This window comes from Dasypus novemcinctus, chromosome 28 (genome assembly GCF_030445035.2).
Source record: "Dasypus novemcinctus isolate mDasNov1 chromosome 28, mDasNov1.1.hap2, whole genome shotgun sequence".
NCBI lineage: Eukaryota > Metazoa > Chordata > Mammalia > Cingulata > Dasypodidae > Dasypus > Dasypus novemcinctus.
The window spans coordinates 14078-158256 of NC_080700.1; positions in this window are offsets into that span (position 1 = coordinate 14078).

Here is a 144179-nt window from a genome sequence, read left to right on the forward strand (position 1 = left end):
TGCAGCTATCTCCTTTCCTTCAGATTTTGTGCTAACATTCGTATCTCTAATCCTAGCATTTCCTATATAGGAAAGCATAACCGAGGGTATAGCACCTAACTCTTTAAGCCTTAATGAAACAACATGGCACATATGATTTTCTTCCGAGAACTAAGCATTGTGTGCAGAGATTATGCAGCTATCTCTTTTCCTTCAGGTTTAGTGCTAACATTCGTATCTCCAGAACTAGCATTTCCTATACAGGAAAGCATAACCGAGGGTATAGCACCTAACTCTTTAAACCTGAATGAAACGACAGGACACATATGATTTACTTCTGAGAAGTAAGCATTGTGTGCAGAGATTTTGCAGCTATCTCCTTTCCTTCAGTTTTTGTGCTAACATTCATATCTCCAGAACTAACCTTTCCTATACAGGAAAGCATAACCGAGGGTATAGCACCTAACTCTTTAAACCTAAATGAAACAACATGGCACATATGATTTACTTCTGAGAACTAACCATTGGGTGCAGAGATTTTTCAGCTATCTCCTTTCCTTCAGTTTTTGTGCTAACATTCCTATATCAGAACCTAGCATTTACACTATAGGATAGGATTACCGCGGGTATAGCACCTAACTCTTTAAACCTAAATGAAACAACATGGCACATATGATTTACTTCTGAGAACTAACCATTCTGTGAAGAGATTTTTCAGCTATCTCCTTTCCTTCAGTTTTTTTGCTAACATTCGTATCTCTAAAACTAGCATTTCCTATATAGGAAAGCATAACCGAGGGTATAGCACCTCACTCTTTAAACCTAAATGAAACAACATGGCACATATGATTTCCTTCTGAAAACTAAGCACTGTGTGCAGAGCTTTTTCAGCTATCTCCTTTCCTTCAGTTTTTGTGCTAACATTCCTATGTCTAAAACTAGCATTTACACTATAGGAAAGCATTACCGCAGGTATAGCACTAACTCTTTAAACCTAAATGAAACAACATGGCACCTATGATTTACTTCTGAGAACTAAGCATTGTGTGCAGAGATTTTGCAGCTATCTCCTTTCCTTCAGTTTTTGTGCTAACATTCGTATCTCCAGAACTAGCATTTCTTATACAGGAAAGCATAACCCAGGGTATAGCACCTAACTCTTTAAACCTAAATGAAACAACATGGGACATATGATTTACTTCTTAGAACTAAGCATTGTGTGCAGAGGTTTTGCAGCTATCTCCTTTCCTTCAGTTTTTGTGCTATCATTTATATCTCCAGAACTAGCATTTCTTATACAGGAAAGCATAACCGAGGGTATAGCACCTAACTCTTCAAACCTAAATGAAACAACATGGCACCTATGATTTACTTCTGAGAACTAAGGATTGTGTGCAGAGATTTTGCAGCTATCTCCTTTCCTTCAGTTTTTGTGCTAACATTCGTATCTCCAGAACTTGCATTTCTTATACAGGAAAGCATAACCGAGGGTATAGCACCTAACTCTTTAAACCTAAATGAAACAACATGGCACATATGATTTACTTCTGAGAACTAAGCATTGTGTGCAGAGGTTTTGCAGCTATCTCCTTTCCTTCAGTTTTTGTGCTAACATTCCTATATCAGAACCTAGCATTTACACTATAGGATAGGATTACCGCGGGTATAGCACCTAACTCTTTAAACCTAAATGAAACAACATGGCACATATGATTTACTTCTGAGAACTAACCATTCTGTGCAGACATTTTTCAGCTATCTCCTTTCCTTCAGTTTTTGTGCTAACATTCGTATCTCTAAAACTAGCATTTCCTATATAGGAAAGCATAACCGAGGGTATAGCACCTCACTCTTTAAACCTAAATGAAACAACATGGCACATATGATTTCCTTTTGAAAACTAAGCATTGTGTGCAGAGATTTTTCAGCTATCACCTTTCCTTCAGTTTTTGTGATAACATTCCTATGTCTAAAACTAGCATTTACACTATAGGAAAGCATTACCGCGGGTATAGCACCTAACTCTTTAAACCTAAATGAAACAACATGGCACCTATGATTTACTTCTGAGAACTAAGCATTGTGTGCAGAGATTTTGCAGCTATCTCCTTTCCTTCAGTTTTTGTGCTAACATTCGTATCTCCAGAACTAGCATTTCTTATACAGGAAAGCATAACCGAGGGTATAGCACCTAACTCTTTAAACCTAAATGAAACAACATGGGACATATGGTTTACTTCTGAGAACTAAGCATTGTGTGCAGAGGTTTTGCAGCTATCTCCTTTCCCTCAGTTTTTGTGCTAACATTCCTATATCAGAACCTAGCATTTACACTATAGGATAGGATTACCGCGGGTATAGCACCTAACTCTTTAAACCTAAATGAAACAACATGGCACATATGATTTACTTCTGAGAACTAACCATTCTGTGCAGAGATTTTTCAGCTATCTCCTTTCTCTCAGTTTTTCTGCTAACATTCCTATGTCTAAAACTAGCTTTTACACTATAGGAAAGCATTACCTCGGGTACAGCACCTAACTCTTTAAACCTAAATGAAACAACATCGCACATATGATTTACTTCTGAGAACTAAGGATTGTGTGCAGAGATTTTGCAGCTATCTCCTTTCCTTCAGTTTTTGTGCTAACATTCGTATCTCCAGAACTAGCATTTCTTATACAGGAAAGCATAACCGAGGGTATAGCACCTAACTCTTTAAACCTAAATGAAACAACATGGGACATATGATTTACTTCTGAGAACTAAGCATTGTGTGCAGAGGTTTTGCAGCTATCTCCTTTCCTTCAGTTTTTGTGCTATCATTTGTATCTCCAGAACTAGCATTTCTTATACAGGAAAGCATAACCGAGGGTATAGCACCTAACTCTTTAAACCTAAATGAAACAACATGGCACCTATGATTTACTTCTGAGAACTAAGGATTGTGTGCAGAGATTTTGCAGCTATCTCCTTTTCTTCAGTGTTTGTGCTAACATTCGTATCTCCAGAACTTGCATTTCTTATACAGGAAAGCATAACCGAGGGTATAGCACCTAACTCTTTAAACCTAAATGAAACAACATGGCACATATGATTTACTTCTGAGAACTAAGCATTGTGTGCAGAGGTTTTGCAGCTATCTCCTTTCCTTCAGTTTTTGTGCTAACATTCCTATATCAGAACCTAGCATTTACACTATAGGATAGGATTACCGCGGGTATAGCACCTAACTCTTTAAACCTAAATGAAACAACATGGCACATATGATTTACTTCTGAGAACTAACCATTCTGTGCAGAGATTTTTCAGCTATCTCCTTTCCTTCAGTTTTTGTGCTAACATTCCTATCTCTAAAACTAGCATTTCCTATATAGGAAAGCATAACCGAGGGTATAGCACCTCACTCTTTAAACCTAAATGAAACAACATGGCACATATGATTTCCTTTTGAAAACTAAGCATTGTGTGCAGAGATTTTTCAGCTATCACCTTTCCTTCAGTTTTTGTGATAACATTCCTATGTCTAAAACTAGCATTTACACTATAGGAAAGGATTACCGCGGGTATAGCACCTAACTCTTTAAACCTAAATGAAACAACATGGCACCTATGATTTACTTCTGAGAACTAAGCATTGTGTGCAGAGATTTTGCAGCTATCTCCTTTCCTTCCGTTTTTGTGCTAACATTCGTATCTCCAGAACTAGCATTTCTTATACAGGAAAGCATAACCGAGGGTATAGCACCTAACTCTTTAAACCTAAATGAAACAACATGGGACATATGGTTTACTTCTGAGAACTAAGCATTGTGTGCAGAGGTTTTGCAGCTATCTCCTTTCCTTCAGTTTTTGTGCTAACATTCCTATATCAGAACCTAGCATTTACACTATAGGATAGGATTACCGCGGGTATAGCACCTAACTCTTTAAACCTAAATGAAACAACATGGCACATATGATTTACTTCTGAGAACTAACCATTCTGTGCAGAGATTTTTCAGCTATCTCCTTTCTCTCAGTTTTTGTGCTAACATTCCTATGTCTAAAACTAGCTTTTACACTATAGGAAAGCATTACCTCGGGTACAGCACCTAACTCTTTAAACCTAAATGAAACAACATCGCACATATGATTTACTTCTGAGAACTAAGGATTGTGTGCAGAGATTTTGCAGCTATCTCCTTTCCTTCAGTTTTTGTGCTAACATTCGTATCTCCAGAACTAGCATTTCTTATACAGGAAAGCATAACCGAGGGTATAGCACCTAACTCTTTAAACCTAAATGAAACAACATGGGACATATGATTTACTTCTGAGAACTAAGCATTGTGTGCAGAGGTTTTGCAGCTATCTCCTTTCCTTCAGTTTTTGTGCTAACATTCCTATGTCTAAAACTAGCATTTACACTATAGGAAACCATTACCGCGGGTATAGCACCTAACTCTTTAAACCAAAATGAGAAAGCATGGCACATATGATTTACTTCTGAGAACTAAGCATTGTGTGCAGAGATTTTGCAGCTATCTCCTTTCCTTCAGTTTTCGTGCTAACATTCGTATCTCTAAAACTAGCTTTTCCTATATAGGAAAGCATAACCGCGGGTATAGCACCTAAGTCTTTAAACCAAAATGAAACAAGAAGGGACATATGATTTACTTCTCAGAACTAAGCACTGTGTGCAGAGGTTTTGCAGCTATCTCCTTTCCTTCAGTTTTGTGCTAACATTCGTATCTCTGAAACTAGCCTTTACACTATAGGATAGAATTACCGCGGGTATACCACCTAACTCTTTAAACCTAAATGAAACAACATGGCACATATGATTTACTTCTGAGAAGTAACCATTGTGTGCAGAGGTTTTGCAGCTATCTCCTTTCCTTCAGTTTTAGTGCTAACATTCGTATCTCCAGAACTAGCATTTCCTATAGAGGAACACATAACCGAGGGTATAGCACCTAACTCTTTAAACCTAAATGAAACAACATGGCACATATGATTTACTTCTGAGAACTAAGCATTGTATGCAGAGATTTTGCAGCTATCTCCTTTCCTTCAGATTTTGTGCTAACATTCGTATCTCTAATCCTAGCATTTCCTATATAGGAAAGCATAACCGAGGGTATAGCACCTAACTCTTTAAGCCTTAATGAAACAACATGGCACATATGATTTTCTTCCGAGAACTAAGCATTGTGTGCAGAGATTATGCAGCTATCTCTTTTCCTTCAGGTTTAGTGCTAACATTCGTATCTCCAGAACTAGCATTTCCTATACAGGAAAGCATAACCGAGGGTATAGCACCTAACTCTTTAAACCTGAATGAAACGACAGGACACATATGATTTACTTCTGAGAAGTAAGCATTGTGTGCAGAGATTTTGCAGCTATCTCCTTTCCTTCAGTTTTTGTGCTAACATTCATATCTCCAGAACTAACCTTTCCTATACAGGAAAGCATAACCGAGGGTATAGCACCTAACTCTTTAAACCTAAATGAAACAACATGGCACATATGATTTACTTCTGAGAACTAACCATTGGGTGCAGAGATTTTTCAGCTATCTCCTTTCCTTCAGTTTTTGTGCTAACATTCCTATATCAGAACCTAGCATTTACACTATAGGATAGGATTACCGCGGGTATAGCACCTAACTCTTTAAACCTAAATGAAACAACATGGCACATATGATTTACTTCTGAGAACTAACCATTCTGTGAAGAGATTTTTCAGCTATCTCCTTTCCTTCAGTTTTTTTGCTAACATTCGTATCTCTAAAACTAGCATTTCCTATATAGGAAAGCATAACCGAGGGTATAGCACCTCACTCTTTAAACCTAAATGAAACAACATGGCACATATGATTTCCTTCTGAAAACTAAGCACTGTGTGCAGAGCTTTTTCAGCTATCTCCTTTCCTTCAGTTTTTGTGCTAACATTCCTATGTCTAAAACTAGCATTTACACTATAGGAAAGCATTACCGCAGGTATAGCACTAACTCTTTAAACTAAATGAAACAACATGGCACCTATGATTTACTTCTGAGAACTAAGCATTGTGTGCAGAGATTTGCAGCTATCTCCTTTCCTTCAGTTTTTGTGCTAACATTCGTATCTCCAGAACTAGCATTTCTTATACAGGAAAGCATAACCCAGGGTATAGCACCTAACTCTTTAAACCTAAATGAAACAACATGGGACATATGATTTACTTCTTAGAACTAAGCATTGTGTGCAGAGGTTTTGCAGCTATCTCCTTTCCTTCAGTTTTTGTGCTATCATTTATATCTCCAGAACTAGCATTTCTTATACAGGGAAAGCATAACCGAGGGTATAGCACCTAACTCTTCAAACCTAAATGAAACAACATGGCACCTATGATTTACTTCTGAGAACTAAGGATTGTGTGCAGAGATTTTGCAGCTATCTCCTTTCCTTCAGTTTTTGTGCTAACATTCGTATCTCCAGAACTTGCATTTCTTATACAGGAAAGCATAACCGAGGGTTTATAGCACCTAACTCTTTAAACCTAAATGAAACAACATGGCACATATGATTTACTTCTGAGAACTAAGCATTGTGTGCAGAGGTTTTGCAGCTATCTCCTTTCCTTCAGTTTTTGTGCTAACATTCCTATATCAGAACCTAGCATTTACACTATAGGATAGGATTACCGCGGGTATAGCACCTAACTGTTTAAACCTAAATGAAACAACATGGCACATATGATTTACTTCTGAGAACTAACCATTCTGTGCAGACATTTTTCAGCTATCTCCTTTCCTTCAGTTTTTGTGCTAACATTCGTATCTCTAAAACTAGCATTTCCTATATAGGAAAGCATAACCGAGGGTATAGCACCTCACTCTTTAAACCTAAATGAAACAACATGGCACATATGATTTCCTTTTGAAAACTAAGCATTGTGTGCAGAGATTTTTCAGCTATCACCTTTCCTTCAGTTTTTGTGATAACATTCCTATGTCTAAAACTAGCATTTACACTATAGGAAAGCATTACCGCGGGTATAGCACCTAACTCTTTAAACCTAAATGAAACAACATGGCACCTATGATTTACTTCTGAGAACTAAGCATTGTGTGCAGAGATTTTGCAGCTATCTCCTTTCCTTCAGTTTTTGTGCTAACATTCGTATCTCCAGAACTAGCATTTCTTATACAGGAAAGCATAACCGAGGGTATAGCACCTAACTCTTTAAACCTAAATGAAACAACATGGGACATATGGTTTACTTCTGAGAACTAAGCATTGTGTGCAGAGGTTTTGCAGCTATCTCCTTTCCCTCAGTTTTTGTGCTAACATTCCTATATCAGAACCTAGCATTTACACTATAGGATAGGATTACCGCGGGTATAGCACCTAACTCTTTAAACCTAAATGAAACAACATGGCACATATGATTTACTTCTGAGAACTAACCATTCTGTGCAGAGATTTTTCAGCTATCTCCTTTCTCTCAGTTTTTCTGCTAACATTCCTATGTCTAAAACTAGCTTTTACACTATAGGAAAGCATTACCTCGGGTACAGCACCTAACTCTTTAAACCTAAATGAAACAACATCGCACATATGATTTACTTCTGAGAACTAAGGATTGTGTGCAGAGATTTTGCAGCTATCTCCTTTCCTTCAGTTTTTGTGCTAACATTCGTATCTCCAGAACTAGCATTTCTTATACAGGAAAGCATAACCGAGGGTATAGCACCTAACTCTTTAAACCTAAATGAAACAACATGGGACATATGATTTACTTCTGAGAACTAAGCATTGTGTGCAGAGGTTTTGCAGCTATCTCCTTTCCTTCAGTTTTTGTGCTATCATTTGTATCTCCAGAACTAGCATTTCTTATACAGGAAAGCATAACCGAGGGTATAGCACCTAACTCTTTAAACCTAAATGAAACAACATGGCACCTATGATTTACTTCTGAGAACTAAGGATTGTGTGCAGAGATTTTGCTGCTATCTCCTTTTCTTCAGTGTTTGTGCTAACATTCGTATCTCCAGAACTTGCATTTCTTATACAGGAAAGCATAACCGAGGGTATAGCACCTAACTCTTTAAACCTAAATGAAACAACATGGCACATATGATTTACTTCTGAGAACTAAGCATTGTGTGCAGAGGTTTTGCAGCTATCTCCTTTCCTTCAGTTTTGTGCTAACATTCCTATATCAGAACCTAGCATTTACACTATAGGATAGGATTACCGCGGGTATAGCACCTAACTCTTTAAACCTAAATGAAACAACATGGCACATATGATTTACTTCTGAGAACTAACCATTCTGTGCAGAGATTTTTCAGCTATCTCCTTTCCTTCAGTTTTTGTGCTAACATTCGTATCTCTAAAACTAGCATTTCCTATATAGGAAAGCATAACCGAGGGTATAGCACCTCACTCTTTAAACCTAAATGAAACAACATGGCACATATGATTTCCTTCTGAGAACTAAGGATTGTGTGCAGAGATTTTGCAGCTATCTCCTTTCCTTCAGTTTTTGTGCTAACATTCGTATCTCCAGAACTAGCATTTCTTATACAGGAAAGCATAACCGAGGGTATAGCACCTAACTCAAAGCATAACCGAGGGTATAGCACCTAACTCTTTAAACCTAAATGAAACAACATGGGACATATGATTTACTTCTGAGAACTAAGCATTGTGTGCAGAGGTTTTGCAGCTATCTCCTTTCCTTCAGTTTTTGTGCTATCATTTGTATCTCCAGAACTAGCATTTCTTATACAGGAAAGCATAACCGAGGGTATAGCACCTAACTCTTTAAACCTAAATGAAACAACATGGCACCTATGATTTACTTCTGAGAACTAAGGATTGTGTGCAGAGATTTTGCAGCTATCTCCTTTCCTTCAGTGTTTGTGCTAACATTCGTATCTCCAGAACTTGCATTTCTTATACAGGAAAGCATAACCGAGGGTATAGCACCTAACTCTTTAAACCTAAATGAAACAACATGGGACATATGGTTTACTTCTGAGAACTAAGCATTGTGTGCAGAGGTTTTGCAGCTATCTCCTTTCCTTCAGTTTTTGTGCTAACATTCCTATATCAGAACCTAGCATTTACACTATAGGATAGGATTACCGCGGGTATAGCACCTAACTCTTTAAACCTAAATGAAACAACATGGCACATATGATTTACTTCTGAGAACTAACCATTCTGTGCAGAGATTTTTCAGCTATCTCCTTTCTCTCAGTTTTTGTGCTAACATTCCTATGTCTAAAACTAGCTTTTACACTATAGGAAAGCATTACCTCGGGTACAGCACCTAACTCTTTAAACCTAAATGAAACAACATCGCACATATGATTTACTTCTGAGAACTAAGCAAGGTGTGCAGAGATTTTGCAGCTATCTCCTTTCCTTCAGTTTTAGTGCTAACATTCATATCTCCAGAACCAGCATTTCCTATACAGGAAAGCATAACCGAGGGTATAGCACCTAACTCTTTAAACCTAAATGAAACAACATGGCACATATGATTTCCTTTTGAAAACTAAGCATTGTGTGCAGAGATTTTTCAGCTATCACCTTTCCTTCAGTTTTTGTGATAACATTCCTATGTCTAAAACTAGCATTTACACTATAGGAAAGCATTACCGCGGGTATAGCACCTAACTCTTTAAACCTAAATGAAACAACATGGCACCTATGATTTACTTCTGAGAACTAAGCATTGTGTGCAGAGATTTTGCAGCTATCTCCTTTCCTTCAGTTTTTGTGCTAACATTCGTATCTCCAGAACTAGCATTTCTTATACAGGAAAGCATAACCGAGGGTATAGCACCTAACTCTTTAAACCTAAATGAAACAACATGGGACATATGGTTTACTTCTGAGAACTAAGCATTGTGTGCAGAGGTTTTGCAGCTATCTCCTTTCCCTCAGTTTTTGTGCTAACACTCCTATATCAGAACCTAGCATTTACACTATAGGATAGGATTACCGCGGGTATAGCACCTAACTCTTTAAACCTAAATGAAACAACATGGCACATATGATTTACTTCTGAGAACTAACCATTCTGTGCAGAGATTTTTCAGCTATCTCCTTTCTCTCAGTTTTTGTGCTAACATTCCTATGTCTAAAACTAGCTTTTACACTATAGGAAAGCATTACCTCGGGTACAGCACCTAACTCTTTAAACCTAAATGAAACAACATCGCACATATGATTTACTTCTGAGAACTAAGGATTGTGTGCAGAGATTTTGCAGCTATCTCCTTTCCTTCAGTTTTTGTGCTAACATTCGTATCTCCAGAACTAGCATTTCTTATACAGGAAAGCATAACCGAGGGTATAGCACCTAACTCTTTAAACCTAAATGAAACAACATGGGACATATGATTTACTTCTGAGAACTAAGCATTGTGTGCAGAGGTTTTGCAGCTATCTCCTTTCCTTCAGTTTTTGTGCTATCATTTGTATCTCCAGAACTAGCATTTCTTATACAGGAAAGCATAACCGAGGGTATAGCACCTAACTCTTTAAACCTAAATGAAACAACATGGCACCTATGATTTACTTCTGAGAACTAAGGATTGTGTGCAGAGATTTTGCAGCTATCTCCTTTTCTTCAGTGTTTGTGCTAACATTCGTATCTCCAGAACTTGCATTTCTTATACAGGAAAGCATAACCGAGGGTATAGCACCTAACTCTTTAAACCTAAATGAAACAACATGGCACATATGATTTACTTCTGAGAACTAAGCATTGTGTGCAGAGGTTTTGCAGCTATCTCCTTTCCTTCAGTTTTTGTGCTAACATTCCTATATCAGAACCTAGCATTTACACTATAGGATAGGATTACCGCGGGTATAGCACCTAACTCTTTAAACCTAAATGAAACAACATGGCACATATGATTTACTTCTGAGAACTAACCATTCTGTGCAGAGATTTTTCAGCTATCTCCTTTCCTTCAGTTTTTGTGCTAACATTCGTATCTCTAAAACTAGCATTTCCTATATAGGAAAGCATAACCGAGGGTATAGCACCTCACTCTTTAAACCTAAATGAAACAACATGGCACATATGATTTCCTTTTGAAAACTAAGCATTGTGTGCAGAGATTTTTCAGCTATCACCTTTCTTCAGTTTTTGTGATAACATTCCTATGTCTAAAACTAGCATTTACACTATAGGAAAGGATTACCGCGGGTATAGCACCTAACTCTTTAAACCTAAATGAAACAACATGGCACCTATGATTTACTTCTGAGAACTAAGCATTGTGTGCAGAGATTTTGCAGCTATCTCCTTTCCTTCAGTTTTTGTGCTAACATTCGTATCTCCAGAACTAGCATTTCTTATACAGGAAAGCATAACCGAGGGTTATAGCACCTAACTCTTTAAACCTAAATGAAAACAACATGGGACATATGGTTTACTTCTGAGAACTAAGCATTGTGTGCAGAGGTTTTGCAGCTTATCTCCTTTCCTTCAGTTTTTGTGCTAACATTCCTATATCAGAACTAGCATTTACACTATAGGATAGGATTACCGCGGGTATAGCACCTAACTCTTTAAACCTAAATGAAACAACATGGCACATATGATTTACTTCTGAGAACTAACCATTCTGTGCAGAGATTTTTCAGCTATCTCCTTTCTCTCAGTTTTTGTGCTAACATTCCTATGTCTAAAACTAGCTTTTACACTATAGGAAAGGCATTACCTCGGGTACAGCACCTAACTCTTTAAACCTAAATGAAACAACATCGCACATATGATTTACTTCTGAGAACTAAGGATTGTGTGCAGAGATTTTGCAGCTATCTCCTTTCCTTCAGTTTTTGTGCTAACATTCGTATCTCCAGAACTAGCATTTCTTATACAGGAAAGCATAACCGAGGGTATAGCACCTAACTCTTTAAACCTAAATGAAACAACATGGGACATATGATTTACTTCTGAGAACTAAGCATTGTGTGCAGAGGTTTTGCAGCTATCTCCTTTCTTCAGTTTTTGTGCTATCATTTGTATCTCCAGAACTAGCATTTCTTATACAGGAAAGCATAACCGAGGGTATAGCACCTAACTCTTTAAACCTAAATGAAACAACATGGCACCTATGATTTACTTCTGAGACTAAGGATTGTGTGCAGAGATTTTGCAGCTATCTCCTTTCCTTCAGTGTTTGTGCTAACATTCGTATCTCCAGAACTTGCATTTCTTATACAGGAAAGCATAACCGAGGGTATAGCACCTAACTCTTTAAACCTAAATGAAACAACATGGGACATATGGTTTACTTCTGAGAACTAAGCATTGTGTGCAGAGGTTTTGCAGCTATCTCCTTTCCTTCAGTTTTTGTGCTAACATTCCTATATCAGAACCTAGCATTTACACTATAGGATAGGATTACCGCGGGTATAGCACCTAACTCTTTAAACCTAAATGAAACAACATGGCACATATGATTTACTTCTGAGAACTAACCATTCTGTGCAGAGATTTTTCAGCTATCTCCTTTCTCTCAGTTTTTGTGCTAACATTCCTATGTCTAAAACTAGCTTTTACACTATAGGAAAGCATTACCTCGGGTACAGCACCTAACTCTTTAAACCTAAATGAAACAACATCGCACATATGATTTACTTCTGAGAACTAAGCAAGGTGTGCAGAGATTTTGCAGCTATCTCCTTTCCTTCAGTTTTAGTGCTAACATTCATATCTCCAGAACCAGCATTTCCTATACAGGAAAGCATAACCGAGGGTATAGCACCTAACTCTTTAAATCTAAATGAAACAACATGGCACATATGATTTACTTCTTAGAACTAACCATTGTGTGCAGAGATTTTGCAGCTATCTCCTTTCCTTCAGTTTTTGTGCTAACATTCCTATGTCTAAAACTAGCATTTACACTATACGAAAGCATTACCACGGGTATAGCAACTAACTCTTTAAACCAAAATGAAAAAATATGGCACATATGATTTACTTCTGAGAACTAAGCATTGTGTGCAGAGATTTTGCAGCTATCTCCTTTCCTTCAGTTTTTGTGCTAACATTCCTATGTCTAAAACTAGCATTTACACTATAGGAAACCATTACCGCGGGTATAGCACCTAACTCTTTAAACCAAAATGAGAAAGCATGGCACATATGATTTACTTCTGAGAACTAAGCATTGTGAGCAGAGATTTTGCAGCTATCTCCTTTCCTTCAGTTTTCGTGCTAACATTCGTATCTCTAAAACTAGCTTTTCCTATATAGGAAAGCATAACCGCGGGTATAGCACCTAAGTCTTTAAACCAAAATGAAACAAGAAGGGACATATGATTTACTTCTCAGAACTAAGCACTGTGTGCAGAGGTTTTGCAGCTATCTCCTTTCCTTCAGTTTTGTGCTAACATTCGTATCTCTGAAACTAGCCTTTACACTATAGGATAGAATTACCGCGGGTATACCACCTAACTCTTTAAACCTAAATGAAACAACATGGCACATATGATTTACTTCTGAGAAGTAACCATTGTGTGCAGAGGTTTTGCAGCTATCTCCTTTCCTTCAGTTTTAGTGCTAACATTCGTATCTCCAGAACTAGCATTTCCTATAGAGGAACACATAACCGAGGGTATAGCACCTAACTCTTTAAACCTAATGAAACAACATGGCACATATGATTTACTTCTGAGAACTAAGCATTGTATGCAGAGATTTTGCAGCTATCTCCTTTCCTTCAGATTTTGTGCTAACATTCGTATCTCTAATCCTAGCATTTCCTATATAGGAAAGCATAACCGAGGGTATAGCACCTAACTCTTTAAGCCTTAATGAAACAACATGGCACATATGATTTTTCTCCGAGAACTAAGCATTGTGTGCAGAGATTATGCAGCTATCTCTTTTCCTTCAGGTTTAGTGCTAACATTCGTATCTCCAGAACTAGCATTTCCTATACAGGAAAGCATAACCGAGGTATAGCACCTAACTCTTTAAACCTGAATGAAACGACAGGACACATATGATTTACTTCTGAGAAGTAAGCATTGTGTGCAGAGATTTGCAGCTATCTCCTTTCCTTCAGTTTTTGTGCTAACATTCATATCTCCAGAACTAACCTTTCCTATACAGGAAAGCATAACCGAGGGTATAGCACCTAACTCTTTAAACCTAAATGAAACAACATGGCACATATGATTTACTTCTGAGAACTAACCATTGGGTGCAGAGATTTTTCAGCTATCTCCTTTCCTTCAGTTTTTGTGCTAACATTCCTATATCAGAACCTAGCATTTACACTATAGGATAGGATTACCGCGGGTTATAGCACCTAACTCTTTAAACCTAAATGAAACAACATGGCACATATGATTTACTTCTGAGAACTAACCATTCTGTGAAGAGATTTTCAGCTATCTCCTTTCCTTCAGTTTTTTTGCTAACATTCGTATCTCTAAAACTAGCATTTCCTATATAGGAAAGCATAACCGAGGGTATAGCACCTCACTCTTTAAACCTAATGAAACAACATGGCACATATGATTTCCTTCTGAAAACTAAGCACTGTGTGCAGAGCTTTTTCAGCTATCTCCTTTCCTTCAGTTTTTGTGCTAACATTCCTATGTCTAAAACTAGCATTTACACTATAGGAAAGCATTACCGCAGGTATAGCACTAACTCTTTAAACCTAAATGAAACAACATGGCACCTATGATTTACTTCTGAGAACTAAGCATTGTGTGCAGAGATTTTGCAGCTATCTCCTTTCCTTCAGTTTTTGTGCTAACATTCGTATCTCCAGAACTAGCATTTCTTATACAGGAAAGCATAACCCAGGGTATAGCACCTAACTCTTTAAACCTAAATGAAACAACATGGGACATATGATTTACTTCTTAGAACTAAGCATTGTGTGCAGAGGTTTTGCAGCTATCTCCTTTCCTTCAGTTTTTGTGCTATCATTTATATCTCCAGAACTAGCATTTCTTATACAGGAAAGCATAACCGAGGGTATAGCACCTAACTCTTTAAAACCGAAATGAAACAACATGGGACATATGATTTACTTCTGAGAACTAAGCATTGTGTGCAGAGGTTTTGCAGCTATCTCCTTTCCTTCAGTTTTTGTGCTATCATTTGTATCTCCAGAACTAGCATTTCTTATACAGGAAAGCATAACCGAGGGTATAGCACCTAACTCTTTAAACCTAAATGAAACAACATGGCACCTATGATTTACTTCTGAGAACTAAGGATTGTGTGCAGAGATTTTGCAGCTATCTCCTTTTCTTCAGTGTTTGTGCTAACATTCGTATCTCCAGAACTTGCATTTCTTATACAGGAAAGCATAACCGAGGGTATAGCACCTAACTCTTTAAACCTAAATGAAACAACATGGCACATATGATTTACTTCTGAGAACTAAGCATTGTGTGCAGAGGTTTTGCAGCTATCTCCTTTCCTTCAGTTTTTGTGCTAACATTCCTATATCAGAACCTAGCATTTACACTATAGGATAGGATTACCGCGGGTATAGCACCTAACTCTTTAAACCTAAATGAAACAACATGGCACATATGATTTACTTCTGAGAACTAACCATTCTGTGCAGAGATTTTTCAGCTATCTCCTTTCCTTCAGTTTTTGTGCTAACATTCGTATCTCTAAAACTAGCATTTCCTATATAGGAAAGCATAACCGAGGGTATAGCACCTCACTCTTTAAACCTAAATGAAACAACATGGCACATATGATTTCCTTTTGAAAACTAAGCATTGTGTGCAGAGATTTTTCAGCTATCACCTTTCCTTCAGTTTTTGTGATAACATTCCTATGTCTAAAACTAGCATTTACACTATAGGAAAGCATTACCGCGGGTATAGCACCTAACTCTTTAAACCTAAATGAAACAACATGGCACCTATGATTTACTTCTGAGAACTATGCATTGTGTGCAGAGATTTTGCAGCTATCTCCTTTCCTTCAGTTTTTGTGCTAACATTCGTATCTCCAGAACTAGCATTTCTTATACAGGAAAGCATAACCGAGGTATAGCACCTAACTCTTTAAACCTAAATGAAACAACATGGGACATATGGTTTCTTCTGAGAACTAAGCATTGTGTGCAGAGGTTTTGCAGCTATCTCCTTTCCTTCAGTTTTTGTGCTAACATTCCTATATCAGAACCTAGCATTTACACTATAGGATAGGATTACCGCGGGTATAGCACCTAACTCTTTAAACCTAAATGAAACAACATGGCACATATGATTTACTTCTGAGAACTAACCATTCTCTGCAGAGATTTTTCAGCTATCTCCTTTCTCTCAGTTTTTGTGCTAACATTCCTATGTCCTAAAACTAGCTTTTACACTATAGGAAAGCATTACCTCGGGTACAGCACCTAACTCTTTAAACCTAAATGAAACAACATCGCACATATGATTTACTTCTGAGAACTAAGGATTGTGTGCAGAGATTTTGCAGCTATCTCCTTTCCTTCAGTTTTTGTGCTAACATTCGTATCTCCAGAACTAGCATTTCTTATACAGGAAAGCATAACCGAGGGTATAGCACCTAACTCTTTAAACCTAAATGAAACAACATGGGACATATGATTTACTTCTGAGAACTAAGCATTGTGTGCAGAGTTTTGCAGCTATCTCCTTTCCTTCAGTTTTTGTGCTATCATTTGTATCTCCAGAACTAGCATTTCTTATACAGGAAAGCATAACCGAGGGTATAGCACCTAACTCTTTAAACCTAAATGAAACAACATGGCACCTATGATTTACTCTGAGAACTAAGATTGTGTGCAGAGATTTTGCAGCTATCTCCTTTCCTTCAGTGTTTGTGCTAACATTCGTATCTCCAGAACTTGCATTTCTTATACAGGAAAGCATAACCGAGGTATAGCACATAACTCTTTAAACCTAAATGAAACAACATGGCACATATGATTTACTTCTGAGAACTAAGCATTGTGTGCAGAGGTTTTGCAGCTATCTCCTTTCCTTCAGTTTTTGTGCTAACATTCCTATATCAGAACTAGCATTTACACTATAGGATAGGATTACCGCGGGTATAGCACCTAACTGTTTAAACCTAAATGAAACAACATGGCACATATGATTTACTTCTGAGAACTAACCATTCTGTGCAGAGATTTTTCAGCTATCTCCTTTCCTTCAGTTTTTTGTGCTAACATTCGTATCTCTAAAACTAGCATTTCCTATATAGGAAAGCATAACCGAGGGTATAGCACCTCACTCTTTAAACCTAAATGAAACAACATGGCACATATGATTTCCTTTTGAAACTAAGCATTGTGTGCAGAGATTTTTCAGCTATCACCTTTCCTTCAGTTTTTGTGATAACATTCCTATGTCTAAAACTAGCATTTACACTATAGGAAAGCATTACCGCGGGTATAGCACCTAACTCTTTAAACCTAAATGAAACAACATGGCACCTATGATTTACTTCTGAGAACTAAGCATTGTGTGCAGAGATTTTGCAGCTATCTCCTTTCCTTCAGTTTTTGTGCTAACATTCGTATCTCCAGAACTAGCATTTCTTATACAGGAAAGCATAACCGAGGGTATAGCACCTAACTCTTTAAACCTAAATGAAACAACATGGGACATATGGTTTACTTCTGAGAACTAAGCATTGTGTGCAGAGGTTTTGCAGCTATCTCCTTTCCCTCAGTTTTTGTGCTAACATTCCTATATCAGAACCTAGCATTTACACTATAGGATAGGATTACCGCGGGTATAGCACCTAACTCTTTAAACCTAAATGAAACAACATGGCACATATGATTTACTTCTGAGAACTAACCATTCTGTGCAGAGATTTTTCAGCTATCTCCTTTCTCTCAGTTTTTGTGCTAACATTCCTATGTCTAAAACTAGCTTTTACACTATAGGAAAGCATTACCTCGGGTACAGCACCTAACTCTTTAAACCTAAATGAAACAACATCGCACATATGATTTACTTCTGAGAACTAAGGATTGTGTGCAGAGATTTTGCAGCTATCTCCTTTCCTTCAGTTTTTGTGCTAACATTCGTATCTCCAGAACTAGCATTTCTTATACAGGAAAGCATAACCGAGGGTATAGCACCTAACTCTTTAAACCTAAATGAAACAACATGGGACATATGATTTACTTCTGAGAACTAAGCATTGTGTGCAGAGGTTTTGCAGCTATCTCCTTTCCTTCAGTTTTTGTGCTATCATTTGTATCTCCAGAACTAGCATTTCTTATACAGGAAAGCATAACCGAGGGTATAGCACCTAACTCTTTAAACCTAAATGAAACAACATGGCACCTATGATTTACTTCTGAGAACTAAGGATTGTGTGCAGAGATTTTGCAGCTATCTCCTTTTCTCAGTGTTTGTGCTAACATTCGTATCTCCAGAACTTGCATTTCTTATACAGGAAAGCATAACGAGGGTATAGCACCTAACTCTTTAAACCTAAATGAAACAACATGGCACATATGATTTACTTCTGAGAACTAAGCATTGTGTGCAGAGGTTTTGCAGCTATCTCCTTTCCTTCAGTTTTTGTGCTAACATTCCTATATCAGAACCTAGCATTTACACTATAGGATAGGATTACCGCGGGTATAGCACCTAACTCTTTAAACCTAAATGAAACAACATGGCACATATGATTTACTTCTGAGAACTAACCATTCTGTGCAGAGATTTTTCAGCTATCTCCTTTCCTTCAGTTTTTGTGCTAACATTCGTATCTCTAAAACTATCATTTCCTATATAGGAAAGCATAACCGAGGGTATAGCACCTCACTCTTTAAACCTAAATGAAACAACATGGCACATATGATTTCCTTTTGAAAACTAAGCATTGTGTGCAGAGATTTTTTCAGCTATCACCTTTCTTCAGTTTTTGTGATAACATTCCTATGTCTAAAACTAGCATTTACACTATAGGAAAGCATTACCGCGGGTATAGCACCTAACTCTTTAAACCTAAATGAAACAACATGGCACCTATGATTTACTTCTGAGAACTAAGCATTGTGTGCAGAGATTTTGCAGCTATCTCTTTCCTTCAGTTTTTGTGCTAACATTCGTATCTCCAGAACTAGCATTTCTTATACAGGAAAGCATAACCGAGGGGTATAGCACCTAACTCTTTAAACCTAAATGAAACAACATGGGACATATGGTTTACTTCTGAGAACTAAGCATTGTGTGCAGAGGTTTTGCAGCTATCTCCTTTCCCTCAGTTTTTGTGCTAACATTCCTATATCAGAACCTAGCATTTACACTATAGGATAGGATTACCGCGGTATAGCACCTAACTCTTTAAACCTAAATGAAACAACATGGCACATATGATTTACTTCTGAGAACTAACCATTCTGTGCAGAGATTTTTCAGCTATCTCCTTTCTCTCAGTTTTTGTGCTAACATTCCTATGTCTAAAACTAGCTTTTACACTATAGGAAAGCATTACCTCGGTACAGCACCTAACTCTTTAAACCTAAATGAAACAACATCGCACATATGATTTACTTCTGAGAACTAAGGATTGTGTGCAGAGATTTTGCAGCTATCTCCTTTCCTTCAGTTTTTGTGCTAACATTCGTATCTCCAGAACTAGCATTTCTTATACAGGAAAGCATAACCGAGGGTATAGCACCTAACTCTTTAAACCTAAATGAAACAACATGGGACATATGATTTACTTCTGAGAACTAAGCATTGTGTGCAGAGGTTTTGCAGCTATCTCCTTTCCTTCAGTTTTTGTGCTATCATTTGTATCTCCAGAACTAGCATTTCTTATACAGGAAAGCATAACCGAGGGTATAGCACCTAACTCTTAAACCTAAATGAAACAACATGGCACCTATGATTTACTTCTGAGAACTAAGGATTGTGTGCAGAGATTTTGCAGCTATCTCCTTTTCTTCAGTGTTTGTGCTAACATTCGTATCTCCAGAACTTGCATTTCTTATACAGGAAAGCATAACCGAGGGTATAGCACCTAACTCTTTAAACCTAAATGAAACAACATGGCACATATGATTTACTTCTGAGAACTAAGCATTGTGTGCAGAGGTTTTGCAGCTATCTCCTTTCCTTCAGTTTTTGTGCTAACATTCCTATATCAGAACCTAGCATTTACACTATAGGATAGGATTACCGCGGTATAGCACCTAACTCTTTAAACCTAAATGAAACAACATGGCACATATGATTTACTTCTGAGAACTAACCATTCTGTGCAGAGATTTTTCAGCTATCTCCTTTCCTTCAGTTTTGTGCTAACATTCGTATCTCTAAAACTAGCATTTCCTATATAGGAAAGCATAACCGAGGGTATAGCACCTCACTCTTTAAACCTAAATGAAACAACATGGCACATATGATTTCCTTTTGAAAACTAAGCATTGTGTGCAGAGATTTTTCAGCTATCACCTTTCCTTCAGTTTTTGTGATAACATTCCTATGTCTAAAACTAGCATTTACACTATAGGAAAGCATTACCGCGGGTATAGCACCTAACTCTTTAAACCTAAATGAAACAACATGGCACCTATGATTTACTTCTGAGAACTAAGCATTGTGTGCAGAGATTTTGCAGCTATCTCCTTTCCTTCAGTTTTTGTGCTAACATTCGTATCTCCAGAACAAGCATTTCTTATACAGGAAAGCATAACCGAGGGTATAGCACCTAACTCTTTAAACCTAAATGAAACAACATGGGACATATGGTTTACTTCTGAGAACTAAGCATTGTGTGCAGAGGTTTTGCAGCTATCTCCTTTCCTTCAGTTTTTGTGCTAACATTCCTATATCAGAACCTAGCATTTACACTATAGGATAGGATTACCGCGGGTATAGCACCTAACTCTTTAAACCTAAATGAAACAACATGGCACATATGATTTACTTCTGAGAACTAACCATTCTGTGCAGAGATTTTTCAGCTATCTCCTTTCTCTCAGTTTTTGTGCTAACATTCCTATGTCTAAAACTAGCTTTTACACTATAGGAAAGCATTACCTCGGGTACAGCACCTAACTCTTTAAACCTAAATGAAACAACATCGCACATATGATTTACTTCTTAGAACTAAGCAATGTGTGCAGAGATTTTGCAGCTATCTCCTTTCCTTCAGTTTTAGTGCTAACATTCATATCTCCAGAACCAGCATTTCCTATACAGGAAAGCATAACCGAGGGTATAGCACCTAACTCTTTAAATCTAAATGAAACAACATGGCACATATGATTTACTTCTTAGAACTAACCATTGTGTGCAGAGATTTTGCAGCTATCTCCTTTCCTTCAGTTTTTGTGCTAACATTCCTATGTCTAAAACTAGCATTTACACTATACGAAAGCATTACCACGGGTATAGCAACTAACTCTTTAAACCAAAATGAAAAAATATGGCACATATGATTTACTTCTGAGAACTAAGCATTGTGTGCAGAGATTTTGCAGCTATCTCCTTTCCTTCAGTTTTTGTGCTAACATTCCTATGTCTAAAATTAGCATTTACACTATAGGAAACCATTACCGCGGGTATAGCACCTAACTCTTTAAACCAAAATGAGAAAGCATGGCACATATGATTTACTTCTGAGAACTAAGCATTGTGTGCAGAGATTTTGCAGCTATCTCCTTTCCTTCAGTTTTCGTGCTAACATTCGTATCTCTAAAACTAGCTTTTCCTATATAGGAAAGCATAACCGCGGGTATAGCACCTAAGTCTTTAAACCAAAATGAAACAAGAAGGGGACATATGATTTACTTCTCAGAACTAAGCACTGTGTGCAGAGGTTTTGCAGCTATCTCCTTTCCTTCAGTTTTGTGCTAACATTCGTGTCTCTGAAACTAGCCTTTACACTATAGGATAGAATTACCGCGGGTATACCACCTAACTCTTTAAACCTAAATGAAACAACATGGCACATATGATTTACTTCTGAGAAGTAACCATTGTGTGCAGAGGTTTTGCAGCTATCTCCTTTCCTTCAGTTTTAGTGCTAACATTCGTATCTCCAGAACTAGCATTTCCTATAGAGGAACACATAACGAGGGTATAGCACCTAACTCTTTAAACCTAAATGAAACAACATGGCACATATGATTTACTTCTGAGAACTTAGCATTGTATGCAGAGATTTTGCAGCTATCTCCTTTCCTTCAGATTTTTGTGCTAACATTCGTATCTCTAATCCTAGCATTTCCTATATAGGAAAGCATAACCGAGGGTATAGCACCTAACTCTTTAAACCTTAATGAAACAACATGGCACATATGATTTTCTTCCGAGAACTAAGCATTGTGTGCAGAGATTATGCAGCTATCTCTTTTCCTTCAGGTTTAGTTGCTAACATTCGTATCTCCAGAACTAGCATTTCCTATACAGGAAAGCATAACCGAGGGTATAGCACCTAACTCTTTAAACCTGAATGAAACGACAGGACACATATGATTTACTTCTGAGAAGTAAGCATTGTGTGCAGAGATTTTGCAGCTATCTCCTTTCCTTCAGTTTTTGTCCTAACATTCCTATGTCTAAAACTAGCTTTTACACTATAGGAAAGCATTAACACGGGTATAGCACCTAACTCTTTAAACCTAAATGAAACAACATGGCACATATAATTTACTACTGAGTACTGAGCATTGTGTGCAGAGGTTTTGCAGCTATCACCTTTCCTTCAGTTTTTGTGCTAACATTCGTATCTCTTAAACTAGCAATCCCTATATAGGAAAGCATAACCGAGGGTATAGCACCTAAGTGTTTAAACCTAAATGAAACCACATGGCACATATGATTTACTTCTGAGAACTAAGCATTGTGTGCAGAGATTTTGCAGCTATCTCTTTCCTTCAGTTTTTGTGCTAACATTCCTAAGTCTAAAACTAGTTTTTACACTATAGGAAAGTAGTACCGCAGGTATAGCACCTAACTCTTTAAACCTAAATGAAACAACATGGCACATATAATTTACTTCTGAGAACTAAGCATTGTGTGCAGGGACTTTGCAGCTATGTGCTTTCCTCAGTTTTTGTGCTAACATTTGTATCTCCAGAACTAGCATTTCTTATACAGGAAAGCATAACCGAGGGTATAGCACCTAACTCTTTCATCCTAAATGAAACAACATGGCACATATGATTACTTCTGAGAACTAAGCATTGTATGCAGAGGTTTTGCAGCTATCTCCTTTCCTTCAGTTTTTGTGCTGACATTCCTATATCAGAACCTAGCATTTACACTATAGGATAGGATTACCGCGGTATAGCACCTAACTCTTTAAACCTAAATGAAACAACAGGGCACATATGATTTACTTCTGAGAACTAAGCATTCTGTGCAGAGGTTTTACATCTATCTCCTTCTCTTCAGTTTTTGTGCGAACATTCCTATATCAGAACCTTGCATTTACACTATAGGATAGGATTACCGCGGTTATAGCACACTAACTCTTTAAACCTAAAAGAAACAACATGGCACATATGATTTACTTCTGAGAACTAACCATTGTGTGCAGAGATTTTTCAGCTATCTCCTTTCCTTCAGTTTTTGTGCTAACATTCCTATGTCTAAAACTAGCTTTTACACTATAGGAAAGCATTAACGCGGGTATAGCACCTAACTCTTTAAACCTAAATGAAATAACATGGCACATATGATTTACTTCTGAGAACTAAGCATTGTGTGCAGAGATTTTGCAGCTATCTCTTTCCTTCAGTTTTTGTGCTAACATTCCTAAGTCTAAACTAGTTTTTACACTATAGGAAAGTAGTACCGCGGGTATAGCACCTAACTCTTTAAACCTAAATGAAACAACATGGCACATATAATTTACTTCTGAGAACTAAGCATTGTGTGCAGGGATTTTGCAGCTATGTGCTTTCCTTCAGTTTTTGTGCTAACATTTGTATCTCCAGAACTAGCATTTCTTATACAGGAAAGCATAACCGAGGTATAGCACCTAACTCTTTCAACCTAAATGAAACAACATGGCACATATGATTTACTTCTGAGAACTAAGCATTGTATGCAGAGGTTTTGCAGGTATCTCCCTTTCCTTCAGTTTTTGTGCTGACATTCCTATATCAGAACCTAGCATTTACACTATAGGATAGGATTACCGCGGGTATAGCACCTAACTCTTTAAACCTAAATGAAACAACATGGCACATATGATTTACTTCCGAGAACTAACCATTGTGTGCAGAGATTTTTCAGCTATCTCCTTTCCTTCAGTTTTTGTGCTAACATTTCTTTGTCTAAAACTAGCTTTTACACTATAGGAAAGCATTACGTGGGGTATAGCACCTAACTCTTTAAACCTAAATGAAACAACATGGCACATATGATTTACTTCTGAGAACTAAGCAATGTGTGCAGAGATTTTGCAGCTATCTCCTTTCCTTCAGATTTTGTGCTAACATTCGTATCTCTCATACTAGCATTTCCTATATAGGAAAGCATGACCGAGGGTATAGCACCTAAGTCTTTAAACCTAAATGAAACAACATGGCACATATGATTTACTTCTGAGAACTAAGCATTGTGTGCAGAGGTTTTGCAGCTATCTCTTTCCTTCAGTTTTAGTGCTAACATTCATATCTCCAGAACTAGCATTTCTATACAGGAAAGCATAACCGAGGGTATAGCACCTAACTCTTTAAACCTAAATGAAACAACATGGCACATATGATTCACTTCTTAGAACTAACCACTGTGTGCAGAGATTTTCAGCTATCTCCTTTCCTTCAGTTTTTGTGCTAACATTCATATCTCTCATACTAGCATTTCCTATATAGGAAAGCATGACCGAGGGTATAGCTCCTAAGTCTTTAAACCTAAATGAAACAACATGGCACATATGATTTAATTCCGAGAACTAAGCATTGTGTGCAGAGGTTTTGCAGCTATCTCCTTTCCTAATTTTTTCTGCTAACATTCGTATCTCTAAAACTAGCATTTCCTATATAGGAAAGCATAACCGAGGGTATAGCACCTCACTCTTTAACCTAAATGAAACAACATGACACATATGATTTCCTTCTGAAAACTAAGCATTGTGTGCAGAGATTTATCTGCTATCGCCTTCCTACAGTTTTTGTGCTACCATTCCTATGTCTAAAACTAGCATTTACACTATAGGAAAGCATTACCGCGGGTATAGCACCTAACTCTTTAAACCTAAATGAAACAACATGGCACATATGATTTACTTCTGAGAACTAACCATTCTGTGCAGAGATTTTTCAGCTATCTCCTTTCCTTCAGTTTTCTGTCCTAACATTCCTATGTCTAAAACTAGCTTTTACACTATAGGAAAGCTTTACCTCGGGTATAGCACCTAACTCTTTAAACCTAAATGAAACAACATGGCACATATGATTTACTTCTGAGAACAAAACAATGTTTGCAGAGGTTTGCAGCTATCTCCTTTCCTTCAGTTTTAGTACTAACATTCATATCTCCAGAACAAGCATTTCCTATACAGGAAAGCATAACCGAGGGTATAGCACCTAACTCTTTAAACCTAATGAAACAACACGGCACCTATGAATTACTTCTAAGAACTAAGCATTGTGTGCAGAGATTTTGCAGCTATCTCCTTTCCTTCAGTTTTTGTGCGAACATTCGTATCTCCAGAACTAGCATTTCTTATACAGGAAAGCAAAACCGGGGGTATAGCACGTAACTCTTTAAACCTAAATGAAACAACATGGCACATATGATTTACTTCTGAGAACTAAGCATTCTGTGCAGAGGTTTTGCATCTATCTCCTTTCCTTCAGTTTTTGTGCGTACATTCCTATATCAGAACCTAGCATTTACACTATAAGATAGGATTACCGCGGTTATAGCACCTAACTCTTTAAACCTAAAAGAAACAACATGGCACATATGATTTACTTCTGAGAACTAACCATTGTGTGCAGAGATTTTTCAGCTATCTCCTTTCCTTCAGTTTTTGTGCTAACATTCCTATGTCTAAAACTAGCTTTTCACTATAGGAAAGCATTACGTGGGGTATAGCACCTAACTCTTTAAACCTAAATGAAACAAGATGGCACATATGATTTACTTCTGGGAACTAAGCAATGTGTGCAGAGATTTTGCAGCTATCCCCTTTCCTTCAGTTTTAGTGCTAACATTCATATCTCCAGAACTAGCATTTCCTATACAGGAAAGCATAACCCAGGGTATAGCACCTAACTTTTTAAACTTAAATGAAACAACATGGCACATATAATTTACTTCTTAGAAATAACCATTGTGTGCAGAGATTTTGCAGCTATCTCCTTTCCTTCAGTTTTTGTGCTAATATTCGTATCTCTCATACCAGCATTTCCTATATAGGAAAGCATAACCGAGGGTATAGCACCTAAGTCTTTAAACCTAAATGAAACAACATGGCACATATGATTTACTTCCGAGGACTAAGCATTGTGTGCAGAGGTTTTGCAGCTATCTCCTTTCCTTCAGTTTTTGTGCTAACATTCGTATCTCTAAAACTAGCATTTCCTATATAGGAAAGCATAACCGAGGGTATAGCACCTCACTCTTTAAACCTAAATGAAACAACATGGCACATATTATTTCCTTCTGAAAACTAAGCCTTGTGTGCAGAGATTTTTCAGCTATCTCCTTTCCTTCAGTTTTTGTGCTAACATTCCTATGTCTTGAACTAGCATTTAAACTATAGGAAAGCATTACCGCGGGGATAGCACCTAACTCTTTAAACCTAAATGAATCAACATGGCACCTATGATTTACTTCTGAGAACTAAGCATTGTGTCCAGAGATTTTTCAGCTATCTCCTTTCCTTCAGTTTTTGTGCTAACATTCCTATATCTGAACCTAGCATTACACTATAGGATAGCATTTCCGCGGGTATAGCACCTAACTCTTTAAACCTAAATGAAACAACATGGCACATGTGATTTACTTCTGAGAAGTAAGCATTGTGTGCAGAGATTTTGCAGCTATCTCCTTTCCTTCAGTTTTTGTGCTAACATTCCTATGTCTAAAACTAGCATTTACACTATAGGAAAGCATTACCACTGGTATAGCACCTAACTCTTTAAACCAAATGAAAAACTATGGCACATATGATTTACTTCTGAGAACTAAGCTTTGTGTGCAGAGATTTTGTAGCTATCTCCTTTCCTTCAGTTTTTGTGCTAACATTCCTATGTCTAAAACTAGCATTTACACTATAGGAAAGCATTACCACGGGTATAGGACCTACCTCTTTAAACCTAAATGAAATAGCATGGCACATATGATTTACTTATGAGAACTAAGCATTGTGTGCAGAGATTTTTGCAGCTATCTCCTTTCCTTCAGTTTTTGTGCTAACATTCGTATCTCCAGAACTAGCATTTCTTATACAGGAAAGCATAACCGAGGGTATAGCACCTAACTCTTTAACCTAAATGAAACAACATGGGACATAAGATTTACTTCTGAGAACTAAGCATTGTGTGCAGAGGTTTTGCAGCTATCTCCTTTCCTTCAGTTTTTGTGCTAACATTCCTATATCAGAACCTAGCATTTACACTATAGGATAGGATTACCACGGGTATAGCACCTAACTCTTTAAACCTAAATGAAAACAACATGGCACATATGATTTACTTCTGAGAACTATCCATTCTGTGCAGAGATTTTTGAGCTATCTCCTTTCCTTCAGTTTTTGTCCTAATATTCCTATGTCTAAAACTAGCTTTTACACTAGAGGAAAGCATTACCTCGGGTATAGCACCTAAGTCTTTAAACCTAAATGAAACAACATAGCACATATGATTTACTTCCGAGAACGAAGCATTGTGTGCAGAGGTTTTGCAGCTATCTCCTTTCCTTCAGTTTTTCTGCAAACATTCGTTTCTCTAAAACTAGCATTTCCTATATAGGAAAGCATAACCGAGGGTATAGCACCTCACTCTTTAAACCTAAATGAAACAACATGGCACCTATGATTTACTTCTTAGAACTAAACATTGTGTGCAGAGATTTTGCAGCTATCTCCTTTCCTTCAGTTTTTTGTGCTAACATTCGTAACTCCAGAACTAGCATTTCTTATACAGGAAAGCATAACCGAGGTTATAGCACCTAACTCTTTAAACCTAAATGAAACAACAAGGGACATATGATTTACTTCTGAGAACTAAGCATTGTGTGCAGAGGTTTTGCAGCTATCTCCTTTCCTTCAGTTTTTGTGCTAACATTCCTATATCAGAACCTAGCATTTACACTATAGGATAGGATTACCGCGGGTATAGCACCTAACTCTTTAAACCTAAATGAAACAACATGGCACATATGATTTACTTCTGAGAACTAACCATTGTCTCCAGAGATTTTTCAGCTATCTCCTTTCCTTCAGTTTTTGTGCTAACATTCCTTTGTCTAAAACTAGCTTTTACACTATAGGAAAGCATTACCGCGGGTATAGCACCTAACTCTTTAAACCTAAATGAAACAACATGGCACCTATGATTTACTTCTGAGAACTAAGCATTGTGTGCAGAGATTTTGCAGCTATCTCCTTTCCTTCAGTTTTTTGTGCTAACATTCGTGTCTGCAGAACAATAATTTCTTATACAGTAAAGCATAACCGAGGGTATAGCACCTAACTCTTTAAACCTGAATGAAACAACATGGCACATATGATTTACTTCTGAGAAGTAAGCATTGTGTGCAGAGATTTTGCAGCTATCTCCTTTCTTTCAGTTTTTGTGCTTACATTCATATATCCAGAACTAACCTTTCCTATACAGGAAGCATAACCGAGGGTATAGCACCTAACTATTTAAACCTAAATGAAACAACATGGCACATATGATTTACTTCTGAGAACTAAGCATTGTGTGCAGAGGTTTTGCATCTATCTCCTTTCCTTCAGTTTTTGTGCTAACATTCCTATATCAGAACCTAGCATTTACACTATAGGATAGGATTACCTCGGGTATAGCACCTAACTCTTTAAACCTAAATGAAACAACATGGTACATATGATTTACTTCTGAGAACTAACCATTGTGTGCAGAGATTTTTCAGCTATCTCCTTTCCTTCAGTTTTTGTGCTAACATTCGTATCTCTCATCCTAGCATTTCCTATATAGGAAAGCATGACCGAGGGTATAGCACCTAAGTCTTTAAACCTAAATGAAACAACATGGCAGATATGATTTACTTCCGAGAACTAAGCATTGTGTGCAGAGGTTTTGCAGCTATCTCCTTTCCTTCAGTTATTCTGCTAACATTCGTATCTCTAAAACTAGCATTTCCTATATAGGAAAGCATAACCGAGGGGAAAGCACCTCACTCTTTAAACCTAAATTAAACAACATGGCACATATGATTTACTTCTGAGAACTAAGCAATTTGTGCAGAGATTTTGCAGCTATCTCCTTTCCTTCAGGTTTTTGTGCTAACATTCGTATCTCTTAAACTAGCAATCCTTATATAGGAAAGCATAACCGAGGGTATAGCACCTAAGTGTTTAAACCCAAATGAAACCACATTGCACATATGATTTACTTCTGAGAACTAAGCATTCTGTGCAGAGGTTTTGCATCTAACTCCTTTCCTTCAGTTTTTGTGCTAACAATCCTATATCAGAACCAAGCATTTACACTATAGGATAGGATTACCGCGGTTATAGCACCTAATTCTTTAAACCTAAATGAAACAACATGGCACATATGATTTACTTCTGAGAACTAACCATTGTGTGCAGAGATTTTTCAGCTATCTCCTTTCCTTCAGTTTTTGTGCTAACATTCCTATGTCTAAAACTAGCTTTTACACTATAGGAAAGCATTACGTGGGGTATAGCACCTAACTTTTTAAACCTAAATGAAACAACATGTCACATATGATTTACTTCTGAGAACTAAGCAATGTGTGCAGAGATTTTGCAGCTATCCCCTTTCCTTCAGTTTTAGTGCTAACATTCATATCTCCAGAACTAGCATTTCCTATACAGGAAAGCATAACCGAGGGTATAGCACCTAACTCTTTAAACCTAAATGAAACAACATGGCACATATGATTTACTTCTTTGAAATAACCATTGTGTGCAGAGATTTTGCAGCTATCTCCTTTCCTTCAGTTTTTGTGCTAATATTCGTATCTCTCATACTAGCATTTCCTATATAGGAAAGCATAACCGAGGGTATAGCACCTAAGTCTTTAAACCTAAATGAAACAACATGGCACATATGATTTACTTCCGAGAACTAAGCATTGTGTGCAGAGGTATTGCAGCTATCTCCTTTCCTTCAGTTTTTGTGCTAACATTCGTGTCTGCAGAACTAGCATTTCTAATACAGGAAAGCATAACCGAGGTTATAGCACCTAACTCTTTAAACCTAAATGAAACAACATGGCACATATGATTTACTTCTGAGAACTAAGCATTGTGTGCACAGTTTTTGCAGCTATCTCCTTTCCTTCAGTTTTTGTGCTAACATTCCTATATCTGAACCTAGCATTTACACTATAGGATAGCATTTCCGCGGGTATAGCACCTAACTCTTTAAACCTAAATGAAACAACATGGCACATGAGATTTACTTCTGAGAACTAAGCATTGTGTGCAGAGATTTTGCAGCTATCTCCTTTCCTTCAGTTTTTGTGCTAACATTCCTATGTCTAAAACTAGCATTTACACTATAGGAAAGCATTACCACTGGTATAGCACCTAACTCTTTAAACCAAATGAAAAACTATGGCACATATGATTTACTTCTGAGAACTAAGCTTTGTGTGCAGAGATTTTGCAGCTATCTCCTTTCCTTCAGTTTTTGTGCTAACATTCCTATGTCTAAAACTAGCATTTACACTATAGGAAAACATTACCACGGGTATAGGACCTACCTCTTTAAACCTAAATGAAATAGCATGGCACATATGATTTACTTATGAGAACTAAGCATTGTGTGCAGAGATTTTGCAGCTATCTCCTTTCCTTCAGTCTTTGTGCTAACATTCGTATCTCCAGAACTAGCATTTCTTATACAGGAAAGCATAACCGAGGGTATAGCACCTAACTCTTTAAACCTAAATGAAACAACATGGGACATAAGATTTACTTCTTAGAACTAAGCATTGTGTGCAGAGATTTTGCAACTATCTCCTTTCCTTCAGTTTTTGTGCTAACATTCGTATCTCATACTAGTATTTCCTATATAGGAAAGCATAACCGAGGGTATATCACCTAAGTCTTTAAACCTAAATGAAACAACATGGCACATATGATTTACTTTTGAGAACTAAGCATTGTGTGCAGAGATTTTGCAGCTCTCTCCTTTCCTTCAGTTTTTGTGCTAACATTCGTTTCTCTTAAACTAGCATTCCGTATATAGGAAAGCATAACCGAGGGTATAGCACATAACTCTTTAAACCTGAATGAAGCAACATGGCACATATGATTTACTTCTGAGAAGTAAGCATTGTGTGCAGAGATTTTGCAGCTATCTCCTTTTCTTCAGTTTTTGTGCTTACATTCATATCTCCAGAACTAACCTTTCCTATACAGGAAGCATAACTGAGGGTATAGCACCTAACTATTTAAACCTAAATGAAACAACATGGCACATATGATTTACTTCTGAGAACTAAGCATTGTGTGCAGAGGTTTTGCATATATCTCCTTTCCTTCAGTTTTTGTGCTAACATTCCTATATCAGAACCTAGCATTTACACTATAGGATAGGATTACCGCGGGTATAGCACCTAACTCTTTAAACCTAAATGAAACAACATCGTACATATGATTTACTTCTGAGAACTAACCATTGTGTGCAGAGATTTTTCAGCTATCTCCTTTCCTTCAGTTTTTGTGCTAACATTCCTATGTCTAAAACTAGCTTTTACACTATAGGAAAGCATTACCTCGGGTATAGCACCTAACTCTTTAAACCTAAATGAAACAACATGGCACATATGATTTACTTCTGAGAACTAAGCAATGTGTGCAGAGATTTTGCAGCTATCTCCTTTCTTTCATTTTAGTGCTAACATTCATATCTCCAGAACTAGCATTTCCTATACAGGAAAGCATAAACGATGGTATAGCACCTAACTCTTTAAACCTAAATGAAACAACATGGCACATATGATTCGCTTCTTAGATCTAAGCATTGTGTGCAGAGGTTTTGCAGCTATCTCCTTTCCTTCCGTTTTTGTGCTAACATTCGTATCTCTCATACTAGCATTTCCTATATAGGAAAGCATAACCGAGGGTATAGCACCTAAGTCTTTAAACCTAAATGAAACAACATGGCACATATGATTTACTTCTGAGAACTAAGCATTGTGTGCAGAGGTTTTGCAGCTATCTCCTTTCCTTCAGTTTTTGTGCTAACATTCGTATCTCTAAAACTAGCATTTCCTATATAGGAAAGCATAACCGAGGGTATAGCACCTCACTCTTTAAACCTAAATGAAACAACATGGCACATATGATTTCCTTCTGAAAACTAAGCATTGTGTGCAGAGATTTTTTCAGCTATCTCCTTTCCTTCAGTTTTTGTGCTAACATTCCTATGTCTAAAACTAGCATTTACACTATAGGAAAGCATTACCGCGGGTATAGCACCTAACTCTTTAAACCTAAATGAAACAACATGGCAACTATGATTTACTTCTGAGAACTAAGCATTGTGTGCAGAGATTTTTCAGCTATCTCCTTTCCTTCAGTTTTTGTGCTAACATTCGTATCTCTTAAACTAGCATTCCCTATATAGGAAAGCATAACCGAGGGTATAGCACCTAACTCTTTAAACCTGAATGAAAGAACATGGCACATATGATTTACTTCTGAGAAGTAAGCATTGTGTGCAGAGATTTTGCAGCTATCTCCTTTCTTTCAGTTTTTGTGCTTACATTCATATCTCCAGAACTAACCTTTCCTATACAGGAAGCATAACCGAGGGTATAGCACCTAACTATTTAAACCTAAATGAAACAACATGGCACATATGATTTACTTCTGAGAACTAAACATTGTGTGCAGAGGTTTTGCATCTATCTCCTTTCCTTCAGTTTTTGTGCTAACATTCCTATATCAGAACCTAGCATTTACACTATAGGATAGGATTACCGCGGGTATAGCACCTAACTCTTTAAACCTAAATGAAACAACATGGTACATCTGATTTACTTCTGAGAACTAACCATTTTGTGCAGAGATTTTTCAGCTATCTCCTTTCCTTCAGTTTTTGTGCTAACATTCGTATCTCTCATCCTAGCATTTCCTATATAGGAAAGCATGACCGAGGGTATAGCACCTAAGTCTTTAAACCTAAATGAAACAACATGGCAGATATGATTTACTTCCGAGAACTAAGCATTGTGTGCAGAGGTTTTGCAGCTATCTCCTTTCCTTCAGTTATTCTGCTAACATTCGTATCTCTAAAACTAGCATATCCTATATAGGAAGGCATAACCGAGGGGAAAGCACCTCACTCTTTAAACCTAAATGAAAAAACATGGCACATATGATTTCCTTCTGAAAACTAAGCATTGTGTGCAGAGATTTTTCAGCTCTCTCCTTTCCTTCAGTTTTTGTGCTAACATTCCTATGTCTAAGACTAGCTATATTACACTATAGGAAAGCATTAACGGGGGTATAGCACCTAACTCTTTAAACCTAAATGAAACAACATGGCACCTATGATTTACTTCTGAGAACTAAGCACTGTGTGCAGAGATTTTGCAGCTATCTCCTTTCCTTCAGTTTTTGTGCTAACATTCGTATCTCCAGAACTAGCATTTCTTATACAGGAAAGCATAACCGAGGTTATAGCACCTAACTCTTTAAACCTAAATGAAACAACATGGCACATATGATTTACTTCTGAGAACTAAGCATTGTGTGCAGAGGTATTGCAGCTATCTCCTTTCCTTCAGTTTTTGTGCTAACATTTCTATATCAGAACCTAGCATTTACACTATAGGATAGGATTACCGCTGGTATAGCACCTAACTCTTTAAACCTAAATGAAACAACATGGCACCTATGATTTACTTCTGAGAACTAAGCATTGTGTGCAGAGATTTTGCAGCTGTCTCCTTTCCTTCAGTTTTTGTGCTAACATTCGTGTCTGCAGAACTAGCATTTCTAATACAGGAAAGCATAACCGAGGGTATAGCACCTAACTGCTTAAACCTAACTGAAACAACATGGCACATATGATTTACTTCTGAGAACTAAGCATTGTGTGCACAGTTTTTGCAGCTATCTCCTTTCCTTCAGTTTTTGTGCTAACATTCCTATATCTGAACCTAGCTTTTACACTATAGGATAGCATTTCCGCGGGTATAGCACCTAACTCTTTAAACCTAAATGAAACAACATGGCACATGTGATTTACTTCTGAGAACTAAGCATTGTGTGCAGAGGTTTTGCAGCTATCTCCTTTCCTTCAGTTTTTGTGCTAACATTCCTATATCAGAACCTAGCATTTACACTATAGGATAGGATTACCACGGGTATAGCACCTAACTCTTTAAACCTAAATGAAACAACATGGCACCTATGATTTACTTCTGAGAACTAAGCATTGTGTGCAGAGATTTTGCAGCTATCTCCTTTCCTTCAGTTTTTGTGCTAACATTCGTGTCTGCAGAACTAGCATTTCTAATACAGGAAAGCATAACCGAGGGTATAGCACCTAACTCTTTAAACCTAAATGAAACAACATGGCACATATGATTTACTTCTGAGAACTAAGCATTGTGTGCAGAGATTTTGCAGCTATCTCCTTTCCTTCAGTTTTTGTGCTAACATTCCTATGTCTAAAACTAGCATTTACAGTATAGGAAAGCATTTCCACTGGTATAGCACCTAACTCTTTAAACCTAAATGAAAAACTATGGCACATATGATTTACTTCTGAGAACTAGGCTTTGTGTGCAGAGATTTTGCAGCTATCTCCTTTCCTTCAGTTTTTGTGCTAACATTCCTATGTCTAAAACTAGCATTTACACTATAGGAAAGCATTACCACGGGTATAGGACCTACCTCTTTAAACCTAAATGAAATAGCATGGCACATATGATTTACTTATGAGAACTAAGCATTGTGTGCAGAGATTTTGCAGCTATCTCCTTTCCTTCAGTTTTGTGCTAACATTCGTATCTCCAGAACTAGCATTTCTTATACAGGAAAGCATAATCGAGGGTATAGCACCTAACTCTTTAAACCTAAATGAAACAACATGGGACATAAGATTTACTTCTGAGAACTAAGCATTGTGTGCAGAGGTTTTGCAGCTATCTCCTTTCCTTCAGTTTTTGTGCTAACATTCCTATATCAGAACCTAGCATTTACACTATAGGATAGGATTACCACGGGTATAGCACCTAACTCTTTAAACCTAAATGAAACAACATGGCACATATGATTTACTTCTGAGAACTAACCATTCTGTGCAGAGATTTTTCAGCTATCTCCTTTCCTTCAGTTTTTGTCCTAATATTCCTATGTCTAAAACTAGCTTTTACACTAGAGGAAAGCATTACCTCGGGTATAGCACCTAAGTATTTAAACCTAAATGAAACAACATGGCACATATGATTTACTTCCGAGAACGAAGCATTGTGTGCAGAGGTTTTGCAGCTATCTCCTTTCCTTCAGTTTTTCTGCTAACATTCGTTTCTCTAAAACTAGCATTTCCTATATAGGAAAGCATAACCGAGGGTATAGCACCTCACTCTTTAAACCTAAATGAAACAACATGGCACCTATGATTTACTTCTTAGAACTAAAAATTGTGTGCAGAGATTTTGCAGCTATCTCCTTTCCTTCAGTTTTTGTGCTAACATTCGTAACTCCAGAACTAGCATTTCTTATACAGGAAAGCATAACCGAGGTTATAGCACCTAACTCTTTAAACCTAAATGAAACAACATGGGACATATGATTTACTTCTGAGAACTAAGCATTGTGTGCAGAGGTTTTGCAGCTATCTCCTTTCCTTCAGTTTTTGTGCTAACATTCCTCTATAAGAACCTAGCATTTACACTATAGGATAGGATTACCGCTGGTATAGCACCTAACTCTTTAAACCTAAATGAAACAACATGGCACATATGATTTACTTCTGAGAACTAACCATTGTGTGCAGAGATTTTTCAGCTATCTCCTTTCCTTCAGTTTTTGTGCTAACATTCCTATGTCTAAAACTAGCTTTTACACTATAGGAAAGAATTACCTCGGGTATAGCACCTAACTCTTTAAACCTAAATGAAACAACATGGCACATATGATTTACTTCTGAGAACTAAGCAATGTGTGCAGAGATTTTGCAGCTATCTCCTTTCCTTCATTTTAGTGCTAACATTCATATCTCCAGAACTAGCATTTCCTATACAGGAAAGCATAACCGAGGGTATAGCACCTAACTCTTTAAACCTAAATGAAACAACATGGCACATATGATTCACTTCTTAGATCTAAGCATTGTGTGCAGAGATTTTGCAACTATCTCCTTTCCTTCAGTTTTTGTGCTAACATTCGTATCTCTCATAATAGCATTTCCTATATAGGAAAGCATAACCGAGGGTATAGCACCTAAGTCTTTAAACTTAAATGAAACAACATGGCACATATGATTTACTTCTGAGAACTAAGCATTGTGTGCAGAGGTTTTGCAGCTATCTCCTTTCCTTCAGTTTTTGTGCTAACATTCGTATCTCTAAAACTAGCATTTCCTATATAGGAAAGCATAACCGAGGGTATAGCACCTCACTCTTCAAACCTAAATGAAAAAACATGGCACATATGATTTCCTTCTGAAAACTAAGCATTGTGTGCAGAGATTTTTCAGCTATCTCCTTTCCTTCAGTTTTTGTGCTAACATTCCTATGTCTAAAACTAGCATTTACACTATAGGGAAGCATTACCGCGGGTATAGCACCTAACTCTTTAAACCTAAATGAAACAACATGGCAACTATGATTTACTTCTGAGAACTAAGCATTGTGTGCACAGTTTTTGCAGCTATCTCCTTTCCTTCAGTTTTTGTGCTAACATTCCTATATCTGAACCTAGCATTTACACTATAGGATAGCATTTCCGCGGGTATAGCACCTAACTCTTTAAACCTAAATGAAACAACATGGCACATGTGATTTACTTCTGAGAACTAAGCATTGTGTGCAGAGGTTTTGCAGCTATCTCCTTTCCTTCAGTTTTTGTGCTAACATTCGTGTCTGCAGAACTAGCATTTCTAATACAGGAAAGCATAACCGAGGGTATAGCACCTAACTCTTTAAACCTAAATGAAACAACATGGCACATATGATTTACTTCTGAGAACTAAGCATTGTGTGCACAGTTTTTGCAGCTATCTCCTTTCCTTCAGTTTTTGTGCTAACATTCCTATATCTGAACCTAGCATTTGCACTATAGGATAGCATTTCCGCGGGTATAGCACCTAACTCTTTAAACCTAAATGAAACAACATGGCACATGTGATTTACTTCTGAGAACTAAGCATTGTGTGCAGAGGTTTTGCAGCTATCTCCTTTCCTTCAGTTTTTGTGCTAACATTCCTATATCAGAACCTAGCATTTACACTATAGGATAGGATTACCACAGGTATAGCACCTAACTCTTTAAACCTAAATGAAACAACATGGCACATATGATTTACTTCTGAGAACTAACCGTTCTGTGCAGAGATTTTTCAACTATCTCCTTTCCTTCAGTTTTTGTCCTAATATTCCTATGTCTAAAACTAGCTTTTACACTAGAGGAAAGCATTACCTCGGGTATAGCACCTAAGTCTTTAAACCTAAATGAAACAACATGGCACATATGATTTACTTCTGAGAACGAAGCATAGTGTGCAGAGGTTTTGCAGCTATCTCCTTTCCTTCAGTTTTTCTGCTAACATTCGTTTCTCTAAAACTAGCATTTCCTATATAGGAAAGCATAACCGAGGGTATAGCACCTCACTCTTTAAACCTAAATGAAACAACATGGCACATATGATTTCCTTTTGAAAACTAAGCATTGTGTGCAGAGATTTTGCAGCTATCTCCTTTCCTTCAGTTTTTGTGCTAACATTCGTAACTCCAGAACTAGCATTTCTTATACAGGAAAGCATAACCGAGGTTATAGCACCTAACTCTTTAAACCTAAATGAAACAACATGGGACATATGATTTACTTCTGAGAACTAAGCATTGTGTGCAGAGGTTTTGCAGCTATCTCCTTTCCTTCAGTTTTTGTCCTAACATTCCTCTATCAGAACCTAGCATTTACACTATAGGATAGGATTACCGCTGGTATAGCACCTAACTCTTTAAACCTAAATGAAACAACATGGCACATATGATTTACTTCTGAGAACTAACCATTGTCTCCAGAGATTTTTCAGCTATCTCCTTTCCTTCAGTTTTTGTGCTAACATTCCTATGTCTAAAACTAGCTTTTACACTATAGGAAAGCATTACCGCAGGTATAGCACCTAACTCTTTAAACCTAAATGAAACAACATGGCACCTATGATTTACTTCTGAGAACTAAGCATTGTGTGCAGAGATTTTGCAGCTATCTCCTTTCCTTCAGTTTTTGTGCTAACATTCGTGTCTGCAGAACTAGCATTTCTTATACAGTAAAGCATAACCGAGGGTATAGCACCTAACTCTTTAAACCTAAATGAAACAACATGGCACATATGATTTACTTCTGAGAACTAAGCAATTTGTGCAGAGATTTTGCAGCTATCTCCTTTCCTTCAGTTTTTGTGCTAACATTCGTATCTCTTAAACTAGCAATCCTTATATAGGAAAGCATAACCGAGGGTATAGCACCTAAGTGTTTAAACCTAAATGAAACAACATGGCACATATGATTTACTTCTGAGAACTAAGCATTGTGTGCACAGTTTTTGCAGCTATCTCCTTTCCTTCAGTTTTTGTGCCAGCATTCCTATATCTGAACCTAGCATTTACACTATAGGATAGCATTTCCGCGGGTATAGCACCTAACTCTTTAAACCTAAATGAAAAACTATGGCACATATGATTTACTTCTGAGAACTAAGCTTTGTGTGCAGAGATTTTGCAGCTATCTCCTTTCCTTCAGTTTTTGTGCTAACATTCCTATGTCTAAAACTAGCATTTACACTATAGGAAAGCATTACCACGGGTATAGGACCTACCTCTTTAAACCTAAATGAAATAGCATGGCACATATGATTTACTTATGAGAACTAAGCATTGTGTGCAGAGATTTTGCAGCTATCTCCTTTCCTTCAGTTTTTGTGCTAACATTCGTATCTCCAGAACTAGCATTTATTATACAGGAAAGCATAACCGAGGGTATAGCACCTAACTCTTTAAACCTAAATGAAACAACATGGGACATAAGATTTACTTCTGAGAACTAAGCATTGTGTGCAGAGGTTTTGCAGCTATCTCCTTTCCTTCAGTTTTTGTGCTAACATTCCTATATCAGAACCTAGCATTTACACTATAGGATAGGATTACCACGGGTATAGCACCTAACTCTTTAAACCTAAATGAAACAACATGGCACATATGATTTACTTCTGAGAACTAACCGTTCTGTGCAGAGATTTTTCAACTATCTCCTTTCCTTCAGTTTTTGTCCTAATATTCCTATGTCTAAAACTAGCTTTTACACTAGAGGAAAGCATTACCTCGGGTATAGCACCTAAGTCTTTAAACCTAAATGAAACAACATGGCACATATGATTTACTTCCGAGAACGAAGCATAGTGTGCAGAGGTTTTGCAGCTATCTCCTTTCCTTCAGTTTTTCTGCTAACATTCGTTTCTCTAAAACTAGCATTTCCTATATAGGAAAGCATAACCGAGGGTATAGCACCTAACTCTTTAAACCTAAATGAAACAACATGGCACATATGATTTACTTCTGAGAACTAAGCAATGTGTGCAGAGATTTTGCAGCTATCTCCTTTCATTCAGTTTTTGTGCTAACATTCGTATCTCTTAAACTAGCAATCCCTATATAGGAAAGCATAACCGACGATATAGCACCTAAGTGTTTAAACCTAAATGAAACCACATTGCACATATGATTTACTTCTGAGAACTAAGCATTCTGTGCAGAGGTTTTGCATCTATCTCCTTTCCTTCAGTTTTTGTGCTAACATTCCTATATCAGAACCTAGCATTTACAGTATAGGATAGGATTACCGTGGTTATAGCACCTAATTCTTTAAACCTAAATGAAACAACATGGCACATATGATTTACTTCTGAGAACTAACTATTGTGTGCAGAGATTGTTCAGCTATCTCCTTTCCTTCAGTTTTTGTGCTAACATTCCTCTGTCTAAAACTAGCTTTTACACTGTAGGAAAGCATTACGTGGGGTATAGCACCTAACTTTTTAAACCTAAATGAAACAACATGTCACATATGATTTACTTCTGAGAACTAAGCAATGTGTGCAGAGATTTTGCAGCTATCCCCTTTCCTTCAGTTTTAGTGCTAACATTCATATCTCCAGAACTAGCATTTCCTATACAGGAAAGCATAACCGAGGGTATAGCACCTAACTCTTTAAACCTAAATGAAACAACATGGCACATATGATTTACTTCTTAGAAATAACCATTGTGTGCAGAGATTTTGCAGCTATCTCCTTTCCTTCAGTTTTTGTGCTAATATTCGTATCTCTCATACTAGCATTTCCTATATAGGAAAGCATAACCGAGGGTATAGCACCTAAGTCTTTAAACCTAAATGAAACAACATGGCACATATGATTTACTTCGGAGAACTAAGCATTGTGTGCAGAGGTTTTGCAGCTATCTCCTTTCCTTCAGTTTTTCTGCTAACATTCGTATCTCTAAAACTAGCATTTCCTATATAGGAAAGCATAACCTAGGGTATAGCACCTCACTCTTTAAACCTAAATGAAACAACATGGCACATATGATTTCCTTCTGAAAACTAAGCCTTGTGTGCAGAGATTTTTCAGCTATCTCCTTTCCTTCATTTTTTGTGCTAACATTCCTATGTCTAAAACTAGCTTTTACACTATAGGAAAGCATTACCGCGGGTATAGCACCTAACTCTTTAAACCTAAATGAAACAACATGGCACCTATGATTTACTTCTGAGAACTAAGCAATGTGTGCAGAGATTTTGCACCTATCTTCTTTCCTTCACTTTTAGTGCTAACATTCATATCTCCAGAACTAGCATTTCCTATACAGGAAAGCATAACCGAGTGTATAGCACCTAACTCTTTAAACCTACATGAAATAATATGGCACATATGATTTACTTCTGAGAACTAAGCATTGTGTGCAGAGGTTTTGCAGCTATCTCCTTTCCTTCAGTTTTTGTGCTAACATTCCTATATCAGAACCTAGCATTTACACTATAGGATAGGATTACCGCGGGTATATCACCTAACTCTTTAAACCTAAATGAAACAACATGGCGCATATTATTTACTTCTGAGAACTAACCATTGTGTCCAGAGATTTTTCAGCTATCTCCTTTCCTTCAGTTTTTGTGCTAACATTCCTATGTCTAAAACTAGCATTTACACTATAGGAAACCATTACCGCGGGTATAGCACCTAACTCTTTAAACCTAAATGAGAAAGCATGGCACATATGATTTACTTCTGAGAACTAAGCATTGTGTGCACAGTTTTTGCAGCTATCTCCTTTCCTTCAGTTTTTGTGCTAACATTCCTAGGTCTAAAACTAGCTTTTACCCTATAGGAAAGCATTACCGCGGGTATAGCACCTAACTCTTTAAACCTAAATGAGAAAGCATGGCACATATGATTTACTTCTGAGAACTAAGCATTGTGTGCAGAGATTTTGCAGCTATCTCCTTTCCTTCAGTTTTGGTGCTAACATTCGTATCTCTAAAACTAGCTTTTACCCTATATTAAAGCATTACCGCGGGTATAGCACCTAACTCTTTAAACCTAAATGAGAAAGCATGGCACATATGATTTACTTCTGAGAACTAAGCATTGTGTGCACAGTTTTTGCAGCTATCTCCTTTCCTTCAGTTTTTGTGCTAACATTCCTAGGTCTAAAACTAGCTTTTACCCTATAGGAAAGCATTACCGCGGGTATAGCACCTAACTCTTTAAACCTAAATGAAACAACATGGCACCTATGATTTACTTCTGAGAACTAAGCATTGTGTGCAGAGATTTTGCAGCTATCTCCTTTCCTTCAGTTTTTGTGCTAACATTCGTGTCTGCAGAACTAGCATTTCTTATACAGGAAAGCATCACCGAGGGTATAGCACCTAACTCTTTAAACCTAAATGAAACAACATGGCACATATGATTTACTTCTGAGAACTAAGCAATGTGTGCAGAGATTTTGCAGCTATCTCCTTTCCTTCAGTTTTTGTGCTAACATTCGTATCTCTTAAACTAGCAATCCCTATATAGGAAAGCATAACCGAGGGTATCGCACCTAAGTGTTTAAACCTAAATGAAACCACATTGCACATATGATTTACTTCTGAGAACTAAGCATTCTGTGCAGAGGTTTTGCGTCTATCTCCTTTCCTTCAGTTTTTGTGCTAACATTCCTATATCAGAACCTAGCATTTACACTATAGGATAGGATTACCGCGGTTATAGCACCTAATTCTTTAAACCTAAATGAAACAACATGGCACATATGATTTACTTCTGAGAACTAACCATTGTGTGCAGAGATTTTTCAGCTATCTCCTTTCCTTCAGTTTTTGTGCTAACATTCCTATGTCTAAAACTAGCTTTTACACTATAGGAAAGCATTACGTGGGGTATAGCACCTAACTTTTTAAACCTAAATGAAACAACATGTCACATATGATTTACTTCTGAGAACTAAGCAATGTGTGCAGAGATTTTGCACCTATGCCCTTTCCTTCAGTTTTAGAGCTAACATTCATATCTCCAGAACTAGCATTTCCTATACAGGAAAGCATAACCGAGGGTATAGCACTTAACTCTTTAAACCTAAATGAAACAACATGGCACATATGATTTAGTTCTTAGAAATAACCATTGTGTGCAGAGATTTTGCAGCTATCTCCTTTCCTTCAGTTTTTGTGCTAATATTCGCATCTCTCATACTAGCATTTCCTATATAGGAAAGCATAACCGAGGGTATAGCACCTAAGTCTTTAAACCTAAATGAAACAACATGGCACATATGATTTACTTCCGAGATCTAAGCATTGTGTGCAGAGGTTTTGCACCTATCTCCTTTCCTTCAGTTTTTGTGCTAACATTCCTAGTCTAAAAATAGCTTTTACACTATAGGAAAGCATTAACGCGGGTATAGCACCTAACTCTTTAAACCTAAATGAAATAGCATGGCACATATGATTTACTTATGAGAACTAAGCATTGTGTGCAGAGATTTTGCAGCTATCTCCTTTCCTTCAGTTTTTGTGCTAACATTCGTATCTCCAGAACTAGCATTTCTTATACAGGAAAGCATAACCGAGGGTATAGCACCTAACTCTTTAAACCTAAATGAAACAACATGGGACATAAGATTTACTTCTGAGAACTAAGCATTGTGTGCAGAGGTTTTGCAGCTATCTCCTTTCCTTCAGTTTTTGTGCTAACATTCCTATATCAGAACCTAGCATTTACACTATAGAATAGGATTACCACGGGTATAGCACCTAACTCTTTAAACCTAAATGAAACAACATGGCACATATGATTTACTTCTGAGAACTAACCATTCTGTGCAGAGATTTTTCAGCTACCTCCTTTCCTTCAGTTTTTGTGCTAACATTCCTCTATCAGAACCTAGCATTTACACTAAAGGATAGGATTACCGCTGGTATAGCACCTAACTCTTTAAACCTAAATGAAACAACATGGCACATATGATTTACGTCTGAGAACTAACCATTGTCTCCAGAGATTTTTCAGCTATCTCCTTTCCTTCAGTTTTTGTGCTATCATTCCTATGTCTAAAACTAGCTTTTACACTATAGGAAAGCATTACCGCGGGTATAGCACCTAACTCTTTAAACCTAAATGAAACAACATGGCACCTATGATTTACTTCTGAGAACTAAGCATTGTGTGCAGAGATTTTGCAGCTATCTCTTTTTCTTCAGTTTTTGTGCTAACATTCGTGTCTGCAGAACTAGCATTTCTAATACAGGAAAGCATAACCGAGGGTATAGCACCTAACTCTTTAAACCTAAATGAAACAACATGGCACATATGATTTACTTCTGAGAACTAAGCATTGTGTGCACAGTTTTTGCAGCTATCTCCTTTCCTTCAGTTTTTGTGCCAGCATTCCTATATCTGAACCTAGCATTTACACTATAGGATAGCATTTCCGCGGGTATAGCACCTAACTCTTTAAACCTAAATGAAAAACCATGGCACATATGATTTACTTCTGAGAACTAAGCTTTGTGTGCAGAGATTTTGCAGCTATCTCCTTTCCTTCAGTTTTTGTGCTAACATTCCTATGTCTAAAACTAGCATTTACACTATAGGAAAGCATTACCACAAGTATAGGACCTACCTCTTTAAACCTAAATGAAATAGCATGGCACATATGATTTACTTATGAGAACTAAGCATTGTGTGCAGAGATTTTGCAGCTATCTCCTATCCTTCAGTTTTTGTGCTAACATTCGTATCTCCAGAACTAGCATTTCTTATACAGGAAAGCATAACCGAGGGTATAGCACCTAACTCTTTAAACCTAAATGAAACAACATGGGACATAAGATTTACTTCTGAGAGCTAAGCATTGTGTGCAGAGGTTTTGCAGCTATCTCCTTTCCTTCAGTTTTTGTGCTAACATTCCTATATCAGAACCTAGCATTTACACTATAGGATAGGATTACCACAGGTATAGCACCTAACTCTTTAAACCTAAATGAAACAACATGGCACATATGATTTACTTCTGAGAACTAACCGTTCTGTGCAGAGATTTTTCAACTATCTCCTTTCCTTCAGTTTTTGTCCTAATAGTCCTATGTCTAAAACTAGCTTTTACACTAGAGGAAAGCATTACCTCGGTTTTAGCACCTAAGTCTTTAAACCTAAATGAAACAACATGGCACATATGATTTACTTCCGAGAACAAAGCATAGTGTGCAGAGGTTTTGCAGCTATCTCCTTTCCTTCAGTTTTTCTGCTAACATTCGTTTCTCTAAAACTAGCATTTCCTATATAGGAAAGCATAACCGAGGGTATAGCACCTCACTCTTTAAACCTAAATGAAACAACATGGCACATATGATTTCCTTTTGAAAACTAAGCATTGTGTGCAGAGATTTTGCAGCTATCTCCTTTCCTTCAGTTTTTGTGCTAACATTCGTAACTCCAGAACTAGCATTTCTTATACAGGAAAGCATAACCGAGGTTATAGCACCTAACTCTTTAAACCTAAATGAAACAACATGGGACATATGATTTACTTCTGAGAACTAAGCATTGTGTGCAGAGGTTTTGCAGCTATCTCCTTTCCTTCAGTTTTTGTGCTAACATTCCTCTATCAGAACCTAGCATTTACACTATAGGATAGGATTACCACGGGTATAGCACCTAACTCTTTAAACCTAAATGAAACAACATGGCACATATGATTTACTTCTGAGAACTAACCGTTCTGTGCAGAGATTTTTCAACTATCTCCTTTCCTTCAGTTTTTGTCCTAATATTCCTATGTCTAAAACTAGCTTTTACACTAGAGGAAAGCATTACCTCGGGTATAGCACCTAAGTCTTTAAACCTAAATGAAACAACATGGCACATATGATTTACTTCCGAGAACGAAGCATAGTGTGCAGAAGTTTTGCAGCTATCTCCTTTCCTTCAGTTTTTCTGCTAACATTCGTTTCTCTAAAACTAGCATTTCCTATATAGGAAAGCATAACCGAGGGTATAGCACCTCACTCTTTAAACCTAAATGAAACAACATGGCACATATGATTTCCTTTTGAAAACTAAGCATTGTGTGCAGAGATTTTGCAGCTATCTCCTTTCCTTCAGTTTTTGTGCTAACATTCGTAACTCCAGAACTAGCATTTCTTATACAGGAAAGCATAACCGAGGTTATAGCACCTAACTCTTTAAACCTAAATGAAACAACATGGGACATATGATTTACTTCTGAGAACTAAGCATTGTGTGCAGAGGTTTTGCAGCTATCTCCTTTCCTTCAGTTTTTGTGCTAACATTCCTCTATCAGAACCTAGCATTTACACTATAGGATAGGATTACCGCTGGTATAGCACCTAACTCTTTAAACGTAAATGAAACAACATGGCACATATGATTTACTTCTGAGAACTAACCATTGTCTCCAGAGATTTTTCAGCTATCTCCTTTCCTTCAGTTTTTGTGCTAACATTCCTATGTCTAAAACTAGCTTTTACACTATAGGAAAGCATTACCGCGGGTATAGCACCTAACTCTTTAAACCTAAATGAAACAACATGGCACCTATGATTTACTTCTGAGAACTAAGCATTGTGTGCAGAGATTTTGCAGCTATCTCCTTTCCTTCAGTTTTTGTGCTAACATTCGTGTCTGCAGAACTAGCATTTATTATACAGTAAAGCATAACCGAGGGTATAGCACCTAACTCTTTAAACCTAAATGAAACAACATGGCACATATGATTTACTTCTGAGAACAAAGCAATTTGTGCATAGATTTTGCAGCTATCTCCTTTCCTTCAGTTTTTGTGCTAACATTCGTATCTCTTAAACTAGCAATCCTTATATAGGAAAGCATAACCGAGGGTATAGCACCTAAGTGTTTAAACCTAAATGAAACCACATTGCACATATGATTTACTTCTGAGAACTAAGCATTCTGTGCAGAGGTTTTGCATCTATCTCCTTTCCTTCAGTTTTTGTGCTAACAATCCTATATCAGAACCTAGCATTTACACTATAGGATAGGATTACCGCGGTTATAGCACCTAATTCTTTAAACCTAAATGAAACAACATGGCACATATGATTTACTTCTGAGAACTAACCATTGTGTGCAGAGATTTTTCAGCTATCTCCTTTCCTTCAGTTTTTGTGCTAACATTCCTATGTCTAAAACTAGCTTTTACATTATAGGAAAGCATTACGGGGGTATAGCACCTAACTTTTTAAACCTAAATGAAACAACATGTCACATATGATTTACTTCTGAGAACTAAGCAATGTGTGCAGAGATTTTGCAGCTATCCCCTTTCCTTCAGTTTTAGTGCTAACATTCATATCTCCAGAGCTAGCATTTCCTATACAGGAAAGCATAACCGAGGGTATAGCACCTAAGTCTTTAAACCTAAATGAAACAACATGGCACATATGATTTACTTCCGAGAACTAAGCATTGTGTGCAGAGGTATTGCAGCTATCTCCTTTCCTTCAGTTTTTGTGCTAACATTCGTGTCTGCAGAACTAGCATTTCTAATACAGGAAAGCATAACCGAGGGTATAGCACCTAACTCTTTAAACCTAAATGAAACAACATGGCACATATGATTTACTTCTGAGAACTAAGCATTGTGTGCACAGTTTTTGCAGCTATCTCCTTTCCTTCAGTTTTTGTGCTAACATTCCTATATCTGAACCTAGCATTTACACTATAGGATAGCATTTCCGCGGGTATAGCACCTAACTCTTTAAACCTAAATGAAACAACATGGCACATGAGATTTACTTCTGAGAACTAAGCATTGTGTGCAGAGATTTTGCAGCTATCTCCTTTCCTTCAGTTTTTGTGCTAACATTCCTATGTCTAAAACTAGCATTTACACTATAGGAAAGCATTACCACTGGTATAGCACCTAACTCTTTAAACCAAATGAAAAACTATGGCACATATGATTTACTTCTGAGAACTAAGCTTTGTGTGCAGAGATTTTGCAGCTATCTCCTTTCCTTCAGTTTTTGTGCTAACATTCCTATGTCTAAAACTAGCATTTACACTATAGGAAAACATTACCACGGGTATAGGACCTACCTCTTTAAACCTAAATGAAATAGCATGGCACATATGATTTACTTATGAGAACTAAGCATTGTGTGCAGAGATTTTGCAGCTATCTCCTTTCCTTCAGTTTTTGTGCTAACATTCGTATCTCCAGAACTAGCATTTCTTATACAGGAAAGCATAACCGAGGGTATAGCACCTAACTCTTTAAACCTAAATGAAACAACATGGCACATATGATTTACTTCTGAGAACTAACCATTCTGTGCAGAGATTTTTCAGCTATCTCCTTTCCTTCAGTTTTTGTCCTAATATTCCTATGTCTAAAACTAGCTTTTACACTAGAGGAAAGCATTACCTCGGGTATAGCACCTAAGTCTTTAAACCTAAATGAAACAACATGGCACATATGATTGACTTCCGAGAACGAAGCATTGTGTGCAGAGGTTTTGCAGCTATCTCCTTTCCTTCAGTTTTTCTGCTAACATTCGTTTCTCTAAAACTAGCATTTCCTATATAGGAAAGCATAACCGAGGGTATAGCACCTCACTCTTTAAACCTAAATGAAACAACATGGCACCTATGATTTACTTCTTAGAACTAAACATTGTGTGCAGAGATTTTGCAGCTATCTCCTTTCCTTCAGTTTTTGTGCTAACATTCGTAACTCCAGAACTAGCATTTCTTATACAGGAAAGCATAACCGAGGTTATAGCACCTAACTCTTTAAACCTAAATGAAACAACAAGGGACATATGATTTACTTCTGAGAACTAAGCATTGTGTGCAGAGGTTTTGCAGCTATCTCCTTTCTTTCAGTTTTTGTGCTAACATTCCTCTATAAGAACCTAGCATTTACACTATAGGATAGGATTACCGCTGGTATAGCACCTAACTCTTTAAACCTAAATGAAACAACATGGCACATATGATTTACTTCTGAGAACTAACCATTGTGTGCAGAGATTTTTCAGCTATCTCCTTTCATTCAGTTTTTGTGCTAACATTCCTATGTCTAAAACTAGCTTTTACACTATAGGAAAGCATTACCTCGGGTATAGCACCTAACTCTTTAAACCTAAATGAAACAACATGGCACATATGATTTACTTCTGAGAATTAAGCAATGTGTGCAGAGATTTTGCAGCTATCTCCTTTCCTTCATTTTAGTGCTAACATTCATATCTCCAGAACTAGCATTTCCTATACAGGAAAGCATAACCGAGGGTATAGCACCTAACTCTTTAAACCTAAATGAAACAACATGGCACATATGATTCACTTCTTAGATCTAAGCATTGTGTGCAGAGATTTTGCAACTATCTCCTTTCCTTCAGTTTTTGTGCTAACATTCGTATCTCTCATACTAGCATTTCCAATATAGGAAAGCATAACCGAGGGTATAGCACCTAAGTCTTTAAACCTAAATGAAACAACATGGCACATATGATTTACTTCTGAGAACTAAGCATTGTGTGCAGAGGTTTTGCAGCTATCTCCTTTCCTTCAGTTTTTGTGCTAACATTCGTATCTCCAGAACTAGCATTTCTTATACAGGAAAGCATAACCGAGGGTATAGCACCTCACTCTTTAAACCTAAATGAAACAACATGGCACATATGATTTCCTTCTGAAAACTAAGCATTGTGTGCAGAGATTTTTCAGCTATCTCCTTTCCTTCAGTTTTTGTGCTAACATTCCTATGTCTAAAACTAGCATTTACAATATAGGAAAGCATTACCGCGGGTATAGCACCTAACTCTTTAAACCTAAATGAAACAACATGGCAACTATGATTTACTTCTGAGAACTAAGCATTGTGTGCAGAGATTTTTCAGCTATCTCCTTTCCTTCAGTTTTTGTGCTAATATTCGTATCTCTTAAACTAGCATTCCCTATATAGGAAAGCATAACCGAGGGTATAGCACCTAACTCTTTAAACCTGAATGAAACAACATGGCACATATGATTTACTTCTGAGAAGTAAGCATTGTGTGCAGAGATTTTGCAGCTATCTCCTTTCTTTCAGTTTTTGTGCTTACATTCATATCTCCAGAACTAACCTTTCCTATACAGGAAGCATAACCGAGGGTATAGCACCTAACTATTTAAACCTAAATGAAACAACATGGCACATATGATTTACTTCTGAGAACTAAGCATTGTGTGCAGAGGTTTTGCATCTATCTCCTTTCCTTCAGTTTTTGTGCTAACATTCCTATATCAGAACCTAGCATTTACACTATAGGATAGGATTACCGCGGGTATAGCACCTAACTCTTTAAACCTAAATGAAACAACATGGTACATATGATTTACTTCTGAGAACTAACCATTGTGTGCATAGATTTTTCAGCTATCTCCTTTCCTTCAGTTTTTGTGCTAACATTCGTATCTCTCATCCTAGCATTTCCTATATAGGAAAGCATGACCGAGGGTATAGCACCTAAGTCTTTAAACCTAAATGAAACAACATGGCACATATGATTTCCTTCTGAAAACTAAGCATTGTGTGCAGAGATTTTTCAGCTATCTCCTTTCCTTCAGTTTTTGTGCTAACATTCCTATGTCTAAGACTAGCTATTACACTATAGGAAAGCATTACCGGGGGTATAGCACCTAACTCTTTAAACCTAAATGAAACAACATGGCACCTATGATTTACTTCTGAGAACTAAGCATTGTGTGCAGAGATTTTGCAGCTATCTCCTTTCCTTCAGTTTTTGTGCTAACATTCGTATCTCCAGAACTAGCATTTCTTATACAGGAAAGCATAACCGAGGTTATAGCACCTAACTCTTTAAACCTAAATGAAACAACATGGCACATATGATTTACTTCTGAGAACTAAGCATTGTGTGCAGAGGTATTGCAGCTATCTCCTTTCCTTCAGTTTTTGTGCTAACATTTCTATATCAGAACCTAGCATTTACACTATAGGATAGGATTACCGCTGGTATAGCACCTAACTCTTTAAACCTAAATGAAACAACATGGCACCTATGATTTACTTCTGAGAACTAAGCATTGTGTGCAGAGATTTTGCAGCTATCTCCTTTCCTTCAGTTTTTGTGCTAACATTCGTGTCTGCAGAACTAGCATTTCTAATACAGGAAAGCATAACCGAGGGTATAGCACCTAACTCTTTAAACCTAAATGAAACAACATGGCACATATGATTTACTTCTGAGAACTAAGCATTGTGTGCAGAGATTTTGCAGCTATCTCCTTTCCTTCAGTTTTTGTGCTAACATTCCTATGTCTAAAACTAGCATTTACAGTATAGGAAAGCATTTCCACTGGTATAGCACCTAACTCTTTAAACATAAATGAAAAACTATGGCACATATGATTTACTTCTGAGAACTAGGCTTTGTGTGCAGAGATTTTGCAGCTATCTCCTTTCCTTCAGTTTTTCTGCTAACATTCCTATGTCTAAAACTAGCATTTACACTATAGGAAAGCATTACCACGGGTATAGGACCTACCTCTTTAAACCTAAATGAAATAGCATGGCACATATGATTTACTTATGAGAACTAAGCATTGTGTGCAGAGATTTTGCAGCTATCTCCTTTCCTTCAGTTTTTGTGCTAACATTCGTATCTCCAGAACTAGCATTTCTTATACAGGAAAGCATAATCGAGGGTATAGCACCTAACTCTTTAAACCTAAATGAAACAACATGGGACATAAGATTTACTTCTGAGAACTAAGCATTGTGTGCAGAGGTTTTGCAGCTATCTCCTTTCCTTCAGTTTTTGTGCTAACATTCCTATATCAGAACCTAGCATTTACACTATAGGATAGGATTACCACGGGTATAGCACCTAACTCTTTAAACCTAAATGAAACAACATGGCACATATGATTTACTTCTGAGAACTAACCATTCTGTGCAGAGATTTTTCAGCTATCTCCTTTCCTTCAGTTTTTGTCCTAATATTCCTATGTCTTAAACTAGCTTTTACACTAGAGGAAAGCATTACCTCGGGTATAGCACCTAAGTCTTTAAACCTAAATGAAACAACATGGCACATATGATTTACTTCCGAGAACGAAGCATTGTGTGCAGAGGTTTTGCAGCTATCTCCTTTCCTTCAGTTTTTGTGCTAACATTCCTCTATAAGAACCTAGCATTTACACTATAGGATAGGATTACCGCTGGTATAGCACCTAACTCTTTAAACCTAAATGAAACAACATGGCACATATGATTTACTTCTGAGAACTAACCATTGTGTGCAGAGATTTTTCAGCTATCTCCTTTCCTTCAGTTTTTGTGCTAACATTCCTATGTCTAAAACTAGCTTTTACACTATAGGAAAGCATTACCTCGGGTATAGCACCTAACTCTTTAAACCTAAATGAAACAACATGGCACATATGATTTACTTCTGAGAACTAAGCAATGTGTGCAGAGATTTTGCAGCTATCTCCTTTCCTTCATTTTAGTGCTAACATTCATATCTCCAGAACTAGCATTTCCTATACAGGAAAGCATAACCGAGGGTATAGCACCTAACTCTTTAAACCTAAATGAAACAACATGGCACATATGATTCACTTCTTAGATCTAAGCATTGTGTGCAGAGATTTTGCAACTATCTCCTTTCCTTCAGTTTTTGTGCTAACATTCGTATCTCTCATAATAGCATTTCCTATATAGGAAAGCATAACCGAGGGTATAGCACCTAAGTCTTTAAACCTAAATGAAACAACATGGCACATATGATTTACTTCTGAGAACTAAGCATTGTGTGCAGAGGTTTTGCAGCTATCTCCTTTCCTTCTGTTTTTGTGCTAACATTCGTATCTCTAAAACTAGCATTTCCTATATAGGAAAGCATAACCGAGGGTATAGCACCTCACTCTTTAAACCTAAATGAAACAACATGGCACATATGATTTCCTTCTGAAAACTAAGCATTGTGTGCAGAGATTTTTCAGCTATCTCCTTTCCTTCAGTTTTTGTGCTAACATTCCTATGTCTAAAACTAGCATTTACACTATAGGGAAGCATTACCGCGGGTATAGCACCTAACTCTTTAAACCTAAATGAAACAACATGGCAACTATGATTTACTTCTGAGAACTAAGCATTGTGTGCAGAGATTTTTCAGCTATCTACTTTCCTTCAGTTTTTGTGCTAACATTCGTATCTCTTAAACTAGCATTCCCTATATAGGAAAGCATAACCGAGGGTATAGCACCTAACTCTTTAAACCTGAATGAAACAACATGGCACATATGATTTACTTCTGAGAAGTAAGCATTGTGTGCAGAGATTTTGCAGCTATCTCCTTTCTTTCAGTTTTTGTGCTTACATTCATATCTCCAGAACTAACCTTTACTATACAGGAAGCATAACCGAGGGTATAGCACCTAACTATTTAAACCTAAATGAAACAACATGGCACATATGATTTACTTCTGAGAACTAAGCATTGTGTGCAGAGGTTTTGCATCTATCTCCTTTCCTTCAGTTTTTGTGCTAACATTCCTATATCAGAACCTAGCATTTACACTATAGGATAGGATTACCGCGGGTATAGCACCTAACTCTTTAAACCTAAATGAAACAACATGGTACATATGATTTACTTCTGAGAACTAACCATTGTGTGCAGAGATTTTTCAGCTATCTCCTTTCCTTCAGTTTTTGTGCTAACATTCGTATCTCTCATCCTAGCATTTCCTATATAGGAAAGCATGACCGAGGGTATAGCACCTAAGTCTTTAAACCTAAATGAAACAACATGGCAGATATGATTTACTTCCGAGAAATAAGCATTGTGTGCAGAGGTTTTGCAGCTATCTCCTTTCCTTCAGTTATTCTGCTAACATTCGTATCTCTAAAACTAGCATTGCCTATATAGGAAAGCATAACCGAGGGGAAAGCACCTCACTCTTTAAACCTAAATTAAACAACATGGCACATATGATTTCCTTCTGAAAACTAAGCATTGTGTGCAGAGATTTTTCAGCTATCTCCTTTCCTTCAGTTTTTGTGCTAACATTCCTATGTCTAAGACTAGCATTTACACTATAGGAAAGCATTACCGGGGGTATAGCACCTAACTCTTTAAACCTAAATGAAACAACATGGCACCTATGATTTACTTCTGAGAACTAAGCATTGTGTGCAGAGATTTTGCAGCTATCTCCTTTCCTTCAGTTTTTGTGCTAACATTCGTGTCTGCAGAACTAGCATTTCTAATACAGGAAAGCATAACCAAGGGTATAGCACCTAACTCTTTAAACCTAAATGAAACAACATGGCACATATGATTTACTTCTGAGAACTAAGCATTGTGTGCACAGTTTTTGCAGCTATCTCCTTTCCTTCAGTTTTTGTGCCAGCATTCCTATATCTGAACCTAGCATTTACACTATAGGATAGCATTTCCGCGGGTATAGCACCTAACTCTTTATACCTAAATGAAAAACTATGGCACATATGATTTACTTCTGAGAACTAAGCTTTGTGTGCAGAGATTTTGCAGCTATCTCCTTTCCTTCAGTTTTTGTGCTAACATTCCTATGTCTAAAACTAGCATTTACACTATAGGAAAGCATTACCACGGGTATAGGACCTACCTCTTTAAACCTAAATGAAATAGCATGGCACATATGATTTACTTATGAGAACTAAGCATTGTGTGCAGAGATTTTGCAGCTATCTCCTTTCCTTCAGTTTTTGTGCTAACATTCGTATCTCCAGAACTAGCATTTCTTATACAGGAAAGCATAACCGAGGGTATAGCACCTAACTCTTTAAACCTAAATGAAACAACATGGCACATATGATTTACTTCTGAGAACTAAGCATTGTGTGCAGAGGTATTGCAGCTATCTCCTTTCCTTCAGTTTTTGTGCTAACATTCCTATATCAGAACCTAGCATTTACACTATAGGATAGGATTACCACGGGTATAGCACCTAACTCTTTAAACCTAAATGAAACAACATGGCACATATGATTTACTTCTGAGAACTAACCATTCTGTGCAGAGATTTTTCAGCTATCTCCTTTCCTTCAGTTTTTGTCCTAACATTCCTATGTCTAAAACTAGCTTTTACACTATAGGAAAGCATTACCTCGGGTATAGCACCTAACTCTTTAAACCTAAATGAAACAACATGGCACATATGATTTACTTCTGAGAACTAAACAATGTGTGCAGAGGTTTTGCAGCTATCTCCTTTCGTTCAGTTTTAGTACTAACATTCATATCTCCAGAACAAGCATTTCATATACAGGAAAGCATAACCGAGGGTATAGCACCTAACTCTTTAAACCTAAATGAAACAACATGGCACATATGATTTACTTCTTAGAACTAACCATTGTCTGCAGAGATTTTGCAGCTATCTCCTTTCCTTCAGTTTTTGTGCTAACATTTGTATCTCCAGAACTAGCATTTCTTATACAAGAAAGCATAACCGAGGGTATAGCACCTAATTCTTTAAACCTAAATGAAACAACATGGCACATATGATTTACTTCTGAGAACTAACATTTTGTGCAGAGGTTTTGCAGCTATCTCCTTTCCTTCAGTTTTTGTGCTAACATTCGTATATCAGAACCTAGCTTTTACACAATAGGATAGGATTACCGCGGGTATAGCACCTAACTCTTTAAACCTAAATGAAACAACATGGCACATATGACTTACTTCTGAGAACTAACCATTGTGTGCAGAGATTTTTCAGCTATCTCCTTTCCTTCAGTTTTTGTGCTAAGATTCCTAGGTCTAAAACTAGCTTTTACACTATAGGAAAGCACTAACGCGGGTATAGCACCTAACTCTTTAAACCTAAATGAAACAACATGGCACATATGATTTACTACTGAGTACTGAGCATTGTGTGCAGAGGTTTTGCAGCTATCTCCTTTCCTTCAGTTTTTGTGCTAACATTCCTAGGTCTAAAACTAGCTTTTACACTATAGGAAAGCATTAACGCGTGTATAGCACCTATCTCTTTAAACCTAAATGAAACAACATGGCACCTATGATTTACTTCTGAGAACTAAGCATTGTGTGCAGAGATTTTGCAGCTATCTCCTTTCCTTCAGTTTTTGTGCTAACATTCGTATCTCCAGAACTAGCATTTCTTATACAGGAAAGCATAACCGAGGTTATAGCACCTAACTCTTTAAACCTAAATGAAACAACATGGCACATATGATTTACTTCTGAGAACTAAGCATTGTGTGCAGAGGTTTTGCAGGTATCTCCCTTCCTTCAGTTTTTGTGCTTACATTCCTATGTCTAAAACTAGCATTTACACTATAGGAAAGCATTACCGCGGGTATAGCACCTAACTCTTTAAACCTAAATTAAACAACATGGCACATATGATTTCCTTCTGAAAACTAAGCATTGTGTGCAGAGATTTTTCAGCTATCTCCTTTCCTTCAGTTTTTGTGCTAACATTCCTATGTCTAAGACTAGTATTTACACTATAGGAAAGCATTACCGGGGGTATAGCACCTAACTCTTTAAACCTAAATGAAACAACATGGCACCTATGATTTACTTCTGAGAACTAAGCATTGTGTGCAGAGATTTTGCAGCTATCTCCTTTCCTTCAGTTTTTGTGCTAACATTCGTGTCTGCAGAACTAGCATTTCTAATACAGGAAAGCATAACCGAGGGTATAGCACCTAACTCTTTAAACCTAAATGAAACAACATGGCACATATGATTTACTTCTGAGAACTAAGCATTGTGTGCACAGTTTTTGCAGCTATCTCCTTTCCTTCAGTTTTTGTGCCAGCATTCCTATATCTGAACCTAGCATTTACACTATAGAATAGCATTTCCGTGGGTATAGCACCTAACTCTTTAAACCTAAATGAAAAACTATGGCACATATGATTTACTTCTGAGAACTAAGCTTTGTGTGCAGAGATTTTGCAGCTATCTCCTTTCCTTCAGTTTTTGTGCTAACATTCCTATGTCTAAAACTAGCTTTTACACTATAGGAAAGCATTACCACGGGTATAGGACCTACCTCTTTAAACCTAAATGAAATAGCATGGCACATATGATTTACTTATGAGAACTAAGCATTGTGTGCAGAGATTTTGCAGCTATCTCCTTTCCTTCAGTTTTTGGGCTAACATTCGTATCTCCAGAACTAGCATTTCTTATACAGGAAAGCATAACCGAGGGTATAGCACCTAACTCTTTAAACCTAAATGAAACAACATGGGACATAAGATTTACTTCTGAGAACTAAGCATTGTGTGCAGAGGTTTTGCAGCTATCTCCTTTCCTTCAGTTTTTGTGCTAACATTCCTATATCAGAACCTAGCATTTACACTATAGGATAGGTTTACCACGGGAATAGCACCTAACTCTTTAAACCTAAATGAAACAACATGGCACATATGATTTACTTCTGAGAACTAACCATTCTGTGCAGAGATTTTTCAACTATCTCCTTTCCTTCAGTTTTTGTCCTAATATTCCTATGTCTAAAACTAGCTTTTGCACTAGAGGAAAGCATTACCTCGGGTATAGCACCTAAGTCTTTAAACCTAAATGAAACAACATGGCACATATGATTTACTTCCGAGAACGAAGCATAGTGTGCAGAGGTTTTGCAGCTATCTCCTTTCCTTCAGTTTTTCTGCTAACATTCGTTTCTCTAAAACTAGCATTTCCTATATAGGAAAGCATAACCGAGGGTATAGCACCTCACTCTTTAAACCTAAATGAAACAACATGGCACATATGATTTCCTTTTGAAAACTAAGCATTGTGTGCAGAGATTTTGCAGCTATCTCCTTTCCTTCAGTTTTTGTGCTAACATTCGTAACTCCAGAACTAGCATTTCTTATACATGAAAGCATAACCGAGGTTATAGCACCTAACTCTTTAAACCTAAATGAAACAACATGGGACATATGATTTACTTCTGAGAACTAAGCATTGTGTGCAGAGGTTTTGCAGCTATCTCCTTTCCTTCAGTTTTTGTGCTAACATTCCTCTATCAGAACCTAGCATTTACACTATAGGATAGGATTACCGCTGGTATAGCACCTAACTCTTTAAACCTAAATGAAACAACATGGCACATATGATTTACTTCTGAGAACTAACCATTTTCTCCAGAGATTTTTCAGCTATCTCCTTTCCTTCAGTTTTTGTGCTAACATTCCTATGTCTAAAACTAGCTTTTACACTATAGGAAAGCATTACCGCGGGTATAGCACCTAACTCTTTAAACCTAAATGAAACAACATGGCACCTATGATTTACTTCTGAGAACTAAGCATTGTGTGCAGAGATTTTTCAGCTATCTCCTTTCCTTCAGTTTTTGTGCTAACATTCGTGTCTGCAGAACTAGCATTTCTTATACAGTAAAGCATAACCGAGGGTATAGCACCTAACTCTTTAAACCTAAATGAAACAACATGGCACATATGATTTACTTCTGAGAACTAAGCAATTTGTGCAGAGATTTTGCAGCTATCTCCTTTCCTTCAGTTTTTGTGCTAACATTCGTATCTCTTAAACTAGCAATCCTAATATAGGAAAGCATAACCGAGGGTATAGCACCTAAGTGTTTAAACCTAAATGAAACCACATTGCAGATATGATTTACTTCTGAGAACTAAGCATTCTCTGCAGAGGTTTTGCATCTAACTCCTTTCCTTCAGTTTTTGTGCTAACAATCCTATATCAGAACCTAGCATTTACACTATAGGATAGGATTACCGCGGTTATAGCACCTAATTCTTTAAACCTAAATGAAACAACATGGCACATATGATTTACTTCTGAGAACTAACCATTGTGTGCAGAGATTTTTCAGCTATCTCCTTTCCTTCAGTTTTTGTGCTAACATTCCTATGTCTAAAACTAGCTTTTACACTATAGGAAAGCATTACGTGGGGTATAGCACCTAACTTTTTAAACCTAAATGAAACAACATGTCACATATGATTTACTTCTGAGAACTAAGCAATGTGTGCAGAGATTTTGCAGCTATCCCCTTTCCTTCAGTTTTAGTGCTAACATTCATATCTCCAGAACTAGCATTTCCTATACAGGAAAGCATAACCGAGGGTATAGCACCTAACTCTTTAAACCTAAATGAAACAACATGGCACATCTGATTTACTTCTGAGAACTAACCATTGTGTGCAGAGATTTTGCAGCTATTTCCTTTCCTTCAGTTTTTGTGCTAACATTCCTATGTCTAAAACTAGCTTTTGCACTCTAGGAAAGCATTACCTCGAGTATAGCACCTAACTCTTTAAACCTAAATGAAACAACATGGCACATATGATTTACTTCTGAGAACTAAGCAATGTGTGCAGAGATTTTGCAGCTATCTCCTTTCCTTCATTTTAGTGCTAACATTCATATCTCCAGAACTAGCATTTCCTATACAGGAAAGCATAACCGAGGGTACAGCACCTAACTCTTTAAACCTAAATGAAACAACATGGCACATATGATTCACCTCTTAGATCTAAGCATTGTGTGCAGAGATTTTGCAACTATCTCCTTTCCTTCAGTTTTTGTGCTAACATTCGTATCTCTCATACTAGCATTTCCTATATAGGAAATCATAACCGAGGGTATAGCACCTAAGTCTTTAAACCTAAATGAAACAACATGGCACATATGATTTACTTCTGAGAACTAAGCATTGTGTGCAGAGGTTTTGCAGCTATCTCCTTTCCTTCAGTTTTTGTGCTAACATTCGTATCTCTAAAACTAGCATTTCCTATATAGGAAAGCATAACCGAGGGTATAGAACCTCACTCTTTAAACCTAAATGGAACAACATGGCACATATGAATTCCTTCTGAAAACTAAGCATTGTGTGCAGAGATTTTTCAGCTATCTCCTTTCCTTCAGTTTTTGTGCTTACATTCCTATGTCTAAAACTAGCATTTACACTATAGGAAAGCATTACCGCGGGTATAGCACCTAACTCTTTAAACCTAAATGAAACAACATGGCAACTATGATTTACTTCTGAGAACTAAGCATTGTGTGCAGAGATTTTTCAGCTATCTCCTTTCCTTCAGTTTTTGTGCTAACATTCGTATCTCTTAAACTAGCATTCCCTATATAGGAAAGCATAACCGATGGTATAGCACCTAACTCTTTAAACCTGAATGAAACAACATGGCACATATGATTTACTTCTGAGAAGTAAGCATTGTGTGCAGAGATTTTGCAGCTATCTCCTTTCTTTCAGTTTTTGTGCTTACATTCATATCTCCAGAACTAACCTTTCCTATACAGGAAGCATAACCGAGGGTATAGCACCTAACTATTTAAACTTAAATGAAACAACATGGCACATATGATTTACTTCTGAGAACTAAGCATTGTGTGCAGAGGTTTTGCATCTATCTCCTTTCCTTCAGTTTTTGTGCTAACATTCCTATATCAGAACCTAGCATTTACACTATAGGATAGGATTACCGCGGGTATAGCACCTAACTCTTTAAACCTAAATGAAACAACATGGTACATATGATTTACTTCTGAGAACTAACCATTGTGTGCAGAGATTTTTCAGCTATCTCCTTTCCTTCAGTTTTTGTGCTAACATTCGTATCTCTCATCCTAGCATTTCCTATATAGGAAAGCATGACCGAGGGTATAGCACCTAAGTCTTTAAACCTAAATGAAACAACATGGCAGATATGATTTACTTCCGAGAACTAAGCATTGTGTGCAGAGGTTTTGCAGCTATCTCCTTTCCTTCAGTTATTCTGCTAACATTCGTATCTCTAAAACTAGCATTTCCTATATAGGAAAGCATAACCGAGGGGAAAGCACCTCACTCTTTAAACCTAAATTAAACAACATGGCACATATGATTTCCTTCTGAAAACTAAGCATTGTGTGCAGAGATTTTTCAGCTATCTCCTTTCCTTCAGTTTTTGTGCTAACATTCCTATGTCTAAGACTAGTATTTACACTATAGGAAAGCATTACCGGGGGTATAGCACCTAACTCTTTAAACCTAAATGAAACAACATGGCACCTATGATTTACTTCTGAGAACTAAGCATTGTGTGCAGAGATTTTGCAGCTATCTCCTTTCCTTCAGTTTTTGTGCTAACATTCGTGTCTGCAGAACTAGCATTTCTAATACAGGAAAGCATAACCGAGGGTATAGCACCTAACTCTTTAAACCTAAATGAAACAACATGGCACATATGATTTACTTCTGAGAACTAAGCATTGTGTGCACAGTTTTTGCAGCTATCTCCTTTCCTTCAGTTTTTGTGCCAGCATTCCTATATCTGAACCTAGCATTTACACTATAGAATAGCATTTCCGTGGGTATAGCACCTAACTCTTTAAACCTAAATGAAAAACTATGGCACATATGATTTACTTCTGAGAACTAAGCTTTGTGTGCAGAGATTTTGCAGCTATCTCCTTTCCTTCAGTTTTTGTGCTAACATTCCTATGTCTAAAACTAGCTTTTACACTATAGGAAAGCATTACCACGGGTATAGGACCTACCTCTTTAAACCTAAATGAAATAGCATGGCACATATGATTTACTTATGAGAACTAAGCATTGTGTGCAGAGATTTTGCAGCTATCTCCTTTCCTTCAGTTTTTGGGCTAACATTCGTATCTCCAGAACTAGCATTTCTTATACAGGAAAGCATAACCGAGGGTATAGCACCTAACTCTTTAAACCTAAATGAAACAACATGGGACATAAGATTTACTTCTGAGAACTAAGCATTGTGTGCAGAGGTTTTGCAGCTATCTCCTTTCCTTCAGTTTTTGTGCTAACATTCCTATATCAGAACCTAGCATTTACACTATAGGATAGGTTTACCACGGGAATAGCACCTAACTCTTTAAACCTAAATGAAACAACATGGCACATATGATTTACTTCTGAGAACTAACCATTCTGTGCAGAGATTTTTCAACTATCTCCTTTCCTTCAGTTTTTGTCCTAATATTCCTATGTCTAAAACTAGCTTTTGCACTAGAGGAAAGCATTACCTCGGGTATAGCACCTAAGTCTTTAAACCTAAATGAAACAACATGGCACATATGATTTACTTCCGAGAACGAAGCATAGTGTGCAGAGGTTTTGCAGCTATCTCCTTTCCTTCAGTTTTTCTGCTAACATTCGTTTCTCTAAAACTAGCATTTCCTATATAGGAAAGCATAACCGAGGGTATAGCACCTCACTCTTTAAACCTAAATGAAACAACATGGCACATATGATTTCCTTTTGAAAACTAAGCATTGTGTGCAGAGATTTTGCAGCTATCTCCTTTCCTTCAGTTTTTGTGCTAACATTCGTAACTCCAGAACTAGCATTTCTTATACATGAAAGCATAACCGAGGTTATAGCACCTAACTCTTTAAACCTAAATGAAACAACATGGGACATATGATTTACTTCTGAGAACTAAGCATTGTGTGCAGAGGTTTTGCAGCTATCTCCTTTCCTTCAGTTTTTGTGCTAACATTCCTCTATCAGAACCTAGCATTTACACTATAGGATAGGATTACCGCTGGTATAGCACCTAACTCTTTAAACCTAAATGAAACAACATGGCACATATGATTTACTTCTGAGAACTAACCATTTTCTCCAGAGATTTTTCAGCTATCTCCTTTCCTTCAGTTTTTGTGCTAACATTCCTATGTCTAAAACTAGCTTTTACACTATAGGAAAGCATTACCGCGGGTATAGCACCTAACTCTTTAAACCTAAATGAAACAACATGGCACCTATGATTTACTTCTGAGAACTAAGCATTGTGTGCAGAGATTTTTCAGCTATCTCCTTTCCTTCAGTTTTTGTGCTAACATTCGTGTCTGCAGAACTAGCATTTCTTATACAGTAAAGCATAACCGAGGGTATAGCACCTAACTCTTTAAACCTAAATGAAACAACATGGCACATATGATTTACTTCTGAGAACTAAGCAATTTGTGCAGAGATTTTGCAGCTATCTCCTTTCCTTCAGTTTTTGTGCTAACATTCGTATCTCTTAAACTAGCAATCCTAATATAGGAAAGCATAACCGAGGGTATAGCACCTAAGTGTTTAAACCTAAATGAAACCACATTGCAGATATGATTTACTTCTGAGAACTAAGCATTCTCTGCAGAGGTTTTGCATCTAACTCCTTTCCTTCAGTTTTTGTGCTAACAATCCTATATCAGAACCTAGCATTTACACTATAGGATAGGATTACCGCGGTTATAGCACCTAATTCTTTAAACCTAAATGAAACAACATGGCACATATGATTTACTTCTGAGAACTAACCATTGTGTGCAGAGATTTTTCAGCTATCTCCTTTCCTTCAGTTTTTGTGCTAACATTCCTATGTCTAAAACTAGCTTTTACACTATAGGAAAGCATTACGTGGGGTATAGCACCTAACTTTTTAAACCTAAATGAAACAACATGTCACATATGATTTACTTCTGAGAACTAAGCAATGTGTGCAGAGATTTTGCAGCTATCCCCTTTCCTTCAGTTTTAGTGCTAACATTCATATCTCCAGAACTAGCATTTCCTATACAGGAAAGCATAACCGAGGGTATAGCACCTAACTCTTTAAACCTAAATGAAACAACATGGCACATATGATTTACTTCTTTGAAATAACCATTGTGTGCAGAGATTTTGCAGCTATCTCCTTTCCTTCAGTTTTTGTGCTAATATTCGTATCTCTCATACTAGCATTTCCTATATAGGAAAGCATAACCGAGGGTATAGCACCTAAGTCTTTAAACCTAAATGAAACAACATGGCACATATGATTTACTTCCGAGAACTAAGCATTGTGTGCAGAGGTATTGCAGCTATCTCCTTTCCTTCAGTTTTTGTGCTAACATTCGTGTCTGCAGAACTAGCATTTCTAATACAGGAAAGCATAACCGAGGGTATAGCACCTAACTCTTTAAACCTAAATGAAACAACATGGCACATATGATTTACTTCTGAGAACTAAGCATTGTGTGCACAGTTTTTGCAGCTATCTCCTTTCCTTCAGTTTTTGTGCTAACATTCCTATATCTGAACCTAGCATTTACACTATAGGATAGCATTTCCGCGGGTATAGCACCTAACTCTTTAAACCTAAATGAAACAACATGGCACATGAGATTTACTTCTGAGAACTAAGCATTGTGTGCAGAGATTTTGCAGCTATCTCCTTTCCTTCAGTTTTTGTGCTAACATTCCTATGTCTAAAACTAGCATTTACACTATAGGAAAGCATTACCACTGGTATAGCACCTAACTCTTTAAACCAAATGAAAAACTATGGCACATATGATTTACTTCTGAGAACTAAGCTTTGTGTGCAGAGATTTTGCAGCTATCTCCTTTCCTTCAGTTTTTGTGCTAACATTCCTATGTCTAAAACTAGCATTTACACTATAGGAAAACATTACCATGGGTATAGGACCTACCTCTTTAAACCTAAATGAAATAGCATGGCACATATGATTTACTTATGAGAACTAAGCATTGTGTGCAGAGATTTTGCAGCTATCTCCTTTCCTTCAGTTTTTGTGCTAACATTCGTATCTCCAGAACTAGCATTTCTTATACAGGAAAGCATAACCGAGGGTATAGCACCTAACTCTTTAAACCTAAATGAAACAACATGGGACATAAGATTTACTTCTGAGAACTAAGCATTGTGTGCAGAGATTTTGCAACTATCTCCTTTCCTTCAGTTTTTGTGCTAACATTCGTATCTCTCATACTAGTATTTCCTATATAGGAAAGCATAACCGAGGGTATATCACCTAAGTCTTTAAACCTAAATGAAACAACATGGCACATATGATTTACTTTTGAGAACTAAGCATTGTGTGCAGAAGTTTTGCAATTATCCCCTTTCCTTCAGTTTTTGTGCTAACATTCGTATCTCTATAACTAGCATTTACACTATAGGAAAGCATTACCGCGGGTATAGCACCTAACTCTTTAAACCTAAATGAAACAACATGGCACATATGATTTCCTTCTGAAAACTAAGCATTGTGTGCAGAGATTTTTCAGCTATCTCCTTTCCTTCAGTTTTTGTGCTAACATTCCTATGTCTAAAACTAGCATTTACACTATAGGAAAGCATTACCACTGGTATAGCACCTAACTCTTTAAACCAAATGAAAAACTATGGCACATATGATTTACTTCTGAGAACTAAGCTTTGTGTGCAGAGATTTTGCAGCTATCTCCTTTCCTTCAGTTTTTGTGCTAACATTCCTATGTCTAAAACTAGCATTTACACTATAGGAAAACATTACCACGGGTATAGGACCTACCTCTTTAAACCTAAATGAAATAGCATGGCACATATGATTTACTTATGAGAACTAAGCATTGTGTGCAGAGATTTTGCAGCTATCTCCTTTCCTTCAGTTTTTGTGCTAACATTCGTATCTCCAGAACTAGCATTTCTTATACAGGAAAGCATAACCGAGGGTATAGCACCTAACTCTTTAAACCTAAATGAAACAACATGGGACATAAGATTTACTTCTGAGAACTAAGCATTGTGTGCAGAGATTTTGCAACTATCTCCTTTCCTTCAGTTTTTGTGCTAACATTCGTATCTCTCATACTAGTATTTCCTATATAGGAAAGCATAACCGAGGGTATATCACCTAAGTCTTTAAAACTAAATGAAACAACATGGCACATATGATTTACTTTTGAGAACTAAGCATTGTGTGCAGAAGTTTTGCAATTATCCCCTTTCCTTCAGTTTTTGTGCTAACATTCGTATCTCTATAACTAGCATTTACACTATAGGAAAGCATTACCGCGGGTATAGCACCTAACTCTTTAAACCTAAATGAAACAACATGGCACATATGATTTCCTTCTGAAAACTAAGCATTGTGTGCAGAGATTTTTCAGCTATCTCCTTTCCTTCAGTTTTTGTGCTAACATTCCTCTGTCTAAAACTAGCATTTACACTATAGGAAAGCATTACCGCGGGTATAGCACCTAACTCTTTAAACCTAAATGAAACAACATGGCAACTATGATTTACTTCTGAGAACTAAGCATTGTGTGCAGAGATTTTTCAGCTATCTCCTTTCCTTCAGTTTTTGTGCTAACATTCGTATCTCTTAAACTAGCATTCCCTATATAGGAAAGCATAACCGAGGGTATAGCACCTAACTCTTTAAACCTGAATGAAAGAACATGGCACATATGATTTACTTCTGAGAAGTAAGCATTGTGTGCAGAGATTTTGCAGCTATCTCCTTTCTTTCAGTTTTTGTGCTTACATTCATATCTCCAGAACTAACCTTTCCTATACAAGAAGCATAACCGAGGGTATAGACCCTAACTATTTAAACCTAAATGAAACAACATGGCACATATGATTTACTTCTGAGAACTAAGCATTGTGTGCAGAGGTTTTGCATCTATCTCCTTTCCTTCAGTTTTTGTGCTAACATTCCTATATCAGAACCTAGCATTTACACTATAGGATAGGATTACCGCGGGTATAGCACCTAACTCTTTAAACCTAAATGAAACAACATGGTACATATGATTTACTTCTGAGAACTAACCATTGTGTGCAGAGATTTTTCAGCTATCTCCTTTCCTTCAGTTTTTGTGCTAACATTCGTATCTCTCATCCTAGCATTTCCTATATAGGAAAGCATGACCGAGGGTATAGCACCTAAGTCTTTAAACCTAAATGAAACAACATGGCAGATATGATTTACTTCCGAGAACTAAGCATCGTGTGCAGAGGTTTTGCAGCTATCTCCTTTCCTTCAGTTATTCTGCTAACATTCGTATCTCTAAAACTAGCGTATCCTATATAGGAAGGCATAACCGAGGGGAAAGCACCTCACTCTTTAAACCTAAATGAAACAACATGGCACATATGATTTCCTTCTGAAAACTAAGCATTGTGTGCAGAGATTTTTCAGCTATCTCCTTTCCTTCAGTTTTTGTGCTAACATTCCTATGTCTAAGACTAGCTATTACACTATAGGAAAGCATTACCGGGGGTATAGCACCTAACTCTTTAAACCTAAATGAAACAACATGGCACCTATGATTTACTTCTGAGAACTAAGCATTGTGTGCAGAGATTTTGCAGCTATCTCCTTTCCTTCAGTTTTTGTGCTAACATTCGTGTCTGCAGAACCAGCATTTCTTATACAGTAAAGCATAACCGAGGGTATAGCACCTAACTCTTTAAACCTAAATGAAACAACATGGCACATATGATTTACTTCTGAGAACTAAGCAATGTGTGCAGAGATTTTGCAGCTATCTCCTTTCATTCAGTTTTTGTGCTAACATTCGTATCTCTTAAACTAGCAATCCCTATATTGGAAAGCATAACCGACGATATAGCACCTAAGTGTTTAAACCTAAATGAAACCACATTGCACATATGATTTACTTCTGAGAACTAAGCATTCTGTGCAGAGGTTTTGCATCTATCTCCTTTCCTTCAGTTTTTGTGCTAACATTCCTATATCAGAACCTAGCATTTACAGTATAGGATAGGATTACCGTGGTTATAGCACCTAATTCTTTAAACCTAAATGAAACAACATGGCACATATGATTTACTTCTGAGAACTAACTATTGTTTGCAGAGATTGTTCAGCTATCTCCTTTCCTTCAGTTTTTGTGCTAACATACCTATGTCTAAAACTAGCTTTTACACTATAGGAAAGCATTACGTGGGGTATAGCACCTAACTTTTTAAACCTAAATGAAACAACATGTCACATATGATTTACTTCTGAGAACTAAGCAATGTGTGCAGAGATTTTGCAGCTATCCCCTTTCCTTCAGTTTTAGTGCTAACATTCATATCTCCAGAACTAGCATTTCCTATACAGGAAAGCATAACCGAGGGTATAGCACCTAACTCTTTAAACCTAAATGAAACAACATGGCACATATGATTTACTTCTTAGAAATAACCATTGTGTGCAGAGATTTTGCAGCTATCTCCTTTCCTTCAGTTTTTGTGCTAATATTCGTATCTCTCATACTAGCATTTCCTATATAGGAAAGCATAACCGAGGGTATAGCACCTAAGTCTTTAAACCTAAATGAAACAACATGGCACATATGATTTACTTCGGAGAACTAAGCATTGTGTGCAAAGGTTTTGCAGCTATCTCCTTTCCTTCAGTTTTTCTGCTAACATTCGTATCTCTAAAACTTGCATTTCCTATATAGGAAAGCATAACCGAGGGTATAGCACCTCACTCTTTAAACCTAAATGAAACAACATGGCACATATGATTTCCTTCTGAAAACTAAGCGTTGTGTGCAGAGATTTTTCAGCTATCTCCTTTCCTTCATTTTTTGTGCTAACATTCCTATGTCTAAAACTAGCTTTTACACTATAGGAAAGCATTACCGCGGGTATAGCACCTAACTCTTTAAACCTAAATGAAACAACATGGCACCTATGATTTACTTCTGAGAACTAAGCAATGTGTGCAGAGATTTTGCACCTATCTTCTTTCCTTCACTTTTAGTGCTAACATTCATATCTCCAGAACTAGCATTTCCTATACAGGAAAGCATAACCGAGTGTATAGCACCTAACTCTTTAAACCTACATGAAATAATATGGCACATATGATTTACTTCTGAGAACTAAGCATTGTGTGCAGAGGTTTTGCAGCTATCTCCTTTCCTTCAGTTTTTGTGCTAACATTCCTATATCAGAACCTAGCATTTACACTATAGGATAGGATTACCGCGGGTATATCACCTAACTCTTTAAACCTAAATGAAACAACATGGCGCATATTATTTACTTCTGAGAACTAACCATTGTGTCCAGAGATTTTTCAGCTATCTCCTTTCCTTCAGTTTTTGTGCTAACATTCCTATGTCTAAAACTAGCATTTACACTATAGGAAACCATTACCGCGGGTATAGCACCTAACTCTTTAAACCTAAATGAGAAAGCATGGCACATATGATTTACTTCTGAGAACTAAGCATTGTGTGCAGAGATTTTGCAGCTATCTCCTTTCCTTCAGTTTTGGTGCTAACATTCGTATCTCTAAAACTAGCTTTTACCCTATAGGAAAGCATTACCGCGGGTATAGCACCTAACTCTTTAAACCTAAATGAGAAAGCATGGCACATATGATTTACTTCTGAGAACTAAGCATTGTGTGCACAGTTTTTGCAGCTATCTCCTTTCCTTCAGTTTTTGTGCTAACATTCCTAGGTCTAAAACTAGCTTTTACCCTATAGGAAAGCATTACCGCGGGTATAGCACCTATCTCTTTAAACCTAAATGAAACAACATGGCACCTATGATTTACTTCTGAGAACTAAGCATTGTGTGCAGAGATTTTGCAGCTATCTCCTTTCCTTCAGTTTTTGTGCTAACATTGGTGTCTGCAGAACTAGCATTTCTTATACAGGAAAGCATCACCGAGGGTATAGCACCTAACTCTTTAAACCTAAATGAAACAACATGGCACATATGATTTACTTCTGAGAACTAAGCAATGTGTGCAGAGATTTTGCAGCTATCTCCTTTCCTTCAGTTTTTGTGCTAACATTCGTATCTCTTAAACTAGCAATCCCTATATAGGAAAGCATGACCGAGGGTATAGCACCTAAGTGTTTAAACCTAAATGAAACCACATTGCACATATGATTTACTTCTGAGAACTAAGCATTCTGAGCAGAGGTTTTGCATCTATCTCCTTTCCTTCAGTTTTTGTGCTAACATTCCTATATCAGAACGTAGCATTTACACTATAGGATAGGATTACCGCGGTTATAGCACCTAATTCTTTAAACCTAAATGAAACAACATGGCACATATGATTTACTTCTGAGAACTAACCATTGTGTGCAGAGATTTTTCAGCTATCTCCTTTCCTTCAGTTTTTGTGCTAACATTCCTATGTCTAAAACTAGCTTTTACACTATAGGAAAGCATTACGTGGGGTATAGCACCTAACTTTTTAAACCTAAATGAAACAACATGTCACATATGATTTACTTCTGAGAACTAAGCAATGTGTGCAGAGATTTTGCACCTTTGCCCTTTCCTTCAGTTTTAGAGCTAACATTCATATCTCCAGAACTAGCATTTCCTATACAGGAAAGCATAACCGAGGGTATAGCACTTAATTCTTTAAACCTAAATGAAACAACATGGCACATATGATTTACTTCTTAGAAATAACCATTGTGTGCAGAGATTTTGCAGCTATCTCCTTTCCTTCAGTTTTTGTGCTAATATTCGCATCTCTCATACTAGCATTTCCTATATAGGAAAGTATAACCGAGGGTATAGCACCTAAGTCTTTAAACCTAAATGAAACAACATGGCACATATGATTTACTTCCGAGATCTAAGCATTGTGTGCAGAGGTTTTGCAGCTATCTCCTTTCCTTCAGTATTTGTGCTAACATTCCTAGTCTAAAAATAGCTTTTACACTATAGGAAAGCATTAACGCGGGTATAGCACCTAACTCTTTAAACCTAAATGAAATAGCATGGCACATATGATTTACTTATGAGAACTAAGCATTGTGTGCAGAGATTTTGCAGCTATCTCCTTTCCTTCAGTTTTTGTGGTAACATTCGTATCTCCAGAACTAGCATTTCTTATACAGGAAAGCATAACCGAGGGTATAGCACCTAACTCTTTAAACCTAAATGAAACAACATGGGACATAAGATTTACTTCTGAGAACTAAGCATTGTGTGCAGAGGTTTTGCAGCTATCTCCTTTCCTTCAGTTTTTGTGCTAACATTCCTCTATCAGAACCTAGCATTTACACTAAAGGATAGGATTACCGCTGGTATAGCACCTAACTCTTTAAACCTAAATGAAACAACATGGCACATATGATTTACGTCTGAGAACTAACCATTGTCTCCAGAGATTTTTCAGCTATCTCCTTTCCTTCAGTTTTTGTGCTATCATTCCTATGTCTAAAACTAGCTTTTACACTATAGGAAAGCATTACCGCGGGTATAGCACCTAACTCTTTAAACCTAAATGAAACAACATGGCACCTATGATTTACTTCTGAGAACTAAGCATTGTGTGCAGAGATTTTGCAGCTATCTCCTTTCCTTCAGTTTTTGTGCTAACATTCGTGTCTGCAGAACCAGCATTTCTTATACATTAAAGCATAACCGAGGGTATAGCACCTAACTCTTTAAACCTAAATGAAACAACATGGCACATATGATTTACTTCTGAGAACTAAGCAATGTGTGCAGAGATTTTGCAGCTATCTCCTTTCCTTCAGTTTTTGTGCTAACATTCGTATCTCTTAAACTAGCAATCCCTATATAGGAAAGCATAACCGACGATATAGCACCTAAGTGTTTAAACCTAAATGAAACCACATTGCACATATGATTTACTTCGGAGAACTAAGCATTGTGTGCAGAGGTTTTGCAGCTATCTCCTTTCCTTCAGTTTTTCTGCTAACATTCGTATCTCTAAAACTAGCATTTCCTATATAGGAAAGCATAACCGAGGGTATAGCACCTCACTCTTTAAACCTAAATGAAACAACATGGCACATATGATTTCCTTCTGAAAACTAAGCGTTGTGTGCAGAGATTTTTCAGCTATCTCCTTTCCTTCATTTTTTGTGCTAACATTCCTATGTCTAAAACTAGCTTTTACACTATAGGAAAGCATTCCCGCGGGTATAGCACCTAACTCTTTAAACCTAAATGAAACAACATGGCACCTATGATTTACTTCTGAGAACTAAGCAATGTGTGCAGAGATTTTGCAGCTATCTTCTTTCCTTCACTTTTAGTGCTAACATTCATATCTCCAGAACTAGCATTTCCTATACAGGAAAGCATAACCGAGTGTATAGCACCTAACTCTTTAAACCTACATGAAATAATATGGCACATATGATTTACTTCTGAGAACTAAGCATTGTGTGCAGAGGTTTTGCAGCTATCTCCTTTCCTTCAGTTTTTGTGCTAACATTCCTATATCAGAACCTAGCATTTACACTATAGGATAGGATTACCGCGGGTATATCACCTAACTCTTTAAACCTAAATGAAACAACATGGCGCATATTATTTACTTCTGAGAACTAACCATTGTGTCCAGAGATTTTTCAGCTATCTCCTTTCCTTCAGTTTTTGTGCTAACATTCCTATGTCTAAAACTAGCATTTACACTATAGGAAACCATTACCGCGGGTATAGCACCTAACTCTTTAAACCTAAATGAGAAAGCATGGCACATATGATTTACTTCTGAGAACTAAGCATTGTGTGCAGAGATTTTGCAGCTATCTCCTTTCCTTCAGTTTTGGTGCTAACATTCGTATCTCTAAAACTAGCTTTTACCCTATAGGAAAGCATTACCGCGGGTATAGCACCTAACTCTTTAAACCTAAATGAGAAAGCATGGCACATATGATTTACTTCTGAGAACTAAGCATTGTGTGCACAGTTTTTGCAGCTATCTCCTTTCCTTCAGTTTTTGTGCTAACATTCCTAGGTCTAAAACTAGCTTTTACCCTATAGGAAAGCATTACCGCGGGTATAGCACCTAACTCTTTAAACCTAAATGAAACAACATGGCACCTATGATTTACTTCTGAGAACTAAGCATTGTGTGCAGAGATTTTGCAGCTATCTCCTTTCCTTCAGTTTTTGTGCTAACATTCGTGTCTGCAGAACTAGCATTTCTTATACAGGAAAGCATCACCGAGGGTATAGCACCTAACTCTTTAAACCTAAATGAAACAACATGGCACATATGATTTACTTCTGAGAACTAAGCAATGTGTGCAGAGATTTTGCAGCTATCTCCTTTCCTTCAGTTTTTGTGCTAACATTCGTATCTCTTAAACTAGCAATCCCTATATAGGAAAGCATAACCGAGGGTATAGCACCTAAGTGTTTAAACCTAAATGAAACCACATTGCACATATGATTTACTTCTGAGAACTAAGCATTCTGAGCAGAGGTTTTGCATCTATCTCCTTTCCTTCAGTTTTTGTGCTAACATTCCTATATCAGAACCTAGCATTTACACTATAGGATAGGATTACCGCGGTTATAGCACCTAATTCTTTAAACCTAAATGAAACAACATGGCACATATGATTTACTTCTGAGAACTAACCATTGTGTGCAGAGATTTTTCAGCTATCTCCTTTCCTTCAGTTTTTGTGCTAACATTCCTATGTCTAAAACTAGCTTTTACACTATAGGAAAGCATTACGTGGGGTATAGCACCTAACTTTTTAAACCTAAATGAAACAACATGTCACATATGATTTACTTCTGAGAACTAAGCAATGTGTGCAGAGATTTTGCACCTATGCCCTTTCCTTCAGTTTTAGAGCTAACATTCATATCTCCAGAACTAGCATTTCCTATACAGGAAAGCATAACCGAGGGTATAGCACTTAACTCTTTAAACCTAAATGAAACAACATGGCACATATGATTTACTTCTTAGAAATAACCATTGTGTGCAGAGATTTTGCAGCTATCTCCTTTCCTTCAGTTTTTGTGCTAATATTCGCATCTCTCATACTAGCATTTCCTATATAGGAAAGCATAACCGAGGGTATAGCACCTAAGTCTTTAAACCTAAATGAAACAACATGGCACATATGATTTACTTCCGAGATCTAAGCATTCTGTGCAGAGGTTTTGCAGCTATCTCCTTTCCTTCAGTATTTGTGCTAACATTCCTAGTCTAAAAATAGCTTTTACACTATAGGAAAGCATTAACGCGGGTATAGCACCTAACTCTTTAAACCTAAATGAAATAGCATGGCACATATGATTTACTTATGAGAACTAAGCATTGTGTGCAGAGATTTTGCAGCTATCTCCTTTCCTTCAGTTTTTGTGCTAACATTCGTATCTCCAGAACTAGCATTTCTTATACAGGAAAGCATAACCGAGGGTATAGCACCTAACTCTTTAAACCTAAATGAAACAACATGGGACATAAGATTTACTTCTGAGAACTAAGCATTGTGTGCAGAGGTTTTGCAGCTATCTCCTTTCCTTCAGTTTTTGTGCTAACATTCCTATATCAGAACCTAGCATTTACACTATAGAATAGGATTACCACGGGTATAGCACCTAACTCTTTAAACCTAAATGAAACAACATGGCACATATGATTTACTTCTGAGAACTAACCATTCTGTGCAGAGATTTTTCAGCTACCTCCTTTCCTTCAGTTTTTGTGCTAACATTCCTCTATCAGAACCTAGCATTTACACTAAAGGATAGGATTACCGCTGGTATAGCACCTAACTCTTTAAACCTAAATGAAACAACATGGCACATATGATTTACGTCTGAGAACTAACCATTGTCTCCAGAGATTTTTCAGCTATCTCCTTTCCTTCAGTTTTTGTGCTATCATTCCTATGTCTAAAACTAGCTTTTACACTATAGGAAAGCATTACCGCGGGTATAGCACCTAACTCTTTAAACCTAAATGAAACAACATGGCACCTATGATTTACTTCTGAGAACTAAGCATTGTGTGCAGAGATTTTGCAGCTATCTCCTTTCCTTCAGTTTTTGTGCTAACATTCGTGTCTGCAGAACCAGCATTTCTTATACATTAAAGCATAACCGAGGGTATAGCACCTAACTCTTTAAACCTAAATGAAACAACATGGCACATATGATTTACTTCTGAGAACTAAGCAATGTGTGCAGAGATTTTGCAGCTATCTCCTTTCCTTCAGTTTTTGTGCTAACATTCGTATCTCTTAAACTAGCAATCCCTATATAGGAAAGCATAACCGACGATATAGCACCTAAGTGTTTAAACCTAAATGAAACCACATTGCACATATGATTTACTTCTGAGAACTAAGCATTCTGTGCAGAGGTTTTGCATGTATCTCCTTTCCTTCAGTTTTTGTGCTAACATTCCTATATCAGAACCTAGCATTTACAGTATAGGATAGGATTACCGCGGTTATAGCACCTAATTCTTTAAACCTAAATGAAACAACATGGCACATATGATTTACTTCTGAGAACTAAGCAATGTGTGCAGAGATTTTTCAGCTATCTCCTTTCCTTCATTTTTTGTGCTAACATTCGTATGTCTAAAACTAGCTTTTACACTATAGGAAAGCATTACCGCGGGTATAGCACCTAACTCTTTAAACCTAAATGAAACAACATGGCACCTATGATTTACTTCTGAGAACTAAGCAATGTGTGCAGAGATTTTGCAGCTATCTTCTTTCCTTCACTTTTAGTGCTAACATTCATATCTCCAGAACTAGCATTTCCTATACAGGAAAGCATAACCAAGTGTATAGCACCTAACTCTTCAAACCTACATGAAATAATATGGCACATATGATTTACTTCTGAGAACTAAGCATTGTGTGCAGAGGTTTTGCAGCTATCTCCTTTCCTTCAGTTTTTGTGCTAACATTCCTATATCAGAACCTAGCATTTACACTATAGGATAGGATTACCGCGGGTATAGCACCTAACTCTTTAAACCTAAATGAAACAACATGGCACATGTGATTTACTTCTGAGAACTAAGCATTGTGTGCAGAGATTTTGCAGCTATCTCCTTTCCTTCAGTTTTTGTGCTAACATTCCTATGTCTAAAACTAGCATTTACACTATAGGAAAGCATTACCACGGGTATAGCACCTAACTCTTTAAACCTAAATGAAAAACTATGGCACATATGATATACTTCTGAGAACTAAGCATTGTGTGCAGAGATTTTGCAGCTATCTCCTTTCCTTCAGTTTTTGTGATAACATTCCTATGTCTAAAACTAGCATTTACACTATAGGAAATCATTACCACGGGTATAGCACCTAACTCTTTAAACCTAAATGAAACAACATGGCACATATGATTTACTTCTGAGAACTAACCATTGTGTGCAGAGATTTTTCAGCTATCTCCTTTCCTTCAGTTTTTGTGCTAACATTCCTATGTCTAAAACTAGCTTTTACACTATAGGAAAGCATTACGTGGGGTATAGCACCTAACTTTTTAAACCTAAATGAAACAACATGTCACATATGATTTACTTCTGAGAACTAAGCAATGTGTGCAGAGATTTTGCAGCTATCCCCTTTCCTTCAGTTTTAGTGCTAACATTCATATCTCCAGAACTAGCATTTCCTTTACAGGAAAGCATAACCGAGGGTATAGCACCTAACTCTTTAAACCTAAATGAAACAACATGGCACATATGATTTACTTCTTTGAAATAACCATTGTGTGCAGAGATTTTGCAGCTATCTCCTTTCCTTCAGTTTTTGTGCTAATATTCGTATCTCTCATACTAGCATTTCCTATATAGGAAAGCATAACCGAGGGTATAGCACCTAAGTCTTTAAACCTAAATGAAACAACATGGCACATATGATTTACTTCCGAGAACTAAGCATTGTGTGCAGAGGTATTGCAGCTATCTCCTTTCCTTCAGTTTTTGTGCTAACATTCGTGTCTGCAGAACTAGCATTTCTAATACAGGAAAGCATAACCGAGGGTATAGCACCTAACTCTTTAAACCTAAATGAAACAACATGGCACATATGATTTACTTCTGAGAACTAAGCATTGTGTGCACAGTTTTTGCAGCTATCTCCTTTCCTTCAGTTTTTGTGCTAACATTCCTATATCTGAACCTAGCATTTACACTAGAGGATAGCATTTCCGCGGGTATAGCACCTAACTCTTTAAACCTAAATGAAACAACATGGCACATGAGATTTACTTCTGAGAACTAAGCATTGTGTGCAGAGATTTTGCAGCTATCTCCTTTCCTTCAGTTTTTGTGCTAACATTCCTATGTCTAAAACTAGCATTTACACTATAGGAAAGCATTACCACTGGTATAGCACCTAACTCTTTAAACCAAATGAAAAACTATGGCACATATGATTTACTTCTGAGAACTAAGCTTTGTGTGCAGAGATTTTGCAGCTATCTCCTTTCCTTCAGTTTTTGTGCTAACATTCGTGTCTGCAGAACTATAATTTCTTATACAGTAAAGCATAACCGAGGGTATAGCACCTAACTCTTTAAACCTAAATGAAACAACATGGCACATATGATTTACTTCTGAGAACTAAGCAATTTGTGCAGAGATTTTGCAGCTATCTCCTTTCCTTCAGTTTTTGTGCTAACATTCGTATCTCTTAAACTAGCAATCCTTATATAGGAAAGCATAACCGAGGGTATAGCACCTAAGTGTTTAAACCTAAATGAAACCACATTGCACATATGATTTACTTCTGAGAACTAAGCATTCTGTGCAGAGGTTTTGCATCTAACTCCTTTCCTTCAGTTTTTGTGCTAACAATCCTATATCAGAACCTAGCATTTACACTATAGGATAGGATTACCGCGGTTATAGCACCTAATTCTTTAAACCTAAATGAAACAACATGGCACATATGATTTACTTCTGAGAACTAACCATTGTGTGCAGAGATTTTTCAGCTATCTCCTTTCCTTCAGTTTTTGTGCTAACATTCCTATCTCTAAAACTAGCTTTTACACTAGAGGAAAGCATTACCTCGGGTATAGCACCTAAGTCTTTAAACCTAAATGAAACAACATGGCACATATGATTTACTTCCGAGAACGAAGCATAGTGTGCAGAGGTTTTGCAGCTATCTCCTTTCCTTCAGTTTTTCTGCTAACATTCGTTTCTCTAAAACTAGCATTTCCTATATAGGAAAGCATAACCGAGGGTATAGCACCTCACTCTTTAAACCTAAATGAAACAACATGGCACATATGATTTCCTTTGGAAAACTAAGCATTGTGTGCAGAGATTTTGCAGCTATCTCCTTTCCTTCAGTTTTTGTGCTAACATTCGTAACTCCAGAACTAGCATTTCTTATACATGAAAGCATAACCGAGGTTATAGCACCTAACTCTTTAAACCTAAATGAAACAACATGGGACATATGATTTACTTCTGAGAACTAAGCATTGTGTGCAGAGGTTTTGCAGCTATCTCCTTTCCTTCAGTTTTTGTGCTAACATTCCTCTATCAGAACCTAGCATTTACACTATAGAATAGGATTACCGCTGGTATAGCACCTAACTCTTTAAACCTAAATGAAACAACATGGCACATATGATTTACTTCTGAGAACTAACCATTTTCTCCAGAGATTTTTCAGCTATCTCCTTTCCTTCAGTTTTTGTGCTAACATTCCTATGTCTAAAACTAGCTTTTACACTATAGGAAAGCATTACCGCGGGTATAGCACCTAACTCTTTAAACCTAAATGAAACAACATGGCACCTATGATTTACTTCTGAGAACTAAGCATTGTGTGCAGAGATTTTTCAGCTATCTCCTTTCCTTCAGTTTTTGTGCTAACATTCGTGTCTGCAGAACTAGCATTTCTTATACAGTAAAGCATAACCGAGGGTATAGCACCTAACTCTTTAAACCTAAATGAAACAACATGGCACATATGATTTACTTCTGAGAACTAAGCAATTTGTGCAGAGATTTTGCAGCTATCTCCTTTCCTTCAGTTTTTGTGCTAACATTCGTATCTCTTAAACTAGCAATCCTAATATAGGAAAGCATAACCGAGGGTATAGCACCTAAGTGTTTAAACCTAAATGAAACCACATTGCAGATATGATTTACTTCTGAGAACTAAGCATTCTCTGCAGAGGTTTTGCATCTAACTCCTTTCCTTCAGTTTTTGTGCTAACAATCCTATATCAGAACCTAGCATTTACACTATAGGATAGGATTACCGCGGTTATAGCACCTAATTCTTTAAACCTAAATGAAACAACATGGCACATATGATTTACTTCTGAGAACTAACCATTGTGTGCAGAGATTTTTCAGCTATCTCCTTTCCTTCAGTTTTTGTGCTAACATTCCTATGTCTAAAACTAGCTTTTACACTATAGGAAAGCATTACGTGGGGTATAGCACCTAACTTTTTAAACCTAAATGAAACAACATGTCACATATGATTTACTTCTGAGAACTAAGCAATGTGTGCAGAGATTTTGCAGCTATCCCCTTTCCTTCAGTTTTAGTGCTAACATTCATATCTCCAGAACTAGCATTTCCTATACAGGAAAGCATAACCGAGGGTATAGCACCTAACTCTTTAAACCTAAATGAAACAACATGGCACATATGATTTACTTCTTTGAAATAACCATTGTGTGCAGAGATTTTGCAGCTATCTCCTTTCCTTCAGTTTTTGTGCTAATATTCGTATCTCTCATACTAGCATTTCCTATATAGGAAAGCATAACCGAGGGTATAGCACCTAAGTCTTTAAACCTAAATGAAACAACATGGCACATATGATTTACTTCCGAGAACTAAGCATTGTGTGCAGAGGTATTGCAGCTATCTCCTTTCCTTCAGTTTTTGTGCTAACATTCGTGTCTGCAGAACTAGCATTTCTAATACAGGAAAGCATAACCGAGGGTATAGCACCTAACTCTTTAAACCTAAATGAAACAACATGGCACATATGATTTACTTCTGAGAACTAAGCATTGTGTGCACAGTTTTTGCAGCTATCTCCTTTCCTTCAGTTTTTGTGCTAACATTCCTATATCTGAACCTAGCATTTACACTATAGGATAGCATTTCCGCGGGTATAGCACCTAACTCTTTAAACCTAAATGAAACAACATGGCACATGAGATTTACTTCTGAGAACTAAGCATTGTGTGCAGAGATTTTGCAGCTATCTCCTTTCCTTCAGTTTTTGTGCTAACATTCCTATGTCTAAAACTAGCATTTACACTATAGGAAAGCATTACCACTGGTATAGCACCTAACTCTTTAAACCAAATGAAAAACTATGGCACATATGATTTACTTCTGAGAACTAAGCTTTGTGTGCAGAGATTTTGCAGCTATCTCCTTTCCTTCAGTTTTTGTGCTAACATTCCTATGTCTAAAACTAGCATTTACACTATAGGAAAACATTACCACGGGTATAGGACCTACCTCTTTAAACCTAAATGAAATAGCATGGCACATATGATTTACTTATGAGAACTAAGCATTGTGTGCAGAGATTTTGCAGCTATCTCCTTTCCTTCAGTTTTTGTGCTAACATTCGTATCTCCAGAACTAGCATTTCTTATACAGGAAAGCATAACCGAGGGTATAGCACCTAACTCTTTAAACCTAAATGAAACAACATGGGACATAAGATTTACTTCTGAGAACTAAGCATTGTGTGCAGAGATTTTGCAGCTATCTCCTTTCCTTCAGTTTTTGTGCTAACATTCGTGTCTGCAGAACCAGCATTTCTTATACAGTAAAGCATAACCGAGGGTATAGCACCTAACTCTTTAAACCTAAATGAAACAACATGGCACATATGATTTACTTCTGAGAACTAAGCATTGTGTGCACAGTTTTTGCAGCTATCTCCTTTCCTTCAGTTTTTGTGCTAACATTCGTATCTCTTAAACTAGCAATCCCTATATAGGAAAGCATAACCGACGATATAGCACCTAAGTGTTTAAACCTAAATGAAACCACATTGCACATATGATTTACTTCTGAGAACTAAGCATTCTGTGCAGAGGTTTTGCATCTATCTCCTTTCCTTCAGTTTTTGTGCTAACATTCCTATATCAGAACCTAGCATTTACAGTATAGGATAGGATTACCGTGGTTATAGCACCTAATTCTTTAAACCTAAATGAAACAACATGGCACATATGATTTACTTCTGAGAACTAACTATTGTGTGCAGAGATTGTTCAGCTATCTCCTTTCCTTCAGTTTTTGTGCTAACATTCCTATGTCTAAAACTAGCTTTTACACTATAGGAAAGCATTACGTGGGGTATAGCACCTAACTTTTTAAACCTAAATGAAACAACATGTCACATATGATTTACTTCTGAGAACTAAGCAATGTGTGCAGAGATTTTGCAGCTATCCCCTTTCCTTCAGTTTTAGTGCTAACATTCATATCTCCAGAACTAGCATTTCCTATACAGGAAAGCATAACCGAGGGTATAGCACCTAACTCTTTAAACCTAAATGAAACAACATGGCACATATGATTTACTTCTTAGAAATAACCATTGTGTGCAGAGATTTTGCAGCTATCTCCTTTCCTTCAGTTTTTGTGCTAATATTCGTATCTCTCATACTAGCATTTCCTATATAGGAAAGCATAACCGAGGGTATAGCACCTAAGTCTTTAAACCTAAATGAAACAACATGGCACATATGATTTACTTCGGAGAACTAAGCATTGTGTGCAGAGGTTTTGCAGCTATCTCCTTTCCTTCAGTTTTTCTGCTAACATTCGTATCTCTAAAACTAGCATTTCCTATATAGGAAAGCATAACCGTGGGTATAGCACCTCACTCTTTAAACCTAAATGAAACAACATGGCACATATGATTTCCTTCTGAAAACTAAGCGTTGTGTGCAGAGATTTTTCAGCTATCTCCTTTCCTTCATTTTTTGTGCTAACATTCCTATGTCTAAAACTAGCTTTTACACTATAGGAAAGCATTACCGCGGGTATAGCACCTAACTCTTTAAACCTAAATGAAACAACATGGCACCTATGATTTACTTCTGAGAACTAAGCAATGTGTGCAGAGATTTTGCAGCTATCTTCTTTCCTTCACTTTTAGTGCTAACATTCATATCTCCAGAACTAGCATTTCCTATACAGGAAAGCATAACCGAGTGTATAGCACCTAACTCTTTAAACCTACATGAAATAATATGGCACATATGATTTACTTCTGAGAACTAAGCATTGTGTGCAGAGGTTTTGCAGCTATCTCCTTTCCTTCAGTTTTTGTGCTAACATTCCTATATCAGAACCTAGCATTTACACTATAGGATAGGATTACCGCGGGTATATCACCTAACTCTTTAAACCTAAATGAAACAACATGGCGCATATTATTTACTTCTGAGAACTAACCATTGTGTCCAGAGATTTTTCAGCTATCTCCTTTCCTTCAGTTTTTGTGCTAACATTCCTATGTCTAAAACTAGCATTTACACTATAGGAAACCATTACCGCGGGTATAGCACCTAACTCTTTAAACCTAAATGAGAAAGCATGGCACATATGATTTACTTCTGAGAACTAAGCATTGTGTGCAGAGATTTTGCAGCTATCTCCTTTCCTTCAGTTTTGGTGCTAACATTCGTATCTCTAAAACTAGCTTTTACCCTATAGGAAAGCATTACCGCGGGTATAGCACCTAACTCTTTAAACCTAAATGAGAAAGCATGGCACATATGATTTACTTCTGAGAACTAAGCATTGTGTGCACAGTTTTTGCAGCTATCTCCTTTCCTTCAGTTTTTGTGCTAACATTCCTAGGTCTAAAACTAGCTTTTATCCTATAGGAAAGCATTACCGCGGGTATAGCACCTAACTCTTTAAACCTAAATGAAACAACATGGCACCTATGATTTACTTCTGAGAACTAAGCATTGTGTGCAGAGATTTTGCAGCTATCTCCTTTCCTTCAGTTTTTGTGCTAACATTCGTGTCTGCAGAACTAGCATTTCTTATACAGGAAAGCATCACCGAGGGTATAGCACCTAACTCTTTAAACCTAAATGAAACAACATGGCACATATGATTTACTTCTGAGAACTAAGCAATGTGTGCAGAGATTTTGCAGCTATCTCCTTTCCTTCAGTTTTTGTGCTAACATTCGTATCTCTTAAACTAGCAATCCCTATATAGGAAAGCATAACCGAGGGTATAGCACCTAAGTGTTTAAACCTAAATGAAACCACATTGCACATATGATTTACTTCTGAGAACTAAGCATTCTGAGCAGAGGTTTTGCATCTATCTCCTTTCCTTCAGTTTTTGTGCTAACATTCCTATATCAGAACCTAGCATTTACACTATAGGATAGGATTACCGCGGTTATAGCACCTAATTCTTTAAACCTAAATGAAACAACATGGCACATATGATTTACTTCTGAGAACTAAGCAATGTGTGCAGAGATTTTGCAGCTATCCCCTTTCCTTCAGTTTTAGTGCTAACATTCATATCTCCAGAACTAGCATTTCCTATACAGGAAAGCATAACCGAGGGTATAGCACCTAACTCTTTAAACCTAAATGAAACAACATGGCACATATGATTTACTTCTTAGAAATAACCATTGTGTGCAGAGATTTTGCAGCTATCTCCTTTCCTTCAGTTTTTGTGCTAATATTCGTATCTCTCATACTAGCATTTCCTATATAGGAAAGCATAACCGAGGGTATAGCACCTAAGTCTTTAAACCTAAATGAAACAACATGGCACATATGATTTACTTCCGAGAACTAAGAATTGTGTGCAGAGGTATTGCAGCTATCTCCTTTCCTTCAGTTTTTGTGCTAACATTCGTGTCTGCAGAACTAGCATTTCTAATACAGGAAAGCATAACCGAGGGTATAGCACCTAACTCTTTAAACCTAAATGAAACAACATGGCACATATGATTTACTTCTGAGAACTAAGCATTGTGTGCACAGGTTTTGCAGCTATCTCCTTTCCTTCAGTTTTTGTGCTAACATTCCTATATCTGAACCTAGCCTTTACACTATAGGATAGCATTTCCGCGGGTATAGCACCTAACTCTTTAAACCTAAATGAAACAACATGGCACATGAGATTTACTTCTGAGAACTAAGCATTGTGTGCAGAGATTTTGCAGCTATCTCCTTTCCTTCAGTTTTTGTGCTAACATTCCTATGTCTAAAACTAGCATTTACACTATAGGAAAGCATTACCACTGGTATAGCACCTAACTCTTTAAACCAAATGAAAAACTATGGCACATATGATTTACTTCTGAGAACTAAGCTTTGTGTGCAGAGATTTTGCAGCTATCTCCTTTCCTTCAGTTTTTGTGCTAACATTCCTATGTCTAAAACTAGCATTTACACTATAGGAAAACATTACCACGGGTATAGGACCTACCTCTTTAAACCTAAATGAAATAGCATGGCACATATGATTTACATATGAGAACTAAGCATTGTGTGCAGAGATTTTGCAGCTATCTCCTTTCCTTCAGTTTTTGTGCTAACATTCGTATCTCCAGAACTAGCATTTCTTATACAGGAAAGCATAACCGAGGGTATAGCACCTAACTCTTTAAACCTAAATGAAACAACATGGGACATAAGATTTACTTCTGAGAACTAAGCATTGTGTGCAGAGGTTTTGCAGCTATCTCCTTTCCTTCAGTTTTTGTGCTAACATTCCTATATCAGAACCTAGCATTTACACTATAGGATAGGATTACCACGGGTATAGCACCTAACTCTTTAAACCTAAATGAAACAACATGGCACATATGATTTACTTCTGAGAACTAACCATTCTGTGCAGAGATTTTTCAGCTATCTCCTTTCCTTCAGTTTTTGTCCTAATATTCCTATGTCTAAAACTAGCTTTTACACTAGAGGAAAGCATTACCTCGGGTATAGCACCTAAGTCTTTAAACCTAAATGAAACAACATGGCACATATGATTTACTTCCGAGAACGAAGCATTGTGTGCAGAGGTTTTGCAGCTATCTCCTTTCCTTCAGTTTTTCTGCTAACATTCGTTTCTCTAAAACTAGCATTTCCTATATAGGAAAGCATAACCGAGGGTATAGCACCTCACTCTTTAAACCTAAATGAAACAACATGGCACATATGATTTACTTCTGAGAACTAACCATTGTCTCCAGAGATTTTTCAGCTATCTCCTTTCCTTCAGTTTTTGTGCTATCATTCCTATGTCTAAAACTAGCTTTTACACTATAGGAAAGCATTACCGCGGGTATAGCACCTAACTCTTTAAACCTAAATGAAACAACATGGCACCTATGATTTACTTCTGAGAACTAAGCATTGTGTGCAGAGATTTTGCAGCTATCTCCTTTCCTTCAGTTTTTGTGCTAACATTCGTGTCTGCAGAACCAGCATTTCTTATACAGTAAAGCATAACCGAGGGTATAGCACCTAACTCTTTAAACCTAAATGAAACAACATGGCACATATGATTTACTTCTGAGAACTAAGCAATGTGTGCAGAGATTTTGCAGCTATCTCCTTTCATTCAGTTTTTGTGCTAACATTCGTATCTCTTAAACTAGCAATCCCTATATAGGAAAGCATAACCGACGATATAGCACCTAAGTGTTTAAACCTAAATGAAACCACATTGCACATATGATTTACTTCTGAGAACTAAGCATTCTGTGCAGAGGTTTTGCATCTATCTCCTTTCCTTCAGTTTTTGTGCTAACATTCCTATATCAGAACCTAGCATTTACAGTATAGGATAGGATTACCGTGGTTATAGCACCTAATTCTTTAAACCTAAATGAAACAACATGGCACATATGATTTACTTCTGAGAACTAACTATTGTGTGCAGAGATTGTTCAGCTATCTCCTTTCCTTCAGTTTTTGTGCTAACATTCCTATGTCTAAAACTAGCTTTTACACTGTAGGAAAGCATTACGTGGGGTATAGCACCTAACTTTTTAAACCTAAATGAAACAACATGTCACATATGATTTACTTCTGAGAACTAAGCAATGTGTGCAGAGATTTTGCAGCTATCCCCTTTCCTTCAGTTTTAGTGCTAACATTCATATCTCCAGAACTAGCATTTCCTATACAGGAAAGCATAACCGAGGGTATAGCACCTAACTCTTTAAACCTAAATGAAACAACATGGCACATATGATTTACTTCTTAGAAATAACCATTGTGTGCAGAGATTTTGCAGCTATCTCCTTTCCTTCAGTTTTTGTGCTAATATTCGTATCTCTCATACTAGCATTTCCTATATAGGAAAGCATAACCGAGGGTATAGCACCTAAGTCTTTAAACCTAAATGAAACAACATGGCACATATGATTTACTTCGGAGAACTAAGCATTGTGTGCAGAGGTTTTGCAGCTATCTCCTTTCCTTCAGTTTTTCTGCTAACATTCGTATCTCTAAAACTAGCATTTCCTATATAGGAAAGCATAACCGAGGGTATAGCACCTCACTCTTTAAACCTAAATGAAACAACATGGCACATATGATTTCCTTCTGAAAACTAAGCGTTGTGTGCAGAGATTTTTCAGCTATCTCCTTTCCTTCATTTTTTCTGCTAACATTCCTATGTCTAAAACTAGCTTTTACACTATAGGAAAGCATTACCGCGGGTATAGCACCTAACTCTTTAAACCTAAATGAAACAACATGGCACCTATGATTTACTTCTGAGAACTAAGCAATGTGTGCAGAGATTTTGCACCTATCTTCTTTCCTTCACTTTTAGTGCTAACATTCATATCTCCAGAACTAGCATTTCCTATACAGGAAAGCATAACCGAGTGTATAGCACCTAACTCTTTAAACCTACATGAAATAATATGGCACATATGATTTACTTCTGAGAACTAAGCATTGTGTGCAGAGGTTTTGCAGCTATCTCCTTTCCTTCAGTTTTTGTGCTAACATTCCTATATCAGAACCTAGCATTTACACTATAGGATAGGATTACCGCGGGTATATCACCTAACTCTTTAAACCTAAATGAAACAACATGGCGCATATTATTTACTTCTGAGAACTAACCATTGTGTCCAGAGATTTTTCAGCTATCTCCTTTCCTTCAGTTTTTGTGCTAACATTCCTATGTCTAAAACTAGCATTTACACTATAGGAAACCATTACCGCGGGTATAGCACCTAACTCTTTAAACCTAAATGAGAAAGCATGGCACATATGATTTACTTCTGAGAACTAAGCATTGTGTGCACAGTTTTTGCAGCTATCTCCTTTCCTTCAGTTTTTGTGCTAACATTCCTAGGTCTAAAACTAGCTTTTACCCTATAGGAAAGCATTACCGCGGGTATAGCACCTAACTCTTTAAACCTAAATGAAACAACATGGCACCTATGATTTACTTCTGAGAACTAAGCATTGTGTGCAGAGATTTTGCAGCTATCTCCTTTCCTTCAGTTTTTGTGCTAACATTCGTGTCTGCAGAACTAGCATTTCTTATACAGGAAAGCATCACCGAGGGTATAGCACCTAACTCTTTAAACCTAAATGAAACAACATGGCACATATGATTTACTTCTGAGAACTAAGCAATGTGTGCAGAGATTTTGCAGCTATCTCCTTTCCTTCAGTTTTTGTGCTAACATTCGTATCTCTTAAACTAGCAATCCCTATATAGGAAAGCATAACCGAGGGTATAGCACCTAAGTGTTTAAACCTAAATGAAACCACATTGCACATATGATTTACTTCTGAGAACTAAGCATTCTGAGCAGAGGTTTTGCATCTATCTCCTTTTCTTCAGTTTTTGTGCTAACATTCCTATATCAGAACCTAGCATTTACACTATAGGATAGGTTTACCGCGGTTATAGCACCTAATTCTTTAAACCTAAATGAAACAACATGGCACATATGATTTACTTCTGAGAACTAACCATTGTGTGCAGAGATTTTTCAGCTATCTCCTTTCCTTCAGTTTTTGTGCTAACATTCCTATGTCTAAAACAAGCTTTTACACTATAGGAAAGCATTACGTGGGGTATAGCACCTAACTTTTTAAACCTAAATGAAACAACATGTCACATATGATTTACTTCTGAGAACTAAGCAATGTGTGCAGAGATTTTGCACCTATGCCCTTTCCTTCAGTTTTAGAGCTAACATTCATATCTCCAGAACTAGCATTTCCTATACAGGAAAGCATAACCGAGGGTATAGCACTTAACTCTTTAAACCTAAATGAAACAACATGGCACATATGATTTACTTCTTAGAAATAACCATTGTGTGCAGAGATTTTGCAGCTATCTCCTTTCCTTCAGTTTTTGTGCTAATATTCGCATCTCTCATACTAGCATTTCCTATATAGGAAAGCATAACCGAGGGTATAGCACCTAAGTCTTTAAACCTAAATGAAACAACATGGCACATATGATTTACTTCCGAGATCTAAGCATTCTGTGCAGAGGTTTTGCAGCTATCTCCTTTCCTTCAGTATTTGTGCTAACATTCCTAGTCTAAAAATAGCTTTTACACTATAGGAAAGCATTAACGCGGGTATAGCACCTAACTCTTTAAACCTAAATGAAATAGCATGGCACATATGATTTACTTATGAGAACTAAGCATTGTGTGCAGAGATTTTGCAGCTATCTCCTTTCCTTCAGTTTTTGTGCTAACATTCGTATCTCCAGAACTAGCATTTCTTATACAGGAAAGCATAACCGAGGGTATAGCACCTAACTCTTTAAACCTAAATGAAACAACATGGGACATAAGATTTACTTCTGAGAACTAAGCATTGTGTGCAGAGGTTTTGCAGCTATCTCCTTTCCTTCAGTTTTTGTGCTAACATTCCTATATCAGAACCTAGCATTTACACTATAGAATAGGATTACCACGGGTATAGCACCTAACTCTTTAAACCTAAATGAAACAACATGGCACATATGATTTACTTCTGAGAACTAACCATTCTGTGCAGAGATTTTTCAGCTACCTCCTTTCCTTCAGTTTTTGTGCTAACATTCCTCTATCAGAACCTAGCATTTACACTAAAGGATAGGATTACCGCTGGTATAGCACCTAACTCTTTAAACCTAAATGAAACAACATGGCACATATGATTTACGTCTGAGAACTAACCATTGTCTCCAGAGATTTTTCAGCTATCTCCTTTCCTTCAGTTTATGTGCTATCATTCCTATGTCTAAAACTAGCTTTTACACTATAGGAAAGCATTACCGCGGGTATAGCACCTAACTCTTTAAACCTAAATGAAACAACATGGCACCTATGATTTACTTCTGAGAACTAAGCATTGTGTGCAGAGATTTTGCAGCTATCTCCTTTCCTTCAGTTTTTGTGCTAACATTCGTGTCTGCAGAACCAGCATTTCTTATACATTAAAGCATAACCGAGGGTATAGCACCTAACTCTTTAAACCTAAATGAAACAACATGGCACATATGATTTACTTCTGAGAACTAAGCAATGTGTGCAGAGATTTTGCAGCTATCTCCTTTCCTTCAGTTTTTGTGCTAACATTCCTAACTCTTAAACTAGCAATCCCTATATAGGAAAGCATAACCGACGATATAGCACCTAAGTGTTTAAACCTAAATGAAACCACATTGCCCATATGATTTACTTCTGAGAACTAAGCATTCTGTGCAGAGGTTTTGCATCTATCTCCTTTCCTTCAGTTTTTGTGCTAACATTCCTATATCAGAACCTAGCATTTACAGTATAGGATAGGATTACCGCGGTTATAGCACCTAATTCTTTAAACCTAAATGAAACAACATGGCACATATGATTTACTTCTGAGAACTAACTATTGTGTGCAGAGATTTTTCAGCTATCTCCTTTCCTTCAGTTTTTGTGCTAACATTCCTATGTCTAAAACTAGCTTTTACACTATAGGAAAGCATTACGTGGGGTATAGCACCTAACTTTTTAAACCTAAATGAAACAACATGTCACATATGATTTACTTCTGAGAACTAAGCAATGTGTGCAGAGATTTTGCAGCTATCCCCTTTCCTTCAGTTTTAGTGCTAACATTCATATCTCCAGAACTAGCATTTCCTATACAGGAAAGCATAACCGAGGGTATAGCACCTAACTCTTTAAACCTAAATGAAACAACATGGCACATATGATTTACTTCTTAGAAATAACCATTGTGTGCAGAGATTTTGCAGCTATCTCCTTTCCTTCAGTTTTTGTGCTAACATTCGTATCTCTAAAACTAGCATTTCCTATATAGGAAAGCATAACCGAGGGTATAGCACCTCACTCTTTAAACCTAAATGAAACAACATGGCACATATGATTTCCTTCTGAAAACTAAGCGTTGTGTGCAGAGATTTTTCAGCTATCTCCTTTCCTTCATTTTTTGTGCTAACATTCCTATGTCTAAAACTAGCTTTTACACTATAGGAAAGCATTCCCGCGGGTATAGCACCTAACTCTTTAAACCTAAATGAAACAACATGGCACCTATGATTTACTTCTGAGAACTAAGCAATGTGTGCAGAGATTTTGCAGCTATCTTCTTTCCTTCACTTTTAGTGCTAACATTCATATCTCCAGAACTAGCATTTCCTATACAGGAAAGCATAACCGAGTGTATAGCACCTAACTCTTTAAACCTACATGAAATAATATGCACATATGATTTACTTCTGAGAACTAAGCATTGTGTGCAGAGGTTTTGCAGCTATCTCCTTTCCTTCAGTTTTTGTGCTAACATTCCTATATCAGAACCTAGCATTTACACTATAGGATAGGATTACCGCGGGTATATCACCTAACTCTTTAAACCTAAATGAAACAACATGGCGCATATTATTTACTTCTGAGAACTAACCATTGTGTCCAGAGATTTTTCAGCTATCTCCTTTCCTTCAGTTTTTGTGCTAACATTCCTATGTCTAAAACTAGCTTTTACACTATAGGAAAGCATTACCGCGGGTATAGCACCTAACTCTTTAAACCTAAATGAAACAACATGGCACCTATGATTTACTTCTGAGAACTAAGCATTGTGTGCAGAGATTTTGCAGCTATCTCCTTTTCTTCAGTTTTTGTGCTAACATTCGTGTCTGCAGAACAAGCATTTCTTATACAGGAAAGCATAACCGAGGGTATAGCACCTAACTCTTTAAACCTAAATGAAACAACATGGCACATATGATTTACTTCTGAGAACTAAGCAATGTGTGCAGAGATTTTGCAGCTATCTCCTTTCCTTCAGTTTTTGTGCTAACATTCCTATGTCTAAAACTAGCTTTTACACTATAGGAAAGCATTACGTGGGGTATAGCACCTAACTTTTTAAACCTAAATGAAACAACATGTCACATATGATTTACTTCTGAGAACTAAGCAATGTGTGCAGAGATTTTGCAGCTATCCCCTTTCCTTCAGTTTTAGTGCTAACATTCATATCTCCAGAACTAGCATTTCCTATACAGGAAAGCATAACCGAGGGTATAGCACCTAACTCTTTAAACCTAAATGAAACAACATGGCACATATGATTTACTTCTTAGAAATAACCATTGTGTGCAGAGATTTTGCAGCTATCTCCTTTCCTTCAGTTTTTGTGCTAATATTCGTATCTCTCATACTAGCATTTCCTATATAGGAAAGCATAACCGAGGGTATAGCACCTAAGTCTTTAAACCTAAATGAAACAACATGGCACATATGATTTACTTCCGAGAACTAAGCATTGTGTGCAGAGGTTTTGCAGCTATCTCCTTTCCTTCAGTTTTTCTGCTAACATTCGTATCTCTAAAACTAGCATTTCCTATATAGGAAAGCATAACCGAGGGTATAGCACCTCACTCTTTAAACCTAAATGAAACAAAATGGCACATATGATTTCCTTCTGAAAACTAAGCGTTGTGTGCAGAGATTTTTCAGCTATCTCCTTTCCTTCATTTTTTGTGCTAACATTCCTATGTCTAAACTAGCTTTTACACTATAGGAAAGCATTACCGCGGGTATAGCACCTAACTCTTTAAACCTAAATGAAACAACATGGCACCTATGATTTACTTCTGAGAACTAAGCAATGTGTGCAGAGATTTTGCAGCTATCTTCTTTCCTTCACTTTTAGTGCTAACATTCATATCTCCAGAACTAGCATTTCCTATACAGGAAAGCATAACCGAGTGTATAGCACCTAACTCTTTAAACCTACATGAAATAATATGGCACATATGATTTACTTCTGAGAACTAAGCATTGTGTGCAGAGGTTTTGCAGCTATCTCCTTTCCTTCAGTTTTTGTGCTAACATTCCTATATCAGAACCTAGCATTTACACTATAGGATAGGATTACCGCGGGTATATCACCTAACTCTTTAAACCTAAATGAAACAACATGGCGCATATTATTTACTTCTGAGAACTAACCATTGTGTCCAGAGATTTTTCAGCTATCTCCTTTCCTTCAGTTTTTGTGCTAACATTCCTATGTCTAAAACTAGCATTTACACTATAGGAAACCATTACCGCGGGTATAGCACCTAACTCTTTAAACCTAAATGAGAAAGCATGGCACATATGATTTACTTCTGAGAACTAAGCATTGTGTGCAGAGATTTTGCAGCTATCTCCTTTCCTTCAGTTTTGGTGCTAACATTCGTATCTCTAAAACTAGCTTTTACCCTATATTAAAGCATTACCGCGGGTATAGCACCTAACTCTTTAAACCTAAATGAGAAAGCATGGCACATATGATTTACTTCTGAGAACTAAGCATTGTGTGCACAGTTTTTGCAGCTATCTCCTTTCCTTCAGTTTTTGTGCTAACATTCCTAGGTCTAAAACTAGCTTTTACCCTATAGGAAAGCATTACCGCGGGTATAGCACCTAACTCTTTAAACCTAAATGAAACAACATGGCACCTATGATTTACTTCTGAGAACTAAGCATTGTGTGCAGAGATTTTGCAGCTATCTCCTTTCCTTCAGTTTTTGTGCTAACATTCGTGTCTGCAGAACTAGCATTTCTTATACAGGAAAGCATCACCGAGGGTATAGCACCTAACTCTTTAAACCTAAATGAAACAACATGGCACATATGATTTACTTCTGAGAACTAAGCAATGTGTGCAGAGATTTTGCAGCTATCTCCTTTCGTTCAGTTTTTGTGCTAACATTCGTATCTCTTAAACTAGCAATCCCTATATAGGAAAGCATAACCGAGGGTATAGCACCTAAGTGTTTAAACCTAAATGAAACCACATTGCACATATGATTTACTTCTGAGAACTAAGCATTCTGTGCAGAGGTTTTGCATCTATCTCCTTTCCTTCAGTTTTTGTGCTAACATTCCTATATCAGAACCTAGCATTTACACTATAGGATAGGATTACCGCGGTTATAGCACCTAATTCTTTAAACCTAAATGAAACAACATGGCACATATGATTTACTTCTGAGAACTAACCATTGTGTGCAGAGATTTTTCAGCTATCTCCTTTCCTTCAGTTTTTGTGCTAACATTCCTATGTCTAAAACTAGCTTTTACACTATAGGAAAGCATTACGTGGGGTATAGCACCTAACTTTTTAAACCTAAATGAAACAACATGTCACATATGATTTACTTCTGAGAACTAAGCAATGTGTGCAGAGATTTTGCACCTATGCCCTTTCCTTCAGTTTTAGAGCTAACATTCATATCTCCAGAACTAGCATTTCCTATACAGGAAAGCATAACCGAGGGTATAGCACTTAACTCTTTAAACCTAAATGAAACAACATGGCACATATGATTTAGTTCTTAGAAATAACCATTGTGTGCAGAGATTTTGCAGCTATCTCCTTTCCTTCAGTTTTTGTGCTAATATTCGCATCTCTCATACTAGCATTTCCTATATAGGAAAGCATAACCGAGGGTATAGCACCTAAGTCTTTAAACCTAAATGAAACAACATGGCACATATGATTTACTTCCGAGATCTAAGCATTGTGTGCAGAGGTTTTGCACCTATCTCCTTTCCTTCAGTTTTTGTGCTAACATTCCTAGTCTAAAAATAGCTTTTACACTATAGGAAAGCATTAACGCGGGTATAGCACCTAACTCTTTAAACCTAAATGAAATAGCATGGCACATATGATTTACTTATGAGAACTAAGCATTGTGTGCAGAGATTTTGCAGCTATCTCCTTTCCTTCAGTTTTTGTGCTAACATTCGTATCTCCAGAAATAGCATTTCTTATACAGGAAAGCATAACCGAGGGTATAGCACCTAACTCTTTAAACCTAAATGAAACAACATGGGACATAAGATTTACTTCTGAGAACTAAGCATTGTGTGCAGAGGTTTTGCAGCTATCTCCTTTCCTTCAGTTTTTGTGCTAACATTCCTATATCAGAACCTAGCATTTACACTATAGAATAGGATTACCACGGGTATAGCACCTAACTCTTTAAACCTAAATGAAACAACATGGCACATATGATTTACTTCTGAGAACTAACCATTCTGTGCAGAGATTTTTCAGCTACCTCCTTTCCTTCAGTTTTTGTGCTAACATTCCTCTATCAGAACCTAGCATTTACACTAAAGGATAGGATTACCGCTGGTATAGCACCTAACTCTTTAAACCTAAATGAAACAACATGGCACATATGATTTACTTCTGAGAACTAACCATTGTCTCCAGAGATTTTTCAGCTATCTCCTTTCCTTCAGTTTTTGTGCTAACATTCCTATGTCTAAAACTAGCTTTTACACTATAGGAAAGCATTACCGCAGGTATAGCACCTAACTCTTTAAACCTAAATGAAACAACATGGCACCTATGATTTACTTCTGAGAACTAAGCATTGTGTGCAGAGATTTTGCAGCTATCTCCTTTCCTTCAGTTTTTGTGCTAACATTCGTGTCTGCAGAACTAGCATTTCTTATACAGTAAAGCATAACCGAGGGTATAGCACCTAACTCTTTAAACCTAAATGAAACAACATGGCACATATGATTTACTTCTGAGAACTAAGCATTGTGTGCACAGTTTTTGCAGCTATCTCCTTTCCTTCAGTTTTGTGCCAGCATTCCTATATCTGAACCTAGCATTTACACTATAGGATAGCATTTCCGCGGGTATAGCACGTAACTCTTTAAACCTAAATGAAAAACCATGGCACATATGATTTACTTCTGAGAACTAAGCTTTGTGTGCAGAGATTTTGCAGCTATCTCCTTTCCTTCAGTTTTTGTGCTAACATTCCTATGTCTAAAACTAGCATTTACACTATAGGAAAGCATTACCACAAGTATAGGACCTACCTCTTTAAACCTAAATGAAATAGCATGGCACATATGATTTACTTATGAGAACTAAGCATTGTGTGCAGAGATTTTGCAGCTATCTCCTATCCTTCAGTTTTTGTGCTAACATTCGTATCTCCAGAACTAGCATTTCTTATACAGGAAAGCATAACCGAGGGTATAGCACCTAACTCTTTAAACCTAAATGAAACAACATGGGACATAAGATTTACTTCTGAGAGCTAAGCATTGTGTGCAGAGGTTTTGCAGCTATCTCCTTTCCTTCAGTTTTTGTGCTAACATTCCTATATCAGAACCTAGCATTTACACTATAGGATAGGATTACCACAGGTATAGCACCTAACTCTTTAAACCTAAATGAAACAACATGGCACATATGATTTACTTCTGAGAACTAACCGTTCTGTGCAGAGATTTTTCAACTATCTCCTTTCCTTCAGTTTTTGTCCTAATAGTCCTATGTCTAAAACTAGCTTTTACACTAGAGGAAAGCATTACCTCGGTTTTAGCACCTAAGTCTTTAAACCTAAATGAAACAACATGGCACATATGATTTACTTCCGAGAACGAAGCATAGTGTGCAGAGGTTTTGCAGCTATCTCCTTTCCTTCAGTTTTTCTGCTAACATTCGTTTCTCTAAAACTAGCATTTCCTATATAGGAAAGCATAACCGAGGGTATAGCACCTCACTCTTTAAACCTAAATGAAACAACATGGCACATATGATTTCCTTTTGAAAACTAAGCATTGTGTGCAGAGATTTTGCAGCTATCTCCTTTCCTTCAGTTTTTGTGCTAACATTCGTAACTCCAGAACTAGCATTTCTTATACAGGAAAGCATAACCGAGGTTATAGCACCTAACTCTTTAAACCTAAATGAAACAACATGGGACATATGATTTACTTCTGAGAACTAAGCATTGTATGCAGAGGTTTTGCAGCTATCTCCTTTCCTTCAGTTTTTGTGCTAACATTCCTCTATCAGAACCTAGCATTTACACTATAGGATAGGATTACCACGGGTATAGCACCTAACTCTTTAAACCTAAATGAAACAACATGGCACATATGATTTACTTCTGAGAACTAAGCAATGTGTGCAGAGATTTTGCAGCTATCTCCTTTCATTCAGTTTTTGTGCTAACATTCGTATCTCTTAAACTAGCAATCCCTATATAGGAAAGCATAACCGACGATATAGCACCTAAGTGTTTAAACCTAAATGAAACCACATTGCACATATGATTTACTTCTGAGAACTAAGCATTCTGTGCAGAGGTTTTGCATCTATCTCCTTTCCTTCAGTTTTTGTGCTAACATTCCTATATCAGAACCTAGCATTTACAGTATAGGATAGGATTACCGTGGTTATAGCACCTAATTCTTTAAACCTAAATGAAACAACATGGCACATATGATTTACTTCTGAGAACTAACTATTGTGTGCAGAGATTGTTCAGCTATCTCCTTTCCTTCAGTTTTTGTGCTAACATTCCTATGTCTAAAACTAGCTTTTACACTGTAGGAAAGCATTACGTGGGGTATAGCACCTAACTTTTTAAACCTAAATGAAACAACATGTCACATATGATTTACTTCTGAGAACTAAGCAATGTGTGCAGAGATTTTGCAGCTATCCCCTTTCCTTCAGTTTTTGTGCTAATATTCGTATCTCTCATACTAGCATTTCCTATATAGGAAAGCATAACCGAGGGTATAGCACCTAAGTCTTTAAACCTAAATGAAACAACATGGCACATATGATTTACTTCGGAGAACTAAGCATTGTGTGCAGAGGTTTTGCAGCTATCTCCTTTCCTTCAGTTTTTCTGCTAACATTCGTATCTCTAAAACTAGCATTTCCTATATAGGAAAGCATAACCGAGGGTATAGCACCTCACTCTTTAAACCTAAATGAAACAACATGGCACATATGATTTCCTTCTGAAAACTAAGCGTTGTGTGCAGAGATTTTTCAGCTATCTCCTTTCCTTCATTTTTTGTGCTAACATTCCTATATCTGAACCTAGCATTTACACTATAGGATAGCATTTCCGCGGGTATAGCACCTAACTCTTTAAACCTAAATGAAACAACATGGCACCTATGATTTACTTCTGAGAACTAAGCAATGTGTGCAGAGATTTTGCACCTATCTTCTTTCCTTCACTTTTAGTGCTAACATTCATATCTCCAGAACTAGCATTTCCTATACAGGAAAGCATAACCGAGTGTATAGCACCTAACTCTTTAAACCTACATGAAATAATATGGCACATATGATTTACTTCTGAGAACTAAGCATTGTGTGCAGAGGTTTTGCAGCTATCTCCTTTCCTTCAGTTTTTGTGCTAACATTCCTATATCAGAACCTAGCATTTACACTATAGGATAGGATTACCGCGGGTATATCACCTAACTCTTTAAACCTAAATGAAACAACATGGCGCATATTATTTACTTCTGAGAACTAACCATTGTGTCCAGAGATTTTTCAGCTATCTCCTTTCCTTCAGTTTTTGTGCTAACATTCCTATGTCTAAAACTAGCATTTACACTATAGGAAACCATTACCGCGGGTATAGCACCTAACTCTTTAAACCTAAATGAGAAAGCATGGCACATATGATTTACTTCTGAGAACTAAGCATTGTGTGCACAGTTTTTGCAGCTATCTCCTTTCCTTCAGTTTTTGTGCTAACATTCCTAGGTCTAAAACTAGCTTTTACCCTATAGGAAAGCATTACCGCGGGTATAGCACCTAACTCTTTAAACCTAAATGAAACAACATGGCACCTATGATTTACTTCTGAGAACTAAGCATTGTGTGCAGAGATTTTGCAGCTATCTCCTTTCCTTCAGTTTTTGTGCTAACATTCGTGTCTGCAGAACTAGCATTTCTTATACAGGAAAGCATCACCGAGGGTATAGCACCTAACTCTTTAAACCTAAATGAAACAACATGGCACATATGATTTACTTCTGAGAACTAAGCAATGTGTGCAGAGATTTTGCAGCTATCTCCTTTCCTTCAGTTTTTGTGCTAACATTCGTATCTCTTAAACTAGCAATCCCTATATAGGAAAGCATAACCGAGGGTATAGCACCTAAGTGTTTAAACCTAAATGAAACCACATTGCACATATGATTTACTTCTGAGAACTAAGCATTCTGAGCAGAGGTTTTGCATCTATCTCCTTTCCTTCAGTTTTTGTGCTAACATTCCTATATCAGAACCTAGCATTTACACTATAGGATAGGATTACCGCGGTTATAGCACCTAATTCTTTAAACCTAAATGAAACAACATGGCACATATGATTTACTTCTGAGAACTAACCATTGTGTGCAGAGATTTTTCAGCTATCTCCTTTCCTTCAGTTTTTGTGCTAACATTCCTATGTCTAAAACAAGCTTTTACACTATAGGAAAGCATTACGTGGGGTATAGCACCTAACTTTTTAAACCTAAATGAAACAACATGTCACATATGATTTACTTCTGAGAACTAAGCAATGTGTGCAGAGATTTTGCACCTATGCCCTTTCCTTCAGTTTTAGAGCTAACATTCATATCTCCAGAACTAGCATTTCCTATACAGGAAAGCATAACCGAGGGTATAGCACTTAACTCTTTAAACCTAAATGAAACAACATGGCACATATGATTTACTTCTTAGAAATAACCATTGTGTGCAGAGATTTTGCAGCTATCTCCTTTCCTTCAGTTTTTGTGCTAATATTCGCATCTCTCATACTAGCATTTCCTATATAGGAAAGCATAACCGAGGGTATAGCACCTAAGTCTTTAAACCTAAATGAAACAACATGGCACATATGATTTACTTCCGAGATCTAAGCATTCTGTGCAGAGGTTTTGCAGCTATCTCCTTTCCTTCAGTATTTGTGCTAACATTCCTAGTCTAAAAATAGCTTTTACACTATAGGAAAGCATTAACGCGGGTATAGCACCTAACTCTTTAAACCTAAATGAAATAGCATGGCACATATGATTTACTTATGAGAACTAAGCATTGTGTGCAGAGATTTTGCAGCTATCTCCTTTCCTTCAGTTTTTGTGCTAACATTCGTATCTCCAGAACTAGCATTTCTTATACAGGAAAGCATAACCGAGGGTATAGCACCTAACTCTTTAAACCTAAATGAAACAACATGGGACATAAGATTTACTTCTGAGAACTAAGCATTGTGTGCAGAGGTTTTGCAGCTATCTCCTTTCCTTCAGTTTTTGTGCTAACATTCCTATATCAGAACCTAGCATTTACACTATAGAATAGGATTACCACGGGTATAGCACCTAACTCTTTAAACCTAAATGAAACAACATGGCACATATGATTTACTTCTGAGAACTAACCATTCTGTGCAGAGATTTTTCAGCTACCTCCTTTCCTTCAGTTTTTGTGCTAACATTCCTCTATCAGAACCTAGCATTTACACTAAAGGATAGGATTACCGCTGGTATAGCACCTAACTCTTTAAACCTAAATGAAACAACATGGCACATATGATTTACGTCTGAGAACTAACCATTGTCTCCAGAGATTTTTCAGCTATCTCCTTTCCTTCAGTTTTTGTGCTATCATTCCTATGTCTAAAACTAGCTTTTACACTATAGGAAAGCATTACCGCGGGTATAGCACCTAACTCTTTAAACCTAAATGAAACAACATGGCACCTATGATTTACTTCTGAGAACTAAGCATTGTGTGCAGAGATTTTTCAGCTATCTCCTTTCCTTCAGTTTTTGTGCTAACATTCGTGTCTGCAGAACCAGCATTTCTTATACATTAAAGCATAACCGAGGGTATAGCACCTAACTCTTTAAACCTAAATGAAACAACATGGCACATATGATTTACTTCTGAGAACTAAGCAATGTGTGCAGAGATTTTGCAGCTATCTCCTTTCCTTCAGTTTTTGTGCTAACATTCCTAACTCTTAAACTAGCAATCCCTATATAGGAAAGCATAACCGACGATATAGCACCTAAGTGTTTAAACCTAAATGAAACCACATTGCACATATGATTTACTTCTGAGAACTAAGCATTCTGTGCAGAGGTTTTGCATCTATCTCCTTTCCTTCAGTTTTTGTGCTAACATTCCTATATCAGAACCTAGCATTTACAGTATAGGATAGGATTACCGCGGTTATAGCACCTAATTCTTTAAACCTAAATGAAACAACATGGCACATATGATTTACTTCTGAGAACTAACTATTGTGTGCAGAGATTTTTCAGCTATCTCCTTTCCTTCAGTTTTTGTGCTAACATTCCTATGTCTAAAACTAGCTTTTACACTATAGGAAAGCATTACGTGGGGTATAGCACCTAACTTTTTAAACCTAAATGAAACAACATGTCACATATGATTTACTTCTGAGAACTAAGCAATGTGTGCAGAGATTTTGCAGCTATCCCCTTTCCTTCAGTTTTAGTGCTAACATTCATATCTCCAGAACTAGCATTTCCTATACAGGAAAGCATAACCGAGGGTATAGCACCTAACTCTTTAAACCTAAATGAAACAACATGGCACATATGATTTACTTCTTAGAAATAACCATTGTGTGCAGAGATTTTGCAGCTATCTCCTTTCCTTCAGTTTTTGTGCTAATATTCGTATCTCTCATACTAGCATTTCCTATATAGGAAAGCATAACCGAGGGTATAGCACCTAAGTCTTTAAACCTAAATGAAACAACATGGCACATATGATTTACTTCGGAGAACTAAGCATTGTGTGCAGAGGTTTTGCAGCTATCTCCTTTCCTTCAGTTTTTCTGCTAACATTCGTATCTCTAAAACTAGCATTTCCTATATAGGAAAGCATAACCGAGGGTATAGCACCTCACTCTTTAAACCTAAATGAAACAACATGGCACATATGATTTCCTTCTGAAAACTAAGCGTTGTGTGCAGAGATTTTTCAGCTATCTCCTTTCCTTCATTTTTTGTGCTAACATTCCTATGTCTAAAACTAGCTTTTACACTATAGGAAAGCATTCCCGCGGGTATAGCACCTAACTCTTTAAACCTAAATGAAACAACATGGCACCTATGATTTACTTCTGAGAACTAAGCAATGTGTGCAGAGATTTTGCAGCTATCTTCTTTCCTTCACTTTTAGTGCTAACATTCATATCTCCAGAACTAGCATTTCCTATACAGGAAAGCATAACCGAGTGTATAGCACCTAACTCTTTAAACCTACATGAAATAATATGGCACATATGATTTACTTCTGAGAACTAAGCATTGTGTGCAGAGGTTTTGCAGCTATCTCCTTTCCTTCAGTTTTTGTGCTAACATTCCTATATCAGAACCTAGCATTTACACTATAGGATAGGATTACCGCGGGTATATCACCTAACTCTTTAAACCTAAATGAAACAACATGGCGCATATTATTTACTTCTGAGAACTAACCATTGTGTCCAGAGATTTTTCAGCTATCTCCTTTCCTTCAGTTTTTGTGCTAACATTCCTATGTCTAAAACTAGCTTTTACACTATAGGAAAGCATTACCGCGGGTATAGCACCTAACTCTTTAAACCTAAATGAAACAACATGGCACCTATGATTTACTTCTGAGAACTAAGCATTGTGTGCAGAGATTTTGCAGCTATCTCCTTTTCTTCAGTTTTTGTGCTAACATTCGTGTCTGCAGAACAAGCATTTCTTATACAGGAAAGCATAACCGAGGGTATAGCACCTAACTCTTTAAACCTAAATGAAACAACATGGCACATATGATTTACTTCTGAGAACTAAGCAATGTGTGCAGAGATTTTGCAGCTATCTCCTTTCCTTCAGTTTTTGTGCTAACATTCCTATGTCTAAAACTAGCTTTTACACTATAGGAAAGCATTACGTGGGGTATAGCACCTAACTTTTTAAACCTAAATGAAACAACATGTCACATATGATTTACTTCTGAGAACTAAGCAATGTGTGCAGAGATTTTGCAGCTATCCCCTTTCCTTCAGTTTTAGTGCTAACATTCATATCTCCAGAACTAGCATTTCCTATACAGGAAAGCATAACCGAGGGTATAGCACCTAACTCTTTAAACCTAAATGAAACAACATGGCACATATGATTTACTTCTTAGAAATAACCATTGTGTGCAGAGATTTTGCAGCTATCTCCTTTCCTTCAGTTTTTGTGCTAATATTCGTATCTCTCATACTAGCATTTCCTATATAGGAAAGCATAACCGAGGGTATAGCACCTAAGTCTTTAAACCTAAATGAAACAACATGGCACATATGATTTACTTCCGAGAACTAAGCATTGTGTGCAGAGGTTTTGCAGCTATCTCCTTTCCTTCAGTTTTTCTGCTAACATTCGTATCTCTAAAACTAGCATTTCCTATATAGGAAAGCATAACCGAGGGTATAGCACCTCACTCTTTAAACCTAAATGAAACAAAATGGCACATATGATTTCCTTCTGAAAACTAAGCGTTGTGTGCAGAGATTTTTCAGCTATCTCCTTTCCTTCATTTTTTGTGCTAACATTCCTATGTCTAAACTAGCTTTTACACTATAGGAAAGCATTACCGCGGGTATAGCACCTAACTCTTTAAACCTAAATGAAACAACATGGCACCTATGATTTACTTCTGAGAACTAAGCAATGTGTGCAGAGATTTTGCAGCTATCTTCTTTCCTTCACTTTTAGTGCTAACATTCATATCTCCAGAACTAGCATTTCCTATACAGGAAAGCATAACCGAGTGTATAGCACCTAACTCTTTAAACCTACATGAAATAATATGGCACATATGATTTACTTCTGAGAACTAAGCATTGTGTGCAGAGGTTTTGCAGCTATCTCCTTTCCTTCAGTTTTTGTGCTAACATTCCTATATCAGAACCTAGCATTTACACTATAGGATAGGATTACCGCGGGTATATCACCTAACTCTTTAAACCTAAATGAAACAACATGGCGCATATTATTTACTTCTGAGAACTAACCATTGTGTCCAGAGATTTTTCAGCTATCTCCTTTCCTTCAGTTTTTGTGCTAACATTCCTATGTCTAAAACTAGCATTTACACTATAGGAAACCATTACCGCGGGTATAGCACCTAACTCTTTAAACCTAAATGAGAAAGCATGGCACATATGATTTACTTCTGAGAACTAAGCATTGTGTGCAGAGATTTTGCAGCTATCTCCTTTCCTTCAGTTTTGGTGCTAACATTCGTATCTCTAAAACTAGCTTTTACCCTATATTAAAGCATTACCGCGGGTATAGCACCTAACTCTTTAAACCTAAATGAGAAAGCATGGCACATATGATTTACTTCTGAGAACTAAGCATTGTGTGCACAGTTTTTGCAGCTATCTCCTTTCCTTCAGTTTTTGTGCTAACATTCCTAGGTCTAAAACTAGCTTTTACCCTATAGGAAAGCATTACCGCGGGTATAGCACCTAACTCTTTAAACCTAAATGAAACAACATGGCACCTATGATTTACTTCTGAGAACTAAGCATTGTGTGCAGAGATTTTGCAGCTATCTCCTTTCCTTCAGTTTTTGTGCTAACATTCGTGTCTGCAGAACTAGCATTTCTTATACAGGAAAGCATCACCGAGGGTATAGCACCTAACTCTTTAAACCTAAATGAAACAACATGGCACATATGATTTACTTCTGAGAACTAAGCAATGTGTGCAGAGATTTTGCAGCTATCTCCTTTCCTTCAGTTTTTGTGCTAACATTCGTATCTCTTAAACTAGCAATCCCTATATAGGAAAGCATAACCGAGGGTATAGCACCTAAGTGTTTAAACCTAAATGAAACCACATTGCACATATGATTTACTTCTGAGAACTAAGCATTCTGTGCAGAGGTTTTGCATCTATCTCCTTTCCTTCAGTTTTTGTGCTAACATTCCTATATCAGAACCTAGCATTTACACTATAGGATAGGATTACCGCGGTTATAGCACCTAATTCTTTAAACCTAAATGAAACAACATGGCACATATGATTTACTTCTGAGAACTAACCATTGTGTGCAGAGATTTTTCAGCTATCTCCTTTCCTTCAGTTTTTGTGCTAACATTCCTATGTCTAAAACTAGCTTTTACACTATAGGAAAGCATTACGTGGGGTATAGCACCTAACTTTTTAAACCTAAATGAAACAACATGTCACATATGATTTACTTCTGAGAACTAAGCAATGTGTGCAGAGATTTTGCACCTATGCCCTTTCCTTCAGTTTTAGAGCTAACATTCATATCTCCAGAACTAGCATTTCCTATACAGGAAAGCATAACCGAGGGTATAGCACTTAACTCTTTAAACCTAAATGAAACAACATGGCACATATGATTTAGTTCTTAGAAATAACCATTGTGTGCAGAGATTTTGCAGCTATCTCCTTTCCTTCAGTTTTTGTGCTAATATTCGCATCTCTCATACTAGCATTTCCTATATAGGAAAGCATAACCGAGGGTATAGCACCTAAGTCTTTAAACCTAAATGAAACAACATGGCACATATGATTTACTTCCGAGATCTAAGCATTGTGTGCAGAGGTTTTGCACCTATCTCCTTTCCTTCAGTTTTTGTGCTAACATTCCTAGTCTAAAAATAGCTTTTACACTATAGGAAAGCATTAACGCGGGTATAGCACCTAACTCTTTAAACCTAAATGAAATAGCATGGCACATATGATTTACTTATGAGAACTAAGCATTGTGTGCAGAGATTTTGCAGCTATCTCCTTTCCTTCAGTTTTTGTGCTAACATTCGTATCTCCAGAACTAGCATTTCTTATACAGGAAAGCATAACCGAGGGTATAGCACCTAACTCTTTAAACCTAAATGAAACAACATGGGACATAAGATTTACTTCTGAGAACTAAGCATTGTGTGCAGAGGTTTTGCAGCTATCTCCTTTCCTTCAGTTTTTGTGCTAACATTCCTATATCAGAACCTAGCATTTACACTATAGAATAGGATTACCACGGGTATAGCACCTAACTCTTTAAACCTAAATGAAACAACATGGCACATATGATTTACTTCTGAGAACTAACCATTCTGTGCAGAGATTTTTCAGCTACCTCCTTTCCTTCAGTTTTTGTGCTAACATTCCTCTATCAGAACCTAGCATTTACACTAAAGGATAGGATTACCGCTGGTATAGCACCTAACTCTTTAAACCTAAATGAAACAACATGGCACATATGATTTACGTCTGAGAACTAACCATTGTCTCCAGAGATTTTTTAGCTATCTCCTTTCCTTCAGTTTTTGTGCTATCATTCCTATGTCTAAAACTAGCTTTTACACTATAGGAAAGCATTACCGCGGGTATAGCACCTAACTCTTTAAACCTAAATGAAACAACATGGCACCTATGATTTACTTCTGAGAACTAAGCATTGTGTGCAGAGATTTTGCAGCTATCTCTTTTCCTTCAGTTTTTGTGCTAACATTCGTGTCTGCAGAACTAGCATTTCTAATACAGGAAAGCATAACCGAGGGTATAGCACCTAACTATTTAAACCTAAATGAAACAACATGGCACATATGATTTACTTCTGAGAACTAAGCATTGTGTGCACAGTTTTTGCAGCTATCTCCTTTCCTTCAGTTTTTGTGCCAGCATTCCTATATCAGAACCTAGCATTTACACTATAGGATAGGATTACCGCGGGTATAGCACCTAACTCTTTAAACCTAAATGAAACAACATGGTACATATGATTTACTTCTGAGAACTAACCATTGTGTGCAGAGATTTTTCAGCTATCTCCTTTCCTTCAGTTTTTGTGCTAACATTCGTATCTCTCATCCTAGCATTTCCTATATAGGAAAGCATGACCGAGGGTATAGCACCTAAGTCTTTAAACCTAAATGAAACAACATGGCAGATATGATTTACTTCCGAGAACTAAGCATTGTGTGCAGAGGTTTTGCAGCTATCTCCTTTCCTTCAGTTATTCTGCTAATATTCGTATCTCTAAAACTAGCATATCCTATATAGGAAGGCATAACCGAGGGGAAAGCACCTCACTCTTTAAACCTAAATGAAACAACATGGCACATATGATTTCCTTCTGAAAACTAAGCATTGTGTGCAGAGATTTTGCAGCTATCTCCTTTCCTTCAGTTTTTGTGCTAACATTCGTGTCTGCAGAACTAGCATTTCTTATACAGTAAAGCATAACCGAGGGTATAGCACCTAACTCTTTAAACCTAAATGAAACAACATGGCACATATGATTTACTTCTGAGAACTAAGCAATTTGTGCAGAGATTTTGCAGCTATCTCCTTTCCTTCAGTTTTTGTGCTAACATTCGTATCTCTTAAACTAGCAATCCTTATATAGGAAAGCATAACCGAGGGTATAGCACCTAAGTGTTTAAACCTAAATGAAACCACATTGCACATATGATTTACTTCTGAGAACTAAGCATTCTGTGCAGAGGTTTTGCATCTAACTCCTTTCCTTCAGTTTTTGTGCTAACAATCCTATATCAGAACCTAGCATTTACACTATAGGATAGGATTACCGCGGTTATAGCACCTAATTCTTTAAACCTAAATGAAACAACATGTCACATATGATTTACTTCTGAGAACTAACCATTGTGTGCAGAGATTTTTCAGCTATCTCCTTTCCTTCAGTTTTTGTGCTAACATTCCTATGTCTAAAACTAGCTTTTACACTATAGGAAAGCATTACGTGGGGTATAGCACCTAACTTTTTAAACCTAAATGAAACAACATGTCACATATGATTTACTTCTGAGAACTAAGCAATGTGTGCAGAGATTTTGCAGCTATCCCCTTTCCTTCAGTTTTAGTGCTAACATTCATATCTCCAGAACTAGCATTTCCTATACAGGAAAGCATAACCGAGGGTATAGCACCTAACTCTTTAAACCTAAATGAAACAACATGGCACATATGATTTACTTCTTAGAAATAACCATTGTGTGCAGAGATTTTGCAGCTATCTCCTTTCCTTCAGTTTTTGTGCTAATATTCGTATCTCTCATACTAGCATTTCCTATATAGGAAAGCATAACCGAGGGTATAGCACCTAAGTCTTTAAACCTAAATGAAACAACATGGCACATATGATTTACTTCCGAGAACTAAGCATTGTGTGCAGAGGTATTGCAGCTATCTCCTTTCCTTCAGTTTTTGTGCTAACATTCGTGTCTGCAGAACTAGCATTTCTAATACAGGAAAGCATAACCGAGGGTATAGCACCTAACTCTTTAAACCTAAATGAAACAACATGGCACATATGATTTACTTCTGAGAACTAAGCATTGTGTGCACAGTTTTTGCAGCTATCTCCTTTCCTTCAGTTTTTGTGCTAACATTCCTATATCTGAACCTAGCATTTACACTATAGGATAGCATTTCCGCGGGTATAGCACCTAACTCTTTAAACCTAAATGAAACAACATGGCACATGAGATTTACTTCTGAGAACTAAGCATTGTGTGCAGAGATTTTGCAGCTATCTCCTTTCCTTCAGTTTTTGTGCTAACATTCCTATGTCTAAAACTAGCATTTACACTATAGGAAAGCATTACCACTGGTATAGCACCTAACTCTTTAAACCAAATGAAAAACTATGGCACATATGATTTACTTCTGAGAACTAAGCTTTGTGTGCAGAGATTTTGCAGCTATCTCCTTTCCTTCAGTTTTTGTGCTAACATTCCTATGTCTAAAACTAGCATTTACACTATAGGAAAACATTACCACGGGTATAGGACCTACCTCTTTAAACCTAAATGAAATAGCATGGCACATATGATTTACTTATGAGAACTAAGCATTGTGTGCAGAGATTTTGCAGCTATCTCCTTTCCTTCAGTTTTTGTGCTAACATTCGTATCTCCAGAACTAGCATTTCTTATACAGGAAAGCATAACCGAGGGTATAGCACCTAACTCTTTAAACCTAAATGAAACAACATGGCACATATGATTTACTTCTGAGAACTAACCATTCTGTGCAGAGATTTTTCAGCTATCTCCTTTCCTTCAGTTTTTGTCCTAATATTCCTATGTCTAAAACTAGCTTTTACACTAGAGGAAAGCATTACCTCGGGTATAGCACCTAAGTCTTTAAACCTAAATGAAACAACATGGCACATATGATTTACTTCCGAGAACGAAGCATTGTGTGCAGAGGTTTTGCAGCTATCTCCTTTCCTTCAGTTTTTCTGCTAACATTCGTTTCTCTAAAACTAGCATTTCCTATATAGGAAAGCATAACCGAGGGTATAGCACCTCACTCTTTAAACCTAAATGAAACAACATGGCACCTATGATTTACTTCTTAGAACTAAACATTGTGTGCAGAGATTTTGCAGCTATCTCCTTTCCTTCAGTTTTTGTGCTAACATTCGTAACTCCAGAACTAGCATTTCTTATACAGGAAAGCATAACCGAGGTTATAGCACCTAACTCTTTAAACCTAAATGAAACAACAAGGGACATATGATTTACTTCTGAGAACTAAGCATTGTGTGCAGAGGTTTTGCAGCTATCTCCTTTCCTTCATTTTTTGTGCTAACATTCCTCTATAAGAACCTAGCATTTACACTATAGGATAGGATTACCGCTGGTATAGCACCTAACTCTTTAAACCTAAATGAAACAACATGGCACATATGATTTACTTCTGAGAACTAACCATTGTGTGCAGAGATTTTTCAGCTATCTCCTTTCATTCAGTTTTTGTGCTAACATTCCTATGTCTAAAACTAGCTTTTACACTATAGGAAAGCATTACCTCGGGTATAGCACCTAACTCTTTAAACCTAAATGAAACAACATGGCACATATGATTTACTTCTGAGAACTAAGCAATGTGTGCAGAGATTTTGCAGCTATCTCCTTTCCTTCATTTTAGTGCTAACATTCATATCTCCAGAACTAGCATTTCCTATACAGGAAAGCATAACCGAGGGTATAGCACCTAACTCTTTAAACCTAAATGAAACAACATGGCACATATGATTCACTTCTTAGATCTAAGCATTGTGTGCAGAGATTTTGCAACTATCTCCTTTCCTTCAGTTTTTGTGCTAACATTCGTATCTCTCATACTAGCATTTCCAATATAGGAAAGCATAACCGAGGGTATAGCACCTAAGTCTTTAAACCTAAATGAAACAACATGGCACATATGATTTACTTCTGAGAACTAAGCATTGTGTGCAGAGGTTTTGCAGCTATCTCCTTTCCTTCAGTTTTTGTGCTAACATTCGTATCTCTAAAACTAGCATTTCCTATATAGGAAAGCATAACCGAGGGTATAGCACCTCACTCTTTAAACCTAAATGAAACAACATGGCACATATGATTTCCTTCTGAAAACTAAGCATTGTGTGCAGAGATTTTTCAGCTATCTCCTTTCCTTCAGTTTTTGTGCTAACATTCCTATGTCTAAAACTAGCATTTACAATATAGGAAAGCATTACCGCGGGTATAGCACCTAACTCTTTAAACCTAAATGAAACAACATGGCAACTATGATTTACTTCTGAGAACTAAGCATTGTGTGCAGAGATTTTTCAGCTATCTCCTTTCCTTCAGTTTTTGTGCTAATATTCGTATCTCTTAAACTAGCATTCCCTATATAGGAAAGCATAACCGAGGGTATAGCACCTAACTCTTTAAACCTGAATGAAACAACATGGCACATATGATTTACTTCTGAGAAGTAAGCATTGTGTGCAGAGATTTTGCAGCTATCTCCTTTCTTTCAGTTTTTGTGCTTACATTCATATCTCCAGAACTAACCTTTCCTATACAGGAAGCATAACCGAGGGTATAGCACCTAACTATTTAAACCTAAATGAAACAACATGGCACATATGATTTTCTTCTGAGAACTAAGCATTGTGTGCAGAGGTTTTGCATCTATCTCCTTTCCTTCAGTTTTTGTGCTAACATTCCTATATCAGAACCTAGCATTTACACTATAGGATAGGATTACCGCGGGTATAGCACCTAACTCTTTAAACCTAAATGAAACAACATGGTACATATGATTTACTTCTGAGAACTAACCATTGTGTGCATAGATTTTTCAGCTATCTCCTTTCCTTCAGTTTTTGTGCTAACATTCGTATCTCTCATCCTAGCATTTCCTATATAGGAAAGCATGACCGAGGGTATAGCACCTAAGTCTTTAAACCTAAATGAAACAACATGGCACATATGATTTCCTTCTGAAAACTAAGCATTGTGTGCAGAGATTTTTCAGCTATCTCCTTTCCTTCAGTTTTTGTGCTAACATTCCTATGTCTAAGACTAGCTATTACACTATAGGAAAGCATTACCGGGGGTATAGCACCTAACTCTTTAAACCTAAATGAAACAACATGGCACCTATGATTTACTTCTGAGAACTAAGCATTGTGTGCAGAGATTTTGCAGCTATCTCCTTTCCTTCAGTTTTTGTGCTAACATTCGTATCTCCAGAACTAGCATTTCTTATACAGGAAAGCATAACCGAGGTTATAGCACCTAACTCTTTAAACCTAAATGAAACAACATGGCACATATGATTTACTTCTGAGAACTAAGCATTGTGTGCAGAGGTATTGCAGCTATCTCCTTTCCTTCAGTTTTTGTGCTAACATTTCTATATCAGAACCTAGCATTTACACTATAGGATAGGATTACCGCTGGTATAGCACCTAACTCTTTAAACCTAAATGAAACAACATGGCACCTATGATTTACTTCTGAGAACTAAGCATTGTGTGCAGAGATTTTGCAGCTATCTCCTTTCCTTCAGTTTTTGTGCTAACATTCGTGTCTGCAGAACTAGCATTTCTAATACAGGAAAGCATAACCGAGGGTATAGCACCTAACTCTTTAAACCTAAATGAAACAACATGGCACATATGATTTACTTCTGAGAACTAAGCATTGTGTGCAGAGATTTTGCAGCTATCTCCTTTCCTTCAGTTTTTGTGCTAACATTCCTATGTCTAAAACTAGCATTTACAGTATAGGAAAGCATTTCCACTGGTATAGCACCTAACTCTTTAAACCTAAATGAAAAACTATGGCACATATGATTTACTTCTGAGAACTAGGCTTTGTGTGCAGAGATTTTGCAGCTATCTCCTTTCCTTCAGTTTTTCTGCTAACATTCCTATGTCTAAAACTAGCATTTACACTATAGGAAAGCATTACCACGGGTATAGGACCTACCTCTTTAAACCTAAATGAAATAGCATGGCACATATGATTTACTTATGAGAACTAAGCATTGTGTGCAGAGATTTTGCAGCTATCTCCTTTCCTTCAGTTTTTGTGCTAACATTCGTATCTCCAGAACTAGCATTTCTTATACAGGAAAGCATAATCGAGGGTATAGCACCTAACTCTTTAAACCTAAATGAAACAACATGGGACATAAGATTTACTTCTGAGAACTAAGCATTGTGTGCAGAGGTTTTGCAGCTATCTCCTTTCCTTCAGTTTTTGTGCTAACATTCCTATATCAGAACCTAGCATTTACACTATAGGATAGGATTACCACGGGTATAGCACCTAACTCTTTAAACCTAAATGAAACAACATGGCACATATGATTTACTTCTGAGAACTAACCATTCTGTGCAGAGATTTTTCAGCTATCTCCTTTCCTTCAGTTTTTGTCCTAATATTCCTATGTCTAAAACTAGCTTTTACACTAGAGGAAAGCATTACCTCGGGTATAGCACCTAAGTCTTTAAACCTAAATGAAACAACATGGCACATATGATTTACTTCCGAGAACGAAGCATTGTGTGCAGAGGTTTTGCAGCTATCTCCTTTCCTTCAGTTTTTGTGCTAACATTCCTCTATAAGAACCTAGCATTTACACTATAGGATAGGATTACCGCTGGTATAGCACCTAACTCTTTAAACCTAAATGAAACAACATGGCACATATGATTTACTTCTGAGAACTAACCATTGTGTGCAGAGATTTTTCAGCTATCTCCTTTCCTTCAGTTTTTGTGCTAACATTCCTATGTCTAAAACTAGCTTTTACACTATAGGAAAGCATTACCTCGGGTATAGCACCTAACTCTTTAAACCTAAATGAAACAACATGGCACATATGATTTACTTCTGAGAACTAAGCAATGTGTGCAGAGATTTTGCAGCTATCTCCTTTCCTTCATTGTAGTGCTAACATTCATATCTCCAGAACTAGCATTTCCTATACAGGAAAGCATAACCGAGGGTATAGCACCTAACTCTTTAAACCTAAATGAAACAACATGGCACATATGATTCACTTCTTAGATCTAAGCATTGTGTGCAGAGATTTTGCAACTATCTCCTTTCCTTCAGTTTTTGTGCTAACATTCGTATCTCTCATAATAGCATTTCCTATATAGGAAAGCATAACCGAGGGTATAGCACCTAAGTCTTTAAACCTAAATGAAACAACATGGCAGATATGATTTACTTCCGAGAACTAAGCATTGTGTGCAGAGGTTTTGCAGCTATCTCCTTTCCTTCAGTTATTCTGCTAACATTCGTATCTCTAAAACTAGCATTTCCTATATAGGAAAGCATAACCGAGGGGAAAGCACCTCACTCTTTAAACCTAAATGAAACAACATGGCACATATGATTTCCTTCTGAAAACTAAGCATTGTGTGCAGAGATTTTTCAGCTATCTCCTTTCCTTCAGTTTTTGTGCTAACATTCCTATGTCTAAGACTAGCATTTACACTATAGGAAAGCATTACCGGGGGTATAGCACCTAACTCTTTAAACCTAAATGAAACAACATGGCACCTATGATTTACTTCTGAGAACTAAGCATTGTGTGCAGAGATTTTGCAGCTATCTCCTTTCCTTCAGTTTTTTTGCTAACATTCGTGTCTGTAGAACTAGCATTTCTAATACAGGAAAGCATAACCGAGGGTATAGCACCTAACTCTTTAAACCTAAATGAAACAACATGGCACATATGATTTACTTCTGAGAACTAAGCATTGTGTGCACAGTTTTTGCAGCTATCTCCTTTCCTTCAGTTTTTGTGCCAGCATTCCTATATCTGAACCTAGCATTTACACTATAGGATAGCATTTCCGCGGGTATAGCACCTAACTCTTTAAACCTAAATGAAAAACTATGGCACATATGATTTACTTCTGAGAACTAAGCTTTGTGTGCAGAGATTTTGCAGCTATCTCCTTTCCTTCAGTTTTTGTGCTAACATTCCTATGTCTAAAACTAGCATTTACACTATAGGAAAGCATTACCACCGGTATAGGACCTACCTCTTTAAACCTAAATGAAATAGCATGGCACATATGATTTACTTATGAGAACTAAGCATTGTGTGCAGAGATTTTGCAGCTATCTCCTATCCTTCAGTTTTTGTGCTAACATTTGTATCTCCAGAACTAGCATTTCTTATACAGGAAAGCATAACCGAGGGTATAGCACCTAACTCTTTAAACCTAAATGAAACAACATGGGACATAAGATTTACTTCTGAGAACTAAGCATTGTGTGCAGAGGTTTTGCAGCTATCTCCTTTCCTTCAGTTTTTGTGCTAACATTCCTATATCAGAACCTAGCATTTACACTATAGGATAGGATTACCACGGGTATAGCACCTAACTCTTTAAACCTAAATGAAACAACATGGCACATATGATTTACTTCTGAGAACTAACCGTTCTGTGCAGAGATTTTTCAACTATCTCCTTTCCTTCAGTTTTTGTCCTAATAGTCCTATGTCTAAAACTAGCTTTTACACTAGAGGAAAGCATTACCTCGGTTATAGCACCTAAGTCTTTAAACCTAAATGAAACAACATGGCACATATGATTTACTTCCGAGAACGAAGCATAGTGTGCAGAGGTTTTGCAGCTATCTCCTTTCCTTCAGTTTTTCTGCTAACATTCGTTTCTCTAAAACTAGCATTTCCTATATAGGAAAGCATAACCGAGGGTATAGCACCTCACTCTTTAAACCTAAATGAAACAACATGGCACATATGATTTCCTTTTGAAAACTAAGCATTGTGTGCAGAGATTTTGCAGCTATCTCCTTTCCTTCAGTTTTTGTGCTAACATTCGTAACTCCAGAACTAGCATTTCTTATACAGGAAAGCATAACCGAGGTTATAGCACCTAACTCTTTAAACCTAAATGAAACAACATGGGACATATGATTTACTTCTGAGAACTAAGCATTGTGTGCAGAGGTTTTGCAGCTATCTCCTTTCCTTCAGTTTTTGTGCTAACATTCCTCTATCAGAACCTAGCATTTACACTATAGGATAGGATTACCGCTGGTATAGCACCTAACTCTTTAAACCTAAATGAAACAACATGGCACATATGATTTACTTCTGAGAACTAACCATTGTCTCCAGAGATTTTTCAGCTATCTCCTTTCCTTCAGTTTTTGTGCTAACATTCCTATGTCTAAAACTAGCTTTTACACTATAGGAAAGCATTACCGCGGGTATAGCACCTAACTCTTTAAACCTAAATGAAACAACATGGCACCTATGATTTACTTCTGAGAACTAAGCATTGTGTGCAGAGATTTTGCAGCTATCTCCTTTCCTTCAGTTTTTGTGCTAACATTCGTGTCTGCAGAACTATAATTTCTTATACAGTAAAGCATAACCGAGGGTATAGCACCTAACTCTTTAAACCTAAATGAAACAACATGGCACATATGATTTACTTCTGAGAACTAAGCAATTTGTGCAGAGATTTTGCAGCTATCTCCTTTCCTTCAGTTTTTGTGCTAACATTTGTATCTCTTAAACTAGCAATCCTTATATAGGAAAGCATAACCGAGGGTATAGCACCTAAGTGTTTAAACCTAAATGAAACCACATTGCACATATGATTTACTTCTGAGAACTAAGCATTCTGTGCAGAGGTTTTGCATCTAACTCCTTTCCTTCAGTTTTTGTGCTAACAATCCTATATCAGAACCTAGCATTTACACTATAGGATAGGATTACCGCGGTTATAGCACCTAATTCTTTAAACCTAAATGAAACAACATGGCACATATGATTTACTTCTGAGAACTAACCATTGTGTGCAGAGATTTTTCAGCTATCTCCTTTCCTTCAGTTTTTGTGCTAACATTCCTATGTCTAAAACTAGCTTTTACACTATAGGAAAGCATTACGTGGGGTATAGCACCTAACTTTTTAAACCTAAATGAAACAACATGTCACATATGATTTACTTCTGAGAACTAAGCAATGTGTGCAGAGATTTTGCAGCTATCCCCTTTCCTTCAGTTTTAGTGCTAACATTCATATCTCCAGAACTAGCATTTCCTATACAGGAAAGCATAACCGAGGGTATAGCACCTAACTCTTTAAACCTAAATGAAACAACATGGCACATATGATTTACTTCTTAGAAATAACCATTGTGTGCAGAGATTTTGCAGCTATCTCCTTTCCTTCAGTTTTTGTGCTAATATTCGTATCTCTCATACTAGCATTTCCTATATAGGAAAGCATAACCGAGGGTATAGCACCTAAGTCTTTAAACCTAAATGAAACAACATGGCACATATGATTTACTTCCGAGAACTAAGCATTGTGTGCAGAGGTATTGCAGCTATCTCCTTTCCTTCAGTTTTTGTGCTAACATTCGTGTCTGCAGAACTAGCATTTCTAATACAGGAAAGCATAACCGAGGGTATAGCACCTAACTCTTTAAACCTAAATGAAACAACATGGCACATATGATTTACTTCTGAGAACTAAGCATTGTGTGCACAGTTTTTGCAGCTATCTCCTTTCCTTCAGTTTTTGTGCTAACATTCCTATATCTGAACCTAGCATTTACACTATAGGATAGCATTTCCGCGGGTATAGCACCTAACTCTTTAAACCTAAATGAAACAACATGGCACATGAGATTTACTTCTGAGAACTAAGCATTGTGTGCAGAGATTTTGCAGCTATCTCCTTTCCTTCAGTTTTTGTGCTAACATTCCTATGTCTAAAACTAGCATTTACACTATAGGAAAGCATTACCACTGGTATAGCACCTAACTCTTTAAACCAAATGAAAAACTATGGCACATATGATTTACTTCTGAGAACTAAGCTTTGTGTGCAGAGATTTTGCAGCTATCTCCTTTCCTTCAGTTTTTGTGCTAACATTCCTATGTCTAAAACTAGCATTTACACTATAGGAAAACATTACCACGGGTATAGGACCTACCTCTTTAAACCTAAATGAAATAGCATGGCACATATGATTTACTTATGAGAACTAAGCATTGTGTGCAGAGATTTTGCAGCTATCTCCTTTCCTTCAGTTTTTGTGCTAACATTCGTATCTCCAGAACTAGCATTTCTTATACAGGAAAGCATAACCGAGGGTATAGCACCTAACTCTTTAAACCTAAATGAAACAACATGGGACATAAGATTTACTTCTGAGAACTAAGCATTGTGTGCAGAGGTTTTGCAGCTATCTCCTTTCCTTCAGTTTTTGTGCTAACATTCCTATATCAGAACCTAGCATTTACACTATAGGATAGGATTACCACGGGTATAGCACCTAACTCTTTAAACCTAAATGAAACAACATGGCACATATGATTTACTTCTGAGAACTAACCATTCTGTGCAGAGATTTTTCAGCTATCTCCTTTCCTTCAGTTTTTGTCCTAATATTCCTATGTCTAAAACTAGCTTTTACACTAGAGGAAAGCATTACCTCGGGTATAGCACCTAAGTCTTTAAACCTAAATGAAACAACATGGCACATATGATTTACTTCCGAGAACGAAGCATTGTGTGCAGAGGTTTTGCAGCTATCTCCTTTCCTTCAGTTTTTCTGCTAACATTCGTTTCTCTAAAACTAGCATTTCCTATATAGGAAAGCATAACCGAGGGTATAGCACCTCACTCTTTAAACCTAAATGAAACAACATGGCACATATGATTTACTTCTGAGAACTAACCATTGTCTCCAGAGATTTTTCAGCTATCTCCTTTCCTTCAGTTTTTGTGCTATCATTCCTATGTCTAAAACTAGCTTTTACACTATAGGAAAGCATTACCGCGGGTATAGCACCTAACTCTTTAAACCTAAATGAAACAACATGGCACCTATGATTTACTTCTGAGAACTAAGCATTGTGTGCAGAGATTTTGCAGCTATCTCCTTTCCTTCAGTTTTTGTGCTAACATTCGTGTCTGCAGAACCAGCATTTCTTATACAGTAAAGCATAACCGAGGGTATAGCACCTAACTCTTTAAACCTAAATGAAACAACATGGCACATATGATTTACTTCTGAGAACTAAGCAATGTGTGCAGAGATTTTGCAGCTATCTCCTTTCATTCAGTTTTTGTGCTAACATTCGTATCTCTTAAACTAGCAATCCCTATATAGGAAAGCATAACCGACGATATAGCACCTAAGTGTTTAAACCTAAATGAAACCACATTGCACATATGATTTACTTCTGAGAACTAAGCATTCTGTGCAGAGGTTTTGCATCTATCTCCTTTCCTTCAGTTTTTGTGCTAACATTCCTATATCAGAACCTTGCATTTACAGTATAGGATAGGATTACCGCGGTTATAGCACCTAATTTTTTAAACCTAAATGAAACAACATGGCACATATGATTTACTTCTGAGAACTAAGCATTGTGTGCAGAGGTTTTGCAGCTATCTCCTTTCCTTCAGTTTTTGTGCTAACATTCCTCTATCAGAACCTAGCATTTACACTATAGGATAGGATTACCGCTGGTATAGCACCTAACTCTTTAAACCTAAATGAAACAACATGGCACATATGATTTACTTCTGAGAACTAACCATTGTCTCCAGAGATTTTTCAGCTATCTCCTTTCCTTCAGTTTTTGTGCTAACATTCCTATGTCTAAAACTAGCTTTTACACTATAGGAAAGCATTACCGCGGGTATAGCACCTAACTCTTTAAACCTAAATGAAACAACATGGCACCTATGATTTACTTCTGAGAACTAAGCATTGTGTGCAGAGATTTTGCAGCTATCTCCTTTCCTTCAGTTTTTGTGCTAACATTCGTGTCTGCAGAACTAGCATTTCTTATACAGTAAAGCATAACCGAGGGTATAGCACCTAACTCTTTAAACCTAAATGAAACAACATGGCACATATGATTTACTTCTGAGAACTAAGCAATTTGTGCAGAGATTTTGCAGCTATCTCCTTTCCTTCAGTTTTTGTGCTAACATTCGTATCTCTTAAACTAGCAATCCTTATATAGGAAAGCATAACCGAGGGTATAGCACCTAAGTGTTTAAACCTAAATGAAACCACATTGCACATATGATTTACTTCTGAGAACTAAGCATTCTGTGCAGAGGTTTTGCATCTAACTCCTTTCCTTCAGTTTTTGTGCTAACAATCCTATATCAGAACCTAGCATTTACACTATAGGATAGGATTACCGCGGTTATAGCACCTAATTCTTTAAACCTAAATGAAACAACATGGCACATATGATTTACTTCTGAGAACTAACCATTGTGTGCAGAGATTTTTCAGCTATCTCCTTTCCTTCAGTTTTTGTGCTAACATTCCTATGTCTAAAACTAGCTTTTACACTATAGGAAAGCATTACGTGGGGTATAGCACCTAACTTTTTAAACCTAAATGAAACAACATGTCACATATGATTTACTTCTGAGAACTAAGCAATGTGTGCAGAGATTTTGCAGCTATCCCCTTTCCTTCAGTTTTAGTGCTAACATTCATATCTCCAGAACTAGCATTTCCTATACAGGAAAGCATAACCGAGGGTATAGCACCTAACTCTTTAAACCTAAATGAAACAACATGGCACATATGATTTACTTCTTAGAAATAACCATTGTGTGCAGAGATTTTGCAGCTATCTCCTTTCCTTCAGTTTTTGTGCTAATATTCGTATCTCTCATACTAGCATTTCCTATATAGGAAAGCATAACCGAGGGTATAGCACCTAAGTCTTTAAACCTAAATGAAACAACATGGCACATATGATTTACTTCCGAGAACTAAGCATTGTGTGCAGAGGTATTGCAGCTATCTCCTTTCCTTCAGTTTTTGTGCTAACATTCGTGTCTGCAGAACTAGCATTTCTAATACAGGAAAGCATAACCGAGGGTATAGCACCTAACTCTTTAAACCTAAATGAAACAACATGGCACATATGATTTACTTCTGAGAACTAAGCATTGTGTGCACAGTTTTTGCAGCTATCTCCTTTCCTTCAGTTTTTGTGCTAACATTCCTATATCTGAACCTAGCATTTACACTATAGGATAGCATTTCCGCGGGTATAGCACCTAACTCTTTAAACCTAAATGAAACAACATGGCACATGAGATTTACTTCTGAGAACTAAGCATTGTGTGCAGAGATTTTGCAGCTATCTCCTTTCCTTCAGTTTTTGTGCTAACATTCCTATGTCTAAAACTAGCATTTACACTATAGGAAAGCATTACCACTGGTATAGCACCTAACTCTTTAAACCAAATGAAAAACTATGGCACATATGATTTACTTCTGAGAACTAAGCTTTGTGTGCAGAGATTTTGCAGCTATCTCCTTTCCTTCAGTTTTTGTGCTAACATTCCTATGTCTAAAACTAGCATTTACACTATAGGAAAACATTACCACGGGTATAGGACCTACCTCTTTAAACCTAAATGAAATAGCATGGCACATATGATTTACTTATGAGAACTAAGCATTGTGTGCAGAGATTTTGCAGCTATCTCCTTTCCTTCAGTTTTTGTGCTAACATTCGTATCTCCAGAACTAGCATTTCTTATACAGGAAAGCATAACCGAGGGTATAGCACCTAACTCTTTAAACCTAAATGAAACAACATGGGACATAAGATTTACTTCTGAGAACTAAGCATTGTGTGCAGAGGTTTTGCAGCTATCTCCTTTCCTTCAGTTTTTGTGCTAACATTCCTATATCAGAACCTAGCATTTACACTATAGGATAGGATTACCACGGGTATAGCACCTAACTCTTTAAACCTAAATGAAACAACATGGCACATATGATTTACTTCTGAGAACTAACCATTCTGTGCAGAGATTTTTCAGCTATCTCCTTTCCTTCAGTTTTTGTCCTAATATTCCTATGTCTAAAACTAGCTTTTACACTAGAGGAAAGCATTACCTCGGGTATAGCACCTAAGTCTTTAAACCTAAATGAAACAACATGGCACATATGATTTACTTCCGAGAACGAAGCATTGTGTGCAGAGGTTTTGCAGTTATCTCCTTTCCTTCAGTTTTTCTGCTAACATTCGTTTCTCTAAAACTAGCATTTCCTATATAGGAAAGCATAACCGAGGGTATAGCACCTCACTCTTTAAACCTAAATGAAACAACATGGCACATATGATTTACTTTTGAGAACTAACCATTGTCTCCAGAGATTTTTCAGCTATCTCCTTTCCTTCAGTTTTTGTGCTATCATTCCTATGTCTAAAACTAGCTTTTACACTATAGGAAAGCATTACCGCGGGTATAGCACCTAACTCTTTAAACCTAAATGAAACAACATGGCACATATGATTTACTTCTGAGAACTAAGCAATGTGTGCAGAGATTTTGCAGCTATCTCCTTTCCTTCAGTTTTTGTGCTAACATTCGTGTCTGCAGAACCAGCATTTCTTATACAGTAAAGCATAACCGAGGGTATAGCACCTAACTCTTTAAACCTAAATGAAACAACATGGCACATATGATTTACTTCTGAGAACTAAGCAATGTGTGCAGAGATTTTGCAGCTATCTACTTTCATTCAATTTTGTGCTAACATTCGTATCTCTTAAACTAGCAATCCCTATATAGGAAAGCATAACCGACGATATAGCACCTAAGTGTTTAAACCTAAATGAAACCACATTGCACATATGATTTACTTCTGAGAACTAAGCATTCTGTGCAGAGGTTTTGCATCTATCTCCTTTCCTTCAGTTTTTGTGCTAACATTCCTATATCAGAACCTAGCATTTACAGTATAGGATAGGATTACCGCGGTTATAGCACCTAATTCTTTAAACCTAAATGAAACAACATGGCACATATGATTTACTTCTGAGAACTAAGCATTGTGTGCAGAGGTTTTGCAGCTATCTCCTTTCCTTCAGTTTTTGTGCTAACATTCCTCTATCAGAACCTAGCATTTACACTATAGGATAGGATTACCGCTGGTATAGCACCTAACTCTTTAAACCTAAATGAAACAACATGGCACATATGATTTACTTCTGAGAACTAACCATTGTCTCCAGAGATTTTTCAGCTATCTCCTTTCCTTCAGTTTTTGTGCTAACATTCCTATGTCTAAAACTAGCTTTTACACTATAGGAAAGCATTACCGCGGGTATAGCACCTAACTCTTTAAACCTAAATGAAACAACATGGCACCTATGATTTACTTCTGAGAACTAAGCATTGTGTGCAGAGATTTTGCAGCTATCTCCTTTCCTTCAGTTTTTGTGCTAACATTCGTGTCTGCAGAACTAGCATTTCTTATACAGTAAAGCATAACCGAGGGTATAGCACCTAACTCTTTAAACCTAAATGAAACAACATGGCACATATGATTTACTTCTGAGAACTAAGCAATTTGTGCAGAGATTTTGCAGCTATCTCCTTTCCTTCAGTTTTTGTGCTAACATTCGTATCTCTTAAACTAGCAATCCTTATATAGGAAAGCATAACCGAGGGTATAGCACCTAAGTGTTTAAACCTAAATGAAACCACATTGCACATATGATTTACTTCTGAGAACTAAGCATTCTGTGCAGAGGTTTTGCATCTAACTCCTTTCCTTCAGTTTTTGTGCTAACAATCCTATATCAGAACCTAGCATTTACACTATAGGATAGGATTACCGCGGTTATAGCACCTAATTCTTTAAACCTAAATGAAACAACATGGCACATATGATTTACTTCTGAGAACTAACCATTGTGTGCAGAGATTTTTCAGCTATCTCCTTTCCTTCAGTTTTTGTGCTAACATTCCTATGTCTAAAACTAGCTTTTACACTATAGGAAAGCATTACGTGGGGTATAGCACCTAACTTTTTAAACCTAAATGAAACAACATGTCACATATGATTTACTTCTGAGAACTAAGCAATGTGTGCAGAGATTTTGCAGCTATCCCCTTTCCTTCAGTTTTAGTGCTAACATTCATATCTCCAGAACTAGCATTTCCTATACAGGAAAGCATAACCGAGGGTATAGCACCTAACTCTTTAAACCTAAATGAAACAACATGGCACATATGATTTACTTCTGAGAACTAAGCATTGTGTGCACAGTTTTTGCAGCTATCTCCTTTCCTTCAGTTTTTGTGCTAACATTCCTATATCTGAACCTAGCATTTACACTATAGGATAGCATTTCCGCGGGTATAGCACCTAACTCTTTAAACCTAAATGAAACAACATGGCACATGAGATTTACTTCTGAGAACTAAGCATTGTGTGCAGAGATTTTGCAGCTATCTCCTTTCCTTCAGTTTTTGTGCTAACATTCCTATGTCTAAAACTAGCATTTACACTATAGGAAAGCATTACCACTGGTATAGCACCTAACTCTTTAAACCAAATGAAAAACTATGGCACATATGATTTACTTCTGAGAACTAAGCTTTGTGTGCAGAGATTTTGCAGCTATCTCCTTTCCTTCAGTTTTTGTGCTAACATTCCTATGTCTAAAACTAGCATTTACACTATAGGAAAACATTACCACGGGTATAGGACCTACCTCTTTAAACCTAAATGAAATAGCATGGCACATATGATTTACTTATGAGAACTAAGCATTGTGTGCAGAGATTTTGCAGCTATCTCCTTTCCTTCAGTTTTTGTGCTAACATTCGTATCTCCAGAACTAGCATTTCTTATACAGGAAAGCATAACCGAGGGTATAGCACCTAACTCTTTAAACCTAAATGAAACAACATGGGACATAAGATTTACTTCTGAGAACTAAGCATTGTGTGCAGAGGTTTTGCAGCTATCTCCTTTCCTTCAGTTTTTGTGCTAACATTCCTATATCAGAACCTAGCATTTACACTATAGGATAGGATTACCACGGGTATAGCACCTAACTCTTTAAACCTAAATGAAACAACATGGCACATATGATTTACTTCTGAGAACTAACCATTCTGTGCAGAGATTTTTCAGCTATCTCCTTTCCTTCAGTTTTTGTGCTAACATTCGTATCTCTTAAACTAGCATTCCCTATATAGGAAAGCATAACCGAGGGTATAGCACCTAACTCTTTAAACCTGAATGAAACAACATGGCACATATGATTTACTTCTGAGAAGTAAGCATTGTGTGCAGAGATTTTGCAGCTATCTCCTTTCTTTCAGTTTTTGTGCTTCCATTCATATCTCCAGAACTAACCTTTCCTATACAGGAAGCATAACCGAGGGTATAGCACCTAACTATTTAAACCTAAATGAAACAACATGGCACATATGATTTACTTCTGAGAACTAAGCATTGTGTGCAGAGGTTTTGCATCTATCTCCTTTCCTTCAGTTTTTGTGCTAACATTCCTATATCAGAACCTAGCATTTACACTATAGGATAGGATTACCGCGGGTATAGCACCTAACTCTTTAAACCTAAATGAAACAACATGGTACATATGATTTACTTCTGAGAACTAACCATTGTGTGCAGAGATTTTTCAGCTATCTCCTTTCCTTCAGTTTTTGTGCTAACATTCGTATCTCTCATCCTAGCATTTCCTATATAGGAAAGCATGACCGAGGGTATAGCACCTAAGTCTTTAAACCTAAATGAAACAACATGGCAGATATGATTTACTTCCGAGAACTAAGCATTGTGTGCAGAGGTTTTGCAGCTATCTCCTTTCCTTCAGTTATTCTGCTAACATTCGTATCTCTAAAACTAGCATTTCCTATATAGGAAAGCATAACCGAGGGGAAAGCACCTCACTCTTTAAACCTAAATTAAACAACATGGCACATATGATTTCCTTCTGAAAACTAAGCATTGTGTGCAGAGATTTTTCAGCTATCTCCTTTCCTTCAGTTTTTGTGCTAACATTCCTATGTCTAAGACTAGCATTTACACTATAGGAAAGCATTACCGGGGGTATAGCACCTAACTCTTTAAACCTAAATGAAACAACATGGCACCTATGATTTACTTCTGAGAACTAAGCATTGTGTGCAGAGATTTTGCAGCTATCTCCTTTCCTTCAGTTTTTGTGCTAACATTCGTGTCTGCAGAACTAGCATTTCTAATACAGGAAAGCATAACCGAGGGTATAGCACCTAACTCTTTAAACCTAAATGAAACAACATGGCACATATGATTTACTTCTGAGAACTAAGCATTGTGTGCACAGTTTTTGCAGCTATCTCCTTTCCTTCAGTTTTTGTGCCAGCATTCCTATATCTGAACCTAGCATTTACACTATAGGATAGCATTTCCGCGGGTATAGCACCTAACTCTTTAAACCTAAATGAAAAACTATGGCACATATGATTTACTTCTGAGAACTAAGCTTTGTGTGCAGAGATTTTGCAGCTATCTCCTTTCCTTCAGTTTTTGTGCTAACATTCCTATGTCTAAAACTAGCATTTACACTATAGGAAAGCATTACCACGGGTATAGGACCTACCTCTTTAAACCTAAATGAAATAGCATGGCACATATGATTTACTTATGAGAACTAAGCATTGTGTGCAGAGATTTTGCAGCTATCTCCTATCCTTCAGTTTTTGTGCTAACATTCGTATCTCCAGAACTAGCATTTCTTATACAGGAAAGCATAACCGAGGGTATAGCACCTAACTCTTTAAACCTAAATGAAACAACATGGGACATAAGATTTACTTCTGAGAACTAAGCATTGTGTGCAGAGGTTTTGCAGCTATCTCCTTTCCTTCAGTTTTTGTGCTAACATTCCTATATCAGAACCTAGCATTTACACTATAGGATAGGATTACCACGGGTATAGCACCTAACTCTTTAAACCTAAATGAAACAACATGGCACATATGATTTACTTCTGAGAACTAACCGTTCTGTGCAGAGATTTTTCAACTATCTCCTTTCCTTCAGTTTTTGTCCTAATAGTCCTATGTCTAAAACTAGCTTTTACACTAGAGGAAAGCATTACCTCGGTTATAGCACCTAAGTCTTTAAACCTAAATGAAACAACATGGCACATATGATTTACTTCCGAGAACGAAGCATAGTGTGCAGAGGTTTTGCAGCTATCTCCTTTCCTTCAGTTTTTCTGCTAACATTCGTTTCTCTAAAACTAGCATTTTCTATATAGGAAAGCATAACCGAGGGTATAGCACCTCACTCTTTAAACCTAAATGAAACAACATGCCACATATGATTTCCTTTTGAAAACTAAGCATTGTGTGCAGAGATTTTGCAGCTATCTCCTTTCCTTCAGTTTTTGTGCTAACATTCGTAACTCCAGAACTAGCATTTCTTATACAGGAAAGCATAACCGAGGTTATAGCACCTAACTCTTTAAACATAAATGAAACAACATGGGACATATGATTTACTTCTGAGAACTAAGCATTGTGTGCAGAGGTTTTGCAGCTATCTCCTTTCCTTCAGTTTTTGTGCTAACATTCCTCTATCAGAACCTAGCATTTACACTATAGGATAGGATTACCGCTGGTATAGCACCTAACTCTTTAAACCTAAATGAAACAACATGGCACATATGATTTACTTCTGAGAACTAAGCATTGTGTGCACAGTTTTTGCAGCTATCTCCTTTCCTTCAGTTTTTGTGCTAACATTCCTATATCTGAACCTAGCATTTACACTATAGGAAGCATTTCCGCGGGTATAGCACCTAACTCTTTAAACCTAAATGAAACAACATGGCACATGAGATTTACTTCTGAGAACTAAGCATTGTGTGCAGAGATTTTGCAGCTATCTCCTTTCCTTCAGTTTTTGTGCTAACATTCCTATGTCTAAAACTAGCATTTACACTATAGGAAAGCATTACCACTGGTATAGCACCTAACTCTTTAAACCAAATGAAAAACTATGGCACATATGATTTACTTCTGAGAACTAAGCTTTGTGTGCAGAGATTTTGCAGCTATCTCCTTTCCTTCAGTTTTTGTGCTAACATTCCTATGTCTAAAACTAGCATTTACACTATAGGAAAACATTACCACGGGTATAGGACCTACCTCTTTAAACCTAAATGAAATAGCATGGCACATATGATTTACTTATGAGAACTAAGCATTGTGTGCAGAGATTTTGCAGCTATCTCCTTTCCTTCAGTTTTTGTGCTAACATTCGTATCTCCAGAACTAGCATTTCTTATACAGGAAAGCATAACCGAGGGTTTAGCACCTAACTCTTTAAACCTAAATGAAACAACATGGGACATAAGATTTACTTCTGAGAACTAAGCATTGTGTGCAGAGGTTTTGCAGCTATCTCCTTTCCTTCAGTTTTTGTGCTAACATTCCTATATCAGAACCTAGCATTTACACTATAGGATAGGATTACCACGGGTATAGCACCTAACTCTTTAAACCTAAATGAAACAACATGGCACATATGATTTACTTCTGAGAACTAACCATTCTGTGCAGAGATTTTTCAGCTATCTCCTTTCCTTCAGTTTTTGTGCTAACATTCGTATCTCTTAAACTAGCATTCCCTATATAGGAAAGCATAACCGAGGGTATAGCACCTAACTCTTTAAACCTGAATGAAACAACATGGCACATATGATTTACTTCTGAGAAGTAAGCATTGTGTGCAGAGATTTTGCAGCTATCTCCTTTCTTTCAGTTTTTGTGCTTACATTCATATCTCCAGAACTAACCTTTCCTATACAGGAAGCATAACCGAGGGTATAGCACCTAACTATTTAAACCTAAATGAAACAACATGGCACATATGATTTACTTCTGAGAACTAAGCATTGTGTGCAGAGGTTTTGCATCTATCTCCTTTCCTTCAGTTTTTGTGCTAACATTCCTATATCAGAACCTAGCATTTACACTATAGGATAGGATTACCGCGGGTATAGCACCTAACTCTTTAAACCTAAATGAAACAACATGGTACATATGATTTACTTCTGAGAACTAACCATTGTGTGCAGAGATTTTTCAGCTATCTCCTTTCCTTCAGTTTTTGTGCTAACATTCGTATCTCTCATCCTAGCATTTCCTATATAGGAAAGCATGACCGAGGGTATAGCACCTAAGTCTTTAAACCTAAATGAAACAACATGGCAGATATGATTTACTTCCGAGAACTAAGCATTGTGTGCAGAGGTTTTGCAGCTATCTCCTTTCCTTCAGTTATTCTGCTAACATTCGTATCTCTAAAACTAGCATTGCCTATATAGGAAAGCATAACCGAGGGGAAAGCACCTCACTCTTTAAACCTAAATTAAACAACATGGCACATATGATTTCCTTCTGAAAACTAAGCATTGTGTGCAGAGATTTTTCAGCTATCTCCTTTCCTTCAGTTTTTGTGCTAACATTCCTATGTCTAAGACTAGCATTTACACTATAGGAAAGCATTACCGGGGGTATAGCACCTAACTCTTTAAACCTAAATGAAACAACATGGCACCTATGATTTACTTCTGAGAACTAAGCATTGTGTGCAGAGATTTTGCAGCTATCTCCTTTCCTTCAGTTTTTGTGCTAACATTCGTGTCTGCAGAACTAGCATTTCTAATACAGGAAAGCATAACCGAGGGTATAGCACCTAACTCTTTAAACCTAAATGAAACAACATGGCACATATGATTTACTTCTGAGAACTAAGCATTGTGTGCACAGTTTTTGCAGCTATCTCCTTTCCTTCAGTTTTTGTGCCAGCATTCCTATATCTGAACCTAGCATTTACACTATAGGATAGCATTTCCGCGGGTATAGCACCTAACTCTTTAAACCTAAATGAAAAACTATGGCACATATGATTTACTTCTGAGAACTAAGCTTTGTGTGCAGAGATTTTGCAGCTATCTCCTTTCCTTCAGTTTTTGTGCTAACATTCCTATGTCTAAAACTAGCATTTACACTATAGGAAAGCATTACCACGGGTATAGGACCTACCTCTTTAAACCTAAATGAAATAGCATGGCACATATGATTTACTTATGAGAACTAAGCATTGTGTGCAGAGATTTTGCAGCTATCTCCTATCCTTCAGTTTTTGTGCTAACATTCGTATCTCCAGAACTAGCATTTCTTATACAGGAAAGCATAACCGAGGGTATAGCACCTAACTCTTTAAACCTAAATGAAACAACATGGGACATAAGATTTACTTCTGAGAACTAAGCATTGTGTGCAGAGGTTTTGCAGCTATCTCCTTTCCTTCAGTTTTTGTGCTAACATTCCTATATCAGAACCTAGCATTTACACTATAGGATAGGATTACCACGGGTATAGCACCTAACTCTTTAAACCTAAATGAAACAACATGGCACATATGATTTACTTCTGAGAACTAACCGTTCTGTGCAGAGATTTTTCAACAATCTCCTTTCCTTCAGTTTTTGTCCTAATAGTCCTATGTCTAAAACTAGCTTTTACACTAGAGGAAAGCATTACCTCGGTTATAGCACCTAAGTCTTTAAACCTAAATGAAACAACATGGCACATATGATTTACTTCCGAGAACGAAGCATAGTGTGCAGAGGTTTTGCAGCTATCTCCTTTCCTTCAGTTTTTCTGCTAACATTCGTTTCTCTAAAACTAGCATTTCCTATATAGGAAAGCATAACCGAGCGTATAGCACCTCACTCTTTAAACCTAAATGAAACAACATGGCACATATGATTTCCTTTTGAAAACTAAGCATTGTGTGCAGAGATTTTGCAGCTATCTCCTTTCCTTCAGTTTTTGTGCTAACATTCGTAACTCCAGAACTAGCATTTCTTATACAGGAAAGCATAACCGAGGTTATAGCACCTAACTCTTTAAACCTAAATGAAACAACATGGGACATATGATTTACTTCTGAGAACTAAGCATTGTGTGCAGAGGTTTTGCAGCTATCTCCTTTCCTTCAGTTTTTGTGCTAACATTCCTCTATCAGAACCTAGCATTTACACTATAGGATAGGATTACCGCTGGTATAGCACCTAACTCTTTAAACCTAAATGAAACAACATGGCACATATGATTTACTTCTGAGAACTAACCATTGTCTCCAGAGATTTTTCAGCTATCTCCTTTCCTTCAGTTTTTGTGCTAACATTCCTATGTCTAAAACTAGCTTTTACACTATAGGAAAGCATTACCGCGGGTATAGCACCTAACTCTTTAAACCTAAATGAAACAACATGGCACCTATGATTTACTTCTGAGAACTAAGCATTGTGTGCAGAGATTTTGCAGCTATCTCCTTTCCTTCAGTTTTTGTGCTAACATTCGTGTCTGCAGAACTAGCATTTCTTATACAGTAAAGCATAACCGAGGGTATAGCACCTAACTCTTTAAACCTAAATGAAACAACATGGCACATATGATTTACTTCTGAGAACTAAGCAATTTGTGCAGAGATTTTGCAGCTATCTCCTTTCCTTCAGTTTTTGTGCTAACATTCGTATCTCTTAAACTAGCAATCCTTATATAGGAAAGCATAACCGAGGGTATAGCACCTAAGTGTTTAAACCTAAATGAAACCACATTGCACATATGATTTACTTCTGAGAACTAAGCATTCTGTGCAGAGGTTTTGCATCTAACTCCTTTCCTTCAGTTTTTGTGCTAACAATCCTATATCAGAACCTAGCATTTACACTATAGGATAGGATTACCGCGGTTATAGCACCTAATTCTTTAAACCTAAATGAAACAACATGGCACATATGATTTACTTCTGAGAACTAACCATTGTGTGCAGAGATTTTTCAGCTATCTCCTTTCCTTCAGTTTTTGTGCTAACATTCCTATGTCTAAAACTAGCTTTTACACTATAGGAAAGCATTACGTGGGGTATAGCACCTAACTTTTTAAACCTAAATGAAACAACATGTCACATATGATTTACTTCTGAGAACTAAGCAATGTGTGCAGAGATTTTGCAGCTATCCCCTTTCCTTCAGTTTTAGTGCTAACATTCATATCTCCAGAACTAGCATTTCCTATACAGGAAAGCATAACCGAGGGTATAGCACCTAACTCTTTAAACCTAAATGAAACAACATGGCACATATGATTTACTTCTTAGAAATAACCATTGTGTGCAGAGATTTTGCAGCTATCTCCTTTCCTTCAGTTTTTGTGCTAATATTCGTATCTCTCATACTAGCATTTCCTATATAGGAAAGCATAACCGAGGGTATAGCACCTAAGTCTTTAAACCTAAATGAAACAACATGGCACATATGATTTACTTCCGAGAACTAAGCATTGTGTGCAGAGGTATTGCAGCTATCTCCTTTCCTTCAGTTTTTGTGCTAACATTCGTGTCTGCAGAACTAGCATTTCTAATACAGGAAAGCATAACCGAGGGTATAGCACCTAACTCTTTAAACCTAAATGAAACAACATGGCACATATGATTTACTTCTGAGAACTAAGCATTGTGTGCACAGTTTTTGCAGCTATCTCCTTTCCTTCAGTTTTTGTGCTAACATTCCTATATCTGAACCTAGCATTTACACTATAGGATAGCATTTCCGCGGGTATAGCACCTAACTCTTTAAACCTAAATGAAACAACATGGCACATGAGATTTACTTCTGAGAACTAAGCATTGTGTGCAGAGATTTTGCAGCTATCTCCTTTCCTTCAGTTTTTGTGCTAACATTCCTATGTCTAAAACTAGCATTTACACTATAGGAAAGCATTACCACTGGTATAGCACCTAACTCTTTAAACCAAATGAAAAACTATGGCACATATGATTTACTTCTGAGAACTAAGCTTTGTGTGCAGAGATTTTGCAGCTATCTCCTTTCCTTCAGTTTTTGTGCTAACATTCCTATGTCTAAAACTAGCATTTACACTATAGGAAAACATTACCACGGGTATAGGACCTACCTCTTTAAACCTAAATGAAATAGCATGGCACATATGATTTACTTATGAGAACTAAGCATTGTGTGCAGAGATTTTGCAGCTATCTCCTTTCCTTCAGTTTTTGTGCTAACATTCGTATCTCCAGAACTAGCATTTCTTATACAGGAAAGCATAACCGAGGGTATAGCACCTAACTCTTTAAACCTAAATGAAACAACATGGGACATAAGATTTACTTCTGAGAACTAAGCATTGTGTGCAGAGGTTTTGCAGCTATCTCCTTTCCTTCAGTTTTTGTGCTAACATTCCTATATCAGAACCTAGCATTTACACTATAGGATAGGATTACCACGGGTATAGCACCTAACTCTTTAAACCTAAATGAAACAACATGGCACATATGATTTACTTCTGAGAACTAACCATTCTGTGCAGAGATTTTTCAGCTATCTCCTTTCCTTCAGTATTTGTCCTAATATTCCTATGTCTAAAACTAGCTTTTACACTAGAGGAAAGCATTACCTCGGGTATAGCACCTAAGTCTTTAAACCTAAATGAAACAACATGGCACATATGATTTACTTCCGAGAACGAAGCATTGTGTGCAGAGGTTTTGCAGCTATCTCCTTTCCTTCAGTTTTTCTGCTAACATTCGTTTCTCTAAAACTAGCATTTCCTATATAGGAAAGCATAACCGAGGGTATAGCACCTCACTCTTTAAACCTAAATGAAACAACATGGCACATATGATTTACTTCTGAGAACTAACCATTGTCTCCAGAGATTTTTCAGCTATCTCCTTTCCTTCAGTTTTTGTGCTATCATTCCTATGTCTAAAACTAGCTTTTACACTATAGGAAAGCATTACCGCGGGTATAGCACCTAACTCTTTAAACCTAAATGAAACAACATGGCACCTATGATTTACTTCTGAGAACTAAGCATTGTGTGCAGAGATTTTGCAGCTATCTCCTTTCCTTCAGTTTTTGTGCTAACATTCGTGTCTGCAGAACCAGCATTTCTTATACAGTAAAGCATAACCGAGGGTATAGCACCTAACTCTTTAAACCTAAATGAAACAACATGGCACATATGATTTACTTCTGAGAACTAAGCAATGTGTGCAGAGATTTTGCAGCTATCTCCTTTCATTCAGTTTTTGTGCTAACATTCGTATCTCTTAAACTAGCAATCCCTATATAGGAAAGCATAACCGACGATATAGCACCTAAGTGTTTAAACCTAAATGAAACCACATTGCACATATGATTTACTTCTGAGAACTAAGCATTCTGTGCAGAGGTTTTGCATCTATCTCCTTTCCTTCAGTTTTTGTGCTAACATTCCTATATCAGAACCTAGCATTTACAGTATAGGATAGGATTACCGCGGTTATAGCACCTAATTCTTTAAACCTAAATGAAACAACATGGCACATATGATTTACTTCTGAGAACTAACTATTGTGTGCAGAGATTGTTCAGCTATCTCCTTTCCTTCAGTTTTTGTGCTAACATTCCTATGTCTAAAACTAGCTTTTACACTAGAGGAAAGCATTACCTCGGGTATAGCACCTAAGTCTTTAAACCTAAATGAAACAACATGGCACATATGATTTACTTCCGAGAACGAAGCATAGTGTGCAGAAGTTTTGCAGCTATCTCCTTTCCTTCAGTTTTTCTGCTAACATTCGTTTCTCTAAAACTAGCATTTCCTATATAGGAAAGCATAACCGAGGGTATAGCACCTCACTCTTTAAACCTAAATGAAACAACATGGCACATATGATTTCCTTTTGAAAACTAAGCATTGTGTGCAGAGATTTTGCAGCTATCTCCTTTCCTTCAGTTTTTGTGCTAACATTCGTAACTCCAGAACTAGCATTTCTTATACAGGAAAGCATAACCGAGGTTATAGCACCTAACTCTTTAAACCTAAATGAAACAACATGGGACATATGATTTACTTCTGAGAACTAAGCATTGTGTGCAGAGGTTTTGCAGCTATCTCCTTTCCTTCAGTTTTTGTGCTAACATTCCTCTATCAGAACCTAGCATTTACACTATAGGATAGGATTACCGCTGGTATAGCACCTAACTCTTTAAACCTAAATGAAACAACATGGCACATATGATTTACTTCTGAGAACTAACCATTGTCTCCAGAGATTTTTCAGCTATCTCCTTTCCTTCAGTTTTTGTGCTAACATTCCTATGTCTAAAACTAGCTTTTACACTATAGGAAAGCATTACCGCGGGTATAGCACCTAACTCTTTAAACCTAAATGAAACAACATGGCACCTATGATTTACTTCTGAGAACTAAGCATTGTGTGCAGAGATTTTGCAGCTATCTCCTTTCCTTCAGTTTTTGTGCTAACATTCGTGTCTGCAGAACTAGCATTTCTTATACAGTAAAGCATAACCGAGGGTATAGCACCTAACTCTTTAAACCTAAATGAAACAACATGGCACATATGATTTACTTCTGAGAACAAAGCAATTTGTGCATAGATTTTGCAGCTATCTCCTTTCCTTCAGTTTTTGTGCTAACATTCGTATCTCTTAAACTAGCAATCCTTATATAGGAAAGCATAACCGAGGGTATAGCACCTAAGTGTTTAAACCTAAATGAAACCACATTGCACATATGATTTACTTCTGAGAACTAAGCATTCTGTGCAGAGGTTTTGCATCTAACTCCTTTCCTTCAGTTTTTGTGCTAACAATCCTATATCAGAACCTAGCATTTACACTATAGGATAGGATTACCGCGGTTATAGCACCTAATTCTTTAAACCTAAATGAAACAACATGGCACATATGATTTACTTCTGAGAACTAACCATTGTGTGCAGAGATTTTTCAGCTATCTCCTTTCCTTCAGTTTTTGTGCTAACATTCCTATGTCTAAAACTAGCTTTTACACTATAGGAAAGCATTACGTGGGGTATAGCACCTAACTTTTTAAACCTAAATGAAACAACATGTCACATATGATTTACTTCTGAGAACTAAGCAATGTGTGCAGAGATTTTGCAGCTATCCCCTTTCCTTCAGTTTTAGTGCTAACATTCATATCTCCAGAGCTAGCATTTCCTATACAGGAAAGCATAACCGAGGGTATAGCACCTAACTCTTTAAACCTAAATGAAACAACATGGCACATATGATTTACTTCTTAGAAATAACCATTGTGTGCAGAGATTTTGCAGCTATCTCCTTTCCTTCAGTTTTTGTGCTAATATTCGTATCTCTCATACTAGCATTTCCTATATAGGAAAGCATAACCGAGGGTATAGCACCTAAGTCTTTAAACCTAAATGAAACAACATGGCACATATGATTTACTTCCGAGAACTAAGCATTGTGTGCAGAGGTATTGCAGCTATCTCCTTTCCTTCAGTTTTTGTGCTAACATTCGTGTCTGCAGAACTAGCATTTCTAATACAGGAAAGCATAACCGAGGGTATAGCACCTAACTCTTTAAACCTAAATGAAACAACATGGCACATATGATTTACTTCTGAGAACTAAGCATTGTGTGCACAGTTTTTGCAGCTATCTCCTTTCCTTCAGTTTTTGTGCTAACATTCCTATATCTGAACCTAGCATTTACACTATAGGATAGCATTTCCGCGGGTATAGCACCTAACTCTTTAAACCTAAATGAAACAACATGGCACATGAGATTTACTTCTGAGAACTAAGCATTGTGTGCAGAGATTTTGCAGCTATCTCCTTTCCTTCAGTTTTTGTGCTAACATTCCTATGTCTAAAACTAGCATTTACACTATAGGAAAGCATTACCACTGGTATAGCACCTAACTCTTTAAACCAAATGAAAAACTATGGCACATATGATTTACTTCTGAGAACTAAGCTTTGTGTGCAGAGATTTTGCAGCTATCTCCTTTCCTTCAGTTTTTGTGCTAACATTCCTATGTCTAAAACTAGCATTTACACTATAGGAAAACTTTACCACGGGTATAGGACCTACCTCTTTAAACCTAAATGAAATAGCATGGCACATATGATTTACTTATGAGAACTAAGCATTGTGTGCAGAGATTTTGCAGCTATCTCCTTTCCTTCAGTTTTTGTGCTAACATTCGTATCTCTCATAATAGCATTTCCTATATAGGAAAGCATAACCGAGGGTATAGCACCTAAGTCTTTAAACCTAAATGAAACAACATGGCACATATGATTTACTTCTGAGAACTAAGCATTGTGTGCAGAGGTTTTGCAGCTATCTCCTTTCCTTCAGTTTTTGTGCTAACATTCGTATCTCTAAAACGAGCATTTCCTATATAGGAAAGCATAACCGAGGGTATAGCACCTCACTCTTTAAACCTAAATGAAACAACATGGCACATATGATTTCCTTCTGAAAACTAAGCATTGTGTGCAGAGATTTTTCAGCTATCTCCTTTCCTTCAGTTTTTGTGCTAACATTCCTAAGTCTAAAACTAGCATTTACACTATAGGAAAGCATTACCGCGGGTATAGCACCTAACTCTTTAAACCTAAATGAAACAACATGGCAACTATGATTTACTTCTGTGAACTAAGCATTGTGTGCAGAGATATTTCAGCTATCTCCTTTCCTTCAGTTTTTGTGCTAACATTCGTATCTCTTAAACTAGCATTCCCTATATAGGAAAGCATAACCGAGGGTATAGCACCTAACTCTTTAAACCTGAATGAAACAACATGGCACATATGATTTACTTCTGAGAAGTAAGCATTGTGTGCAGAGATTTTGCAGCTATCTCCTTTCTTTCAGTTTTTGTGCTTACATTCATATATCCAGAAGTAACCTTTCCTATACAGGAAGCATAACCGAGGGTATAGCACCTAACTATTTAAACCTAAATGAAACAACATGGCACATATGATTTACTTCTGAGAACTAAGCATTGTGTGCAGAGGTTTTGCATCTATCTCCTTTCCTTCAGTTTTTGTGCTAACATTCCTATATCAGAACCTAGCATTTACACTATAGGATAGGATTACCTCGGGTATAGCACCTAACTCTTTAAACCTAAATGAAACAACATGGTACATATGATTTACTTCTGAGAACTAACCATTGTGTGCAGAGATTTTTCAGCTATCTCCTTTCCTTCAGTTTTTGTGCTAACATTCGTATCTCTCATCCTAGCATTTCCTATATAGGAAAGCATGACCGAGGGTATAGCACCTAAGTCTTTAAACCTAAATGAAACAACATGGCAGATATGATTTACTTCCGAGAACTAAGCATTGTGTGCAGAGGTTTTGCAGCTATCTCCTTTCCTTCAGTTATTCTGCTAACATTCGTATCTCTAAAACTAGCATTTCCTATATAGGAAAGCATAACCGAGGGGAAAGCACCTCACTCTTTAAACCTAAATTAAACAACATGGCACATATGATTTCCTTCTGAAAACTAAGCATTGTGTGCAGAGATTTTTCAGCTATCTCCTTTCCTTCAGTTTTTGTGCTAACATTCCTATGTCTAAGACTAGCATTTACACTATAGGAAAGCATTACCGGGGGTATAGCACCTAACTCTTTAAACCTAAATGAAACAACATGGCACCTATGATTTACTTCTGAGAACTAAGCATTGTGTGCAGAGATTTTGCAGCTATCTCCTTTCCTTCAGTTTTTCTGCTAACATTCGTGTCTGCAGAACTAGCATTTCTAATACAGGAAAGCATAACCGAGTGTATAGCACCTAACTCTTTAAACCTAAATGAAACAACATGGCACATATGATTTACTTCTGAGAACTAAGCATTGTGTGCACAGTTTTTGCAGCTATCTCCTTTCCTTCAGTTTTTGTGCCAGCATTCCTATATCTGAACCTAGCATTTACACTATAGGATAGCATTTCCGCGGGTATAGCACCTAACTCTTTAAACCTAAATGAAAAACTATGGCACATATGATTTACTTCTGAGAACTAAGCTTTGTGTGCAGAGATTTTGCAGCTATCTCCTTTCCTTCAGTTTTTGTGCTAACATTCCTATGTCTAAAACTAGCATTTACACTATAGGAAAGCATTACCACGGGTATAGGACCTACCTCTTTAAACCTAAATGAAATAGCATGGCACATATGATTTACTTATGAGAACTAAGCATTGTGTGCAGAGATTTTGCAGCTATCTCCTTTCCTTCAGTTTTTGTGCTAACATTTGTATCTCCAGAACTAGCATTTCTTATACAGGAAAGCATAACCGAGGGTATAGCACCTAACTCTTTAAACCTAAATGAAACAACATGGGACATAAGATTTACTTCTGAGAACTAAGCATTGTGTGCAGAGGTTTTGCAGCTATCTCCTTTCCTTCAGTTTTTGTGCTAACATTCCTATATCAGAACCTAGCATTTACACTATAGGATAGGATTACCACGGGTATAGCACCTAACTCTTTAAACCTAAATGAAACAACATGGCACATATGATTTACTTCTGAGAACTAACCGTTCTGTGCAGAGATTTTTCAACTATCTCCTTTCCTTCAGTTTTTGTCCTAATATTCCTATGTCTAAAACTAGCTTTTACACTAGAGGAAAGCATTACCTCGGGTATAGCACCTAAGTCTTTAAACCTAAATGAAACAACATGGCACATATGATTTACTTCCGAGAACGAAGCATAGTGTGCAGAGGTTTTGCAGCTATCTCCTTTCCTTCAGTTTTTCTGCTAACATTCGTTTCTCTAAAACTAGCATTTCCTATATAGGAAAGCATAACCGAGGGTATAGCACCTCACTCTTTAAACCTAAATGAAACAACATGGCACATATGATTTCCTTTTGAAAACTAAGCATTGTGTGCAGAGATTTTGCAGCTATCTCCTTTCCTTCAGTTTTTGTGCTAACATTCGTAACTCCAGAACTAGCATTTCTTATACAGGAAAGCATAACCGAGGTTATAGCACCTAACTCTTTAAACCTAAATGAAACAACATGGCACCTATGATTTACTTCTGAGAACTAAGCATTGTGTGCAGAGATTTTGCAGCTATCTCCTTTCCTTCAGTTTTTCTGCTAACATTCGTGTCTGCAGAACTAGCATTTCTAATACAGGAAAGCATAACCGAGTGTATAGCACCTAACTCTTTAAACCTAAATGAAACAACATGGCACATATGATTTACTTCTGAGAACTAAGCATTGTGTGCACAGTTTTTGCAGCTATCTCCTTTCCTTCAGTTTTTGTGCCAGCATTCCTATATCTGAACCTAGCATTTACACTATAGGATAGCATTTCCGCGGGTATAGCACCTAACTCTTTAAACCTAAATGAAAAACTATGGCACATATGATTTACTTCTGAGAACTAAGCTTTGTGTGCAGAGATTTTGCAGCTATCTCCTTTCCTTCAGTTTTTGTGCTAACATTCCTATGTCTAAAACTAGCATTTACACTATAGGAAAGCATTACCACGGGTATAGGACCTACCTCTTTAAACCTAAATGAAATAGCATGGCACATATGATTTACTTATGAGAACTAAGCATTGTGTGCAGAGATTTTGCAGCTATCTCCTTTCCTTCAGTTTTTGTGCTAACATTCGTATCTCCAGAACTAGCATTTCTTATACAGGAAAGCATAACCGAGGGTATAGCACCTAACTCTTTAAACCTAAATGAAACAACATGGGACATAAGATTTACTTCTGAGAACTAAGCATTGGGTGCAGAGGTTTTGCAGCTATCTCCTTTCCTTCAGTTTTTGTGCTAACATTCCTATATCAGAACCTAGCATTTACACTATAGGATAGGATTACCACGGGTATAGCACCTAAATCTTTAAACCTAAATGAAACAACATGGCACATATGATTTACTTCTGAGAACTAACCGTTCTGTGCAGAGATTTTTCAACTATCTCCTTTCCTTCAGATTTTGTCCTAATATTCCTATGTCTAAAACTAGCTTTTACACTAGAGGAAAGCATTACCTCGGGTATAGCACCTAAGTCTTTAAACCTAAATGAAACAACATGGCACATATGATTTACTTCCGAGAACGAAGCATAGTGTGCAGAGGTTTTGCAGCTATCTCCTTTCCTTCAGTTTTTCTGCTAACATTCGTTTCTCTAAAACTAGCATTTCCTATATAGGAAAGCATAACCGAGGGTATAGCACCTCACTCTTTAAACCTAAATGAAACAACATGGCACATATGATTTCCTTTTGAAAACTAAGCATTGTGTGCAGAGATTTTGCAGCTATCTCCTTTCCTTCAGTTTTTGTGCTAACATTCGTAACTCCAGAACTAGCATTTCTTATACAGGAAAGCATAACCGAGGTTATAGCACCTAACTCTTTAAACCTAAATGAAACAACATGGGACATATGATTTACTTCTGAGAACTAAGCATTGTGTGCAGAGGTTTTGCAGCTATCTCCTTTCCTTCAGTTTTTGTCCTAACATTCCTCTATCAGAACCTAGCATTTACACTATAGGATAGGATTACCGCTGGTATAGCACCTAACTCTTTAAACCTAAATGAAACAACATGGCACATATGATTTACTTCTGAGAACTAACCATTGTCTCCAGAGATTTTTCAGCTATCTCCTTTCCTTCAGTTTTTGTGCTAACATTCCTATGTCTAAAACTAGCTTTTACACTATAGGAAAGCATTACCGCAGGTATAGCACCTAACTCTTTAAACCTAAATGAAACAACATGGCACCTATGATTTACTTCTGAGAACTAAGCATTGTGTGCAGAGATTTTGCAGCTATCCCCTTTCCTTCAGTTTTTGTGCTAACATTCGTGTCTGCAGAACTAGCATTTCTTATACAGTAAAGCATAACCGAGGGTATAGCACCTAACTCTTTAAACCTAAATGAAACAACATGGCACATATGATTTACTTCTGAGAACTAAGCAATTTGTGCAGAGATTTTGCAGCTATCTCCTTTCCTTCAGTTTTTGTGCTAACATTCGTATCTCTTAAACTAGCAATCCTTATATAGGAAAGCATAACCGAGGGTATAGCACCTAAGTGTTTAAACCTAAATGAAACAACATGGCACATATGATTTACTTCTGAGAACTAAGCATTGTGTGCACAGTTTTTGCAGCTATCTCCTTTCCTTCAGTTTTTGTGCCAGCATTCCTATATCTGAACCTAGCATTTACACTATAGGATAGCATTTCCGCGGGTATAGCACCTAACTCTTTAAACCTAAATGAAAAACTATGGCACATATGATTTACTTCTGAGAACTAAGCTTTGTGTGCAGAGATTTTGCAGCTATCTCCTTTCCTTCAGTTTTTGTGCTAACATTCCTATGTCTAAAACTAGCATTTACACTATAGGAAAGCATTACCACGGGTATAGGACCTACCTCTTTAAACCTAAATGAAATAGCATGGCACATATGATTTACTTATGAGAACTAAGCATTGTGTGCAGAGATTTTGCAGCTATCTCCTTTCCTTCAGTTTTTGTGCTAACATTCGTATCTCCAGAACTAGCATTTCTTATACAGGAAAGCATAACCGAGGGTATAGCACCTAACTCTTTAAACCTAAATGAAACAACATGGGACATAAGATTTACTTCTGAGAACTAAGCATTGTGTGCAGAGGTTTTGCAGCTATCTCCTTTCCTTCAGTTTTTGTGCTAACATTCCTATATCAGAACCTAGCATTTACACTATAGGATAGGATTACCACGGGTATAGCACCTAACTCTTTAAACCTAAATGAAACAACATGGCACATATGATTTACTTCTGAGAACTAACCGTTCTGTGCAGAGATTTTTCAACTATCTCCTTTCCTTCAGTTTTTGTCCTAATATTCCTATGTCTAAAACTAGCTTTTACACTAGAGGAAAGCATTACCTCGGGTATAGCACCTAAGTCTTTAAACCTAAATGAAACAACATGGCACATATGATTTACTTCCGAGAACGAAGCATAGTGTGCAGAAGTTTTGCAGCTATCTCCTTTCCTTCAGTTTTTCTGCTAACATTCGTTTCTCTAAAACTAGCATTTCCTATATAGGAAAGCATAACCGAGGGTATAGCACCTCACTCTTTAAACCTAAATGAAACAACATGGCACATATGATTTCCTTTTGAAAACTAAGCATTGTGTGCAGAGATTTTGCAGCTATCTCCTTTCCTTCAGTTTTTGTGCTAACATTCGTAACTCCAGAACTAGCATTTCTTATACAGGAAAGCATAACCGAGGTTATAGCACCTAACTCTTTAAACCTAAATGAAACAACATGGGACATATGATTTACTTCTGAGAACTAAGCATTGTGTGCAGAGGTTTTGCAGCTATCTCCTTTCCTTCAGTTTTTGTGCTAACATTCCTCTATCAGAACCTAGCATTTACACTATAGGATAGGATTACCGCTGGTATAGCACCTAACTCTTTAAACCTAAATGAAACAACATGGCACATATGATTTACTTCTGAGAACTAACCATTGTCTCCAGAGATTTTTCAGCTATCTCCTTTCCTTCAGTTTTTGTGCTAACATTCCTATGTCTAAAACTAGCTTTTACACTATAGGAAAGCATTACTGCGGGTATAGCACCTAACTCTTTAAACCTAAATGAAACAACATGGCACCTATGATTTACTTCTGAGAACTAAGCATTGTGTGCAGAGATTTTGCAGCTATCTCCTTTCCTTCAGTTTTTGTGCTAACATTCGTGTCTGCAGAACTAGCATTTCTTATACAGTAAAGCATAACCGAGGGTATAGCACCTAACTCTTTAAACCTAAATGAAACAACATGGCACACATGATTTACTTCTGAGAACTAAGCAATTTGTGCAGAGATTTTGCAGCTATCTCCTTTCCTTCAGTTTTTGTGCTAACATTCGTATCTCTTAAACTAGCAATCCTTATATAGGAAAGCATAACCGAGGGTATAGCACCTAAGTGTTTAAACCTAAATGAAACCACATTGCACATATGATTTACTTCTGAGAACTAAGCATTCTGTGCAGAGGTTTTGCATCTAACTCCTTTCCTTCAGTTTTTGTGCTAACAATCCTATATCAGAACCTAGCATTTACACTATAGGATAGCATTTCCGCGGGTATAGCACCTAACTCTTTAAACCTAAATGAAACAACATGGCACATGAGATTTACTTCTGAGAACTAAGCATTGTGTGCAGAGATTTTGCAGCTATCTCCTTTCCTTCAGTTTTTGTGCTAACATTCCTATGTCTAAAACTAGCATTTACACTATAGGAAAGCATTACCACTGGTATAGCACCTAACTCTTTAAACCAAATGAAAAACTATGGCACATATGATTTACTTCTGAGAACTAAGCTTTGTGTGCAGAGATTTTGCAGCTATCTCCTTTCCTTCAGTTTTTGTGCTAACATTCCTATGTCTAAAACTAGCATTTACACTATAGGAAAACTTTACCACGGGTATAGGACCTACCTCTTTAAACCTAAATGAAATAGCATGGCACATATGATTTACTTATGAGAACTAAGCATTGTGTGCAGAGATTTTGCAGCTATCTCCTTTCCTTCAGTTTTTGTGCTAACATTCGTATCTCTCATAATAGCATTTCCTATATAGGAAAGCATAACCGAGGGTATAGCACCTAAGTCTTTAAACCTAAATGAAACAACATGGCACATATGATTTACTTCTGAGAACTAAGCATTGTGTGCAGAGGTTTTGCAGCTATCTCCTTTCCTTCAGTTTTTGTGCTAACATTCGTATCTCTAAAACGAGCATTTCCTATATAGGAAAGCATAACCGAGGGTATAGCACCTCACTCTTTAAACCTAAATGAAACAACATGGCACATATGATTTCCTTCTGAAAACTAAGCATTGTGTGCAGAGATTTTTCAGCTATCTCCTTTCCTTCAGTTTTTGTGCTAACATTCCTAAGTCTAAAACTAGCATTTACACTATAGGAAAGCATTACCGCGGGTATAGCACCTAACTCTTTAAACCTAAATGAAACAACATGGCAACTATGATTTACTTCTGTGAACTAAGCATTGTGTGCAGAGATATTTCAGCTATCTCCTTTCCTTCAGTTTTTGTGCTAACATTCGTATCTCTTAAACTAGCATTCCCTATATAGGAAAGCATAACCGAGGGTATAGCACCTAACTCTTTAAACCTGAATGAAACAACATGGCACATATGATTTACTTCTGAGAAGTAAGCATTGTGTGCAGAGATTTTGCAGCTATCTCCTTTCTTTCAGTTTTTGTGCTTACATTCATATATCCAGAAGTAACCTTTCCTATACAGGAAGCATAACCGAGGGTATAGCACCTAACTATTTAAACCTAAATGAAACAACATGGCACATATGATTTACTTCTGAGAACTAAGCATTGTGTGCAGAGGTTTTGCATCTATCTCCTTTCCTTCAGTTTTTGTGCTAACATTCCTATATCAGAACCTAGCATTTACACTATAGGATAGGATTACCTCGGGTATAGCACCTAACTCTTTAAACCTAAATGAAACAACATGGTACATATGATTTACTTCTGAGAACTAACCATTGTGTGCAGAGATTTTTCAGCTATCTCCTTTCCTTCAGTTTTTGTGCTAACATTCGTATCTCTCATCCTAGCATTTCCTATATAGGAAAGCATGACCGAGGGTATAGCACCTAAGTCTTTAAACCTAAATGAAACAACATGGCAGATATGATTTACTTCCGAGAACTAAGCATTGTGTGCAGAGGTTTTGCAGCTATCTCCTTTCCTTCAGTTATTCTGCTAACATTCGTATCTCTAAAACTAGCATTTCCTATATAGGAAAGCATAACCGAGGGGAAAGCACCTCACTCTTTAAACCTAAATTAAACAACATGGCACATATGATTTCCTTCTGAAAACTAAGCATTGTGTGCAGAGATTTTTCAGCTATCTCCTTTCCTTCAGTTTTTGTGCTAACATTCCTATGTCTAAGACTAGCATTTACACTATAGGAAAGCATTACCGGGGGTATAGCACCTAACTCTTTAAACCTAAATGAAACAACATGGCACCTATGATTTACTTCTGAGAACTAAGCATTGTGTGCAGAGATTTTGCAGCTATCTCCTTTCCTTCAGTTTTTCTGCTAACATTCGTGTCTGCAGAACTAGCAATTCTAATACAGGAAAGCATAACCGAGTGTATAGCACCTAACTCTTTAAACCTAAATGAAA